Raw genomic sequence first — 121,644 nt, forward strand, 5'->3', positions numbered from 1 at the left:
GCCCCCGTGTCTGTCCCAGCGTGGACCTAAGAGGAGTTACCGTGCCCGATGCGTGGGCTTTTGGGGCTGCTCTGACTTTCCCGGGAGCTTCAGAGCTCCATCCTGCTAAGGAGCTTTCACCTCCCGGGGCAGCTCGCAAATCCCATTACGTGCCGGGTGTCCGAGCAGCCAGCGAGACCTCGGGTGGCACCGGCTTGCTTTCCGATCCGGCCCTGCGCGCAGATGAACCGCGGGGCTGTCGGGATTTCAGCTGAACCCTGCCTGCCCTTTGCGGCCTGATCCCTGGGACACGAGTGCACTTTGCCACGGATAATTAGCCCATTTTTTAAAGCAGTTTTTTCCTCCGTGCAAGCTGCGCCAGGCCGGGGCGGAGGAACCGCAGCCGTCCGGCAGCGACAGACCCGGCAGCGGCCCGAAAGCGAGACGGGGACAAACCAGCCCTGATGCTGCCCGCAGGTCCGAACAGCCCACGTGTGATTTATTTGTGCCTTTCTGCCATCGTTTCTAAAGGAAAACGTCGCAGGGCGAGCGGGCAGCTCAGATGCGGGACCGCGGCGGGCCGAGCTGCTGCTTCTCCTGCAAGATGCCGCCGAGAAGCCGGGCCGCCGCCATGGCGCAGCCCCAGTGGATGGTGATGCCGAAGCCGCCGTGGCCGTAGTTGTGTATCACCTGCGGAGCGGAGGGAGGGGGGGATCGGCACGGGGAGGGCAGAGCGGGGGCCCTGCGGGGCGGCGGGGGGCCGGATGCAGGAGAGCACCACTCGCCCGGCCCCGAACCCCCTCCCGTTTTCCCGCTGCCTTTCCCGGCACGGAGCTGGACGCGGGAGCCTCGGGGGAGCACAGTGCCGCCGTCCCTCATCCCTGCCACCTCCCGGGGCCGCGGGAGATGCTCGGGTGGCTCCGGAGCAGCCTTTGCACCAGCATGAGGAGCTGAGCCCCTCGCACCGGCCGAGGCCGTATAGACACGAGGGCTCACGCTGTTCCTTTAGTGGCACATAAATGAATTCACAGCGTCGCTTTGAGCCACGCTCCGGGCTGTGCCTAAATGCGCTGCTTTCCTTCCAAGGCGCTCTAGCTAAAAATTGAATATGTTCTCATTGCATTTAATTACATTCACAGCCGCCCCCCCCGAGCGGTGAGCTCTCCTTGGGAGCTGCGCAGAGGCACGCGCGTGCAGCCGAACCGAGGCTCTGCTCTGCCGGCGAGCCGGTGCCCGAGCGTGCCGGGGGTGATGTGGCCCTGCAGAAAAGGGCTCTGCCTTTGAACCCGCGCCGTCCTCGCCCTGCTTTGTCTGAACAGCAGCAGCGTGGGGCGATTCAAGGGCCTTCGCCCTGCGTGCGGCCGGGCGGCCGAGCTGCACACGCAGCTTCACCCCTGCAAAGGCGGCTCGATGCACCCGGCTGCAGGAAACCGCGGGAAGACCCGGCTTGTGCTCCCGAGCCCGACAGCGGCCCTTTCCCCCTGCTCGGCGCACGGTACCTCCGCGTGCCCGTGCCCGACGGCCTCCCTCTCCAGGCGAACGCGGGGCCGCAGCGGTCTCAGGCCGCTCCACTCCTCCACGATCGGCGCTTTCTGCAACGCGGAGCACGTCAGCACCGCGCAGCATCGCTCCGCGTTACTGATGCAAAGACCGAGACTCGGTGGTTTGTCCTCGGTGCCCCCCGCCCCGGGTGCATCCGCGGCGGACGACGCGCGGGGACCCACCTGGAGAGCGGGCAGCAGCCGGCAGCAGGACTCCCAGATGGCCCTGTGGTCCCGGGCGCTGTTCTCCTCGCTCCAGTTCCCCGGCTGGTTCACGCCGCCCAGCACGGTCACCTCGCTCCTGCGGCGGGAGCACAGCGGGGGGGACCCGGTGGCGCGGGGAGCCTCGCCGGGGCCGCGGGCTGGTGCAGCCCCGCCACGTGCGGTCTATGGGTGCCCCGGGCTGCAGCGGGGTGCCCTGCACGCGGCGGGGATCCGCTGGATCCGCTGGATGCTCCCATGGAGCCGGGGGCTCGCGTCAGCGCTGGGGAGCGTAAAAACGCCGGCAGCCCCCGAGCCGCACGACTGCTGCCACCAGCCTGGCGTGAGCTAAAGCACCGTGCGGAGGCGGATTTCCACGCAGCCGGGGCTGTGATAAGCAGTCCCTCGGGATACTTTCCTCGGGAGCTGCGAGGATCCCAAGTCGCTATTTACACAGCGGCTTATTGCCTAATCCTGAAACATCAGCGCCATGGGAAGCGCCAGAAATGCAGCATTCGAAACCCTCCTCGTTGGCAGAGCGGAGCAGGTCGCTGCTCTCGGGAGGAGGCGGAAAGGCAGGGAGGGCGCCGGGAGCTCGGGACGCGGGCGCTGCTGCGGCCCCGGGGGTCTCGCCGCTGGCTTTGGTGGGAGCACGGAGCAGCGGTGCCTCCCTTGACCGACCCCCCCCCCCCCCCCCGCAGCCGGGACCTGCTCGAGCGCCCGGCGCTGGCACGGGAACTTGCACGCTTGGCACAGCCGCGTCCCTTTGCAGCCAAAGGAAGAAACCTCAGGCCGGGTGCAGACCCAGGCCTGGCTTAACATCTAAAGCCGTCTTCCTAGAGGGCTGCTGCAGCAAGGACGCGCTATGGACGCCGGCCCAGAACCACGCTGCAGGCAGAGCTTTGCAGCTCACCCGAGCCGAGCGGCACCGCTGCCTACCCGGGTATGATGTAGGGCGAGTTGTAGAGTCCCGACTCGGCGTCGTGAGTCACGACGAAGTGCTTCACCCACGGAGCCCGGACCTGGGGGACGAGGGGGGCAGAGTCACGCGGGGCTGGAGCCCCAGCGCCTGGGGGGCCGGCTGCGCGGTGCCCCCCGGACCGTCATCCTCCTCTCCCGAGCATTATATGTCTATTAATATCGTTAAGCCTCTGGCCTCCCTCCCAAGGGAGAAAATAGCCGGAGACAGGGGGTGTCGCGGCGGTTCCCGTGCAGAGCCGGGAAGTGACGCTGGATCTGCGGGCAGGAGGTTTTTACGTGGCTGATTTTTGCCGGGGAGGAAGGAGGCGATGCAAGTCCTGCCCCGTCTCACCTTTATGACCTGCCCGCGGCCGGGCTGCAGCGCTGGGTCGGGCTGCAGCTGCCCCGCACGTGCCCCGGTGCAGTTGACCACCACGTCCGCGCCCTGGGCGAAGAGCTGCGGAGAGACGGACGCTGCCTTCCCGCGCCGGAGCCGAGCCGCGCGTCCGCGCCGGCGAAACCTCCCCTGCCCATTCCCCGCGGCCGTGCCCGCCCTGGGAAGGAGGTTTTCCCTTCTCCCCTTCACAGCAGACTTTGCATCCTGGAAAACCGCCGCCACATCCCCCTGTGCCCCCTCTCTCCTTGCAGGACGCGCTGCCCATCCGTCCCCGCCACGGCATGCTCCGAGAGCCCGGCCGACGTCCCCCGCTCACCTCCTGGAAAGAGTCGATCTTCTGATGGAAGAACTTCACTCCTCTCTGCGTTAACCTTGAGGAACGAGTTCACTTGTCACCAGCAGATAAGAGCAAACGTACCGTCCCAACCGGCCCTGCCGGGGCTCTTTGCTCGCTGCAGCAGACGTCCGTGGTCTCCTCCAGGGATCTTGAACGGTCCCCAGCCGTTAGCTCGGCTCCCGATGGCCCAGGGCTGCTGCCAGCCAAGGGTCAGCCCAGCTAAGCCCGGCCCCGACTCCAGGCTTAGCCGTTTGGTTGAGCCTCCATTGCACGTTAGCACAGCAAGACCCAAAGCCCCGAATATTCCCGTAGCTAAAGCCACCAAAGCTCAGCTGTGTCTCAGAAGCTCCATCCCCACGTGTCCTGCGATCCCTGCTTATGCAGCACACGCTCTCGGGCCCGTGGCGAGGTGACAGCTCGCTCCCTGGGGACAAGGCGCCAGGACAGAGCCCACGTCCCCGCGACCACACTGGCCCCGGAGCTCAGCCCTGGCCCCGGCTCTTCTCTGCACCCCCAGATCGCCCAGCAGCTCGGCGCCGGAGAAGGCTCGGGGTGGCCCTCCGCGGGGAGGATGAAAATCCACGCCTGCCTCCCCTGCTCAGGCAGGCGGATAAATTAGGCAGAAAAAGGTGGTTCTCGCTCCTCGGCCTCGGCTGGCGGCAGCCGTGGCGCCCGGCGGCCCCGAGGTGCTCACCTGCGGGTGAGCCACGGCAGATAGCTCCTGCCCTCCAGCATCAGCGCCGTGTTGAACCAGCCGTAGCTGCAACCGAAGGCGGAGAGAGGAAACGGGCCGGGTTTGCAGCACCGTTGCAGACATCCCACGTCGCCCGCCCCGCTGCGCCCCAGCCGCCGCCTCCGCTGCTGGGAAACGGCACCGGCGATACCTGTAGCCAGGGAAGAGCTGCAGCTCCTTTGGCGTCAGGGTCCTAAACCCCAGGACAATGTTTTTCCACGATGGGTCCTGCAAAAGGGGGAAAAGTTCTCGTGGACAGACTTTGATCACCGCAGTCAACCCGCAGCGCCGGCGCGATGTCGGGAAGGAGCCGCGGGAGAGCGATGTGCGGACGTCCTGGCTGCGCAGCCCCGCTCCAAAGGGACGAGGGCTGCGGCAAATCCCAGACCTTCTGCAGGCAGCCTGCACCCTCGGAGGGCTCAGCCCTCACTTATGCAGCTATTGCATTGAGGGAACCAGAAAACCTCGAGTCCCAGGCAAACTGCTCGCAGGACGAACTGCAGGAATTACGTGGAAGGGTTTGAAGCCTTGCTTAGCACGGGATACAAACGTGCCCACCCCTGCGCCGCCCTCCGACCCGGAGCCCTCCTCACCGCCGTCTGCAACTCGCTCCTTACCGGAACGGGCTGTTTAAAGAGGTTGTAGCCAGAAACGAGGAAAAGTCCCATTTCCTTTGCTTCCGGCGAGCCCAGGTGCCCCAGGAGGTAGTCGAAGGTCTCCTTGTTCCAGAGCCTAGGATGAAAACCCGGCGGCCGTGGCTCTGCCGGCTCCCCCGGCCGCGGCCCTGGCGAGGGGGGTCCCGGGGGCCACCCTGTCCCCGCGCCGCCCCGGGGGCCGGCGGCAGCCCCCGCACTCACGTCTCCCGCAGGTCGCCGCTGCCGTGCGCGTAGGGCTGCCAGAGCCCCGCGGCCCCGTCGCTGGTGGTGCGCGGCGTGTAGCGGTCCGCGTAGACGGCGAGCTCCAGCGACGGCACCAGCCAGCGGTACTGCTCGTGGATGCACAGGGCGGTGGAGAGCCCGATGACGCCGGCCCCGACGACGGCGACGCGCATGGCTCGGCTGCAGCGCGGGACCCGCTCCTGCAAGACCCGAGATGCTCTCGATTCTGGCGAACTCGGGACTGTGGTTGCACTGGGATGAGGTGCAGCGCGGCGCCTCGGCCGTACCCCCGGCCCCGCGCGGGACTGCCACCTGCCCGGGCTGCGGATCAGCCGTCGGGACCGTGACGCACCGACGGTGCCAGGCTGCTCCCCACCTGCTGCGGCTTTACAGCTTACGGGTAGCAGGAGTTGGTGCTGGAAAAGCCTCCTTGCCTCCTCGGCGTGCAGCACGGACGAGCACCGGCCCATCCCCGCAGCAGAGCCGAGGGGACAGCTGCCTCCGCAGCTCTCCAGCCGGTCAATAAATAGCAAAAACGCACCTTTTCCAACAACCCACCTCCAGATTACGTGGTCCTCAGGGCAGTCCCCACAGTTCCCCACGACTTCTGCAGACGACCTTCTCGATGCAGCTTGTTTACAGCCCAAAAAGCCATCGGCAGTCCAAGGTCTAAGTGCAGCGGGCAGAGGGCTCGCGATCCGCCCCCGGCGCTGGGCATTGGGGTCAAAGTCTGTGCCAAGGGAGGTCCCGCCGCGGAGGCTGGGCGCCCGCACCGGCCGGCCCCGTGCCCACAGCGTGCCTGGAAACCTGCCCGGGGCCGCCGCTCCGGAAGGGAAAGGGGGTCACCATGGTCCTTGGTGAGGGGCCACGGTGGCACTTGCCTCCATGGGGACTTCGCTGCTGGGATGGAGGAGACGGGACCTGGCGAGGGGATGCACGGCCAGGGGACGGGGCTCCTTCTCCCCGGATCCAGGAGAAGCCGTGATGCTTCGGGCTGGGTTTCCATGCTGCAGGAGAGCCCTGGCCCTCGCGTCCTCCGGACGGACGCCCCGGAGCTGCACCGCCCGCGCTGAAGGCTTCAAGGGCTTCATTTCTCATTTTTAAGCTGCTTCTCCCTTCCTGAACCCCGTCTTGCATTCTGGGCTGACGAGACAAGGTTTCCCTCTGTGCGGATGCAATTCCCGCCGGGAGGCAGCCCTGGAAGCACCGGCAGCGCTTGGACGGAGCTGCCGCAATTAGGGATTTTGGCGAGGGCTGCAGGAATGGCCTGGGGCTTTTGTGAAAGGGGCAACGAGGGTAAAAGGAGCGGGAACTAATCTGCATGGCTGACTTTAAAACATGTATCTGGACTCCTGGGCGCAGGATTTCCGTCCGGGGAGGGAGGCGGTTTCTCCCAGCACTGCCAGTGGTTTTATCGGGAAGGAGCCCGCAGCCTGGGGATGCCACAGCAGACGGGCACCCGGCAGCGGGGCCGCAGCCGCGCGAGGGGCAGCGGAGGGACCCGGGCCACCAGCAGCCGAGGGCTCCCGCGGCCGCGGCGAGGGCGGGTTACGTCTGCAGCCCCACGCGGCTTCAGCGCCCGGTGCCGCTAACGCTTTTGCTAGCAGAGCACTGCCCTGCGGCACCCGGCCGCGTTTCGGGGGCTCCCCTCCAGCCCGGGGGAGACGTGTGCGCCCTGATGGGGGGCACCGCATGCCCCCAGGGCGCCCCGGGCCGCGGCAGCCCCACGCTGTGACACCCGGCCCCGGCTTCCATGGGGCCGTCATGCAACTCTGTATTTCCCCGTCGTGTTGCAGAGACGGAGGGGGAAAAGCGGTCGCTCCAGGGCCTGAATTATGTACAGTGCTTTATGTACCATCACCAAGGCCTGTTGCAGGAATCACCCTACTCCTCGCCTGCCTCTTGCTTTCGGCACCACTGACCCCTCGCGCTTTCCTCAGGCTGGTTGCGACGCCCTTCTCCGCTGCGGTGCTGCCAAACAGAGATGCTCCGGGTGCTTCCCGAAGCCCTCGAGCACCCTTGGGCCGGCTCCCATGGCCGGGGGGCTCCCGTGGCCAAGGGCCTCCTGCAGCCCAGGGGCTCCCATGGCTGGGGGACCCAGGGACTGGGGGGCTCCTGCGGCCCAGGGGCTCTGGTGGCCAAGGGGCTCCTGCGGCTGAGGGGCTCCTGTGTCCCAGGGGTTCCCGGGCTCCTGTGGCTGGGGGGCTTCCATGACCAAGGGGCTCCTGTGTCCCAGGTGCTCCCGTGGCTGGGGGTCCCCCCCGCCCAGGGGCTCCCACAACCAAGGAGCTCCAGTGGCCCAGAGGCTCTGGTGGCCCAGGGGCTCCTGTGGCTGGGGGGCTCCGGCAGCCCAGGGGCTCCCACAGCGAAGGGGCTCTGGTGGCCAAGGGGATCCCACAGCGAAGGGGCTCCCAGGGGCTCCTGTGGCTGGGGGGCTCTGGGGGCCAAGGGGCTCCTGCAGCCCAGGGGCTCCCATGACGGGGGGCCCCCCTGGCCCAGGGGCTCCCATGGCTGGGGGGCTCTGGGGGCCCAGGGGCTCCTGCAGCCCAGCGGCTCCCGCGCCTGGGGGTCCCCCTGGCCCAGGGGCTCCGTTGGCCCGGGGCTTCCCTGGGCCCAGGGGCCCCCCTGGCGCGGGGGCTCCGGTGGGGCCGCCGCGATCCGCTCGGGGCTGCGCCTCCCCGGCCGCCGGGGCTCTCCGGGCGCGCCCCGCGGCACACGCAGCGCCGGCGCCGGGCAGGCCGCTTCGGGCCGGGCCAGTCACGGGCGCCGCCACCGCGGGAGGACGGTGACGCCTCCGGCGGGCGCCGCAGGCCGCGGCAGAGGCCTCCGGCGGGGGCGGGAGCGCCGGGCGCCGCCGCCCCCGCGCCGGGGCCGCCCCCGGGCCGCCGCAGCCCCTCCCCGGCGTGCGGGCCGGGCGGCGGGCGCCGAGGCTGCGCAGCCGGCGGCGCGCATGGAGGCGGCCGGCGCCCCGCCGCCGCCGTTGCCGCTGCTGTAGCCGCTGCTGTAGCCGCCGCCGCCGCCGCCATGGCGCTGGTCACGCTGCAGCGCTCGCCGACCCCCAGCGCCGCCTCCTCGGCCAGCACCAGCGAGGTGAGCCCGGCCCGCCGCGCCCCGCAGGCCGCCGCCGCCGCGGGGGGAGAGCGCAGGCCCCGGCGGGGGAGGCGGCGGCGGCGGGACCGGGCCCCGCGCCGGGCAGCGCCGCGGGGAGGGCCCGGCCTCGGCCCCCCGGGCCCTCACGGCCTCCGGCCTCTCGCAGCCCCCGGCCCTGGTCCCTCCGCGGCCCCCCCGCAGCCCCATGGCCCTGTTCCCCCCCCCCCCCCCCAGCCCCGCTTCACGCCCTGGTCCCTCACAGCCCCGCGGCCTTGGACCCTCGCAGCCCCCGGCCCGTCGCCCCTGGCCCCCCAGCCCTGCCTCCCTCCCTGTGGCCCCAGCTCTGCTCCGTTCAGCCCCCCGGCCCCACACCTGCCCTCCCTGCCCCCCGCAGCCCCACGGCCCTGGTTCCTTGGAGCCCCCCAGCCCCGCTCTGCCCCTGGCCCCCCCCAGCCCCATGGCTCTGGTTCCCTCTCCCCCCCCAGCCCTGCTTCACACCCAGGCCCTCACAGCCCCATGGCCCTGGTTCCCTCCCCCCCCCCCAGCCCTGCTTCACACCCAGGCCCTCACAGCCCCATGGCCCTGGTTCCCCCCACCCCAGCCCCACGGCCTCAGACCCTCACAGCCCCTGGCCCCACAGCCCCAGCCCTCCCTGCCCCAGCTCTGCTCCATTCGGCCCCCCAGCCCCACACCTGCCTTCCCAGCCCCTTCCCCTCGCAGCCCCCTGCACCCCGGTGCTGCCCCGGCCCCACTCCTGCTGCAGCCCCGTTGCGGCCTCGCAGGCCCCACCGTGCCGCCAGGTCCCGGATCGGCCCCCCACCCGTGGCCTCACGCTGGCTGCGCCCCCGCTCTGCCCCACCGCGGCCTTGCGCCCCGTCCCCTCCTCAGCCCACGCGCGGTCCCGTTCCCCAGACCGTCGTCCCTGTCCGCTGCCCTCCAGCAGCTTGGGCTTGCTCAGTCCCAGGGCGGCCTGCCCCGCTCTGCTTTCTCTCAGCTACATCTGCCCCTCAGCAGCACGTTTCCACGGGGCAGCCTGGGCTTGCTGGCCCCTCGCCCCGTGCGTGCTCCCTCGTCTCCTCCTCCCTCCCGGACGCCCCGCGCTGCTGCCACTCGCGGTCTCGGCCCCAGGGATGCTCTGCCCGGCTGGCCACGTCCTCGCTGCCTGTGGCACGCTCTGCGTCACGCCTCTGCGCCCGGGCGGCCCGTGCTGCGACGGCATCGCCTTTTCCCACGCGCTGCAGCGAGGGGAGCCCAGGCCCGCTGCTCCCTGTGGCCCCCCAGGACCGTCCCCCTGGTCTCCCCATGCCACCACCGCGCCGCTCTGCAACGTGCCTGCACCGCGCTCTGGGCCCTGCACGCGCCATGTGTGACCCGCTGCCCCCGTAACGCTCTTCTGTCCCTTCCCGGCCCTGTCCTCTCGTGTTTTTTCATGGCACCCTCTGTATCCTGGCTCTGCTGCGCTTCTCTTCTGCCTTATTCCCCCTGAAACTCGCTCTGCTTCTGCCCTGATAACCCCGTTCCCTGCCGGAGGCTTCGCAGCCCGGGGTAGCTATGCCCTCGTCGCAGTTCCCACGTGCCATCCTTTGGTATATTTTTCGTCTTCCTTGTGCATCCCTTTTTTCCCCGCTTGTAGCCTGACTCTCTTCTGTGCCCCCCCAAAGACAGGCGCAGGGTTTTTCTCCCTATCCTTCCCATGCATCCCTCTCTCCCCCTCCTTCCCTCCGGCGTTGCTGCCCTTGGCTTCGCCCCGCGTCCCTTCCCCGCCAGGTAAACAATCCTATTTGTCACCTGTCAGGCCGCTGCGGCTCCCCCGATTAGCGCATCCGAGCGGGGGGGCGAGCGCTGCGGGGTCCGAGGCTCTCCCTCGCCGGAGGTGCCGGGCTTCGCTCGGTGCCTCCCGCGTCCTGGGCAGTGACTCATCCCTTCCTTCCCCAGCTGTTCTGCTCTGGATCCATGCTGCGCAGTCTGGGTTGCTGGAGCTGCAGGGAGAGCGTGTTCGAAGCGTGTTGTGTTCATTGAGAAACTTGGAGAAATTACAGAGATATTTGTGCTTTTCAATGATTTCTTTTTTTTAAGGAATTTTTTGGGGTTCTCTTTTAGACAGATCCCATAGCTTAAACTATGGAAGGGGACGAGATCTACTGGTCATCTGACCTACACGAATGTAAATGAGCTGTAACCCTGTTGCAGGCAGTGGCATTAGGCTGGATTTAGACTGGTGCAGGTGGAAAAGGAATCAAAGTTGTATGTCTCTACCTTTTCGTATGTACCTGCACGAGGTGCTGCATTGTATAGGAGCACTGTCTTTGTTTATTTATTTATTTTATTAGGGTCACCACAGAGATTTCCCTTTCCCTTGCCCAAGCCTCGCGCCTGATGTGGTCCAAGGCGAGGCGCTTGCGGGTACTGGTGGGGCAGATGTGCCTTGGGCACCCCGGGGAGGGCATCAGCGCCTGTTCTGTTTGGATGGTCCTTTCTGGCATAAAATTCCATGAAATTATAAACAGTCCTTTTGAAAATTAAACAAGTTGTTTTTCTTTTTATAAAGTTAATGTAAAAGAAAAATCCCATCAAGAAGTACTAATGTTTCCCCTGATCTTTTATGATCTTTACTGCAAGAACGGATTTACAAGCCCTTCAGGGTTTGAGCCTCTGAAAAACTATTAGAAGATTTTTAAAACAGAAAATGATGGCCAAATATCTTTGCTAATTGTAAATCTTTTGCATCCTGTCATAACCCATAAACCTGAAACACTTTATAAAATGGATGCTGCTGTCTTCAAGAGCCTTGCAGTCGTGCCAACAGAGCATGCCAAGAATTTAGGGGTGTTTTATCTGAGGAGAAAATAGTTAATGCACGTTTGCAAACTTGCGTGCGCTCAGCTAGCTCAGCTGCCATCTCGCTTCCACGCCCGGTCCTCGGGGTGCTGGCGTGGGGCCGCTTGCTGCAGCTCCGGAGCAGACCGCTGCTGGTGTGCAATGCAACGTCAAGCCTCGGAGGGATGTTCCGGCCAAAAAGCCGAACCTCGTTGCTGAGGTTTCTGCTGTCTGCACCCTGAGTGCTTCTGTCTTGTTTTGGTTTTACCGCAGCCTTTTAAATTAAAATAAAAGGGCGGTCAAGTTGAATCCAGGTCAGCTCCTGCAAAAGATGAGCCTGGAGCAGACTCGGAGACGGTCTCTGCTGTGGAATCTCAGCTGATGATTTTTGTGATTTCACGGTCGCATTTGTTTAGAAAAGTTTTTTCTCCCCCCTGTTGCTATGTGACAGACCCAAACAAACACGAGGGCTGCTTGGGGAAGGCCAGAGCCCTGCCGGGCCTTCCCAGGGCCGGGGATCTGCCCTCCGAGGAGGCTGGGGACGCCTCGCCGCTCGCTCCGCTGCCCCATCGGCGGGAGCGCTGGGGCCTGCCTGGGGCTGCACTCAGCTGTCTTCAATGCACAATGTAAACAAACTAAAAATAGAGGCCGTATATTGTTTTTTCTCCAGCTCTCCATCAGCTGCAGTCATTTTACATGGGATTTGTGCACCTCTTTTCCTCCAAAGGGCCATACTGTATATCTGACATCCGGGCTGCGCAGTTGCATTTGTTTTCCTCCAGCGTTATTTGTTCTCGTGCACTGAGGGGGATGTGGGACATCCTAGTTCCTGCCCGCGTGTGCACGCACACACTCAACACTTTCACCTTGAATGTTTTACATGACAATATTTGCTTATTTTTGAATTTTACAAAACCACTTGGAATCAAGTAACCTTGTTGTAGCCCTATTTGATGTGGGTTTTAAGCTGTGCTGTTGTGCATAACAAGATGTGCCCTGAGTACTAGACCTGAGGGAACCTGATTTCTTGCAGATTTGTGTCTCTCCAGGTTACGTAGGCTCTGGTGTCCAGTACGTTGCAAGTTTGAAGGCTTTTCCTTGCTGCGGGACCATCTCTGAGGTCTCTGCTTTGCGAGCTCTCTGAGATCTAGCAGACCAGCCTCCCCGGACAACCTTTTGCTTTGAAGGGATACCGCCTGGACTTTTCCATCTAGTCATCTTTGGAAGAAATTAGCCACAATATGATTTTTTTTCTTTTTTAAATAGGTTTTGTCCAAAAGTTACTAGAGAATTTGAAGGATGTGGCTGGAAAGCAGAGCTATGTGAAAGTGTTTCCCTGGAAAAGCAGGCTTAAGTTGGCTAGTATGCTTCTATTTTAAGGAAAGTAAATGATAGTTAAGGGTCAGTAATGTCACCCAAACAGCCAAATTTGTTTCCAGGTGCAAGGTTTCTGCTAGTGTCCAGGGAAGAGTTACTGTTTTAATAAATCCCTGCCATTAAAAATAGCGTATTTATCAGGAATGCTGCAGATGTAGACCTCCTGATGGCTGAGCAGTCCCAAGGCATCTTCCCAGCCTCAGGACATGTCTCCTGCCATGGGTCAGGAGCCCGCTTTCCAGGCAGAGGTGGACCTCGTCGGCGAGGTGGCAGCTCAGGGACTGTGGAGGAGGCTCTGCTGGCTGGTGAAGGCTCCCCTGGACCCAGGGAGCTGCGGATTCGTGCCGGGTTGCTGCCTTGAGGCTTGGCCAGAAGAAGGCTGGGGTTAAGCTGCTGGAGGCTGGGACAGAGACGGGGCTAGGCAGTTTTGGCTGCATCCACTGGAGGGCACTTGTGCTGTCGCTGCACACCATGAGTTGCAGCATTAATTTATGCCTGACTCTTTGTTAACAGTCTTTCACTTAGGACAGATTCTGCCCTCACGTGTGCACTTAGTAAGAGTGATATGTGCCGCCTTGGTGACGTCTAGGTTTGCGATCTTTAAACTGATCTGCGCTGTAGGACCGGCTTGCAGGATTAGGGCCTAATAGCTTTAAAATCCCTGTGAGCCCCTCTGTCACCCAGCACTGGGTGCTGATTGCTTATATGGTTAGGGAATCTCACTTATCCCTGGAATCAGTGAAAAAAATAATCCCCTCCCACCAAACAGCCACCCAAACCCTTTTATTGCAGTGATTGCACCAGCGATGGTGCGTGAGGATCTTTTGAAGTTGTAATATGGCAACGAACAGCATGTAACTTGCTCTGTATCCTTCTTTTCTCCCCTCAGCTGGAGGTTGGCAGTGATGAAGAACGTAAATTAAATGTGAGGTAAGCAGAACCACTCCGCTCTAAGCATTGTTTCCACTCTTGTTAATTGTCTGCCATGTAACTTGCTTCTGATCTTCGGCCAGGACCCGAACAGAGCTTGGGCCACGAGCAGGTGTGGTTGCCTGGAGTGCATTGCATGGTCAGGCCTGCAGCAAGCAGGGATCTAGACACTGGGGATGGTCTTTCCTTTATCGGTTTAGTTTTGAGACAAGCATTTAATGAACTGAAAGCATAAAAGAGGGCTTGTTTTTTTCTTGTTGGGTAGAAACTGGAAAATTGCTCATCAACTGTGGCCACAAAACTGTTTTCTCAACATCTGTCTTCTCTGCAGCTCTGAGACTGGGGATTCGGAGGGCTGCACTCCTAGGATGGGGAGGGAAGAAAGCTCTGTTCGTTCCTGGGTACTCAACAATTAGGAATTTGACTCGGCTGTTGGGAATGTATACAGCTGCTCGCTTCAGGCAGGGACGAAAAAGAGGAAGAGGGCGCTGAGGTGGCCTGACGGAGACCAGAAAGGCCCCTCTTGCTGAGGCCGTGCAGAGATCAGGTCGTACCAGTAAACAGGAGCATTGCTCGGGCGCTGGAGCAGGGTCTCTCCCTCCTGCTACCTGCACCCTGAGTGCTCTGGTACCTAAGTGAGCTTGGTGGGACTCCAGCCTCATGGGGCTCTGAGCGATTAGATGGCTTGTTCTCCCTAAAACCAGCCCTGGCAGACAGCTCTCGCCCCCGGACCTGTAAACCACAGTCCAAGAGAGAAAGTGTGAAAACACCGCAGGGGTCCCACAGGCTTGTGCTCTTCTCCTTGTTACTGCTTCCTACCTTAATTATCCTGGTTTAAGATAAAAGCAAAACCACTGCTGCTGCTGCTGCTTGGAGTTGTTGTTGTTATTTCCGTCCTTTTTTTGAGACGTACTGCTTCAGAGAGAGAAAACTGTGAGATGCTGTTGGCAGTCAGCTTTCTGTCACAGCCTGATGGATCAGCCAACTGATCCTAGGATAAAGCTGGTCTGATACTGAGTCTTGTAACCTTGCAGTACCGAGAGCAGTGAGTCAGGGTATGGACCACCTTTATCCTGCAAGTGAGTCAGAGAGCAGAAAAATCAAAACCTCTTCGTGGAGTGGGAAGGTGTCAGGTCTCTCCGTTCCCACCTTTCCCGTGTGTCGCAGGGGTGATTTGGCACGGCCGCAGCCTCCTTGGGGAAGGCTGACACGTGGTGGCTGGTCCTGCTTGTGTACGTGTGTGTCGGAAGTGCTGTATGGTTGCTGCGTGGTCTCCTATGTCCAGATGTTCTGATAACAGTCCGTAACTTCATTCATTAGTTTATTTTCTGGAGAATGCATTTTGCATCAGTTAAAGCACAATTCGGGATTCCTGGTTCTGCTCCCAGCTTGGCTGTGAGCTCGTTGTGCAATTCAGGGCTCAAGTTGGAACCCACCGAAGTCATGAGTAGCAACACATCTTTAATTTCTGTGCTCTTTCCAATGTTGTATTAGATAGTAATATTTAGTCTACCAGCGTCAGTACGAGAGTCTCTTCTTGTGTGTAAATGGCTCTTCTGAAAGAGGAAATACAGCTTCACTCCTCTTGATTACAAATGGACTCCATGGCAATGTAAAGATAAATCGTTGGGACAGCTCTGGTTTTGAGGGCTTCCTTCAGTCAGTCTGTCTAGCCTTTTTGCAAATCAAGCGTTTACATCCATCCTGGGGGTGTGGATGTAATGAGGTGGGACTTAAAAGGTGATACTTTTTTTCACTGGCCATTAAAAAAATGGTGCAACACTAACTTTATATACTGAGATCCCATTAACTCCAGCCTCCTGGGGCTACTCTTGCCTACATGATTTTCAGGATAAGAATCTGATAATTAAATCGCTGGATAGACCTAGCGAATAGGATGGCTCTCGTGCAGAGCCGTTCCTGGACTCGGGGGGACACAACCAAGGACTGAGAAAGCTTGTGGCACTAATGTGGGCATGGCTTAGATAATAAATGAAGTTCGTCTGCACAGAGGGGTAGGTAGACTTTTTTTTTTTTCCCCTCTCTCCTTCCTGCCAGCAGCTGCAGTAGAACAGTTTACTGAGACTCTGCCCAGTGCCCATGGGGTGGCAGAATTGTTCAACTTCATTGTTCTGCTTTTGCAATAGCTGGAAGTTCAGGCCGTGTCCTCCGAAAGAAGTGCAGGAACTGCCTGTGATGTTATTTGTGAATCTCTAAATCCTGGACCAGCCTGGGTACGGACGTACGTGAGAGCCGTGCACGGTTACGTGTGCCCTGCCTGCGTGCAGGGGTCCGCAGGGCAGCGCGTGACTTTGTGGACCTCGAAGATCCTAATGGTTAGAAGAAGGAAGAGTTGTTGGAGACAGGAGCCCGTCTTGCTGCTAGCTCAAGCTGCGCTTCATTGATACGGGATGAATGTGCTATTACACATTTATGACATGACATTGTCATCCACTTGCTGAACAGATTATTTTCACTCACTCCAAAATTTCTGAGGATTTTCATTCTAGACTGGGTAGCTGGGTCTGGTTATATGAACGACCTGTGTGTGTTGGGGTGGGGGTAGGTTTTTTTTGGTCTGCTGCTCATTCCGCTTTCTGCTGAATGCTTGGAGGAAGTGTGGTCTGTGTCGTCATTTTAGAAGCAGCTGTACCTCTTTCTTCTCTTCGGAGTTAGTTTCCGTATGGTTTCTGCCATGCCAAAATGGTTTTCTTCCTGTTTTAAGCTATATTTTCTCCCTGAAAACAGCTTCTACCCTAAAATAGGCTGAGGGGGCACGTTTGAACTTCAGCTTTTCTTTCAAAGATATTGTCACTTTCTGCATTTTCTTAGGCATTAATTTGCTTTCAAGTCTTCCCCTTCTCTCACTTTCCAAAAATTTTCTGGAAGCCCTAATATTGTAACATCCACACTGTTTTCGGTAGATAACCAGGAGTCTGTTTTGCTCCCAGGTGTGAAAAGGTTCCTACCGGGAGAAAAAGTGAGGAAGCAGGCTCAGATCTGACAGCCTGGCCGCACTCAATGCGGTTGGTGTGGGCAAAAGCTTGCACGTCTGATTCTCTGTGCTATCAGCCATATCCTGAAATCTCCCTTCTTGAAAGCAGATCAACCATGGGATGTTGTGGCATGATTCCTTTTTTTTTCTCCAAAGATGCTGTGCACCCACCAGATCCTGAAAAATCTCATCTGCATGTTAACAAAACCACTTGCAAGGTTAAGTCAGATCCATGGGAGTATGTATTAGCTTATGACTTTAAATCCGGAACAGGTTTTCCAGTGATATACTGCATGGTAATGCAGCGACTGAGAAAGCTTATCACTTGGAAAATCATAAAATGAACTCAGTAGAATAGATAATTCATCTAATTACATTTTGCTTGCTTGGTTTTATCATCCACTGTTGGTAGGGTCTCTAGCGCTAAGTCAAAAGAAATATTTCACGAATAGCTGGTCATATTGTGAGTGTTGGCTATTTCTCAGATGCATTTGGCAAATGCAGTCAGATAATCACTGTCTTTTAATTACAAACATGAGTAGGTTTGTTTATCCAGTCGTTCTGTAATCTTTACCGATACTGACTTTTCCAGTTGCAGTCTGAACGTGGTCAGAGACAGCGCTGGCCAATGTTTTCAGGCACTCTCTACCTTCTGCAGGGAAATGGAGGTTAAACTGCTGCAGAAGGGCCTGAAAATGAGTTGTCTCAGACCTCTGATCAAGCCTGAAGATCTTTATGGAAAGAACTGCTCTTGTTTGGCAATGCTAAATCCCATTTTAAGAGCTGGCAAGAGCAGTTGTGGGGGGTCAAGGTTTTCAGGACTGGGCTTGTATACATTCGCCAAGTCTTTTAATGGCACATGCTGCATGCCCTTACCCGAGTGTGCAATGTAGCACCTGTGTTGTGCAGAGCTGCCCCGAGTGCTGCGCCTTGCTGAACGGAGGAAATGGTGGTGGTGGGGAAGGAAACTGGGGGTCTTCCTCTCGTTGCCAATGCCATTCCCTGTGTGCTTGGCCAAGTTACTTCATGTTCCCGAGCCCCTTTTTCCCATCTGCAGGCTGGCAGATGATATTATTTCCGTATGTTCCGAAACACTCCGAGTAAAGCGTGTTGTGTCTGGTTAGTTTTATTCGGTGCTTTAAAAAAAATCTTTCAGCTGTGAGAGCTTTGACTTCTGAGCTCTGTGAAACCTACTGTTGTTTTAAAAATGTGATGAGGAGAAGGTACCGTGTCCCCCTTTCTGTCCACCTCACTTGCTCGCCTTTGTGCTTTGCGTGATTACCAGGTCAGGAGCGAACCTGCTCCACCAGAAAGGCTTGATAACCAGCTGTGCAGTTCTTTGGCTGCTGCTTTTCTGCTGTAGTTTAATGAAGTAAAGTAAATTTCTCTTTTGAAGGCAATGGAGTTGCACTGGGCATTGGTGTGACTTTTTTTTGCATTGGCTGCAGGATTTGGGTGGAATCTTCAGGTTTATGAAAACTCCCTTTACAGCTCTGATCAGCCAGCAGAGTAATTGCTGCAGACAGACTCCTTGAAGAGCATCATCCTGGCTGGCACATGCAGAAGGCCTCGTTATAAAGAGGCTGTTCAGTTAAAATCATTATAATAAAGCGGATTCCTCGCTGGTGCTGTAGCTGGCCTCTGCAGTTCTGGAAGCACAAAGAGCACGTGCAAATCCAGTGCGCTGCTCGTCCTCTTTTCCGTGAGGCCGCGTGTTCACTCCGTGTGCCCTCCCAGCCACAGGAATGGAAAAAAGACGTATTTCATCTCCTTCTCACATGCTAGTGCTGTGCTGCACTAAGTTCCTGCCACAGCTGGGGATGTCTGTGTTGTGTTTTATTGTATATTATATTTTAATTTCTTAAATTATTTATTAATACCTTAAACTTTTGGGGGAGACTTATGTGCATGTATTGCATGAGTGATTTGTATGCAGAGCTGTGAGCGACCACGTTTATGGTTCTGGGAAGGTGCCTCGGGCTCGGGGTAGGCTGGGTCAGCTGTCTTGAGGATTTATTCGTGGGGACAGTTGTTCATTACGTACTTGACAAGTCCTGCTCACTGCAGTATTTGTTGTCTCACGGTTATTTGGTGGGAGATCTTGGGGCAGAAGCTGCTGACTTTATTAACTGTTCAAAACAGGACGCTGAATCACATCCTGGCAAGGCTGCGGCATCCTGCCTTAGCGTGCTCCCTACAATGGGGAGGCAAACTCGCCGGCCCGTGACCCCCAGGAGCTCTCTGGCCTGTAGGTGTGGCCTTGGAAGCAGATAAAGATATAATTAGGCCTTTACATTTAGTGGCGGGTTGTGTGGGGACGTTCAAGGAGCACGGAGCTGAGGAAGCATGCGCTCGTTTGACGCTCGTTTAGGACCTGGCCTTTCCAGGAAACCGGTGCCGACTTGACGTTGAGCGATGTGGTGAGTTTGCTTGGATGTAGGCGAAGTAACAGCAGAGGCCTGCCAGTCTGGAGATGTGATCAGACCCGTAGGAATTGTAAATAAATCTTTTTTTAAATTCTTTTAAATTTTTTTCATAAACCTCAGCAGTTTGGCAAAAAACCCACTGGCCCTGTTATCAAAGGTACTGGCTTCATGCTGAACATTTTTTTCCTTTTTTTTTTTTTTTCCTCTGTAAAAGGCCAATACAGTTACTGTTTATTTAGGCATTAAAGAGCAGGGTCAGAAAAATATTTTGGTTCCAAATGCCTCTTGATTTTAAATACCTTAATCTTTGACAATCAGTTGCCAAGACCTGTGAGTCAGGAGTTTCTCATGCAAATCTGGGCCTTGGCCTGCCTGACAAGTGTCTTTAAGGTGTTTTTAGGGAACGTGAGGTAGACGGGACACCTTCATAGGCATGCCTCCACTTCAAATGAAAAGGACATTGAGTTTTTTCTTTCTCAAAGATTTAAACATCCCCCTGCAGCATTTGAAACCCTGATACAGGAACGCTCTACTGGTACACACAAGATCAGAAAGAAAAACGGGCCAAAAATTAGCCCAGCCTCTGATGGAATAGGATGCCAACTGCATCCATTATTTAGGCTTAAATAGGAGTAGAAGGATTTTTCTCTGCAGAGCTTGCTCTCCCCTCTCCGATGGTTTGTTAGAGTTGCAGTCCAAGCAGAAGTCAACAGTGTTGAGTTTGTGCAACCCAAATAGATCAAAATCAGCTCTCTGTAACTTATGGTTTGAACATGTAAATAAGCAGCTGCAGCATGGCCAGAGCGTGAACTGACAGTATATTAACTGCCTCGCAGAAGCTGCTGCTTGCAGAGCAGCTGGTGTGCTGGTGTTCATACTCACCGCGTCTTGTCCTGGCCGCTGGTGTGTCACTGCCTTCCAGGGAGAAGGTTGACCATTGCACCTAACTCTCCGCAAAGCCCTAGACTCACCTCACGAGTCCAAAGGCCCTGTGGAGAAGGGCTTGCCGGTGGCCCTTTCCTTCAGGGAGGTGTTCGTCCTGCAGTGCCCACCACGGGTGACCGCGTGGAGGTGGTGAGCTGCTGGACCGCGATCAGATTGATGAGTTTCCTTCGGATGTGCTCGTTAGGAGTGAGGGGACCGTCTAGGGACTCAGTAGCACTGCATTAACATTGGTTGGCTGAAGTCAGGTTTTACTTATTTATTTGTTTTAAAATTAACTTACACAGAGGTAAGCAGGTGGCAGTAGGAAGAGCTTTGTTTTTATAACTCCCTCAGCGAAGCGGATGGAAGGTTTGGGTTGCTCCTCTTGGCACTGTTGAGCCTCCCTGTGCACCTTTTTTTCTAAGCTGACAGTTACTGCTAGTCCTTGAGTTACAAACTGGCCAAAATTGGAACAGCTCACCTGGTTTCTTGAAGAAATCCATGCTGCAAGAATCCTAGTGAAGGCAGCTGCTGGGAGATCTGTGGCGGTGCGATGCTGGCGACCGGGCAGAAACCCCCGGGGCTTGGCGTCGGGGGCTAAGGCGTCCAGAAATGCAGGGCATGGGACAAAATGTCCCTTTCAGATTTTCCGTGAAGTTGCCAGTTTGCTTGTTTGCCTGTCTCCCGTCCAAACGCTCGCTTCCAACACTCGCATCCACGCGGAGACCACCTCCGCCGGGGCCGCTCGCAGCGTGTCGGTGTGCGGGCATCTCCCTCGCCCGGCCCCGCAGAGCGTTCTGGACTGAGCCTGTTTATTTCTCTTTGCAGCATTCAATCTACTTTTAAAAGACGGTGGATTTTCGGAGGGAAGGTGGAAAAGAGGGATGGTCCTAAGGTTTTTACCAGCCCTTTTCCATCCAGAGCAAGCCTAGCCGCTGGCTACCAACATTTTTTTGGGGTGCTCCTCATCCCTGCGGGGTGCTGGCTGCCTCCCCTCGGGGCAGCTGGGAAGGCAGGTTCGTGTTGTGAGCTGAACACTAGAGGGGGTGTCTGGGATGAGCCGGAGCTTGTCTTCTTCTGCTTTTACCCTGCGTGATCTGTCTAGGTTTATTTTATTTTATTTTTACACATTACCAATGTGTCAAGTGCTCCCTGGTCTCTGCTGCCTTTTTTGGAGTCGTTCTGAATCCCAGCAGCTCGGTGCTTTCTGGGTGGTTGTGCCCTGCTGTCTGTAGGTTTCCGTCGTGCTTCCGATGTTGTCGTTGTCTGTGTCCTGGCTGACCTTCCCTCACTGCTTTTGGAAGCCGATTTCTTAATCCTTGACACTATCATTCACCTTCTCTTTCTTTTCCAACGGGTTGCTCCCTGCCCCGTAGGAGATCCCTCGTTTCTCTCACCTGTCCCCGGGAGATGCTGGTGAGTGGGTGAAGAGGGGTGACTTAATAAAATAGTTTACAGGATTAGGACAACGAGTTGACGGGAGGAATGCAGAGGGATCGGTGGCCGTGCCGACAGCTCGGCTGGGGACACAGGCTCCTCGCTGAGGAGCAAGGGCTCGAGGCTCCCTTTGAAGCGCGGTGGGAGCTGGCGGCCGGCAGCTTTCCACCTCCGGCGTGGCGTGGGCTGCAGCTCGGGCACCTCCCTGGCATTCCTGCGTGTGTGGTCTGTCCTCCCTTCCTACCTGCGGTCACCCAGCATCTCTTTGGCGGCTGTGGCGCTTGCTTACATGGCAGCAACAACAACCAAAAACGGGGATTTCTAGGAAAACACAGAATGTATTTTTGGTTCTTCAAATGCTGTCTTGTTAGCGAAGGAAGGAGGAAGGCAGCATCGTGGGGGTGGCCAGCTTCCCGCAGACCACCCGGACGCCGCGTAGCAGAGCGAGCACCAACCGGGAAAACTGCACCGCTGCCAGAGCTGGGATCTCGGTGCTCCTCGGGCCTGTCCCTGCTCTGGCTGCCGTCTTCCCTAGCATCGCACGTGGAGGGGGATCGCGGCAGCCTGCGAGTCGGGGAAATGCGAGACGCCGTGTAGCTGTCTGCGAATTGCTCAGCTCCCTTGCCGCAGCGGGGTCGATATGTGGTCGAAGCGGCGGGCTGGTAGTCGGGGCCTGGATGTGTTCGCTGCCCGCAGCCTGCTGAGAGCCCTGACGCGCCCCAGACACGTGGCTGTGGACACAGATGTTGATATTGTCTTTAGAGTAATGCTCCTTTCTTGAAAGTGGAAGAAAGGTTTCTTTATAGTGGTTTAATGGGCAATAATGCAGGCTGAGGTCCTCGGAGGATCTGACCTGGGACTCATGAGACGGTGGCTATCGCAAAACTGACATCATTTTTCAGTGGGAATCTCAGAAATGCTCGTTGCAATTTAAAACATTAGTTCCAAGTACATTGCATAGTTGCTTGATGCTATGATCAGCCTCGTGCCTTTTTGAACCCTGTGATTAATGGGATGAGCAAATAGGATTTTTTTTTTTCCCTTGTGAAACAATCTCTTATTTTATTTGGCTTTTCACCACCAAAGTACTAGGGATTCCTAGAATTTTCTTTCCTGGCCATTTGGGACCTGTTCTGCTAACTTATTTTGCACAAGTCTCTGCTGGAACGGGGAGTGATCCTGCTAATTCGTTCGCTTCCCTCTTCCTGCCCTTTCTCTTGGACGCAGCTCCAGCAATTTATCCCGGCTGCCTCGGTGCTGCCTGCGGGCGCAGCCCGGGCTGCTCCTTGCCGCGGCGGAGCCGTGTGCCCCAGCCCTTTGCTGTCCCCCAGGCAGAGCATCCGCGTTTCTCCCAGGCATCCTGCCAGCCGTCCTACACGCGCAGGCCAAGGTGCCTCGCGTGACCTGGGAGCTGGCGGCTCAGCAAAGGCCAGCGCAGGCGCGAGCTCCCAAGCACGTGTCACTTTTGGAAGCGGGATTTAGTCCTGAAATAACTTCAGCATGAAAATGCAACCCGCCCTTCCTGTGGCCCATATCTTAGTGACAGAGCGCAGGAGAACGTGTGGCCTTTTGTGAAACGTGGCCTCCCCCAGGAGAGCGTCCCGTGGAGCAGCCGCAGCCCCGCGTGCTCCCACCCCGCGTCCCGGGTCCGCTCGGCGCTGTCTGGGCGTGCTGCGGCGCTCGCGAGGCGTGCGGGAGCGACTGGAGGCACATCATTAGCAGTCTATTTATGTTAGGAAATTAGCTTTTGTGGGCTTCATGATTGATTTCATTTTTCCCTCTCCTCTTTGTGCTCGCGGAGGGTTTGTATCTGGCGCTGTGAATGGCCTGCAGTGTCTCGGACCCTTCTCGGCATTCTTGCGCTGTGGATGTGCCCACGCCTTGCAGCCACACAATACGCGCTCAGACTCCTTTTGTTGCTGCAGCTAAAACCTTAGAGCGAAGCCTGCTGGGTTTTCCTGCCTTCCCGACCATCGCCCTCTCCTTTGACGTAGACCAGGAGATATTCGTCCCCGAGGGATGCGTTACGAGACCCCGATGCCGCAGGGGGCTGCGGTTATTGCCCTGGGCCCCCTTGCAGAGAGCCTTTTGCTGTTGCGTGGTGGTGCCCTGGCTGCTGGAGGATCTGTTGCCTCTTGGAAACAGGAGACGTTTTCCGTGTGTCCAAAGGAGCTTTGAGCCTTGCTGTGGTTTGCAGCTTACGTTTTAGGTTTCTTCTTGGAGTGACTTTTCTTCTTCTGAGCGCGATGACTTTTTGTAGCCCATCGAAGCCACACCCTGACATAGCCGCGAGCATGGAAAGAGCTTTCCTGCCCCCCGTTTCTGTAATAAAATGGTATTTCAGAAAATAAACATTTCCACAAGTTCCCTGCATGCAGCTGCCTCCACTTGAGGCACATCAGAGAGATTTTGGCAGAGGCAGAGTACTGCAGTCCAGCAATGCCAGCAGCTCTCACCAGCTTTAGCAGGTGTGTTGGGCACCTACAGCGAGCATCACTGGCCGGTTGGTTGATGGATGTGTCTCAAAGCCTCTGCGTATTTGTGGTAACACTTCATTTTAAAGCCGTTGCACGTGTTGAGACCGGCCGTTCCCCGGTGCTGCTCGGTGCCGGGCCGTTCTGCCGGCCCCGCTGCACGGGAGCCCCGGCCGTGCTATCGGCTGGGCGCGTCAAGGTGACTCCTTTCCGTTTCGTTTTGTTTTGCTGTGGCACTAGGCTCTCTGCGTGACTGGTAGGTGACACGTTGCAAAGGCCCCTTGGGAACGCATTAAGTCATTTTATAAAAGCAGGAGAAACGACCTGCTGCTGCTTTGAAAGGCTCCCGTTTCTGTTTCTCAGGTTTTACAGTAGCATGTGAGGGAGCAGCTTTGAAGTGAAGTTTTCCCTGGTGCTGTTTCGTGTAGCTCGGAGCCCTTCTGCAGGCCCCTTTCTTGGTCAGGAAGCGTTATCTGATGTGCCTCGTATCAGGCCAAAGCAAGCGGCCGGTGCGCTGTAATTGTCCCCGTGGCTTGGGAAGCAGGGGCCGCGCAGCTGCTGCTGTGCCTTCCTGCTGTTTCTCTCCCCAAATCTTCCTTTTTATTTGCAGTGCGAGTTTCCAGTTTTGGGTTTGTGTTGCTATTTCAGTAGGGCTGCGTGACTCCGTCTGGCTCCCTGCGTTGGCGGCTTGTCTGAAAAGCCGCTGTCTGTGTCGTGCCGCGGGCCTGGCCCGGCTGCGGGGACACCGAAGGGACCCGGGCTGCAGCCCTGTCCTGGGGCTGGGGCTGGGGCTGGGGCACCGCAGCAGCCGGACTCTGTTTCAGGCTTTTTCCAGTCTGAGCAGAAAATGGGGGGGAGGTAAAGAACAAAAATCTATTCTCGTCCCCCCTTATCAAAGGGGTTGTGGAAAAGGAAGTGCTTTTTAATTTTGTGCAGCTTGGAGTACGTGTTTTTTCCTGATCTTATCAGTTTGGAAAAACTTCGAGCAGAAGATGCCATGAAAACAAGGAACTGATACGCACTGGGACGTTCACGCTGTTGTAATCTTGGGACCAAATCTGAGCGAAGTGAATTTGTTTTTGTTTTGTCTGAAACGTGGAGCTGGTTGCAGCAGCGTGGCTCCTTGGGGCACAAGGATGGATCGTGTGTGATAAGTAGGAAACACAGGATCGGCGTGACTAACCATTGCACTGATGGATGCTGGAAGTAATTTTGCGGGGGTGAGGGGACATTCCTGTTCCAATGCCGTCGTCCGGAGAGTCTGCTGTCGGATGAGTCCAGAGGCAGCCGGTGTCTCCGGAGAGCTCCAGCACAGCTCTAATGGATAGATGACCTTCTCCGTCCCCTCACCACACGTACATTTTGTTCCATTAACGAGGGGGAAATTAAGAAACTTAATTTGACAAAGATTTAGTGCCAGAAGAGCGGGGCATGGCTCTGTGCCTAGGCAGGGCTTTATTGCAGAGCTTTCCTGGAACACAGCTCTGCACCCAAGCTGTGCAAGCACACGACAGGTCAGCAAAGTAGGGGCTGCTCGAGATGAAAGGTTAAACAGAAGCAGAGAAAGCATTAGGTTTCAGAGAGCTTGAAAAGGCATCTGGAATATAGTGTCTCTGAGAGAAAGTGATTTAACTTGATTGTAAGAGGCAGATAGGTGTGAGCTGCAGACCTCGGCTGAAGCAAGCTTTGGGAGCCATCAGGTACGTAGCTTGGTTGGATGCAAACAAGCAGCTCCCGAGGGCAGCTTCTGCCTGGGTGTGCAGGGAGCAAAGGTATGGGTGAATCCACCACTGTAGTTTCTTAGCTTTCTGCCCTCAAACTCGCCTTTGGTTGGAGTATCGGACTATCCTTGTCCTCAGATAAAATGGCAAAGCAAGACCGGGCAGAGTGGAAGTCTGCTTTTGTTCGCCAAGTGAGGTGGTTTAATAAATTCAGGAGTAACTTGCATACTTTTCGAGAACAGAGCTGTAAGCGAGTAGATCTGAACACTGGCTACGTTAAATGGACTTCTCTCAGTGGTCAGCAGCAAGTACAAAGATGAGTTCATCGTGGCGCAGGAGATGTTGCCCAATTCTTTGCAGGTTATGGGCATAAAGACAGGCTCCTTGAGCGTTATGTGCATTCAGTGATCCTGTGGCAGTTCTGGGAGAAGCAGGGACACCTGGGCAATCGCAGACTGGTGATGCTCTGTTCTGCCCTCTTCTTCCTATTTTAGTTAGTAGCTAAGATTTTTAAATTCTTAGGCTAGTAAGAGGCTGCTGAATGCACCCTCGGCTTGGCTGTGTCTCCCTGGTGAAAGCAGTGGTCTCTGCACAGGCTTCTGAGGATGGGTGCTTATTCTGGGGTGGAATGAGGTAGATGGCCATTAAATGTCTTAATACAGTATTTTCTTGTATCCTGCAACGCATGATCGTTGTTGCGCGTTGTGTGAGATTTCCCGTTAAAACGGGGAACTCGCGTGCCCTGGGCGTGCGAGTTTTGTTCCTGGGACGTACCACAGCCTAAGCCGCAGCGGCAGAACGAGCTGCTTGGGGACCATGGTTCTGCAGCTGGCTTCCAGCTCGGTCTGTCTGTCCAGTAACATGAGTAAGTCTGTCTCCTGATCCAAAACCCGGTGTTTTTAGCAGGCTGCTTTTTGCAGTCGTGGGCCCGGGGAGCGGCGCTTTGAAGCGGTTGAAAGGCGCTGCCCGTTGTGCGCTCCAACGGCTTGCAACGCGGGTGAGGTGTGCTGCAGCCACGTTCCTCTGGAGCTTTCTCGGGGGGAAGAAACGTTTCCCTTCGAAGTCGAGCATCGCAGAGCCGGTGGCTGGAGCACGGGACAGCGAGGGCGGGAGGTGCCGGAGGCTGCTCTGGGCGAGGCTGCGGCCGTTCGACGGCCTCCCTGTCCTGGCCTCGGGGTGCCGAAGGGCCCGCTGCTCTGCGGCCGTCCCGGAGCCCTGGAGCGCTCCCGTGTCCCGGGGCCGCCGCAACCCCCGGGCTCCCCGCTTATTCCAGCGCTCAAAGTGACCTTTGAGACGTAGCGGTGCTGGTCGGGATTCCTGGAAGGGCATCCAGGGAATCGGTGGTTTTCATTGCATTTACCAGTCGGGCAGGACAAAAACTGCACAGAAAGCTGCTGCTTCCCTCGGTTGGTCCGGCGGTGCCTGTGAAACGCAAGCGTGTCAGTGTGGTTCCCGCTGGCGAAGGCGTTAGTCAGGGGTCTGCAAGGAGCAGTCATCAGTGAATTTGGTTATAACCGGGCACTAACAAACAAACACCGCGCACCTGAAAGACTTGCTTGTTTGGTGGTAGCTCAGTAACTCGTGACTCGCTTGAGAAAGCACGAACCAAAACTGGGAACCGTAGTGTGAGCAAAGGAGGATTTTCATTTGACAGCTAATGCTTTGGTTAGGGGTATATTACAGGGGTGGCATGCAGTGTTTTGACTGTAAAAAAGCAGGTGTTAGTCAATATGCTGTTTTTATCTAGTCCTGTCCCGATGCATACGGACTTTCTGCAGGAGGAGCGGTTGTGCTCGGGGCGCGCGGCGTTGCCTTCGGAGCATGCGAGAGGAAGCAAACAAACAAGAGGAGGTTGTAGGAGGGAGATGATTAGACGAGCTTCAGCTGTTTTTTTCCCCTCTTGAATGGCCCTCTTTCATCAGGATGTGTTAGGACAAGTGCTTTTTCAAGCCAGGATATCGGTGGAAGACAGAGTGTTCTGTAAAAGTCATCCAGTTCCTGGGTAGCATCAACAGACGCGATTTCTCTGCTCCTCACAGAATATACGGTCAACCCTTTCTTTTCCTTCTTTTCTTTTTTTTATGGGTTTAGAAGCGAAAGGATGTGAGTTTTACAGTTAGTTATGAATCTTTTCAAATTTACTGACTTCTGTCTGACTCTTGGGCCGGCACAATGCTTCTGCTGTTCAAAGAAAACCAGTCCAAATTAGTATGTATAAGCCACTCGTTTTTATGCTGCTAACAAATGCTGCTTGCTGGAATATTTATCGCTGCTGCTGAGGCTTGGAAGTTGGGGATGTTCTTTAGCAATGGGATTTTGTTCTTAGGAGATTTTTTAGAAAAATGGAGCTTGGTTGTTTACTGGAGCTGTGTGATTTAGAAATGTTTTTAAGAGCCGGGTTGCGATATCATGCCTTGCCTTCTTCTCACTTGTGTTTTGTTAGCTGTGTCCTGGAACCGGTTGCATGAGATGACTGGGGCTGAGGAATGTTCCTGGGCTTGGATAAGGGATAGTGTCGGGTATCGCTGCCGTCCTGATATCGGCTAAAACGCGAGCTCTCGCTGGGGCTCGCTGGCGCGCTCCCTCCGTGCAGCGCCGTGCCGGGAGCAGCCGAACGGGGCTCGTGCGGAGATCGGGGAGCGCGGGTGGTCCCGGGGGAGTATGGGCAGCGTGGCTTACGGAAAGCTGCCTTTCCTAAGGTTAGTGCGCGCTGTAGGAAATAAGCGTTTGGAGGAAGAAAAAAAACCCCATCTTGCTCTCACCAGGTTCCTTGGCTTTGTTTTCAGGTTCATTTCCATGCAGACGAATACGTGTTGACAAAAATTTTGTTGTGTGGGTTGTCCTTTTCCTGCAACCACTTTCTGCTCCGGCAGCGCAGCTTTCCCATTCTCCGGCAGCTGGGAATAGTCTCTTATTGTCAGCGATGCCTTGACTGAATTTTCTAATTACAACAGAGGAGAAGGTCAGACCAGAGGAACCATCAGAGCATCAGTCGCTGATGCCTTTGGGGAAAGAGTTGTGCCTCCTCCATGTTCACTGCTTCCGTAGAAATCCCAGTCAGTATTTGATTAGGGAGCCAAGAAAATCCTTTGGGATATCTTTATCACTTTCCCAAAATTCTTGAGACAGGGATACTGTGAATTACTTGCTGGTGCGTTGTCTAACCATTCCCTTTCTCTTGTTGGAAAAAGAAATGAGATGAGTGCGTGTGAAGCTGATTAGGTGTATCCTTGCATTGCATTGATGTCACTGTTTTTATACAACTTCTGGCCTTTTTAAACACTTTCCTGTTTGTATGAAAGATCTGATGTGAGAGGAAAACAAGATTCCTCCCGGGAGACCGACGGAACGAGCTAAATTCCCGCTGTAGTGCGTCGCTCCGGCCGGAGCGCGCGTCGCGGGTGGCGGGGAGGCTCTGCGGGGCCAGTGTTGGGGACAGCCGCGCGCTGGGACCGCGAGCGTTAGTGCTGTCGGAGCATGCACGCGGAAAAGCGTGTTTTAGTCCCGGAGGCGTCTTACTGATCTGAGATATGACTTGGAAGGCCTGGACCCTATGCTAAAATTTTGGTTCACTTTTTTTAAACTGAAATCTCAAATTTAAACCTGTTTCAGCTTCTCTGGGAATTTTGCACCTTGAAGATTTAGCTGAAAAATTAGGAAACCTTGTCCGAAAACCTCCACGGCTTGGAGGACCTTGGCTCTGTTCTCGCAGAAGGCAAAAGCTGGATGCTGTAGCTTCGTGGCTTTGTTCAGCAAAACCCTGGGCTGGGCTGGAGCCTTAGTGCTCCCTTCTACCAAGGGGCAAAGCCTCTAGCTGACACACGGGACCAAGGGCTGGGAGTAGTGACTCCTGTGGGATCCTTTCCTGTAGCATGAATAACTCCGTGTAGCACAGTCTCACAACAGAGCATTTATATTTAGAAAATGGCAGACAGTAATTAATGATGATCTATGTTTGGGAGTGTAGGATGGCAGTAAATTTAGGTTTGAAACAAGGAATGTCTCTTGTGATGGTCGTTGCCTGATGTTTTGAGTGGTGTAAGAAATGCAGTGTAAGCAGTTACTGTGGCAACTAAAAGGTAGTTTAGTAGATGTTGATTTTCAGTCTTGTGGGAAATGCTAACTTTACCACTCATGTCCAAGTCTATTTCTAAAATGCTCACAAGTACATTACGGTACTGTGTAATTAGATTGGTCCTGGTGCTTACTGCAACTACTGATTTTGTTTGGTCTTCTCTTTAGTTATGTTCTTGGGCCCGTTTCATTTGATTTTGTGGAAATACAGTTTTGTGTTTGCACATATTGGGACCTGCCTTGTTATCAGGAGAATTTCCCGCGACGGTTGCAAGGCCAAATCTTTGCTGTCACATTGGTTGCTTTTCCCCCTGAAGTTTCGGAGCAGTTTTCTTTCTTCATGATGTGCAGGTTTCATCTTCCCCTCCCTTCCGCCATAAACCTACGGAGAAGTCACAGTTGCATGTTCTTGTTCTTGCATTCCAGAGAAATCTTGGGCTGAAATTAGTAGGAACTGATTGACTCGGAACTTGGTCTTAAGTCATTTTACAGGTCTAAGCCTGTATTGTAATGTTACCCTCTACTGGTTTTAAGTTGCAGAATTTGATAATCGAATGATAAAGTCATTTCTAGCACATGACAGCTCAGGCAAATACCTCCTGCAACAGCCAAGTCGCAGCGTTGCAGGAGGATGACACAGCCGGCGGTGGATAACCCCGGAGGCAGGGCTCGCGAGGTGGCAGTCAGCCCTTGGGAGCAGCTTCTTGTGGCAAAAACCTGCTGTGTTTTAGTCATGAAAAGCCTTTCCTTTTCCGAGGCATGCTGAGCTTAACCCATATGTTGCTGCGATTTCCTTTCCGTTGACTTCCCGTGCCGTTTGTTTTCCAGCCTGAGCGAGAGCTTTTTCATGGTGAAAGGAGCGGCCCTTTTCTTGCAGCAAGGAAACAGTTCCCAGGGCCAGCGAAGTCTTCAGCATCCTCACAAGCATGCAGGTAATGGATTCAGTCACGTCCTGAAGTTCCTCCTTGCTTCCCTGCTCGTCCTGTCCACGCCGACAGGCTAACAGCGCGCGTGGGTGGGTGGATGACTCCTCTGATTGTCACAGTCGGCCTTGTACAACCTGCTGAGTAAAACCAGGTTTTCAGCCCGCTTGATTCAATCGGAACATATGATTATTGGATCTTTGTTTAAACTTTTGTCATTGTCTTGGAATTGTGACTGGAGCAGAAACTTATTCTCTGCAGACATTATGGCATTCAGCACAGCATTCCTTAGCCAGGAAAACCTCCTGAGCCAGAGTCTCTGCTGAATATGCATCCATGTCTTCTGCAGTCTCAAATGAAGAAATGGATCTTGTTTCTACCTCAGCGGTTTGATCTTTGCCTCCCCCTTTGGCCTTTGGGGAGGAAAATTAGCTGGACTGGATTTCTTGCCTGTTCTTGGGGAATTGAGGTCCTGGTTCAGCATGGTAATGATATTTCTCTGGCGCGCTTTCCCAGCCTCCAATAATTTGAGGCTCAGGACTTTGTATCGGGGATATTTTCCATGTCACCAATACCTGCAGTGGTCTGTTCTGTGAATTTGCCCATCTCCTTTTGGGATTCTGCATGTAAATTTGTAGCATCCACGATGGCTTCCAGGCCAGGTCCCACATCGTGACTCCAGGCTGTGTGAAGAACTGACAGCATTTGTTTTTTTCGAAACCATGTTGCTGGGGGGGTTTTTTTTTTGGTGCTGCCACTAAGATGAAGAACACTCCAACAGGACTTGGGTCTCTGGACAGGCACATGCTGCTTAGCTCAGGAAATCCCCTTTCCAGTGAACTCATCAAAATCTGGCCTGTAAGCATGTATCATGGTTTAAGAATGCACCTTTTTTGTTTGTTTTTTGTTTTTTTTTCTTCCCAGTGTGCCAAACTGGTGGGAGGAAATAGTAGAGAATTGTACAGTGAAAGCACATGAGGACTGATAAGCAAATACGGGGTTAAAGGAAGTGGATTTTACTTGTCCTGTATTTTTATGCCTTCTGTCGTTGACAGTTTTGGAATAAGTGATTACTGGGAAAGAAGAAATAAGATCATCAGGGCATTTTGAGTGAAGGAGCATGTGGGAAAGGCACAGTGTGGTACTGTGTGTCTGCTGCTTAGTAAACACTCCAAGCACAAAGAGCGTGTTTGAATGCCAAGCTTGGCTTTGGGTTTCTTTGATTGTCAGCAATTTCATATACCCAGAAAACATCCTACGGAAGGAATTTTATCTCATATGGAAAGTTATGAGTGCATTACTAAGTTATTAGATGTGAACTTGTTTTGTTTGCTTGTAGATTCTTTATGCCTTTAGCTTGCTTTTACTGCACAGGAATGCATCCACCACTATAGGTCCTAAGGGACCTGTTGCGTGAACGGCCCTTTGTCTGAGATACAAGGGATTCATCACCTAAATCGGGCCACTCCTGCAGCCCTCGTTCCTCAGAAGTTTTTCGTGTTCAGATGTGCCCTCGGTTAGGCCAGTGGGGCTGAACCCACGATGCTGCACGTATTTCTTAAGTCAAAACTTTTCTTTTGTCCTTTGGCAATTTATTTTCCTTTTTTAATCAGAATTGTTCCTTCTGCTTTTTCCTCCCCTGTATCCAGTGCACATATTTTTCTGCCTTCTGCAAGATGCTGTAGCTGGAAGAGTATCATCATTTGTGCCAGTCACAGGTGGTCGCAATATATATAGTACCAGCCAAATGCTGTGTAGCTCCGTTTTCTTACACAGCCAGATTTCACTCATTCAAGAAGCTTCCTTCTGTGAGGATTCTCTGGGACAATAAAACTTAACTGGCCTCCCTTAAATGGCATTTTCTGACTTAAAGAAATGTCCAATTCCACTGAAAGTCAAGACTATGCCCATTCTTAGGGCAGCAAGTGAGAGACCCCTTCTGATTATTTTTCTGCCTTCTCTGCAGGTGATTTGCCGCAGCACCTCCAGGTGATGATCAACCTCCTCCGCTGCGAGGACAGAATCAAACTGGTAAGAAGCGATGCACTGTCCTGCCCTCCTTTCTGTTGGAGGCATTTGAAATAGGCCTGTTCACAAAAACAGTTCAGAAATCCAGGGTTCACAGTTAGCTTGAGCCAAAGGAAGTCAGTGCTGGCTGCCAGCCCTGCTGCGTGGTCCTGCCCCTGCTCCTTTTGGGCCAGTGCTCACATCTCGGTGATGAGCAGGTCAGGAGGCTGATCCGGCTGAAACTTCTTTGTTTTTGGTAAGTTTAGGCAGCTCACAAACAGTAATGCAGGAGAAGAGCTGCTGGTAGTGGATACTTTGTGGTTAGTTTGTCTTAAATCAGTCCTGAAATTGCATCCAAATAGGGCTGGGCTTCCTTTTTAAAGAAATCTGCAGAGGGTATAAAGTCACTGCAGAAAAGTCCTTGCTAACTGTCCTCTGTAGCATTGCTGCTGTGTTTCAGTGGAGGCTCATAAGAGTGGAAGAATCCTCTGAGCTTGCTTCTATTTCCAGTTCAGCGCGTGACCAATATATTTGCCAACTTTCTAGTTAAAATTCTTTAGAAAAAAACTTTGGGTTGAATGTTGTAATAAATTCTCCACTACACTTCAAAAAATAATAGTCAGTAATGGAAGTAATGTTCATCCAAAAGCTGGTTTGCAGAGCTCGGTTACCCTGTTCTAGGCTGTCCGTTTGGAAAGTGTGTGGACAGACAGAGTCCGGTACATGGTGGTTGTGTACAGCAGCGGGCGACAGGACACGGAGGAGAACATTCTGCTGGGAGTGGATTTCTCCAGCAAGGAGAGGTATGGCTAAGGCAAGGCTGGCTGCCTATACAGTCAAAAGTTGTTTTTTAACAAGAGAGACCCTGATTTCCTGTATAACTTTGTGATTCCTGCAAAGGATAAGGTGGAACAACCCCAAACCCAAATTTCGGTTCCATAAACACATGTGCATTTTGAAGTGTTCCCTGTTCAAAGTAGGGAATGAAAGCAAAAACCCTAGATATCTTTGCAGATCTGAAATGCTGCACTGTTTTGTTTTGGAAATAACAAAGTAGATGTGGATTCCTAAAAAAAAGCAAACAAACCTAGCCCCTCTTTCCTCTCTCCTCTCTCCCCCCAGATAACAGTAATTCTCCTTAGGGAGCTGGCTTCTTACCAAATGACAAATTCATTCCAACTTTAAGGTTGGCTGCTGTTTCAATTACTATTTCCCCTGAAAGCTAAAGTTTTTGTTAATTAAGGAAAAGCTTCATGCAGAATGAACCTTGTTGGCATTAGCGGCTTTATTGAGGGACTCCATGGCTCTGGGTTGGGGCCGAAGTGCCACTGCTCAGCTGTAAGTGTTCTGACTGCTGACAGTTTGACTAGCTGGGCACTTCTGTGGGTTTTATTCCTTTTATACGTGTTTAATAAAAAACATTTTTTCTCTTCAAAGCTCTAAAGTGCACATTGTCCACATGTGTGTTCAAACTGGCCTGTCAGCTCCTTTGATGTGATGTAGAAAGAGGCTGAAGGCTTAAAAAAAAACCAAAAAAAATCCAGAGTTCTTTGCTAACTTGCTGTTGTTGTATGCATACTGATTTCCTTTAAAAGTTTAATATCTTGGCAGCTTAATTATTTACTAGTTGAAAGTTGCTGGTATCCATTATAATGTAGTTTTCTTGCCAGATTGCTTCTCTGAAATGAAAGTATTCTTTTGGATTAGGTAAACTCATAAAATCCTTTTAGTCTTTTCCTACCAGCCAAAGTGATGAAGTGAAAACTGAACGCAGTCCTCTGAAAGGCCCCTTGGGCCCTCTTTGGGAAGGGCAGGCGGCTGCTCTGCCACCTCCCAAGGTTTTCCTTCTGCCTGGCTTTAGTGCGCTGGATCTCTGCAGCCAGATGACTGTGATCTGCCTTTGTGTCCTGTCGAGGGAACTCCCTTGCGCAGAGCTTACGAGGGCGAGAGCAGTAGAGCTGACGGCGCAGACAGCACAGTGCTTGCTGGCAGACTGCTGGCGTGCAGGGGAGAGAGGAGGTGGTTTTGCGACTCCTGCTTCTGTGCTGTTGTTTCTCCAGTGCTGCGGAGCAGTGGGCATATTAATATTAGAGTAGATCTTTAGACTTCAGCTTGCTGATTCCCTTGTGCATTAATGTATTAAATGGCCGAAGATATTAATAGGAGTTACTAGAGCAAGACTTGAAATTTTAGAAATGAAAGAGTGTTCATAATTTAAGATACTGGTGTGACCATATTGTGGCCTGTATTTAACATCCTGCATAACAATTTCTCTTCCAGTAAAAGCTGCACTATAGGAATGGTTCTTCGGTTGTGGAGTGATACTAAAATCCATCTCGATGGTGATGGGTAAGAAACCGCATTAAAAGGATAGATGTGAATGTCCTTTCCTACTGGGGGCTGCTCTAGGAGAGACTCTGTCACCTTGCAAATGAAGCTTCAGTTTTGGACTCATCACTGCAGTCTCTTTATTCAGTCGCTGAGTCTTTTTTCTCTGCTTGTCCTCATACTGCCAGTGAAACCTGTAATACCTGGTGAATGTTTTCTTAAATTCCACCCAACAGGTGGAATTTTAATTCCTTGCGGTGTGCGGCCGGGAAGGCAGGTCACTTGGCATTCTTATTTGGGAGGATCTGGATAATCAGGTGATACAAATTGTCATCCCTGATTCTGTTTGAGTGCAGGCTTCCACGTTCCCTATAGCCGCCTTGCAGTAGCTGTTTACAGAGTTCAGCTCCTGACGCAGAGGAGCAGTTTGTCACTGTGTTTTTTCTCTCCCTGTTAGTGGCTTCAGTGTGAGCACCGCAGGGAGAATGCACATCTTCAAGCCAGTGTCAGTGCAAGCCATGTGGTATGTATGTTAATTAGCTTTGCTGAAAAGGAGACTGTCGTTTCTGTGAGCAAATTAAATAAGCAGACTGCATTTTAACTTTCTCCATAACTAGTGTTTAGTGAGCTGCAGTGGAGATACTGCTTTCCTGTGTCAGCAGGTAGCAGCGATATAAAGGCACTGTGAGAGTGCTGATCCGAAAGTAGGCTGTTCTGCTTCCTCTGTTCAGAGCAGCTCTGTGCTCTTTAACATAAGGACGATGGGAAATGGCACTAATGAGGTGAATAAATATGAAAGACCAACCTGAATTCCTCAGGCTGCCAACCCTGTCTTTCCTCTCCGTGCATGTTTTTCTGACTGGTTGAAAAGGGAGTCTCGGGAGCCGTTGCCAATCTGATGGCATTTGCGAGGCTCTGCCCTGTTCCTGCGGCCCGGCTGGGGTTCCTGCCGCGTGGAAACTCTCCGTGCCGCCCCAGGCTCGCGTTCACCTTTCGGCTCCTGTCGCCCCTCCCGTGGGCAGGGGTTCCAAAACACTGAAGCGGAGACGGCTGAATCAGCAGCGGCTGCGCCAGAAATTCCTCCGTGAAGAGGCTGCTCCCCTGCCCCAGCATGACAAACGCAGGCGTTTTGGCCTGGCCGGTGCGCTGGCTCCTGTTGGAGCTTAATGAGATCCCTGTTCCTGTAACATCTGATAGGGAAAAGATACAGATGTAGAGAAAGATGTCATGTTAGGGATGATTTGGTACAGAAGGAAATGAAACGTATGTTCCTGCCATTTTTGAACTCAGCCCTCCTGTTTGCAGCCTTAGATGTGGTTAATGTATTCAGTATAATGATAGCTTCCGAGTAGAGCCTTAAGAAAAGGAGGAGGAGGTAGGAAAAAAAAAGGGGGGGAGGAAAAGTTAATGCTAGAATTTACAAAAACAAATGACCCAACCTGGGCTCTGTCCCTGAAGCATGTCAGGGACCAAGAATGCTGGTAAATATGCATTTGACTCCCTGCTGAAGGTGGTTTGAAAATTGTCCATGTTCTTTATTTTTCTTTCGTCTGGCTTTACAAGTTAGCTAATGATTAGATCCCGGAGTGACTTGTGCCTCATTCTTGCCTGTTGATTGGAAGAAAATGCTAGCCTCTGCTTTGGAGCAGCTCTTGAGAGGCCTCCAAGATGCAGCTTGTGCCCTCTCTGAACTCAGATGCAATAAACCTGCAGCTCTCCCCCACCAAAAAAAAAAAAAATCCACACCCAAAAACCTGTAACAAAGAAAGCTGAAAATCTTTTTCCTCTCTGAAAATCTCGGAGATCTCTGTGTGTTTCTGCTGCTCACGCCTGTATAACTTTGTTCTCCAAATTTGCAGGTCTGCTTTACAGATCCTCCATAAAGCCTGTGAGGTCGCAAGAAGGTACAACTACTTCCCTGGTGGAATGGCCTTGGTCTGGGCCACGTACTACGAAAGCTGCATCAGCTCCGATCAGAGCTGCATCAATGAGTGGAACGCAATGCAGGACTTGGAGTCTACTCGCCCGGACTCTCCAGCTCTGTTTGTTGACAAGTCAGTTCTGAGTTTTATTAGAAAACATTAGCTTGGCTCACAAGAAAAACCTCCCCTTCTCCCTTTGTTTTTCTAGTGGTTCATTTCCTTCCATTTCATAAGTGTCTTAATGGTTTTTTGTTTGGTTGGGTTTTTTGTTTGTTTTTTCCTGTTGTTCTGGTCAATTTGCTAAATGTGAGTCTTTCTCACCACTCCTCTGTACTGCGTAACTTGCACGTCTCGGGAGAAAGTGTTTACTGCCTGTCTGAGGACATCCTCTCCTTTTCCCTTTTAGGCCGACTGAAAGGGAACGAACAGAACGGCTCATTAAAGCCAAACTGCGGAGCATCATGATGAGCAAAGACCTGGAAAATGTGACTTCCAAGGAGGCAAGTATAAAAGCTGTTGCTATCTTACTCTTCCTGCTAGACTTCTCCTCTCGAGTGTGTTGCATTGATGAAGGGGCACCATTTGACTAGGTGTCAGTGGCTTCTGAGTATATATTTCCAGCTATTCCTTAAAGGCTTTGCTGTGTCTCCACCAGGAAAACTGGGGTAATATCAGCATCAGACTGAATATTTCAAGCCCTTAGTAACAAGCATTTGACTCTGAAGTGCAGAGTGCCCATTTCTTTGCCAACAGAGTGGCGTTAGGGATGATACCTGCGTTACAGCTGGTTGTAGCACATGTAGGCATGTCCAAGCCATGAATTTGCAGCCACTTGCTTTTCAGTGCGTCCCTGTGAATTGCACAAGCAAAGGTAGCACTTTCAGATGATGTAGTTCATGGCTTGAACCCTCACAACTGTGAATGTACACAGTTGTTTTAGGTGAATGACCTGATACTCACTTGCTCGTGGACAGTGCAGAGCAACTTATGTGCTACAAACAGTGTCTTCCTTTCTCCTTGTTGGCTTCAATATTAAGCTTCTATTTTCTATGCTTGTGAGCAATGTCAGTGGCTTGCAGGCAAAATTTTGCTAGTGATTCTATGGATGAAGAATCACAGGTCGAGGCTAAAGCTAGATTGGATCTGTTCCCTAGGGTGATGTAAATAGATCTGGCTGCAGTGCAAACATTTTCAGAGCAAATGGCAATAGTGCTTTTTGGTTTGGGTTTTTGTTTGTTTTTCAAGGGAGGCTATTAAAATGCAGCACTTTCCTTTTTAAGGCTTAGGTCTGAAAGGTTCAGATACGTGTTTGTGTAGAGCATCTGTAGAAGTTCGAGGCACGAGCTGAGGACTCGTCTGTGTATATGCTCTCAACTCTTAGCGCATCTTGATTGCACCAACAGTTAAGAGCTTTACCCGTTTTCCATGGTGACTTAAGCAGAGCTGACACCTGCCTCAGGCAGAGATGCAGGAAGAGAACTGTATACTTGTGTCCTGACATTTTAAAAAGGGAAAATACTGGAAACCCCTAGATTCTCTTTTTACCAGTGATGCTGCCGTTATTCACTTCTTGCTTCTAATGGGTTTCACATTTATATGTTAGCTGTTCTCCAAGGACTGACTTATCTCTTACATTATTTTTAAGAAACGGGCACCCCAAAATGGGGGGGCTTATATTGAGATGTTGTCTGAAGCTTTATTTAGAGATGTTAAATTTGAGGGCCTAAGATACTGGAGAGATGCCATGTAGTGAGGTTGCTTGTGGCCAAAAGGGCAAATCCCTCTTGCTCTCTTTAATGAAGTACAGGATGTGTACTGGAACCTTGCTGGGCAGAGGAGGGCCAGCAAATGTTTCTGCTGAACAGACATGATTCTAGGTGGCATCCTTTCTTTTCTGCTCTACAGATACGAAATGAGCTGGAGAAACACATGAATTGCAACTTGAAAGAATTCAAGGAATTTATAGACAATGAAATGCTGCTTATCCTGGGTCAGATGGACAAACCGTCTCTGATTTTTGATCATTTATATCTGGTAAGCTGCAGCATCAGGGGTTCCAGAAAGGTTGGAGGCTTGGTGGGAGTGATCTGACAGGTCACTGGGCTTAAGAGAAGCTCAATTTGGTGTCAAGGCTGAATTGTGCAGCGTGAGCAAGCTTGTTATCTAGCCCTTTGTGTAGTCTTTACCCCAGGGCCTGTATTGCTTGTAAAAGCCCACAGTACAGAAACCCTTTTTTTCTAGCTAAGCTCTTGTTTCTGACACTATAGTGGTTCTTTTCTGGCAAGTTCACCCTGCTTGAGGACATACCATGGCATAGCTCATGTGCTAGGTACACTCATTTTGTGTTTCTGGTAATGGAGACTTTGTTTTAAGATGGAGAAAGGGTCTAGCTCTGGATGCTGCTCCGGTGTGACAACTGTTTGCCCTTCGGCTGATTAGCATCACTGTATTCTTTTTCTTGATTGCGCCTATCAATTCCTTACACATGGCCCAAGCTATATGAAGAATAAGGCTGAAGATGATGTCCCTTCAAGCTTGTGCGGAAGCAGAGATGTGTGTTTCTTGTAGTCTTTTGCCACTAGATGGTACTCCAGGCAAAACCAGGCACTGCCATCTGGAACAAAGACTTACTGGAGATGAACCTATTTGTGCCCTTTATGCCTGAGTCATATTTTTTTCTTGAGAACCTCATAGGGAATGTTGATATTTGGGGGCAAAGCTTACTTTATATACCCTTTTTGCCGGGACAGGTGGGATGCAAAGTGTAATTAGCCCCATAACTTTCAGGATTTGCCTCGCTTCTCATATACCTGTGATCCCAACCATGCTAAACCTAATCGTTTCACTTCCCTGCTCTATTTATCTTGTGGTTAAAAACCCAGAGTGGCCAGTGGGCAGTGATTTGGGATGTGCACTGTCCCATACTGGCCTAGAACTAGTCCTTAGATGAAGACGTAACGTCCCTTTTCTGATAACCCTCCAGGAGGTCCTTGGCAGTACTTCTCCTTGTGTCGAGTCACAGTGGTGGCTGCAGTTGTGCCCTTTTACTGTTGTGTCTCTAACAACCACTACCATAAATTGTGCACCCCTCAGATTTCTTCCTGCACAGCCCCTCTGCCTCATTCTTAATCCTTCTAACTTCAAGGGGACTCTAAACTTTTTGTGTGCTTGCGTTCGAGACTGTTAGGACCCCTCTGGATTCAGCCAGCATCCTGCAGCTCTCTGCAGTGCCCCAAAGCTGGTGTACTGACTGTACCCTTCCAGAAACCGTTACAAATCTTTCAGTTGGCAGCTAAGGAATGCTCCTGAGATGATGAGATTGCAGGATCCTAGGAAACAGGAAGGGTCTCCGGAGCCAAGGTAGCCTCTCTCCCTCTGGCCCACTGCAGAATCAGCTCTGCCCTGTGGCATCTCTGCCAGCTGTTTGATTGACCTGCTCTTAAACCCTCACCGAAAGCAGGTCCGTAACGTTTCCAGGCAGTGTGTCCAGGTGGATTCAGCTCAGCTGGAGCAGTGAGGGGGCAGCAGCACCTCGGCTCTTCTGAAATGTGTATCTTGTGTCTCTGTGTGTGACTGTTGCAGGGGTCTGAGTGGAACGCCTCCAACCTCGAGGAACTGCAGGGCTCCGGGTGAGTACTGCGTCTTTCCAACACTAATGTTAGACTGTGAAACCTTGGGTCATTTGCCTTTAACCTGCATTCAGGTCTCTTGAGATGACATAAGATGTTCATAGACTGTAGGGCCAAGTCTGGGTCCAGTTCCCACCAATGTGGGTAACTTGCTGTCAGGGCCTTGGTCAAGAAATCCTTTCTACCTTGTTTCTACCACACGTAGAGTGGAGATAACAAAGCTTCTCATTTGTATTGTACATCAAGATCTCCAAAAATACCCCACTGTGTAGCAGTGTGAAACGGACATACGTATTGTTGTGTCAGGTGTGAATTCCTGCAGGCTGAATAGAATAAATATTACAGTGCTAAGCTTAGGAAAAAGCCCTATCTAAATGGAGCAGAACTTCCTGTGGATGAGCAATCTCCATCTCACCTGCCCAGACAGGCAGCTGCAGGGCTGTCTTTCACCACACTCTCATCACTGCACCACTTCTTGGCTTGATTTACTTTCACGCTTTTTAGACGAGTGAGAATTTTGCATATAAGTATTTGCTGCTTCCCCAAGGCGTACACGAACCCCGATGTGAGAAACTGAGAAATATTGCTTAACAGCATGACTAAAAATGTTTAATTTGGAGTCCTTGGGAATAGATGTCTGAACATCTTTGAACAAGTAAATCAGGCAGCACATTAATACTTTGATCTACGATGGAAGCATCTTGAAATGTAGTTTCTAAAAGTTAAAGCTGAACAAATTCTGAAATAAATATCCTGTGTCCTTGATTTGTCTGAGTGATATGAATAAATCAATATGGGCATTTGTTCTCCCCTGGTACATTGTAAACCCTGCTGTAATATTTGGCAGGAGTTGAGAGAGATCATGCGACTCTCACTTCATATTTTTGGTTGGAAGGAAGAGAAAAGGACGGTTTTGTAGCAAAAGCCTTCATTTGAAGACTGAATTCCTGGGTTCTGTTCCCAGATTTTGCCCAAACGAATCACTTGCAGTCTTTGCACTTTCCTCCTGCCAGCGTCCCCGTATAAGGGTGGGAAACCCGCTTGCCTCGTGGGGATGTCCGAGTTCTTTTTTGCAAGGCGCTGCAGGATGCCCGGTCGACAGGCACCGCAGCGATGCTGGGGTTTGCTCTGGATTCAGAGGCAGGCCAGTCTGCTGGAGCTGTGCTGACAAACAGCGGGGAGTTCCTGATTATTTTGCCCTGTCTGCCAGGACATTGTAACCTGTCCTTTTCCCTCCTGTGCCCAAGGTCTCGATGCTCTGAATGGGGTATGCCGGTGGTGAGAGATGGGTGAATGGACAGGCCCTGCGAGTCGGGCGTGCGACTTGTTTCACCAGGCGTCCCAGGAGTTCAGGATTGGGCTGTTGATAAAATCTGACAGCACGTATTGTGTCAGATTTCATGTAATTCACAGTGTGTATCGGTTCCCCTTTCACGGCCACGGCAGTTCAACTCTTTATCTTTCTTTTCATTCTCCGCAGCATTGACTACATTTTAAACGTGACCAGGGAAATAGATAACTTTTTCCCTGGTTTGTTTGCATATCATAATATCCGGGTGTATGATGAGGAGACAACAGACCTCCTGGCTCACTGGAATGAGGCGTATCACTTTATAAACAAGGCCAAGTAAGTGGGCAGAGAGACGTGGCTTAGCCGTGGCTTGGATATGCTCTTACGCTAAGACCTGCTTGAGGTCTGGGCGAAGAGGGTGAAACTGTGCCCCTGCGTATTTCACCCAGCCACTGAAGCTGCAGCTCCCTGGAGCAGCACTGCAGCTGAAGATGGCCACAGCGGTTTTGTATTACTGCTTTTCCCAGGAGTTTTCTGTGTCCCTGGAACTTCTTTATACCTGGCCTGTTCCTGCACTGGTCAGGGATTAACCCGTTCCTAGCCTGTGGTTTTATTTTCTTATCGTTGCTGTTTAGCTTGCAAGAGGAAACCAGAACGTTTCCTCTTCTCAAGAAACTTTGTAAATACTCCAACTCATGTCCATATTAGGCTAGCGCAAGCCATCTCTGCAGGCAAGAGGTGGTGACAGAGCCCGTCAGACTGCTGGGTTTCTGCGTTCAAGTTGTTCCTGCTTATCCCTGTGGCCAAAGACATGAGTGGGCAGGCAGGAGACTTCGTGGTGGTCTCTGGCAGCAGGATTGAGGGTGCCCTTCTCCAACTTGTGACTTCTCTGGAGAGAGGGGTTCTTTTCATGGCTTACTGAATTGAAAGTATTTGCCACCTCCTGACCTGGGGTGTGAGAGAGGTCAGAAGGACAAAAGTACTCTCCATCTACCATTTAAAACATTGAGGACAAATATAATAACCAGAAAGATGTAAGAGATTTTCCTTTTTTCTCCTTCTCCAGGAAGAATCACTCAAAGTGCCTGGTGCACTGCAAAATGGGTGTTAGCCGGTCAGCATCTACTGTTATAGCTTATGCAATGAAGGAATTTGGCTGGTCCCTGGAAAAAGCCTATAATTATGTGAAGCAAAAACGCAGCATTGCAAGACCAAATGCAGGCTTCATGAGACAGCTTTTGGAATATGAGGGCATTTTAGATGCAAGGTAAGGTGATAAAGTGAATGAAAAGGTGACTTGCAGGAAATAAAAGGAGCTAATCAGAGATAATGACTAACGTTTCGGTGAATCACAAAATGTTAATCAGGTTTCACAGGCTTCTGTTGAGGCAATAGCATCTTCTGCTGATAAGCATGGCAGACGCTGGCAAAGCGTGCATGGTACTGTAGTCTGCAGGACAGACCGCTGTACAGAAGGGCCCTCTTTAAAGGACAGATGCAGAAGCCTGGGCTAATTGTGTTTTTCTAAACCTCGTCTGTGCCAGGCCTCCCTGGATGGAAATTAGCTGTCTTCTGGGGAGATCTGCTCTGGTTTAATTCAATGAGGATTTCTTTGCGTTTGGGAAGCATGTTCGTATTTCTTAGCAGCCAGTGCTGTTCAGCAAAACATTGTTCTTGTTTTATGAGGCAGAACTGAGCTCAGGCAGTGTCGGAGGCAAATCATTTACAGTTCTGGGTGACCATGCCAATCAAGTTTCTTTGTCATTGCAAGTGCTGTAGTATCTAATAAGGGTTTCTGCATGCTCGACTTGGCCTTTGCTCTAGTGGGGGAAGAAGACAAAAATTTTTCAGTCTGGTTCAGCAGAAACTGTGCCATGAGATACGCAGAGCTGTTGGTTCAGAGTGTTTCACCCAGAAAGAGGGCTCTGTGCCCCTCTGCCCTGAGGGGCTCTGCACGGGGCCTCTTCCCATCGTGTGCTCAGCGTGGTGCGCTGCTGAGGGTGTGCTGGGTCAAAAAGACTCTGGAGCAGGCAGACGTGACACACACAGTCCTGATGCCGAAGACGTTTTTGCCCACGTGGGACTGCAGGGCTGGACCCACCAGTCAGTCTTTAGATTCTGGGTTGTGAATCCCCCCTGTATGTAGAAGTGGGGGGACTTGCCTGGAACTAAGCACTGCCCTCAACTCGCACCGCAGCCATCACATCAGCAACAGCTTCACTGTAGTCATTTGTGTCTTTTCCTTCTCCCCAGCAAGCAGCGGCACAATAAGCTGTGGAAACAGCAGGCAGAGAGCAACATCCCGCAGAACACGGATGGCACCACAGGGTCGGGTGAATTCTTACTCGAAAGCCTGGACATTGACCTAGAAAATCGCCTAGCCGACCTGGACACGCCTTCACAGTCAGCGTACCTGGACAACCGAGCCAGCACAGACGTGGCTGTGGGGTTCAACTACTGCTTCCGGCGCCTCTCGGACACCTTGCTGGAGAACAAGGTGCCCAGTGACAGGGAGGGTTTTTTCCAAGTGGAGGAGCTGGAGCGGGACGCGCTTGCAGAGCATACTGACTCGCTGGTGGGACAGCCTCTGTCTGCGTCTTCTGATGGGAGGGTGGAGACAGCGAAAGTGCTGGAGACAGCAGAGCCGGCAACGGAGCTGAGCGGTTTCTGTGAGAAGGAAGTGAAGAAGAAACTAGAATTCAGCCCTCGGAAGGGAAGGATAGTGCCAGGCCCCAGGGATCTGGGGGAGGATGGTGTCAGGGAGGAAAATCCTATGGAGAAGTGGAAGCGTCGCTTATCCGTGCACAAGGAGGAGAGCAGGCTTAATAGAGAGAACTTGAATAACAACAACAGCAAAAGGAGTTGCCCGGAGGATTTTGAGGTGCGTATGGAATTGAATTGTAGATGACTAGCATGGCTGACTGCTGCAAGTGAAACTGCTCTTCTCATCTTCATAGCACAGTTTCATTTGACTTGGATAAACCCTTTCATTCCATGATGAGCTGCTTCCTTTTCGAAGTGCTTCTGAACGGGGCTTTGCTTGCCCAAGCTGTGGATTTAGATGCCAGAGAAAGAGCGCACACATGTGAGTGCACTGTAAACTGCTTTGGGCAACTTGCTTGCATGACCATCGCTTGAAATGGTAGGTGTTCTTCCAGTGAAGTTACTGTCTGCTGGGAAAGTACGTGACTTTTGTTCCTGCTGCAGGGCCTTAACAGAGAACTGGGAATCTTTCAGATCTGCTCAGCTGTAAATGTTTCTTCTGTTCTGTGCCTTTCACGCTGCTGTTTGTTGGTGCGTTGTTCTGTGCGCATTTATCTGTACCTGTTTTCTTTTTTGCAGCATGATGCCGTCTTTGGGATCCTCAGTAAAGTCAAGCCTTCCTATCAATCTTGCGCTGACTGCATGTATTCCTCGGCCAGTTTGTCTCCCGAGTCTTTTGGGGAGCAGTGTGAAAAGCTGAATTCAGGCACTGCACGTCGCAGCTCCACCATCTGCACACAACCGGCTCTCCTCTCCCACATCACTTCCAACTTGGCAGACCACCTGCCCAGCAAGTCCCAGTCCGAGGAGGTAATCAGAACTAAAAATAATGAGAGTCCGCTTCCTCTCTCAGCAGGGACTGGTACTTTGGAAGCTGGTACTTGCAAATCGGTGGTTGATCAACACTACAGTATTTCAGAGAAAGGAAAAGATGCACCAAAAACCCTTGTCAAAACTCTGCTGGCCAAGAGCAACTCACACTGTGACAAGAGCCCCCTTGCTGCAGAAGTGGTAAAGGAAGACTCCCTAGCCAGAAAGGACAGCAAGCCCACGAAGGATCTAAAGTACTTGTTGTTCAGTAAAGACTTGGAAAAGCCAAGTGCAAACAGTTACTTGATGCAGCATCAGGAGTCTCTTATTCAGCTGCAGAAAGCAGGCTTGGTTAGAAAACATACCAAAGAACTCGAGCGTTTGAAAGGCATCCCGTCGGAAGCCTCGTCGCTGTTCAGAGAGACCCCCATGAGCAGAGCTGACTCTGGCATTGTGGAAGAAAGCCAGGATTTGGTTTCGCATCATGCCCTAGTACCACTTCTGGGGCCAGTGCCCCTGATACCTGAAGACGCAGAAGACGATGTGGAGAAGTTAGAGGCCAAACGCGCCGTGGAGGGAGTCTCTCAGAAGACCTCCACACCCGTCATGTATAGGTTGGAGCACACGAGCAGTTTCACAAAGGACTTTCTGAAGACCATCTGCTACACGCCGTCGTCCTCCCGGAGCTCCAACCTGACGCGGAGCTCCAGCAGCGACAGCATCCACAGCGTGCGGGGGAAGCCCGGCCTGGTGAAGCAGCGAACTCAGGAAATCGAGACCAGGCTGCGGCTGGCTGGTTTGACTGTTTCTTCTCCTCTGAAAAGGTCCAATTCTCTCGCCAAGCTAGGATGTCTTAACTTGTCCTCTGAGGACTTATCGAGTGACATGGATGTGTCAACCATCACGGACTCGAAAGAAGCTGTTTCAAGCGAGTCTTCCGTGCTCTGTGAGCCACAATCCACTCTGAGGAGTGCAGATGTCAGCTCCACACTGGTAGCGAAGTCGACTGTGGGAAACTTGAAGAATACGCTTTGGATGGGCAAAAGTTGATGCTGTCTGCCGGGGGAGTGAGGGTGGTTCGGATTTTTGTTTTTTTAAGGCATTTATTCATTGCACCAATGCAGTTTTATCATCTGACTGGCGGTAGTTCATCTGATGCCACCTCTTCCTCCCCTCTTTGTATCCTAAGTGGGGAGAAAAAGAAACATAATGGATCGTGATGAAGGGCACAAGGAAAAATAAAATGTATTGCATGGCTTAGAAGAGGACTTTGTGTGAACTGCCTGTTGTCCTGCAGGATGCTATTTCTAGTACTGTTTGCCAAGTATAATAATGTGTTTTCGTGTGTGTGCATATATAGATAGATACTTTATCTATTTATCTATCTATATAAATTGCTGAAATATTCTGTTTGAAACTCGCAACAAAATAATTAGTCATGACTTTTTTTGATACTTTTTTCTTTTTTTTACAAAACAAACACAAGTCTCTAGTTAAAACAGGCACTTGTGGAAGAATCCTTAAAATGGTGACATGAACACTACCTCTGTTTTGCCGACTTCTGCTCTTGGTTTGTTTTCTTTTTAAAGGGTTTTCCCACAATACTTACCATTTTTTTGAAGGTATTACCTTAACGTTAACTGTAAAGACCTGAAAGAGTGTTGAGACTAGGCTTTTCTGCACTGAGTAATCTAGCTATGAAGTCAAGTGAAGGAGTGTAAAGCTGTGTTCGTATTGAGTGTGTGATCTGCTGACGTTAGTCCTTCTTTACTGTATAACCAGGTGAATTGTCATCGTCTTCTGTTGATAACAGCATGACATCTAGACTGTATCGTTGTTGAAGGCTTACGTTAAAGTGGACAGACGTCTTGTTCTTTGGGTGTTTTTGCTGTTGTGGTTTGTAATGTCCCAGTGATAATGACAAGCCTGGCCAGTAAGCGACCGTGAACCCTAGTGAAACGTTGTCATGCTGTATCAGTGTTGTGGTTCCTGTGCTGGAGACCCTTCTTCATTGGGCTGTTGGTGGCATGTGCTGCAGGCAAGATAACTGAGCCGTCTCCCGCTCCGAGGGAGAACGGCGGCTCTCGTGGTGTGCTATGCATTTGAAAGCTGCGTAGGCAATAGGCAAATGTGTAACTTCTCTGATTATTGGTATTGTTTTTGGTAGAACCGTTCCTGCGTCCTAGGTTTCCCCGCAGCCTAGGAGGCTGTTCCGAAACTCGTGCTGTGTGAAGTCCAAGGAGTTATTGATGCTGGCTGGCAGGAGGCTGCACGCCCCGGAGCGGGGAGGCCGTGTCTACGTGTCCCAGCTCTTGTAGGGCTGCACCAGCCTCTTGCCAATGCTGACAGAGCTGTAAATCCTGCTCTCGTGTGGGTCTGCGTGCATCCCGTGGGAGAAGCGGAGGTTGGGTACCCGGGACGGGCAAAGGCACAGCCGGGCGCAGTAGTTCTCCTGGCCTCCCTGCCCAGCTGCAGCCGTGCTCGTGGTTAAACAGCATCTGGTGCTTCTGCACGGCGCTGCAGCTGCGGCTGGCGAGACTGGCTCAGTCCTGCCCCCTGAAACCGCTGGCTTCTGCCAGGCAGGATTTGGCTGCTCCAGAGCAAAGCCCTGCTGCAGAGACCCTTCGGCAGCTGCCTGGGACCTGCTGCCTGCGCAGCATCGAGGGTCAGCTCAGAACTGGTCTGCTCCTCCTCCGCTCCCGGGAGAGCCCTGAGGAACTCCCCTGGGAACCTGAGCGTAAGTCTTGGGCGCAGACCTCAGGGTTCAGTCCCTGGCAGCCAGACAGAAAAATGGGGTCATTCCAGAAAGAAATGAATATTGAAGGTGTGGGTGAGGTTTCCTTTCAGAGAAGAGCAGGCATGACCTGAAAGGAAGTAGACGTAGGCTGACCGCGTTCTCTGCAGAGCGTCGGGGCCGTGGCCTGCCGGGTGTCGCGTAGTGATGCTGCCGGGGAAGCGCTTCCCTTCCCGGGCCGGCGGCTCTCCTGGATGGTTCCCTCACTCTTCCTCTTGCTGCCGTGCAGTGGGAGACGCTTGAAATGCAGCAGTTCACTGATGCTATATGAAACGCACGTTTTCTTGGGCTGTTTTGGGCAGCCAACCTGAGAGCGTGGCTGGAGGACTGCTCGGTGCTGGGTGCTCCTGCCAGCTCCGGAGGGAGGAGCTCGGAAGGAGCGCGGGGGACGTGCTCCTGATGTCGGTGCTCTCAGAGTCCCGCTGAATGTGAATTGGGTTTAAACTTTGCAGTGACTCAGGCACTTTTGCAAATGTGATGGTTGCTTGCTCATTTGGGATAAGGTTTTGAAGCAGGCTTTGGGGTCAAAGCAGACCTTAGAGCTCAGCGATGGCGAACTGATCGATTTGACGTACTGCTCGTTTGGTAACCGGGCTGCGAGTCTGAGCTCTCCAAAAGGTACAAATCCCCATCGAAAGCCATTCTTGCAAATCTACTTCTTAGGGCAGGGTGGAGAGCAGGGCTGCAAATAGTAAAACTCAGCCTGTATTAATCAAAAACTCAATGTCTTGAGAAAGCGAGCCATGTGTTTTACTGTCCCGAACACCTAGAGTTTACTTTTTTTTTCCCCTTAACCAGAAGACCGCACATTTTTGTGTTAGTGTGAGGAATTATATGGACTGGGAATTGGTAAATAAACATCTCTCCTTAAAGAGTCCTAAATGTTATGTACACCTTTAGCTTAGGGCGCACTTCCTATCGCCATCGTGAGAGATGGTTTGAAGCAAAAGCTTCTGTGCGAGGGACCTCGGGAAACGGGCAGGAGTTGTGCGTGTGACGTGCTGGGTCACTTCCAGAGTCGGCCCTTCCCTGGTTGCCCCGCGTGTCGCTTCCAGGCTACCAGGAGTCTGAGGTATCTTGAACTTGGATCCTGTGATTGACAGATCGGTCCTTTTCACTGCCCCCTCACCCCCATTTTTTTTGCGTATTTTGGAAATCAGAAGTGACTGGTTCCGTTCTGTGCGCTGTGCCTCCCTGGTGCACGCATCCTGCCCCTCTTCCCGGCTCAGACATCTCACCGAACTCTCCTTCCCTAACGTCAGAGTCCCACGAGTGCATTTGCAAGCCCACGTCTACTGTAATACATTTCCTGTATTTGTATGATTTTTACTATGCTTGTTTGTACCTAGATTCTTGTTTATAGGTGATGGCAAAGAGCTGGGAGGCACCTAGGAGGCCACCACGCTGTCTCTGATGCCTGCAGGGCTCTTGAGGGTTTGCCAGTAGCGTCTGCTAGAACAACCACGGTGGATGGCTGCTCTTATTTGCCGTTCTGCTCCCAGTTGCAGTGCTGCAGCTCGCGGCACTGCACGGGTTTGGGCACGGCACAGCGGTCAGTCTTGAAGCTTGCGAGGGCAGTTGCAGTCGCTCCTGCTCTCTGTACATGAGTTGTGCTCGCGCTCTAGGGCAGCTGCTCCTGGAAGAGCCGCTGTCCCCGCGATGCACGTCCTTGCTTGGGATGGTGCTGCCTGGTGAAGCTGGGATGGGGAGGCAGAGCTCAGCCTGGCTTGCATTTTTCTTGTCTGTTTTCCCATGTTGTAGGTTTTTTTCTTTTCTTCTTCTTTTCCTCTTCCCCCGGGCACGCGCAGCTCTAGGACTGGCCCCTACCCGAGCGCCTGCAGCAGACCCTCGATTCGCAGCGAGGGACGGCCGCTCAGGCCCGTGTGTGCGCGAGAGCTGCACAACTCGTTGCATTGTCGCTGTCGCCCCGTGGGGCCCGGCCCCACACACGGCAGGGGCTCCGGTGCGTTGCCCCAGCGTCGCAGCTGGCCTGGGGCGGAGGACGGCCAGACCGGAGCATCGCCCCGCGGGGACCAGCCCCGAGCGGGAGGAGCAGATGCCGATGCGCCGGTGCCTCTCGGTGCTGCGGATAACGTTCCCGCGCGCTCCCGCTGACCGGTCACGGGAAGAAGTGGGGCTTTGACTCGAACGAGTTCAGAAAAATTCCCAGGTCTTAAATGATGCAAGTGAACATATGTATTTCTTCCTGTTTTCTTGAGTGCCTGCCAAATCCTGCTGCATACGAGCGCCTGCGTTCCCAGGGCGCAGCTCTGCGCGACCGCCTCTCCTGTGCGGCGGTACCGAAAACCTGCTGCGTGGACTCAGCTGTCGTTAGAGCATGACTGTGTCACCAGTCCCACAATTTAGCTCGTCAGACTTGAAGCTCTGTTGCTGCTTAACGCAACGCGATGCTGTCGGGATAGAGACGTAGTTTATTATTGGCTGTTTTCAAGGCCAATGTGCGTTGGAAGCATTAGCGTGCCATGTCCAAGGTCTTGTAGCCAAACCTATGATGCTTGCAGACTCCGTTAGACTTGTTGCATGAGAAAGTAGATGTTTTTTCCTCTCCCATGTATTGTAATTGTTCTTTTACAATTGAGTGCCTTAATAATAGTTTACAAATACTGTGTATTTTTGCTGAGCTGTTAAACTCTGCTGTTTGCTCTTCATTTTTTGGTGCTTTTGGTGTTTCCAGTGGCAGTAAGACCATTGCTACTTCTGTGTATCGACCTTTCAGTCCTCCCATCGCTGCTGAGCTCAGAGTTGCTAACCGCTTCCCTCTTGCTCTGTATATGGCAAAACCAACGGGGCGTATTACGAAAATGCCACGCGGCTTGTGGCTCCTGGTGCCCCGGTGCCGCCGTGTCCGGTTTATCTATGCATCGCTGCGGGAGCGCAGGCGGGGGATGCCCGGCGAGACGTTCCAAAGACCGAGGGCCACGTTCTGCTCGGTGGATTTCCAGGTGTAATCCAAACCAAGTCACGCTCTGATGTAAAACCTGAAATGCACAAAACTGGCACCTTATTTCCAGTCTATGCTTCGTCAGTCTGTGTTATAGCAATAGCCGTCTTTCTGGTTGTCCTTTCTCTATAAAAGCGTTCTTTACTCGGTAACGTCACTCTGTTCATGTTGCGGACATTTGTCCGCTCTCCGCACGGGGAGGCGGCTCCGGAGCTGGGAGGCAGAGACCGTCCTCGGTAGGTAGTGACCATAAATCCAGAGAGGAGTAGGTGGGTGAGTAACTCGTAGCTGTTTCGATGCATTGCTGTACTCTATGATAACAATGTTACTTTTATTTCATTGTATTTCTTAATTCCGGTTTTATATTTAAATATGCAGTATCTTTTGTACTGTACGTTTGCGGTAGGGGATGCATAATGCACTTTTTTTTACTTTTGTTTGTAAAAAATGTACTGTATATTTTATGTGCTTCTTGTGAGGAAAATAAACTTTTTTTTTTCCTTTTACAAATGAGCTTTGCAGCGTTTTTGGAGGTGGGTAAGGTAAGCACCGTCAGCCCGAGCTCTGCATTTTGGAGCAGATGCCTCTGTCCTTCAGGCGTGTCCTGCGTGGTGGCGAGGTGGTGCTGGGGTGGCAGGACCCGCCTGGAAAGCTGGAGCCACGTTCTCATCTTGGTCGTCTCACCAAAGCCAGCGAAGTCGCTCTGGTGAGACCGCGGTGGGGACCTGGCCCTGCGCTGAGTGACGGGGAAGGATCGGCTGGCTATGGGGAGCGAGCCCCGTGGAGGGGGTGGGAAGGGAAGGGCACAACAGGCGTGAAGCGGCGGCTGCTCCTGTGGCCCCTCGGCCCGTGTCGTCTCTTGTTCCGTCTCTCCTGGCTGTGCTCCGTGTTGCCCTTCGTCCTTTCGTTCGGTCGTGGCCGCTTTCTGCCATCCCTGCAGGCCGCGTCAGGTGATGCCTGCATCCCTCTCGATTGCATCCTCGTGCTGCCGGAGGTGCTTCAGCTGCTCCGCTGGATGAACAGCAGCGCAGAAACGCATCGGAGCCGGGGCATGGGCTCACTTGTGGTTTTTAAGGTGGAAAGGGAATGAAAAGGAAACGTGTCTAGTGCTTGGAGGCAGGCATAGGACTGAAATCTGTAATTCTCTGGCTAGTCGCTTTTGAGAGACCTCGGGCTGGGTTTAAGGAGAAGCTTGTGGTGTCTTGGAGCACGTTCCCTCGCCCTGAGCGGATATTGGCAGCACAGCGGTCGTGTGCGTGAAAGCGGTGCCTGTCCTGTGCTAAGCAACCCCTGCACGGAGCACGATGAAGAGCTTTATTTGGGGTGTTGCAAGAGCCACGTGGTCTTCCCGCAGGCCTGGGCTACGCTGTCTCCTCGGAAGAGCAAATATCCAGCATAAAGCAGAGGAGCTGAATCCTGGACTGCGGCTCTTCTGCCCCGAGCCGATCCCGCTGCAGCCCCAAGATCCACCCAACGTGGGACCGGCCTGTCCTGGGCCTTCACCAAATTTTGCCTTTAAAGGCAGCGGGGAGCGTTGGGTCCCCTGTGCCCGCGAGGAGTCTCGTTGCTGCCTGGGAGTGTTCGTGCTCCCAAAGCCGCCCGGGAGGAACATGTCAGTGTTTACCTTGGCAGCGCAGCAAAGCAGAGGCTGGGGATGCTCTCCAGCCCTGACAAACTTGCTAATTGCCTCAGAGAGTCATTAACCCCCGCAAGAAATGCTACTCCCGATGTTTTTGTTGGTTTGCTGATTTGGCTGCTGTCACTCATCCATCAGTTGGCGGTGGCCGGGCTGTGACCCGCCGGGATGCTCGGTCCCGCTGCGCGGCGGTGCCCAGCACCTCCGGCCACGCGGGCAGGTACCGGGGGAGCCGCAGCAGCAGCCAGAGCCGCCGCCTCCCCATCGCGAGCGGGACCCAGCGTCCGACCCCGCAGCCGGGGCCCACGTCCCGTCCTCCGAGGGGAGGCAGCCCCCGCGCCGAGGAGCCCTTGGGTCTGTGTCGAGGCTCCGGAGATGCGCCGGGGTGCGCGTGCACGACGGCAGGCAAAGGAAAACGGCGGGAGCGTGCGTGTCCCTCTGTGCCGCTTTTACACCCTGGGGTTTGACTCGCCAGCGCTGAGCCACAGCAGGGCCGAAAGGCTTGCGCAGAGCTGGGAGTCCCAGAGGCTGCTGTGCAGGAGGCCTCTCCGGGAAGACGAGCGCTTTCGCTCTGTAGGAAGCTTCTGGGATTGCCGGGACGGGGGCTGTCCCTCACCCGGGGCCGTTCGGGGCCAGACTCCAAGGAAGCTCCAAGTTGTTTGCTGTCGGTTGGTTTAGTTCAGACTTTCCTTGGCTGATTTAAAAGACAGCTCTCACTGCTCATCTCTGTTTCCCAAAGATGGAAATCTGTATACAGTAGTTGTTTGCACGTTTGCATCTGTAAGAGCGGCTTGTAAAAAGTAGCACGTTGCGAGGCATCGCAAGGGGGGACTGTGAAATGGCCGAAGTGCCCTGGGACCGCCGGTGCGCATAAGCCGTCTTCTGTTCTTGTTATGATCGAATGTTACATCCTGTTGTGATGTTGCTATGGCAAAACCAGGCAACATCTGGAGCAACATGAGTTCTGTCTGATTCTGATGACTGTCAGAGAAGTTATTTATAGACTTGCTGGCAAAACGAGTCGCCCGAGCATTAAATCTCCACGGCCGGCCCGTGGCTGGGGCAGCGCGGCGGGCGGCCCGGTGCGGTGGTCCCGCGGCGGAGCCATGCACAGGCGCTGCCGAGCAGAACGGAGCCAGAGCCCCTTTGCTTTGCCCCGACAGTAAGAGGATGGTTCCCTGAGGGGGATTTTCCAGTTTCGCGTTGGGTTCGTGTGGCTGCAGGGGTGATGGGCAGGCGTTTCAGAGGGGCTGCTGTGGGAAGGTGTACCTTCTGGCAGGCTTTGGGGTTGCTTTGGGGACATGTGGTGACCGAAACAAGGCACAGAAAGAAGCAACAGGACTCAAAGGATCACGGTTGCATTTTAAAGCCAGCAGCCTTTTGCAACAAACAGGGCAATCCGCCGCTCTTCAATGCATTTTCAGCTGTCTGCGGACTCGGGAAGATGACTCTGTATCTATCTATATCGGGTCGCGGCTGGACAGCTCAATTCGGCAGTCTGAAGAGGTAGAAATGTAAATATTTTTCCAAGCAGAAGCTCAGAGTTGCCACTGCTGCCGAGAGACAAGAGATGGTTTCTGCAACAAACTCCGGGATCATGGGATCAGAGACGGCAGCCGCGGTTCGTGGCGTGCTGAGGGGGGGCTTGGTCATTACAGCACCGTTCATGAACGTGCTGCTGCCTTGGGGACTGTCCCCTGCGCGGCGGTCGTGATGGCGCGTGGTGGAAGGGCTGGCTGCAGTGCCGCGGGCAGGTGGCTGTGCATAAGTGCAGGCTGGGTGTCTATAGACACATAGACATGCTCACAGGTTTCATACCGCTAGCAGTAGCTTTACTTACTGCCTCGGCTTTGAGCGCTCCTGGGACGGGGGGTGCTGGCGAGCTGGTGGGCAGCCTGTTGGACTTGCTCCAGCCTCAGCCCTCGCCCTGGGCGTAGCGTATTCCCTAAAAGTATCTCCCGATCTGGCATGAAGGATGGGCAGCAGCGGTAATGCTGCTGCAATTGCCATTTCCTTTTATGCATACGGTTCAGCAGCAGCTACTTCTGCGCTGTGCAGGAGCCTTGTCAGACTCTCGCTGGGGTTTAACACGGAGCTCTTGGAAGTGAGCTGCCGGTGCAAAACGCTGCCGAGCCGGGCAGCCCAGCCCAGCGCGGGGTACTGGCCTTTGCTGGCTCCTACGGTGTTGGCTGGGGGGCTTAGGGTGACAGGGCTCTTTGCCCCCTCGGGTTTTACTGGCAGAGCTGGGGAGCAGCTTTGCAAATTTAGCTGGGAGCTTAGGTTTGTTAAACTTGTCCTTGTAGGCTGAAGGTGACAGCCATCCCCTTCTCCAGATGGCACAGAGTCGGGCTATACTGACCTTACCGTACAGCTGTCACGCCAGCCCTGGGGTCTGTGACCACCACGCAGGGCAAGATCAAGAAATCAAGATGTTACCTCTGACTGAGGATGGTTTGTGAGAAAAAACACAATGAACTTGGCTTTGGCATGGGAGAGCAGGGATGGCTTAAAGGGAAGAACCCTGAATGATCGATCAAGTCGTCATGCCAAAGCAAACGTGTGAATCTGATGAGTTTTATCCCAAGGAGAAGTGACTTGGCCTTAGAGTTTGTCACTCTTGTGATGATTGTCAGAAAATTTTGCTGCAGGATTTCACTACCCTTGGGAAGGGAGTGGGAGGAGCAGGGCGCAGTCACCTGCAGGCTGACCGCTTTCCGTCACCCTCGGAGTGCAGGTCTTGGAGCACCTTTCCCTGCCACGTTTGGTTTTCTGTCTAGAGTCATCTCTGTCTTTATACAGTCGTGCGCCTGGGATCTGCTTCTGACAGTGCTGGCATTCTTGTTTCCAGCTTTCTACTGACCAGGGTGTGAGATGTAAGGGGTTTCCTACCCTTCTCTTGGATCTGTCCCCAAACTGTGTGTGTTTTCATCTTGTTCTTTTTCTAAAACAATCTCTCTCCTCTTGTACGCTCCTTTTCTACATAGAGCCCAGCCCTGCGCATGCCTCTGTCTCAGTATTTCCTATCCAGCCTCTCCAAGCTAAGTGAAAACCAGCAAAATAGTAAGTGCTTCGTAACCAGCTTTGGAGTTAACGTTACCTGGTGATGACGTTCCTTCTTGGTGGCTCCTATCACGGGCCAGCAGAGACTGGAGCACTTCTCTCCTGTCGTCCTCTGCATTTCCAGGGGCTTTAAGGCTCGTAACCAAGTGGTTCCTTGATCGAGTTCCACCTGGTACTGAGCAGCGCTGAGCAACAGGGACAGACCGCCTGGCCGGAGCCGGAGCACGCGTCCGTGGCCCAGCGCGGTACCTTAGCCCGGGCTCTGGTGACAACATGAGCGTGTTTGCATCACGCCGTGTTGAGGGAAGTCACGCCCGGGCAGCAGGTATGGGGTGTACCTGCCGCCCCACCTGGCTCCCAGCGCGTCCTCTTTACGGTACAGTTATGGCACAGGGCCGCTGATGGGATCGTCGCTTAGAGGGTCTCTTGTCACCGACGGCGTCAGCGGGGGAGCATCTCCAGCCCCCTGCTCTTCCCTGGGTGCAGGGCTGCTGGCCCCTGGTCCTGCCGAAGCGGTTGTGTTTGCTTTGGACAGCCTCAGCGCGGGTTTGAAACTTCCAGCAGTAACAAACAGTGTTTTGTCTCACCGCAGAGCAGCTCTGCAATGTGCATTGATAAGTGTTACTCAGAGCGGCCTGGCTGGCTCACAGGCTGATAGGGACGAGGATAAAAGTCGGCTCTCTCACTTCTTCACATTGGCACTGGCCAGAGGTCTTTCCCTCCCTGTCTTTTGGAGCATTTTGCACAGAGAGGGCAGGAAGCGGTGGCACCGTCCATCCACAGGAGACTGTGGCCCAAAAGTCACCCGTGCAGCCCCTGGAGCGCGTAGGCCACGTGCTCAGGTCCCTGCACGCTGTGGATGAGGCCGGTTCCTACCAGCGACCCTGGCCTGCCGCTGGTCCGTGGGTAGCACAGGGTTTTGGGCCCCGCAGAGCATCGGCGTGATGCCCGCAGCCTAGGAGCGGATGGGGTAGCAAGTATTTTGCGGCAGGCTGGCTGAGAACGGAGCAGCCCTTCAGGCACTGCTTCCAGCCTCGCCGGGCTGGCGCTGGGGCGAGGCACGGGCCCGTGCACGCCGGTCCCACTGCCGGTCCACCGTCGCCGCGGTGCCCATGCAGTTGCTGCCCTGTCTGCAGGGACCGTCTAGGTACTTCCCTGCATCCCGCCTCGGGATTCTTCAGCAGATACAAATAGGGCAGCCAGCACCTCGTGCACCATAAAAGGCAAAGCGCTGGGGAAGAGCTGCTGGGATGGGAGCCGGTCGCTGGTGCCACGGCTTGCTGAAATGTCAGGCATCCAGGGCTGTGTATAAACGGATTAGAGCCCTGCAAGCCTCTCACTTTCCCCTCCCTTCCACCGCTGTTGCCGGAGAATTTACAGGAGCCTGTTTGGCAGAGTTATTATTTGGAGGGAGGAACTTTCTGCATGAAGGTTTGTTTGCAGAAATGCCCAGCACATTAGTAGGGATTTTTGGTAATTTATGTTTTGGAGTCTCTTAAGGGAAGCTTGTTTCTGAGGCTGCCGTTGGGCTTCTCTGTTTATCTCGGGAATACTTTTTGTGTCACAGTAATTCACTTAACAATAACATATTCCTGCAGATAATTCCAGCCAATCTGTCTCTGCCCTAAATACTTTGTGTATACAGTATCTTTCCCAGCTACCCTGGGATCCAGACCAAGGCCCGGCGTCAGCACCGCACGCTGCTTCCAAGGAAGGAGCGTTTGGAGACAGCGTTTGTGACAGTCGGTCTCGTGTCGGAGCACGGTGCAGGGGAGAGAAGGGCACCAGGGGCATGGCTGTGGGTTTTCAAGCTCTCCGTAAAACCCACGGAGGAGCTGGCAGAGGGTGAGCCTGCCCCGATGGGCTGCAGCTGATGCAGCAGCATCAAAGGGAAGCCGCAGAGAACTGCTGCGTAGACCCATAGAGAGCTACCGCTGCGACAGGTTGGGGGAAAGGGGAGAGTCCCTGAAGGAAGATGTGGCCGTGTAACGAATCCTGCCTGTAAAGTGCTGTGGACCTGCCAGCTAGAAGCTGGGGGATGCATTTACAGTTATTCGGGTGGGATATATGCGTGGAGGGAGCAGTGTGGCATCAACTCTGAGAGCTGCTGTGTTAGGAGGCAGCATCCTGCCCTGCCGCAGAGAATGGACTGCATCGTGCCAACATGCGTTTTCCATCTCGGCTGGCCATGAGGCTAAAAACCGCTGATTCACATGACCCAGGCACGGAGACTCCCCAGCTGCCTCCGTCTCGCGGAGTAGTGAGGGGAAGAGAAGGCGGTGCTGAAAGTCTGTCAAGACCTAAGGTGGGAAGAAATCTTGGCTGGCCAGTTTCAAAGCCTTTGGATCAGGGATTAAGGTACCCGAGCTCCCAGCCATGGAAGCCTCTACCTGGCAGTGCTATGGATATCTACTGGATGACACAAGTAAGGCAAATGGGAGAGACTGCACCCCTTCCCGGAGAACCCCCAAAGTGACGTGTGAAGATTATACTCTGCTAGATAAGACTCAGCTCAGCCAGGAGGGCCTGGGGCACAGGATGGAGAGAGGTAACCTTCCGGACCCCGAGCGTGAGCCGCACGGCTCTGCCAGGTTACAGACGAGCAGAAGCCTGCGTGAGAGAGGGCAGCGGGGGCCGGTGGCCGAGGAGCCGTGCTTGGAAGAACATGCTGTTTCAAAAGCGCGCAGGAGAAACGAGGAGGGGGGGGTCTCTCCAAAGGTGTATGAAATACAGGTTGGCCAGAGGCGACCAGGTACCAGCAGGACGGTGAAGCCTGTTGTGTATAGGCTGGAGGAAAGTGAATACAGACGCCTGATCCAGGAGGGAGAAACCGAATGTGAAGGGAAGTGGGAAATGACAGAGTACAAGATACCTTTGATTCAGAAAAAGCTCGGTCACCAGGAAGGTTACCCAGGGAACGAGAAGGCAGCAAGTCCAAATGTAAATATGATCAACACTTTCCAAGGAACCTTGAGGAAGCAGATAAGCCGTTCGGACTCCGAAAGTAGCGTAGAGAACAGACAAGTTAATAAACTGACATTGAACTCTCCCTCAGAGGAAAATAAACCGAGCGTCCCAGTCAGGTCGGATAGCTTTGAGCGAAATGCCATGCTAATGGATTACATTTTGCAGAACAAACAGGAGACGACAACATCTGTTTCACACGTCCCAAGAGAAAGCAGCAAGCCAGCTGAAAGCTTTAGGCAGACGTTTAACTTCGCCCCTCAGACCGACGACTCTCCAGACCTTTGCCAGAACGGTCAGACTAGCGAAGAGGATCCAGTCAGGAAGCCAGAGAAAGATAAGCAGGTTGTGAAGAGCCTTGAGATAATGGTCTCTGCGGCTGCAAACTGTGCTTCAGGGGCTAGAGACACTGAAAAGCTTTCAAGGCAGAACAGCAGCCAGCTCCTTGAGAGCTGGGAGCAGCTCGGAGGTGAAGCAGATGCAGGAATACTTGATCTGTATAGTCAGAAAAATACCCCGCCAGCCCCTCCAGCCAGGTCCCACAGCAAAGAGAGTCTGGCGTTAAGTATTAGCAAGAGTATGGCAATGACAGAGGTGCTGCTGGAGCAATGCAGCGATGCGGCAAAGCTTGCCAAGAAGCCGACAGCAGCTGCAGCCGAGCGCGGCGCGGACCAGCTCACTGGAGGAAGGATTCCAGGAGGAGGGGGCCCGGAGGAGCAGGAACGGAAGGGGAGGAAGGATCAGGAGGATGAGAAAGTGCTTAAAGTTGCCGACGCAAAGAAAACTTTTGAAAAGCATAAGGCACCAGAGGGGAAGGCAGCAACACCACCGCCCAGCACGGCCAGAAAAGGTGAGGTGTGACAGTTCAGTTGGCAGGCAGGCTTGCAAAATGCTCATCTGGGTTATAGTGCTGTATTTCAAGGCTGAATTTAAGGCAGATTGCAGGTGAGAGGTGAATAGTGACGCGAGTTTGTATTGCGAAGCTTTTCAGGAAATACCTGCTTTACAATAATCAAGCAACAGATGAGATCCATTTGAGACACATTGGGATCTAGCAGATCTCTGGTCTCTGAGGTAGGAAGAAAATCATGTATCGATACAAATCTACTAGCAGTCTAGTAAAAATACTTCTTACAGTGAAGCTGTTTAGTGAAAAGAGGGTTTGGTAGGTGAAGACTCTTCCTGAATAGTAAATAAGTGTACTAAGGAGTTCTTCTGTATTGCTTTTGATGAATAGATGCAATGGAGAAGTGCCTACATTATACTTTCTCCAACTTTCATCTATGCTTATTTGCCTCTGTCTCTCTATCCAGTATGACTTTATTTTAATTTTGGTATAAAAGGAGGCTTTACTTTTCTTTAGGTTCTTTTTCTCCTGCATTGTGACTTAGCTGAATAAGTCTTTCAGGAGAATGACATCAACTTGGAAACTATTTCACTGAAAAACTATTGATAAATGCACTTTGTTGAAAATTGTATTGATAAAACAGTAGAGTTATGCAGAAATAGGGAGAGATTAGAAATGAGTGTCTGTTTGAAAGTTTGGATCCTGCAAGGACATTGGAGACCCATGCTGGTTAACTTGCGTCTTCTGTTTATTGATGATCTGCTTGGTTATTGTGGATTTCCTTATAAGGGAAAATAAACACGTTAAGGCACAGGAAATCTATACTAACCTTGAACTGAATAACATATTCACTTAAAAAATAGGTGTGATTATCCCACCATGCTGGGTACATTATACTGTCAATTACACTTAACCAGAGAAGTCATGAAACCAAGTCAAAATATGAACATTGTCACAGTTTCCATTTGTGTCAGTGATAACACAAAGCCTGCAGCAATGGGAAACAGATCTTATCCTCTTAGGAAGTATCTGAAGTCACATTGTCATTCCCATGAGGTAAAGAAACAGGGTTGTGAAATATTTGTCACTGCAAACTATCTGCAGTCTGACAGAGTCAAGCTTTGTACATGAAGCATTGCTAGCACTGGCTATTATCAGGGTGTCTGGATTATACTCTAAAGGCCCAGTCTCTCCACTCCTCATTGAGTGGGAGATTTGTCTGATTAAATGGTACAGCTGATACGGCATGTTTTAATCAGCCAGATCAGATGGAGTGATGTTTTCATCAGCAATGAGGCACGCATCCTTTGTAGGGAATAGAAGGAGAGCAGGTGGATGCAATAGGTGAAGTTACAGAAAAGTGGGGTTAGAAGGGATAACAAGAAATCATGTTTCATCCCTAAGGCTATACTGGCTGCAACTAATAATTCCTGAGCGATGTTTATGTACTTGTTCTTCCGAAAAATAGTGAGGGAGGGTCAAGACAATCTATTCCAGTACTGAACTGTGAAAATGCTGCAGTAACGAATGGTGGGAATAATGTCTCATTTTGCCGTATCTGTGATGCTGTCCATTTAAAAAAATGAATCTGTTTTCACATAGGCATCTGCCCAAGCTTCATGTTGCCTAGCTGAACAAGGAGATCTTGCTTATATTTGATTCCTTTTTTTATACCTCTGATTTTTCCAGCATCTTTGGTCCAACTTGATCCTAGACAGCAGGGAGAGAAACAGGACAAGATGACAAAAGGATTCAAAACTGGTTGAATGATGAGGACAAGACTAGGATATGTGATAAGTGTAACATGGAATGCAACAGGAATCACAACGCCAATCCTCACGTTACTGATCGCTGCTCAAAGCCCCTGCTCTTTATGTGGTGCCTGGCTGCTTTTTTTCCTACTATTCAGAATGATAGGAAGTGTCAACCCCAGGATATTCATTTTGTAAATAAAATACAGCTTGCTTTTTTCATTTTCTGTGTTCTGCTTTCTTGTCTCTCTCTTCCTAGTTAATCAGCTGGTATAGTGGAGATAGCAACAAAGAAAATCCCATCTGTTGCAACTAATTGCTTCATTTTTATTTGGTGTCCCAACATTTTAATTAGGTATTGGGACTGAAATCCATCCCCCCTCTTATTGCAAAAATAGGGGAGAAAAACAAGAAAAAATATATTTCATGATCCCGGATAATTACGGATAACAAAAATATATGAGGAAACAGACTAGCTTGAATTTAATTAGAGCTTTCCTTTCACTGTAAAAACCGCAGGCAGCATGTATTTCTGTGCCTTTCCTATACACAAGTTGGTAGCGATGTGTGTGACATCTACATTACTACATATAACATGCATGAGAGTGTGTTTATATAGTAATAAATGTGCTTTATGAAATGTGTTTTAAATCATTAATAGCAATAATATAAATTATTAATAACCCTCCTGACCTAATGTTCATTTATTATTACCTATCAATCTCCAGCGTCTTCCATCCAATTCGAGTATTACATAAACAATGTCCTCACAAGTGCTTGCTTGCCACAGCAGGTTTTCATGACCGTTTGGGGAGCAGGCTTGAGATATGACCCTCACTTTACTGTGTCTGGAAAAAGAGCAGTGACTTGTATGATATCGCACAGCAAGGTGGAGCAGATTCGGGAATAAAACTAAGGAATTCTGACTCCTAACCTTATGCTTTAATTCACATATTCATCTTTCTTCCCTGCCACATGCTCTTAAATACGCTTATGCACTTCTCCCTTTATAGCTATTATTTTTAAAATCTGATTGAATGTATTGCTCTCGTTATCATCATTTCATAATTCTACAGCTCCCCTTTCTGGCCAAGGATCGAATAAGGCCAAACCAAACAGACTTTGCTCTTTCCCTGAATAAACACTTTGCTAAATTTGGTGAAGAGATCACAAGGCAATGTTTTCTCGGGTTATGGTTTCCCTGTAGTTATGTAAACTGCATAATCCTGTCTAAAATACATAAAATTAACCATAAACAAGAGCAGTTATATGGTGGCTGTTAGTACAATGTTATCTTGACAGCTGCTGAATATTTGATAATCACTGAAATGTCCCTTAAAAATTAGGCTGTGTTACAAGTTTAATAAAGCTACCCTTGCTGTTCAATATGTGCATAATGCACACTGAGAAAACAAGGCAGCAAGAGTAATCTAACGCTATTACATGCACAGAAAGTGGGTCTTTTCTCGTTGCAATCAGTTCAGATAGATTTCTCTGCATTAAAGAAGAAACCACTATGTTCCAACAACGTTAAGTGAAATGTAAGATCACATCACCAATTTCAAGGCAGCAAGAGTAATCTAACGCTATTACATGCCTAGAAAATGGGTCTTTTTTCATTGCAGTCAGTTCAGATAGATTTCTCTGCATTAAAGAAAAAAACCACTATATTCCAACAGCGTTAAGTGAAATGTAAGATCACATCACCAATTTCAGTGGGAGCAGTTCCTCTCAACACTGCTGAGGTTGGTCTTGTGTATGTAAATCATGAGGAACTAGGGGAAGAAACATAAAAAACCCACAACTTTCAGGTAGACAGTCTACTGCAATCTGACCTTCCATTATTTAAATGTAGTAATAAATCAACAGGTTTCAAGAAATAAGTAGATAAACAGTGGTCACAAATGTTTTGGAAAGTTGTATACCTGGGGGTGTCCGCAGTCCAGAAGTCCGAGAGAGAAACTGTCATGTCTGGCACATTTCGCGCGACTTAGAAGCTAAGCTGCAAAATAACAGGACTTTAAATTGCTGATCTCTCTAAAACCTCTGTAAGCCATTTTCCTCCATTCAGAATATATTTAGCAATGAGGATTTAAGGAAATTGAAATGTTTGAGGCAAATTCATCCCTCAAGTAACTTTACTGGTCCTGAATGACTGGGTTGCCGTCTGTCTAAGACTGTTCAGAGATACCAAGCCAAGTTGTATTATATCAGCTGAAGGTCCAGAAAGCCACCAGCATTTCTCCTGGATAGAGGAGCCTCAGGCATTTACATCTGTCCTGCCCTGAGGAGCTCCCGTGGAGCACTGCTCAGCTCCTGCTGGAGTCTCTCCAGCAAACAGTGTATGCTACACTGTTTTCCATGAAAGGTAGATTTCAATGTCTTATTTAGTTGTCTTAAAATGCTTAGTATTTTAGCATAGAGCCCACACGGTGTTAGGGGAGGGGGCTCACCCACAGCCATGCACTCCTGGGTGCTGTTTCCAGTTCTGTGACTGATGTGTGCTGTGATATACGGCAAGTGAAGTGATTTTCCAGCAGTGCTAAATATTGCATCTCCCAAGGAGATAAAGAGGAGCTGTGGTCCAGACCTTTGCAAATAATCCATGTACCTTTAGATACTTCTGTGTCTTCACTTGTTCTAAACTAGGGCTACTAACACTGCACTGGCAAAGGAGGCTGTGGGGTAATGCGTGCACTACCTTTAAGGCACATTAAAATCATCATAGGAACAAACCAGCACGATTTATTGCAGTGATGGAATAGATGCATATTTGCAAGCAAGCTAAATTTAGCTGCTGACGTAAGCTTCAGCGGTGGAGTCTGTGAATATGGTGCTGCTTCTGTATAAAGGCTATGAAACAGACTGTTCAGAGCAACTGTGCATAAATGTAGAGGGTAAGATATGAGGGATAGATAAAACTAGTGAAATATACTGAATAAACTCTGAACCCTTTCTGCAGAATTAAATTAGCAGGCATGGTACTGTTGATAAAATGCAAGCACAAACTTTGTTTTTAGTTCCTTCTACCTAGAAGAATTTGGTAAGAGGCTATTTCTCTTTACAAAGAATATGTGATATATTTTGGCATGTTATTATGCTAACATCACTCTGGCTAGAATTTAAGCACTGTTTGTTAGAATAATTTTATTTTGCTGAAATGATGAAGGTTATTGTTTAGGCTGGAACCAGAGCATTAAAAAAAATCTTATTCGTTCTTTATCTGCTGTTGAAGGCTTCATCCTGAGATTTATGTCATTTCTTCATCACCTTGTATGGTGATCTACTGAGATCTAAACTGCTCATTAAACCAGGGGAGAATCTGAGTGCTCTTTTGAGCATTTCCATCCAAGCATATAATAAAGCACTAGTGAAAATTCAGCAGGTATCATTTCCTTCTGAGTCAGTCCAAGTGACTCTTCCACTGATGTGTCAAGAAAGTGACACTGTTGGAGTAGCCTTCAGAGAAAATGTAAAAGCAGGACCCAAGTATTCAAGTGGCAGTTTTTGAAAGGATTGTTTCAATCAGATTTCAGGGGACAAATTTCATTTTGTGTCCTGTGTACAGGAAATATCACTCTGTTTCTGGATGGATGGAAAAATCTTACTTTGTTGCTTTTCTAAGCTGTTTTGGTAGTGCTGGTACTGCTACCTCTGCTATCTTCTTCGGACCTGGGTAGAGCATCAGCTGCCACCTAAAATATCATTGTAAACTTGCCCACTGCTTTGAGGTAGGAGGAGTTACACATATGCAAGATTCTATTATTTTTAGTTATGAGTACAGTTTTATATGTTTGCATTAATAATTTTTACAAAATTTTAACCCACATGCACGACTTTAAAATGGGCAATGGGACTGGCAGTCAAGACACTCAGCTCTATCACTGACTCATTGCGTGACCTTCAGTAAGTCACGTATCTGCGCGGAAAATATGAATCACAATTTTTAATCCACTAAATGAAAGATTACCTGCAATTCTGCTCAGAGGCTGCCAGACTGCCTTTGTTTTCATTTTCTCTTTTTAAAGAGATTATTTGAGTGAGGCTGGAGAGCAAGTGTGCTAGGTTGACTTTCAGAAGGAAGAAAGCAATTTCTTGGTAATTGGTGTTGAAGGGCAGCTCATAGCAGGGATGCAGACTTGCAGCTCTAATCTTTGGGTGTATCAGCTTTTATCAAGGTGTTGCTAGGTACACAAGGGAGATTTTCCTGCTTGCTGAAGCAGTAGTTAAATGTGTCGTGGTTTAACAAACGTTAAATAACATTTGTCTGTTTAATTTGGAGCTCCTGTGGCATCTGGTGTTTCCATCAGCTGTATTCCAGTCAGACCAGCAAACTCATGGCAAATATATCTCTGAGAGGCTTTCTGCATGTTTTAACACTCATCTATCACTTAACATGGGATAGTTTACAGTCTTGTAGAAGTTTCGGGGAGGAGAGGGTGTTCTTAACTCATCGCTACAGACATTTCTCCAAACGCTGAATGATTACAAAGGGAGTTATGGGGGTGCGAGTCCCCTGAAAAATCAGGCCTCTTAAGCAACTAAGGACATGGAAACAAATTGGCAAATATTAGCCAAAACATGTAAGGAGGATGAACTAGACTTTGTGTTTGGCCATGTATGGCAAATACTGAGCGATATGGGTATGATCGAGTATCACCTGTCTGTGCTTGATGTTCCCTGGAGGAGCAGAAACACATGGTCTTTGGAAGTTACGTTATCCTAGGTGCCTTGAGATATTTGCTGCACAGGTACTAAGCTTCCTACTGTTCACTGTATACTATGTTATTCTGTTAGCCTCTTTCCGTGAGAAGCAGAGATAAAGAAACTCTTTACAGCCACATAAGCCAGCATCCCCAAAAGTGGCTTTACTCCTATGGCAGCAGGGCAAATCTTTGATTTTAAGTCAGCTACTGCCCTGTACTTCACCCATTGACGTGTGATTTGTAATAGAGGCTGAAGTTCTCATTCTGTCACCGTTTTGCTGGCAGTGCTGTTTTCCACGCTACCAGCAGGACCCAGCGGGTCAGCGTGACAAAACGAGGTATCGTTGTTCAAGAATGGGTTTCACTGTGGAATCGCTGGATCTTTTCACGGTTGTGTTTTGGTGGGAGAGCGGAGGCTGGCTAGACCCTGCTGGGCTGCAAGGATGCCAGCGTCCTCCGTTTGGGGGCTCGGCCGGTTTGCGCTCTTCGCATTTCATCCATTGCATCAGCATTTTAATTCGCTCTTCTGTTACAACGGCCCTGTTCTTTAGCCAGCGCCTACCGCTCTCCATTTGCTTGTGCCTTAGGTATCCAAAGCACGGGAAAAGGATGAAGGATCGCCACTGCGGGGAGTGGCACGTCAGAAGGACAAACCTGAGCACCGGGAAGGGACAGAGCAGGGCAGAGGGGCAGGCGAGACACGGGCAAACCTGTGAGGAGAGGGGCTCAACCTGGCTGGGGAGCAGTGGGGACTGGCCGCAGGGTGCGGAACGGGCAAGGGGTCGGGTCTGAGGGGGAAACCGCGCTCGGGGTGGGGTGGGGCGGGATGGGATGGGGGCTGCGGCTCGGCTCCCCTCAGGGGGAGGTTGGCGGCAACACGCGCGCCCAACTGTCACTACCGGTAAGCGGCAACTGCCGTGACCGCGCGCTGCGCGCCTTATATAGGCGCGCCCCCCCCCCGCCCCATCCCGCTCTCGCGCCCCCGCTGAGCAAACGTGGGCGGGGGAGGAGAGCGAGCGCGAGCGCGCGCGAGGCAGCGAGCGCCGCCCCGCCATTGGCTATGCCGGCTGCCACTCACCCCGGCCTTCCCCGCCCCCTCCGCCGAGCAAGGCGGGCCGGGAATGCGCAGCACGAGGCGGCGCCCCCGGCGCGGGGGCGGGGCGGGGCGCGGGGGGCGTGGCTCGGCGGGGAGGGGCGGGGCCTCGCCCGGCGCTGCCGCCCCCGCTGCGCGGCGGCGGTCAGTCGGGCGGCGGCGGCGGCAGCGGGAGGAGGCGGCGGCGGCGGCTCCGCCGGGCTGAGGAGCGGACGCGGGGAGGCGGCTCGGGATCGCGGTGCGCGGCGGCGGCGGGGAACCGGGGAGCGGCGCGGGGGCGGGCCGGCGCCCTGAGGCGCAGCGGGAGGGAGGGAGGGCTGAGGGCGGCCCGCTGCGGGGCGGCGGCGGTGCCCGCGGGGCGGCGGCGGGCGCGGCGCGGGGCTGCGGCGGACGCGCCCTGTCGGCTCCGGCCGTTGGGCGCCTCTCCGCGGGCGGCTCCCCCCCCCCCCCCCCCCGCCGCCTTGGCGAGGGCCGATAACGGCCGCGCGGGCGGGGGGCTGCGGCCGGGCCCCGCGGGCGCGGAGCGGGGCGAGGGGGCGGCGGGCGGGGTGCCGTGCCCGCGCCGAGCCGAGCCGCCGCGGGAGCCTTTTGTTCCGCGCGGCTCCTCGGCGGTGCCCCGCAGCCCGGTGCGGCGCCGGCGGGTGTCACCCGGTGCCCGCCGCGTCCTCGGTGCCGCCCGGCCGGGGGAAGGGGACAAAAGATGACTCAAGGGGTTTTTTTTCTTTTTTTCTTTTTTTTTGCACTCGTCGTGTTGCCCCGGTAGGTGTCACGCCGTTATTAATGGCTCTTCCGAGCCCGCTCGGAAGGTATAAAAAGTCCTGAATTGTGTGACATGTTCCTAGGCTTTGTTTTTTCTGTGCAAAAACCCACTTTGGTTTAATAGCAGCACCTTAAAGATCAGAATTTTAAGGTTGCTGCTTATTTTACTTTGTAAAAAATCAGCTTCTTCTCAGCTCGTAATATGCAGAAATACTTCCAGCCTGCAAGTGCCAAAGCGTTTGACTGTGGTATCTCGATGCAGACAATGTGATGCTGTGGCTGTGCATGAGGCACAGATTAAAAAAAAAGGGGGGGGGGGACTGAAAGCTGACTGGAAGCAAGAGTAAAACTGATTGACTGCAGTTTTATTGTTAAAGATAAGCGATATGCATTAGTGGTTTTTTTTAATAGCTGTAGTTTCAGTACTGCAAATGTTGAGTGCATCCATTGAGCCTGCTCGAGCAGATGTGCGTGTGGGTGAGCGCAAGCAAGGCCAAGAGAGTGACGTTTTGAATATCCTAGCCTGCACCTTGTTTCTCCGTTTGTTAGCACCAGTTCTTGTTTAATTTTAGGCCAGGTTATATCCGAATTACGTGACGTTATCCTCTCTCTTCATGTGCCTTTACAGGCACATGCGGGCGAGCAGCTCTGTGTCTGTTGGAAGTGTGGGAAAATGGTGTGAACAGGCACAGACCGTCTCGAGTGTGTCCATACGTGCCGAACGTGTGATGGACAGAGAGAGCAGACGATATCTCGTGCGTGGGGTGGGAGAGGATATATTTGACTTGCTTCGGAATAGCGAGCATTGAATCATCTTTTTTTGTACAAGAGAAGAAACATTTCTCATGCACTTGCTGAGACGTTTTATTGCAGCTAATATCCATGTTTGCTAAAACTGTGTACACAAAGGTAGAAAATCAAACACTGTTGTGATAAAGCCAGTGCATGTTTGTTTTGTGTATTTCTTAGTATTTTCAGTAGCCATGGTAAGACCTGACACCCTCCGGTATATGTGAGCGAGCATGTGTTTTGTGTTTGCTTTAATATAGCACTTCATAATGGTAAATTGTCAATGGTCATTTGTAGCCTTTTACGCAGATTGCTTTAATCAGCATTTGTGTGTCTCTTTTCTGTCCTCTGTTGGCATTACTCTGTCTTCTAGTGAGCTGCCTTTTCAAACATCATTGGATTTTTCAAGTTAAATCTTCATGCTTATTGCATCTGTCACTTCTGGGATTCGCTCCAAGCGAAAGGCAGAGATTCAGCGTAATGGCAGTGAAATGGAATGCACAGAAGGATAAAATATCCGCTTTCCTTAGCGATAGAGCAGAGGAGTGCGGGAGATCTGCACTCGGTAACTGTGCGTTACACGCATCATCTGAAAGTTTAATACCGAGAGGTTAATGACTTACTTCATAAAATGGCTCATTAAAGCACAATGTTGCATTTTGATTGTAAGAGCATTTATGATATTGTTCTTAATTTGATTATTGATTCCAAGAAATATAATTAGCTTGGATGCCAGCTTCCTATTTTGAAGACATGAGCAAAACACTTCCTGGCCTGAGTTTTCAGCTCGGTGAGGTCATCAGCGCACCACTCCCAGCGCTAGGAATGTCCTTTTATGCAAACTCACAGGCACATTTTTTTCTTGATTTTTAAAGTAGGGTTTTGTTTGTTTTGATTTTGTTTTATTGAGGCTTTTATGATAATCTCAGTCCTCCGCTAAGGATGTGTTAGAACAGAAACTCGCTGAGGATTTGAAATGCCCCAGTTTAAGCATTTACAGGGCATAAGAGCAAGAATTAAAGGTCTGTGTTCTCGTCTAATTCTTTCCCTGTAGCCTCCCCCACATAATATTTTTGGTCTGGCTATATTCTGGTTATTAAGTGTGAAGTTGGTCTGATTTGAAACTGCTTGCTTCACTTTGCAGTGCCGTTGGTTATGTAGCCGTATCTGAAAAATCAGGATGCCAGTGGCTTTGGGCCAGTAGAGCATGAACTGATATTTTTGTCATGATGTGCACGAAGGAAGGTGATGGCGGCGTTGCTGGGATGAATGCTATGTCAAAACTAAGGCAAAAAGAGATTTAGAGTAACTGATGTGATGCAGGAAAGCTAGTAGTGAAAAGGTGGTTATTCTGGATGTGTTGGATATGCCAGTGTAGTTGGGAATCTGCTATTGGGCCACTTCTTTTTGTTTAGTAATAGAATTGTTTTGTTCTAGTTCTCTCATGCGAGTAATTGCACCAAAAATGGGTTATTTGTCTCTTTTCGAGGTTGTAAGTGTTCAGTACATGACTTTATATGTGTTAAAAGATGATGGTGGTGTTGGGCACGTAAAGTATCAGGTGACACCAGAATTCTCCAGCTTCTAGACATAGCCGTGACCAGCCGAAGCGGTCCCAGCAGCAGGGCTTGGCTCTGTTCTGGAGGACCTTCTGGAGGACCTTCTGATGCTTGGGGTCTCGCACCGGTGATCTGCAGAGGAGCAAATCAGCTGCAGAGGCTCATAACGGAGTATACCGAGACTGTGACTCGCTGCATCTAAATGAGTGAGCAAATGCCACCCTGTAATGTTCTCTGATCTCCACGTTGAAGGTTGCTCCTCAGTAATAATCAGAAACGAGAAGTGCCATAAAATTCTTCCTGTTTGTAGCATCATTACTGTCGTTCTATTGTAAATTAATTTATGTGAGCATGTATATGTTTTTGCAAGGAATATAAATATGATCAAAACAAATGGCAGGATATGAACTGAGGTAGTGATATGGTATAAAATAAAGGTGGCTGCCTGGCCCCTGTTGCATGCTTGCTCAGAGTATTTTACTTTACACCTCTCCCATAGCACTCTTCACAGACTTAAGATTTTTTTACCGTGAAAATGCAGTCTCCAAGAATGCTGATAAGATGCCTGTAATCTCTTTACAGCGATCTCTTCTGTAAAAAGTCACAAAGTGCTCCTGAAACGGGAGTTGCTTTTGTGGTGGAATACTATAAACGCTTTAAAATCATGCTGTGCAGGTCAGGTGGTAGCGAGGAACTTGACAGGCAAATAATGAAAATGGCAACCTGTGCCTGTCTCTTCAGGGGGCAAAACCCCCATTTGCTCTTGAGGAGGCTGTCAGCCTGCTGTGCTCTCCTAGTGCCCACTGTGGGGAAGGTCTCCTCAGTTTGGAAGCAACCAAGTAAAGCATGGGCTCCTCAGCCGTTTTTCTTCTTTGCTATGTGCTCAAATAGGCCTAAAAATTTAAACTATAACTACGTGCACACTTTATCTTTAAAGATTGTCTAAGGTTTTCTGGATGTCCTTTGGTGTTCTGCAGAACGCCTGTGTGGGAGCCCCTCTGCCTGCACGGGGAGGAGGTGGTTGCTGAGGTCTTAATACTGTTTTTTAATCCAAATTGTCGCTTGGTTGTTGCAGTTAGGGATTAAAGGTGAGGAAAAAAGTAGCCAATAACTAGCAAGCTCTTCTCCCTTATCATCATACTCTTGTCTGTCAGAAGGTCACTTGCTTCTCCAGGCATCTTCAGAATCTTATAGGACAGGCAAGACCTGACTTTCTAATGCTAAAAGCAAAGAGATTGTAGGTTTTATTTATTTATGTATTTATTTTTTAAAAAAGCAAGGGGGAGCAAGCAGGGGAGCAACACTTTCTGGTTGCCTTTGTACATAGCAAGCATCAAGAAAGCACACAAGAATGAGCTTAGTAGATTAAATAGGATTTGGACTGTTTTCTTTTGCTAATTTCAGAAAGAAGGTAAAATTGTTAATGAGTTAGATACCAAGGTGGAATCGCCTGCATTGGAGAAAGGAAGGAAGCATAGCTCCACTTCTTCAACATTATTGCTTTCTCTTATCAAAATGTTGTTATACCTTGAATGATACTTATGCGTTTTGCTACGAGCACGTACTGACTCTTTCGAGCTCTGGCTCCGAGTGGTAGAGGCTAGATGTGATCAGATGAGTTACAGTGATCCTGTTTGACATTGAGCTGAGCCTCTCAATCCGTCATAATTAGTTTTTCTTGTTTTCCCTTTTAATAATTTAATTTGAAAAAGCAATGGAAATAAAATTAAAATAATGGTGGGATCTGACTTAAACTGATTAAAGTTCAGTCTGATGTCATCAGGTGCACTAAGATGAGCTAGCAGCTTTCATCTGGACTGTTGCTGATTTGTGTTTAAGTCTAAATGTTCCCTTTAAAGAAGGGTCATGGGTTTTCGGTGGCTTGCCAAAATAGGTGCAAGTCCTCTCTAAGTATTGGCTGTCTGTAGTGTCTATTTTTGAATATACTTAATCTATATACAGTTCCTTTTGGCTGAATATTAAAGCAACCACTTCTGAATTGTCACCAAATTTGCCTGATCAGAATTTCTTAAAAGCGGGAGGGGGGGACACCAAACCCAACCAAACCTTGTTTACATCTATGTATGAACCTAGGGAATACCCTTCATCTGCAATTCCTGCTGTAAGTAATCTCGGGAAATTAGATTTCAGATCACTCTGGTCAGAATATTTTGAAATGTGGGAACTTAATCTTCCCTCCCCCTTCATCCCCTTAGTTCTGCATATAGTTGCCATAGTTACTGTGTTCTTGAGTCCTTGAAAAATCCATTGTTTATCTCACAGAAATATGTAAAAGTGCTGTACTGAAACATCACGTTTTGAAGGTTTCTCTTGCCGTGCAAGTCTGACAGGGCACCTGACACCCTACGGTGCTGTCGGACCTGTGTCAGACACAATCAGACAAACTGATAATGGGTGTAATTAGCCCCACTAGGGATTAGCAGACAATAACAGATTCAAACCATAGCGAGTACTCTCTCCCTTGGGTGTAGAGGCGAACTGGCAGTGCTGGGCAGACGGTCACTTGATATGGAAATAGTCACCAGCAAGAATCAACGGTGAGGTCCCCAGCCTAGTACTAGCGTTACCTTTTGAAACCGCTTACTTTTTTAGGTAAAGCGAGGGAAAAAACCTCGACGTGTATTATTTCATACTGGGATCTTAAATGCTTGACTGATTGAGGGTATGTGCTTGGCATTTAGTTCTCTTTTTTCATCATGTTTTCTCCAGTTACTGTCGCAAGCGTTTCTTGCAGTTACCCGTGTGAAACAAATCAATACACTTGCTTCCAACTTGGGAATGTGGGTTTAAGTGATTTGCTCGAGGTCCTTCAGGTGCTAGGCTGGGTCCTTCAGATACTAGTTGGAAACACTAAATGTACTCCCCGTTTTCCAGGTGGTTTATATATTTGCATTGACACAGGGCATCTTGGGATGGAGGCGAGGGGGGATAAAGTGCCATTTAGCTTTTCAGCTGATAATTTCCACAGCATAACGTGAGTAAAGAGCACTGCAGTATCTGGAGGTTGGAGTAACAGGCGCAAAGCTGTCTCGATTAGGAGTTTGGAGGGATTTTTTTTAACTAAAATTATTTTCAGTTTTGGATCTGCTGAGGTTGCTTTGCAAGGCGGGAAGAAATTCTGAGCCAGCTTAGACGATTGCTGTTTGCCAGAGGTACTTCAGCAATATGTGCTTCTGCTTTAGTACAGCATGAAGTGTAGCCATAGCTCTCCTTGCACAAAACACCTCTATGAATGTGGTGCTTTTAGCATCTTTTTCCTGGCCACTGCTACTTTCTGGAGCAATCTGTTAAAGTTCTGCCTGGTGTCTTAAGATGTTTTCTTTGAAAGGTAGGTTGCCCTAATTTGGCTTCCTATTTCACCACGCTTTAGGTTCATGTGTGTAATCTTTGTACTCTTCACATCACTCCCTGATGTTCCTTTGGGGGTAAAGGTTATCTTTTTTGTTCTTTTTATGTAGTGCTTACCGCATTGATCTTCTGGTGTGCTAGGGGAATTCTTAAGCGCTATGATAAATCACATAAAAACCAGCTGGGGCTTGTCTCAGTGTAATAGTGCCTCTTGCTTCACTTGGTCCTATCCAGTAGCCCTGTAAACGCCACAGGAGCTCTCGCAAAGGGTCGAGAGTTTAGGTTGTATGCGTAGTAGTGTGATGGTCAAGCCAACAGGTAAGTAAAGCTTAAAGGTCATCAAGTGCAGGCTGTAATTCTTCATTCCCCTTACAGAAAACAAGTCCCCCAACCGGAAGTCCCCCAGTGAGAGCAGCCAGCTGCAGGCACCTCCCCAAGAACTCAGTCTGTGCCCAGGGCCCGTCTGAGCGCGGGTCTCGCTGCCGGGTAAGGGGAGAGCAGCAGCGGGAGTGCTCAGAGGTGCTGGGGCAGTTCGGTGCGCTGCGTGTCTTGGGCACAGAGAGCCTGCCCGTGTAGGAAGGGTTTTCTGCTGCTTGCTTCTGAAATCTTTCTTTACAGTGTACCAGGAATGTTTATAAAAGCTGCTTATTAAGCGGTCCTACCTAAATACACTTTCATAGGTTAAATTTTTTCATGTCCACCTAGAGAGGTGACAAACATGCTTCACGTTACAGTGATGCTTTGATAGCAGCTTGCACAGGTAGCCGTCTTCTCTGGGACAGTGAGTGATGGCTGGACTTCGTGCCTAAGCGCAGGACAGCAACTTTGGCCTGAAAAGGATCAACGATAAAGAACATCTGTAAGACGGAGGAAATGTGTTTGAACTTGGAACCCTTTGTTAAAGCAGATGTTTGAGGGGCTGTAATTGGCACCACAAGATACGGATTTAAAATCGAGTTAGCAGATTGAAATATATGGATTTCAGTTTTAGCCTCCTCCCTCCCTCCCCTCAACCCTGATTTCAAATTGCATGTTATGGAAACGGGACAGAATGACAATGGTACTCTCTGAATTATAGGCTGTTTGGCCAGAAGACCTGGCAGCACAGCAAATGGAAATCTGGGGAAATATGTGCCATTTCCAGCTGTGAGAATTGAGATTCATTTTGCAGCTTATTTGTTCAGCATTAAAATGTGAAACCGCTTAGTCACGTGCTCACTCAGTGTTTGCGTTGTCCAATTTGAACCTTCTGCGTGTCTTCTGTGTCAAAGATACTGTTTGCCTTTGACAGTTAATCGTTGTTCCTTTTGTTTTGAGAACAGCAAAAGCAGTTCCACATGTGGGCACCTCACCTGTTGCATGGGTATTATCAACTGGCTTGAGAGGCGAAAGTCACTAAATTGGGCCCTAATTTACTTAGCGTTTGGATGAAGGTACTTCTCAGAATACGGTAACCAAGCCCATTACTGCTTTCTGGAATACAGAGTGTCTCCGTTTAAAATCACACTGTTTGGTATCGTGATGGACCACAGTGATGTATGCTGCAGTCTGGCTGTGGCAGGTCCCTGGCCAGTCATGTTTGCCATTACTGGGCTGGAAACAAATTTTAGACAACCCAACGAGTGTGTCTTGCTGTAGTGTTAGTCCAACAGGCATTGCCGTTATCTCTTGGCCTTCTTGCTCCTTTCTGATCATATTCCTCAAGGCAGTGCTGTTTTTATGGTGGTTCCCTGAAGATCTGGGTATTTTGCTCCATCCGTGCTGGATGTGTGCTTCCATCTAGCAGACCAGCAGAGTTTTTGTGGTCAGGCAGGGCCATCTGGAGAATTCTGCATCCTCGCTTGGTCAGTCTGACTCACACTTGGCTGGTCTATTTGTGAGCCTTGGTTGTGCTGATCTGTTGTTTCTGCTTTATTTCTAAGTTGTGAGGAATTTGTCCCTGCTAACTTAGTGTTTATAATGGAGAGCTTTCTCCAGGTCTTGGTGTCGTGATGGTTCTCAGACAGCAGTGTTGCAGCGCGCTGGAAGAACTGATACCTATGACCTTTCATCTGTGAGACAGACTTTGTCCTTAAAACATCTTCAATGTTTATAGTTTCTTCCTGTGGATACCAAGACATGTAATTTAGGAGGAGCAGAAGAGAGTTCATCAAATCCTTTGGAGATTTCTCCTTTTGTTAAATCTCCTTGTCATTTTTTAGGGAATGACCCAATTGATTGTAAGCAACTAGAAGCATTGTAATCTTTCCAATAATGTCTTAAAGCCAATGAAGTTTAATGGGAGATGCGTTTATCTGAGAAAATACTGTATTAATCAAATTACCTTTGTGTCTGCACCTCTCTTGTCTTTTGCAGAATAAGAAACCCTGAATATGTTATTCTGTCTGGGCTTTCATGTTAGGCTCAGCTCCCAGCACCTGGGTTCTGCTGTCTGTTTGGCTGCTAGCTTAAGTTTATCATTGAAGAGAACAGACTGTATCCTGTATTGGCAGCTGAGTTTCAGGTCCAGAGGCTGCTGGTGAGCTGTTTAGTCACACATATAGCGAGACTTAGGTTTCCTGTTTGTTTCATTTGGGTATGTTTGATATGTTTGATTGCTTTGAGTTGTAGGAGAAAATAAAGTCCTTTTCTAACATGATAGACTCCTAACAGGAGAAACGGTGCTTATGCCTTGGCTGATCAGTTGGAAAAGGTGGGACCTGGTGGACTGCAGCTGGATTAAAAGACCAATGATTTGGTGAGAAATTAGTGAGGCTATGGTGGAGAAGAGCTCTTTCTCCCTTCATAACCACCATCCTTAGCTGGTGCTATGCTTTCTCACAAAGTTCATTTCCCAGTTTAAAAAAAAATATAGCATCTGATGTGTCCCTTAAGAATATGATTTGGAAGAAGCCTGCATGTAACCTTTTAAGAGGGCAGAAGAATTCAGCAAATTAGAGTAGCAGCTTTGAACAGATTGATACTTCCTTGTTAGCTTTGTCACACTGATAAGAGAACTAGGTCAGCTCTACAGAAAATGCATTTTATCTGCATACTTCTCTTAACTGGAGTCCTGGAGCTCGATTGTTGTAACGGGCTTGCTGATTTGCAGCTCTGCGCAGGGGGTTGTGCTCCCTGTCTCATGTTTTCCTCGGGGTCAGAGTGTGGTCTGAAGCCCTATTGCTTGCCGCTTTGTGGCATGTGCTGCTCTTGCTGTAGGGGTGATGCAGTCAGTCCCCAGGGGTGTAAGTAGCATCTTCCATCACGCTGGTGTAATGTCTCTGGCTGCAGTTCACAGGGCTGTTGTTCAGCTCTGGAAGTGCATTACTGTCTCTTGGCAGTGGAGGAGGATACAGCGTGCAGAGAAGTCTCTCTGGTGTTTATTCCAGTGGAGAAAGTGGAGGACGGTTAAGGCTCTCGCAGTGGAGCGGAGGGAAGGCTGAGGCCTTCTGTGGTCAGCTGCCGGGACAGCAGTGCTCTGAGGTGAGAGTTTGTGTGCCCTGGCTCCGGGTTTTCCTCCGCTTATCCAATAAAGCTTGGCTGCTGCTCTCCAACCGCGTAACTCTAATTTATCTCTGGGGGCAGCAAAAGTGGAAGCTGAAGCGTAAAGATGGGCTCAGGCATCTGGGATGCTTAATCCACAGAGATTCTTGTGCTCTTTTGTGCGTGTATTCTGCATGTTGTTTTGTCCTGGGTTTTATTGCTGTCATCTGTACTATGCTCTCCCTTCTTGTCATCTTATTGTTGCACTGTTTTTATTTTTACTAATCTTTTTAGTGCTGTTTTCATTAAATTAGCATCATCCAAATATCCCCAAATGCAGCACGTATCACACCTATGAGACTGGCTGCCTTAATGTCAGCTGGAAGAAGGCATTATTAGAGATGTAAACCCAAACAGTGTCCCTTTGTATCCAGAAAGGGTCCAAAGCACTTGTTACTAAAGCTGGAAAAAATCACCTTAAAAACTGACTCCCGTCCCCTGTTTGTGGTCTATGCTTGTGTTTTCATTCATGTTATTTCCATGCAGTTCAGGCAATTTTTCTTCTATTTCGGTTTCAGGACCTCTTATGCAAAGCTAGGAATCAAAAATGTAGAAAGGCTTTTATAATCACCAATACCACAATGTTGAAAACAATAGGTGAAGATCAAATAAACAGTTGCTTTATAATATTGGTAGTTAAGAAATAGTTAACCCTGGCAAGGTATGAGGCTAGACAAGATATCTCCTTGTGCTTTCCTGCCTTCTCTCTGTTGTAGATTATGGTGCTAGTTTGGAAGATACGAGGTAGTTTTGTGTGTGCTTCAACTTTCATTTTCAGGTGCCACGGGACTTCGAAAAACAAACAAACAACCCCCCCCCCCCCCAAAGGAAATGCTTTTAGTTTCTTACAAGGATTGTTTCCAAGGGGTGTGGCAGTTATTATTTTTGTCTGTGGGGTTTGATGTTGCTGCTCCCCGGCCTTTTTGGGGCTGGAGGCTGTTGCTGTGGCAGGGGAGCACGTGTTCCTCCTCCTCGGCTGCCTCCGCCGAGCCCTTTAGAGGAGATGCTTTACCATTTCACATCCCGGCTTTATGTAACTGCCGTAGTGTTTCTCTTTGCCAGTTAACCATCCCACTGATGTCCTGATAAATTGTTTTGTGTAATGATTTTTGTGTGCATTCCTTGCTATAGCTTTATGGTAGATGACACAGATTAAATGAAGCCAGACAATGCTCTGTTCTGGGTAGTGATTTTCAACTGCAATGTCCTTTTGTCACTGTAAATTATGGTAGATGAGCTAATGTTAGACTGTACGATATAAGCTACAAAGCAGTATGAGCAGTAAGATCCCCCAAGAAGATGAAATGCATACTTGGAAATCTTCAAGTGAAAATATCCACTGTATCCCCATGTGTACTTGAAAAGATTGTCAGCCCCAGCACGGGAGAGGTGCACTGCAGACTAGCATGCCTAGGAGAAACTCTCAGGAAGTCATATGCTTCTTGATGATGTCCAGAAGACTTAAGCATTATAGACATCTCTGATTTAGAGTTCTTCATGTTACGGTGACCTCGGCACGAGTGTTTCACGGTGCAGCTCTGAAAACCAGAATCATATCAAATATTTCACAGCTTAGAACCAGCACCTTGCACTTTGCCCAGAACAGCAATTTTAGCCTGTTTTAATATGGGGTTGTGTTACGTTTCTGAATGTGCTGTGCTCCCCAGTTGAGATATAATCAAATTCCCTGGTAGTTTGTGGTTTAGGTTCCCATCCCAAAATAGAATTTTGCCAGTGGTATAACAGCTGGAAATTTCACTATTAAGTTCATATTTCAGCTTTTTGTCTTTAAAATGAAGTGAAATCAGATGGCAGGATCTTGCTCAACCTAGACTTCAGTAACCAAAGACTGAAAATAATCTGAGCACGAATACGATGTATTTTGGAATCGTGACCATCTGTAGTAGTGCTCACCCTTGGTTTAAATAATTCTGAACATCTGAAAACAAAAGTTCTGTCAGTAACGGACTTAGTAAGAATTGATTTGAAAAGGTGCACCATGGAAGGAGCACCATTATGTTTGATGAATCAAGGTATTCACAGTCGTTCCTTTTTCTGCCACAGGTTTCATGCGAATTTGGAGAGCGAGCTGAGATTTTTGTGGTCATGTGATTTTTCTACTTCTTCCCTGCCCAAATATTGCAAGACTTGTTATCATGAGGCATAGTTCACTGATTGGCTTGATACTCGGAGGGAGTACTGGAGAGGGGGATGAAGTCCGCTTTGAGCCTCGTTCGTGACAGACGGTTCTCCACTTCAGCAGCTCTTGTCGCTTGCTGCGTACGGCGTGTCGTTTCTCTGCGCCCGCTCGCAGCACACGTGCTTGCCCCGGTCTCCTGCGGTGGTTAGCTCGCTGCGTGGGGCTTATCAGGCCGCGCTTGTTCGGTTTCAGAGGACCGATTCTCTCCACCGTCCTCGCTATCTGTGTGGCTCAAGCTGGGGTCAATCGCGAATGCTTGCCTCCTTGCTTCCCCCACGTATGTTTTCTCCCTCTCCTTGCTTTGCCTAAGGAGTGTTTAAATGCCCTCCTTAAAATGAAGACTTTTGCCCTTTACTTCTAGGTAAATGATTCTTCTGAGGCATTTTAAGATACTTCCCATGCAGTATGGTAAGGCTGTGAAACTTGTGTGTGAAATCTGCGTGTGATTAAGCGTAAGGCAGTGCGTCCCTGCAGGTAGGGATGTGCATGCGTGCTTGTGTACAACGCGCCGTGCACACAAGCGGCTTTCAGAGAACATCCGGATGTTGCAAAACCAAGCGCTCTGAAGTTAAGAAATGCTAAAATTAAGTAATTAGGAAATACCTGGGTAATACTCACTTGTTCCCCTTTTCATATGCATTAGGATATGGCTGTTACCTCCAGTCCCACGGTCGCCAGACTCTTGCTTTGCTCAGCGTGCAGGACAGCTAGTGCTGGCCCTGAGCAATGGCTGCTGCAGCTAGAGAGAATTCTCTAGGAGCTGCGATGACATGGTGGTCTTCTTAAGGCCTTAAAACCTCTGAAGGTTTTATCCTCAGTTCCACATGTGGTCCTGTACCTTATTTACCATATGATATTCAAAGTGTTCTGAAGAGTGAATTACCAGATTCCTTGTGGGCTTCTCGCTGGTGCTTATCTCCATAATATCCAAGTGCTTCGCAGATGTGGCTGAGCACTGCTGTCAGAGAGGGTATTATCACCATCTCTGCGCTGTGTGGAGCGCTTGGGCCTCAGCTTGGGAGCCCAGGTTGAAATATCTGTGGCCTGATTATTGGTTTAGGATTATAAAGACTTTCTGTTCTTTTTTAGAGAAAGCTTTCAGTTCTGAACACTCATCACTTTTGCAGATTAGACTCAAGAATCTCAAGCCAGGTGTTTAGAAAGATCTTGGACTGTGCAGTCAATGCATCAGTACTTGAGAAACATCTGGACTTCCCTGTCTCTGCCCCTGTGGCAGAGGCGTGGAAAATCCCATTCCAGGGAAGCGTTCCGCTGTCTCACCAGTGAGACTGGTCCCTCTGCCCCTGTCGTCCCGGCCTCGCTGCTGATGGGGCAGATGTCCTCTGGCATCAGTCATCTTTGGTCCTAGTGGCATTGCCTATAGTATGTCTTGATTATTATTTTTTCCCTTATCTGCTTCTCATTTGTTGATAGTTATCTCAGACTGTAAACTGTTTAGTTCAAAGCTGCCATTAAAGTGTACGGTACCTCTTCAATAAGACTCTAATTTAAATGGAGGTTGAGGGGCTTACCATAAACAGATGCAACTTTTCTTATCTCGCTGAAGTTTTCCATTTAAGGAAAAGCCCTAGTTCTTTCCCGTCCCAAGTACCACCATTTTATAAGGAAGCATAGTTCCCTATCTAGTTGATTTATATCTCCCCCTCCCCTTTTTTTTAATGTAGCCTCTGGCTGATTGCGACTTAAACTAGCCTTTTATTTCAAATGTCGCTCTTTCCAGAAAGGATCGCAGTCACATGGGCTGAGCAGGATTTTGCCATTAGTGGGGGGTTTTCCTGTAAGTGTTCCCTAGCAGGATGCGTTTCCTCTTGCATAAGCAGGCTGAAAACCCTCCGAAGCCACAGAAATACATCTGCTGGATTCTTTAGACAGATAAATCCTTTATAAACAGGAAAATGGGCAAACTCATGGTAACTCTTGTGACACATCATGATGGAAGATCAGAAAGAAATGGAATGAAAAGTAGCACTGTGCAAGTATGTCTCATGGCATCCTCAATTTCCAGGATCCCTTTAAATGCTGCCACAAAGGCCAGACTCAACTTTATGGCGGGCACAGCTGGTGAAAGATGAAGTTCAGTGTGAGGTAAAATTCAGCTGGAAGTCACTTGACATTAAAAAATAAAAAAAATTGAAGGGTCTTTCATACGGCCCCGTGCAGGACGTGTTGTAAGATGCTCTCTGCATCCCGGAGCAGGACCCAGGCGATCAGCGCAGTCGTAGATGTCAGCACTTCTATTGTAGCTGTCTTTGCAGGGTGTCTAAAGCGGCTGTTTCAGTTTTGCTGAGGGCTGTAACTTTGGCAAAATTTAAACCCCTTTCAACTCTCTGCGGTGAAGTTTTACATCCTCTAAACTTGTACTTTGCTAAGAAAGACGTTTCCTGTTTAGCAAGTATATGTTGATGGTTCCAGCTCCTTAGTTAAGATTTAACAGCAGAGACAGCGATCTAATTAGACTTCCCTTCTTCAAACTGCTACTCTAAGACCTCTCTCTATGAGTAAATCTTTAGCATCTCCATAGTTAGCTGTGGCTGGTGAAACACATGCACAAAGACCACTTCACGATGCTCTTCCCTGCTTACTAAGAAACGGACGGGTTCAGTCGTTCCCGAAGGGTCCCCAGTCATTAGCCTGAATTAGCCAGGTCTTGCTGTGTTTTGCATATATGGTGAAGGCTGAATCAGTCTTTTCAAACGGTGAATCATTGCAGCTGCTGGAGCCTTGCCTTATCCTGCAAGCGAAAACCGTAGCTGTTCTGCAGAACAGGGCGGCTTTCCTCCGTGGGTCTGCTCTCCGCGGCATGCCTCAATCCCAGTCCCAATCTCAATCCCCGCCTGCAAACTGTCCCCGTTAGGAGAACCAGCGGCAACCAACTTCAGCTCGTGGATTGTGGAGGAGGGGATCCTTCGCACTTGGGTATTGAGAAACAAATGAAGATACTAAATGCTCTTCACATTTTAACAAGAGGAGGGGGATAGGGAGAAGAAAACTCTCCTTTTGGAGTTCAGCATTGAGCTAACCCCGTTTTGTTTTTCACCTGCTCGCTTTCCGTGGTGTGCTGAAAGATCCACAGTCGCTGCTCTTTATAGCTGCAGCCTGCATGGATTTTTCTCCCTTCTCTTTGGAAAGCAGCCAGATCAAAATGGCTGTGATCCAAAGCCAAGAATCACTCCCTTTGCTATGGAAATGAGGCCTTGGAGGCTGTTCACCATGTGTTCATCATGGAGGGTTCCTGCTGAGAACGATGAGCTGTAGGTGGGGGAAGAGGGCAGCAAAGGTGTGCTCGAACAAATCGGGTCTGAACAAATAAGGCTATTTTTTGGGTACCTATGAGACTGCATTTTTAAAAGGCCTTCATAAGGGGGAGGGGGGAAACACCCTTTCCAACAAATGGCTCAAATGAGGGAAATAACCTAGCAGAACTGCACCACAGGGTAAAGGGTGTTTCTCTGCCATTGGAGTGGAAAGGGTGGTGGAACTCGTACTTGCTATCCGATCCTTGTGATAAGGGTTTTTTGTTTTGGATTTTGATTTTTTTTTTTTTTGTGGTATTCTGGTGCTGATCAAGTGCAGGAAGGTATAATTTTCCAAGCTATACAAATAATCCTCCATATTTTTTAATTCTCACATCAACGTTCCCAGCATTAAAGCTGACAAATTGCAAAACCCCCGTGTACGCGACAGGTTGACGTTGGGCAATTTGGCGCTTGTTAACTCAGCAAGGCAGGTTTAAGCCCTCGCTTTACCTTCTTCTAAAACATCAGATTTTAATCTTGATGCACAGCGGGATGGGAATATTGCCAGTTGGTGAGCACTTAGGAAAACTGGTTGGCCTCTGCCCAAGGCAGAATACTTTCCTCTCCTGGAGGAGTCACCCACCCCGGGCAGCGGAGTGGGGAGAACTTTGCTGCAAAGGACCTGCGAGGTGTCTTCACAAGGGCAAGGGCTGAGCTGTTGACAGGCTTCCTGTTGTGCCGAGGTGTTGCAACGCATGCTGCTTCCCAAGAACAGCCCTGCTCTTCTCCTCCAGCCCTGTGCTCTGGGGAACCTGCCAGAAAGTCCTTGGAGGGAGCAGCTGGCGCTTAGGGCAGTGCTGCCTGCGGCCCGGGCCAGCCCCGTCTGCCTGTGCGCGGCTGGGGGGTGAAAGGAGGTGATGCTGCTCTCGGTAACTGGCTGTGGGACCTTTTTGCTCTATATCTTAATCGGGCCTTGGCAGCTTGCTAGTGCAACATGTTCCCTTTCTTTAAGGCATCTTCATTTTAGTTGAAATTCACCTTTTCTTTGCGCACGCTTCAGCGAGGCTGAGGCTCGTCTGAGCTCACGCTGTGAATCAGTGGCAACTCTGAGACTGTCTGGTGCTCCTTGACGCGGCCGTGCCCCTGCCCGCCGTGCCCCCTTTCCACTGGGGGACACCGGCATCCGCAGGCGTTCCCCCTGGGAAGCCGGCGAGGCCCCCGGTTCTGGAGCTCCGGACCATGTGCTGGGACACAGCTTCTCCCACCCCTTCTGCCCCCGCGCTCTGGGAGAGCTTCATCTTCCCTTCCTCTCTCTGCAGACAAGACGAGAAGCTGTGCCGCGCTGCTGGCAGAGCCGCAGTGCTGTTTTACCCCAAGGATGGGGCGCTTCGAAGCTGGATGGTTAAATATCTCCGCTGTTTGTGTGCGGGCTTGTTACTAATATTCCAGAATCCCGTAGCACAAAGGTGCTGCCTGCCGTAAGGCTTCAGCTGTCCGTCAAAGTCGCTATAGCTTGACGTGACCTCTCACGGCTTTACTGTGGGTTGTGAGCATAAAAAGCAGTCGGTGTTTGTGGGTCTGTGTTTTGCGCTCGTTTGCTGACTTGAGCTGACGAGAAGCTGCTGGTTTCCGACTTCCTCTTGCCCTTTGGTGTCGTTGGGCGTGTCCCGTCGGAACAGGCTTCTTATTTTTGCTGTAGGTAGAATATTTGGCTGCAAATGTATGCAACTGCATGGACGGATTTTAAATAGGGAGGAAGCATTAGTTCATCTATAATCATGACAGTAACCATTAACAACATGTTTGAAGCTTTTTTCATCTATGCAGTCTTAAACACCCCAATTCACAAAACTGTGCATTTAAAAATTACAGCTGTTCTTTCTTAAGTGGCATGAGTTCCTAATAAAATGGTGTTTGTGGCACGTCTGTGGCTTAAAAATGGCCAAGTTCATCTGGGAAACTTAGCAAACCGCCAGAAAGAGTCTTCCTCACGCTATACGTACTTGGGGGACCGGGCGCTGGTAGAGAGGAGCGGGGCTGGGCTGTGATCCGCTGCGTCGGAGGCAGAAGCGAGGCGTGCCCCCTCCCCGGCGTGCCACCCCCCCGGCGTGCCCCCGAGCAGCAGAGCCTTTACCCCAAGCTGTTCTCTACTCCGCCGTCGTGCAAAGCGTAGAAATGATACTCTGAGAAACGCTGCAAAAACCCTGTCTGCTCTGGGTGGCTACAAATGAAAAATGGGGCTCTTTGCTGCTCTGTCACCAGCTCGTGCAGAGTCGGGTCCCCGGTGCCTGCAAGTCGTTGCCGTCGGACAGCTGTCTGGCCTGCGCGAAAGCGGTCGGTGGCCTCCACCCTCCCTTGAGGGGGACAGCTGTCTGCGGCACAGAAATGACCCCTAATCAGTGGATTTAGTATCCGTGTCTGCAAAGAAGCTAGCGCAGCCCTGCCCCGAAACGCGGCTGGAGGCGAGAGGGCCGTGGGGTCCGGCGCCCGCTCCCAAGCGCTCTAGCCGGACGTGGTCGCGGAGGGGTGGTTGCGGAAAACGTGTTTGGGTATGCATGTGGAACTGAGTATTTCCCTACATAGCTGTCTGTTCTGTTAATTGCATTGTAGCATTTTTCTCCTCTTCAGACATATTACGTGCCTGCTTATTTGTCAGCTCTGAGGAGTGCTTTACTCCAGCTATTCAGCTTTTTGTTGCTGGGTTTTTTTTCCTGCTTCACAGACTACAAAACAGAGATCATTCTGAAATCTTTCTCGCTATGCTTTCATGCGAAGGCTTTGCCGCTACAGATGGCTGTGCAACCTTTTATCGCTTCTGCTTGCAGGCAGGCTGTGCAGGGAGAAACATGCTCAAGCCACGTTCAAAGCCTTGCGCTTGGGAACGTCAGCCCGGGGTTTCTGCAGCGAGCCGCTTTGCAGAGCAGAGCAGTTTTCCCAGCCTCCGCCTGTGCTTGGGGACCCCCGGGGAGGCAAGATAGGAGATGGACTCGGGCTATTTCGCTCTCCCTAGAGGCCGGGGCAGAGAGATTTTCTCATCTGTAAAGGCAAGATGCTGTATGGAGGCCCCTTTTTCCTGCAAACACAGATGGAAGGAGCAAATCTTGCATGAGCCGAGGGCACCGTGCGGCTGTAGGAGCTGAGGCTGGTGCCGTCGCTGCCTTCCCGGGTCAGCGTCCGCCCGACGTGCCGTGCCCGCAGCGTCTTCCAGGAGCCGCGGCGCTGGGATTTTCCATGCCAGTCGGTTCCCCTCTATTCTGACTCAAACTTTCTTGAAAATTATTTTCTCAAGAGAAGAAGTGCTGCAGACACACTAAGTTAATTTGAGTCATTAGCTTGTTTCCATTACTCCTTTCTGCCTAGGAAAATAACTTTATTTTTCAGTGAGATTTTGGAGTTAGAAGAAAGGGGTGGAAGCTGGCTGACATGTGGAACCACTTCACAGGAACACCGGATTTTGAGAGCTTGCGTTTTTATTTACATCTTCTGGACTCTGTCTGACTTGAAAATAAACAAGTTCAATCTGAGACCAGATTTATCCCTGAAAATATGTGGAGACTTGTCTAAAAACTTCTCGCAGGATAAGGAATTTCCTTTGCTATAATAAGAAAATACATTTACAATGGGGAAGTGGACACTTAGCAGGGAATCCGCTCTGTAAAACCCTCCTACAGCAAAGTTCAGCTGTGCAGGTTACAAGACAGTCAAGTTCCCTTTTTAAAAAAAAAAAAAAAAAAAAAAAAGTGGGGGCGGGCAAGAAATGCAAAACTGGTTGAAAACTTTGCAAGTGTAAAGCAAGTCGTCTGCGAGTGTAGGCGTCGCGAGTGAAACGGTATTTTTGTGGTTTTGCAAGATGGGGGACAGCGCAGGTGAGGGGGTTGGGGCGAGGCCCGCGGCGGGGGCCGGCGGAGGAGCGTGCGGATCCCTCCGCGCCCGACTGACCACGTTCTCTTGACATTCCTTCTCTCCGCAGACACGATGAGGCGAGTGGTACGACAGAGCAAATTTCGGCATGTGTTTGGCCAAGCGGTGAAAAACGATCAGTGTTACGATGACATCCGCGTTTCCCGCGTTACTTGGGATAGCTCCTTTTGTGCAGTAAACCCCAGATTTGTTGCAATAATTGTAGAAGCTAGTGGTGGTGGAGCGTTCCTGGTGCTGCCTTTGCACAAGGTAAGTGCTTTTGAAAGTTTCTCCCTGCTACATTCTCAGCTTTCCTTTGCCATTTCAGCAATTGTTTATGAATAACATTAAGCCTGAGAAGTCTCTGCTATGTTGCATCTCGTGAACGACAAACGCTGCTCGGTAGTGCCCTGTACGAATCCATGTAATGTCGCTGTAATCAGTCTAATGCTTCCTGTAAGTTAAACACAGTAGATAGAAATTATTTGCTTGAGTAATCTAAACCAATACCATGTGGCAGAAATTTCTAAGCAGAAGGATGCTCCATATGAAGGCCTTCTACTTGTGATAGCAGTGCTCAGGTTGTTGCACTGTCAGGGATTTAGCCTTCTGAGCTCTGCAGGTATCACTTGATTCAAGAATGCACCTGAACCTAGTTACTCCTTGCAGACCAGTATCGGATGAGTGGCAAAGCATCAAATTGGTGTTGAGCCGGGCTAGACTGCTGCTGACCCTTTAAGTTGTTCTTTTGCTGTATGCTGGTATAATACAAGAATAATCCCAGTGAGAAATCAGCATAGATCATATGGCTGTGTCTAGGTTTTATTATGCTTCAGCCAGGTCTTGTTACCCCTCAGGACCTGACATACAGAGGGGAGGTGCTTCCTCTGCTCTCGGACAGGGAAGTAGCCCTCAAGTTCTCTACTGTGCAAAATGCTGCTGTGGCTCCGATAAACAGTCTTGCAGTGAGGCTGTATACGTGCTGTGCTGCTTCCCCTTCTGCACCGAATTTATTTGTAGAACCCCGCGGATGTGCTTTGCAAAACACACAGAAAAGTTAGGTTCCTGTCCATCGGTAGCTGTGAGAATGGTTGAGTGAAGGATTTGGAGGGAGGCTGAGGAGATGGAGGCAGAAGCTTTCATGACAGCTTCTTACAGTGCTGTGGTGTAAAAGCATGAGAGTGAGCAGGAGCAGTCTCAGACTGAAATAAATTCCTGCTACCCCCCAGATATCACTTTGAAAGATCACAAACTATCTTTTTTTTCAGCCTTGTTGGAGAGAAGTGTTCTGATCTCCCTTTCTGATGTACTGACTTTTATCACAGTCAGTTGGCAAGTCTCATAATGCCGATTTGCAGATCTCTGGAAGGAACCTAGCCCACTTGATCCCTTCATGTGCTCAAAGTTAAAAAAGGAGAAGTATCAAACCTAGATGTGCACATTTCCCTTCAGTAACTTTTCACTTCCTTTAATGAAGCTTTACAATTTAGAAGACACATAGCTTGGTAAAATATAAGGGAAATAAGTGGCCCTAAGAATGATCTGGGAGAGCGAGATGCACTCTTATTATGATCCCCAAAGATCCATGTTTGATGCTTCTAAAATTACGTGTCTAGCTTCACGTATGCATTAGGTGGAAATAGAGTTATTGCCATGTTGGATGAGATTAGTAGTCCATCCATCCTGGATGTCTGTCAGAACTCAGGGAAAGTATTTCTGCGTTTGACTGCGGTGTTGGTTTGCAGGGGCAGTCAGCAGTTGCCGTATGTTGTGAATCTCAGTAGTTATAAAGCCCTTTAGAAAAATGGTTCTTTCCAGCAGACTCGTGCTAGACCGGGAAGCATGTTGCGATGGAGCGTTCCAGGAGTCTCACAAAGTGTTTCCATAGCCCTTAAAAAATTTCCTTCCCCCTCTTTTTTTTCTGGAATGTTTTTCTTGTTTCTGTATGAATAAGGTTTTTTTTAAAAAAGCTCATATTCTTTCTCTGTGACGTTATTTTTATGTCTTTGTAACCCTCGAGCTTCTCACTTAACTAAACACTCAGAATGTTTTCAGTTCCGTCATCAGCCCTGTCCCTTTCTTCTAGCCTCACTTGTAGATCTGCCGTATTTATATACAGAAATAGTGACCAGAACTGAAGATGGCATCGCAGGGGGAGAGTGCGTTGCAGGAGCAGAGGACCAGAAGGACCTTCTGGGTCAGTCCGTCCGGTGCTCTGCTGCAGCAGGCCACCACAGCGTGAAGGCCTTTCCTAAACTGCCCTAATTTAAAACCGGCCTTTTTTTCTTTGCCCACTACTCCCAGTGGAAAGTTATGCCAGAACCCTGCTCCTCTCATGACCAGGATCTTTTCCTAACTCTGACGTAAATGTGGCTTTTTGTCTCCATTTTCTTTTGTACCAAGATTATCCTTTAAGTGACTGCTTCCCCCCTCCGGGGTATTTACAAGTAGATGCTGAAGTAGGCAGCAAGCTCCCACTTAGGCCTGAGCTGTGCTAACCCGGCAAGCCAAGCTCCCAGCCTGCTCTTAAGCAGCTCTCCGTGTTGCTCATCTTAGGAGCAGCCCTTTGCATGAATTCCGGTTTGCATTCGCCTTCTCACCGTGCGTCCCGGCCTTGCCCGAGCCTTGTACAAGGGCCCCGATTTCTGCAATTCTTCACGCTGTGATCGAGGAGTACGCTCGCTCCTCTCTTCTCCTGCTTCCGAATGATCTCTCAGTCCCTGGCAGAAATTCCTGCTAGTCCCGAGTGTGAGATCTGGCATTCTGCATTGTGTCCTCTGATGTTTGTGTGTTGTTTTTTTACAATTTCTAGTTATTCCTTCCCCTTTGTCGTCATTGCCTTTGTCATCAACAGCACTCCTGCTCTTTGGTTTGCAGCTATTTAATACTAATACATGACAAGATTGGGTGGAAAGCTGGACCTTGAGGAACTCTGTGCTACCCCCCCGCCCCGACTCTTTCTTCTGCTATGCAACATGTCGCTGGCTTTGCTCTAACTAGTTCCTGTATCCCTGATTTATTTTTGTATTCTGGGTTGATGGTTTCTTCAGTTCCCGAACACGCTCACATTGTGCTTTCTGCGTTAGAGGGCCACTGAGCCCCTTTCGCAGAAGCGTTTGCTGGGTTCTCACAGTATGTGCAGGCAAAAGGAGGTTGGTTTTGAACCGTTTTGGTCTGATTTCATCACTGAACCGTAAAAAGGCCCCCGATGCAGCTCCGAGGTCGAGGCGGCTGCAGAGAAATGCCCCTTACAGCCGCGTTGCCTCGCGCCCGCCCGGGGCGGCTCACTGAAGCAGCGCCGATGGCGCTTGGCCTGTTGCGGAGGGAGAGCGGAGCCCGCGTTTATCATGGAAATAGAGTTTACTGATTTTAAATGTCTTTTTCGTTTCCAAGTTTTGGTAATATTTGTTCTTGTGGCGATGGCTTTTGGTTCCCCTCGAGTGGCTCAGCGCCGTCACACAGGGCCGTTTACGTGGCGGGGGGCTGCGCAGCTGGAGGCAGGCGGATGAATTACAAATCGGGTAAAATCTTTTTGACCGCGTTTATCCCCAAAATCTGATCTGCGGGAAAGGAAGATGCAGGGGTTGGTTTCTCCCCGAGTCTCTATCTTTGCATGCTGCTCTGACCAGACAGCTGGTGTGTCTGGGGGAAAAAATGCCATCTTGCTTTGGGGGGGGGGGGGGGAGACACACACAGTGTGTGCATATACACAAAATATATAAAAATATGTCTGTGTGTGTATATATATATATATGTATACTTTTAAAAGTGCACGTGTGCAATATATATATATATTTTTTAATATATGTACGTGCATGTGTGTCTGTGCCCTGCTGGGTTGGGGCTGGGGGGGGGGGGGGCGGCTGAGCCCCGCTCCGCTGCCCGCCGCCCCCCCCCCCCCCCCCGCTCCCCTGCAGGTGCCGCCCGCGCTGCCCCGCCGCCGCCGCGCGCGCTCCCGCCGCCCGCGCGCGCCCCCGCCCGCTCCCGCCGCAGCGGCACTGCGGCGGCCGCGGCTTTTTACCTTATATGGGCATGGCAGCGCGCGGGGCCGCCCGCCGCGCTGATTGGCGGGCGCGCGGGGCGCGGCGGGGGCGAGCGCGCGCGCGCACGCGTTGCCGCGGGCGGCGGCGGCCCTCACCCCCCCCCCGCCCCCCCCCGCGGGCCACCGGGGCCCGGCGGCCGCTCGCCCCGGAGCCCCCGAGCCGCCGTTGCCTCCTTTATGCGGAGCGGAGCGGGGGGAGGCTGCCCGGCCCTCTGCGCGCCTGCGGCCCCGGTGCGGGGCGGCCCCGTGCGGCCGGTGCTTCGGAGCCGGCCGTGGAAGCGCTTTGTCCCGGTTTCCTGTTTTGGTGCGTGCACGTGCGCGGGGTCCCTGCCAGGAATGCGCCATTCCCATGCTCCGGGAGGAGTGGCGGCCACCCTCCGACTTGCTGGCGATGGCGGTTCCCGCAGGTTGCCTGGTGTGCCGAGAGCATCGGGCCTCGGCTGGGAGGGGCCGCAGATGGAAAAGCTCTAACTTGCATCGGTTACGGCGTATAGGTTGTAGACTGCAACCGGTGACCGTTAGCTGTGCACGTCAGGGAGACGCGCTGCTGCAAACGTGCCCGTCTGCGCCGGGCTGCGGTGGTTGGTACCGAGCACGGTGTAGGAGGTCACCTGCAACCGGGAGGCTTCCCGGCTTGGGGAGCTGCTGTTCCTCCGTCCTCATCCCAGAGGAGCCCGTGGGAGGGACCCCGGGGTGAGACCTTCCACTGGTTCCCCTAAACAGACCCTTCGTGCTCCATCTTCGACCCGTGAGACTCGGCCGGGTGGCGTGTGCCCACCGTCACCGGGACCTGCGGGTGCTTTCGCTGCTCCACGTCACTTTGCGGGCTGCTGCGAGGAGTCGTTGCGGAACCCGATTTAACGCAATTTTATTCCTAGCAAGTGGAGCCTGTGCTGCCTTGGGGGCGTGTGGTGCTCTGTCAGGCTGAAGTCGCCCCCAGCGTGGCAGGAGAGTTGCCATTGAGTCGGAGTTAAGGAAGAGTAGGGACGGATAAGGGGAGAGGTGATTCTCCTGCCCTGGGCCCCGGGAGATCTGCGGTGTGGCAGGAGCGTGTCTGCGCGGATCTGGGCATCCTCGGCGGCAGCCACCAGCGCATGCGCTGCTCCGCGGAAACGAGGAGCCTCCCCGGGGCTCCCTCTTCCCTCGTGCTGGCCCCGTGGAGCGGGTCGGTGGCCGTCGGATGGCCCGGGTCGCGGTCCTCCGCTTTCCGCGTGTCCCTGGCAGCAGCTGCACTCGGGACAGCTGGACACGGGCCCCTGCTACGCAGCGCTCGCTGCGCCCATCTGCTGACGGCCACTGCGGCCGGGCGGAGGGCTCCGCGCGTCCCTCGTCGGAGGACACGGACTGCGTGGGACGTGCCCGCCGAGCCTGGTGGGCGATCCCTGGGCTACAGCCGAGGTGAAAATCCTGTGGGTTTCTTCACGTGCTGGGGACAGTGGCTTGCAAACGCCGGGCTTTCGTGCCTTGTTCTGGGGCTGGCCCCCCACAGCAAGGGAACCGGGTACACCTTTTCCCACCGCCTCACAAAATCTTTGCAGTTTGCATCTGCAAAGAAAAAAGCTACTGCAAAGGAGCTTTTGTTGTCGTTTCAGTAGGTCTCTTCTGAGAAAGCTGCTGTTAGCTGGAAATCGTGTTATGTAAGGCCTCTGCAAGGGGGAACTGCTGTCTGCTGCCCGTGCGCTGGACGCTTACCCGCTCCCTTTTGCATATACCTCGTATGAGCATTGCCCTTTGTGTGCCTGGCTTCTTACCGCACTCTTCACCCAGCAGCATTTCTGCAGGAACCGTGATCAGATGGGTGCCCTGGGAGGCATTAGCGGGTGGGTGGGTGAGTGCACACCTGAGAGATGATCTCCTTGAAGTAACATGTTGTTCTGCCAGTGACGTGCCGTCGTGTTCAGCCGCGGCACATGCAAATTGCTAATCAGCTGTTCCAGATCCTCATTCCTCCAGGAAAGACTGGAAAGATCATGCTTTTCTGAATTGTGTGTGTAACAAAATCAGGAGCTGCTGCTGTGGCAGATTCATTGAGCCTTCTGGCCATTTAGGTGGAGTGTGGGTGGAGGGTCTGAATTAAAATGAGTTACTGTTTTCCTGAGTTATGCTGCTATTGAGCCCCTGTCAGTGTTGTAAGTCTTTTTTGTGGCAATGTTTCTGCGCTAGAAGTTTGGCGTGCAAGGCTGGAGATCATGACGGAAGGAAGGAAGGGTCTTTCCTAACTTTTGGTCAGATTTCAACACTTCTCTGAATAGGTTTGTATGTTAGACTGAAGCGATCAGAATTAAAGACATCTTGCTTTTTTTATTCAGTTGTTGCAGAGACACTGGTAGCTTTAAAACCGTAAGTTATTCTGTGAGCAGCAGAACTTAAAAGCCAGGTTTCTTGCAGATTTGTTCTATTAATCTGCTCAGCCTGTGTGAGCGTGGAGCAAATGTTCCCCAGCTCCGTTCTGCATCTTCCCCCTTGACCATCCAGCTTGAGTTATAACTCTTACAACTGGGCACTAATTTGGATTTCTTTCTTTTATTTTACCTTCGATCATCTCAAAAGCTGATTTCAAAAAAATAGCACTTTGAGATATTTATGCCTGTCAAATTTGGTTGCAGTGGATCACCAGGCTCCAGATGTTTTGAGGAGGAATGGGCAGACGCTATGACTACATTTATCTCATTTTTCTAGGAAACTGAACAGCAAAATTGTGCCCCTTACAGGCGACCGGTGGTTTGCACAAAGGTGGCAATCAAGGCAAGATTGTTGCAGTTTTAAAGCCTAGTGGGGAAAAAATGAAAATAGAAACAGCGCTGGATAGTTCTTTTTGTAAGCAGATATGGAAAAGAGATTGTTGCAGTTTGCTGGCTTGCGGATCGTGTAGCATTTTCTATCTGCCTTCCTAGATGTGCGTGCGGTGGTTAAAACGTGGGAGTGTAAGTGGAGTGGGGTAAGTCCTGATAAGCCAGTGACAGCAGGCCGTGCAGACAGCAACTCCGAAATTCGTGCTGCTGGTAAGCCAGCATCATCTTTCATCTCTATACTAGACAAATACATGACTTATGTAGGGTATCATCCACACGCATGCGAACCATATATATAAAAGCACAGCAGTGCTGCAAATGGAAGGTAAAATCCTGGTTTAGACATTTAAAGTTTCCAGCTAAGCTGAAATCTTGGTTAGATCCAGGAACAAAATTAGTTTAACAGCAATAGTTGGAATATATTGGATTCTTTTTGGGGATCTATCCAAATTTACACTGTTTGTTCTTCTCTCTCCTGCTTCCCTGTCTGCGTTTTTAATAGTCCCACTTTGTTTTGAGCTTGGCGAGGAGGCTGGAGCGGGGATCCGCGAGTGCCCTTCCCGGCTCCGCGGGCAGCGAGTGCCTTTGGGCCCCGCAGGGCTGGTCCGGCTGGTCCTGCCTGGTCGTTGGAGCTGTCCTTGTCTCCCATTTCCCTCCTCCGCTATGGTGCGAGTCTAGCAGTTCATCCAAGAGTGCTGAAAGTTTAAGACACTGATGAATTTTCCTTCAACTGGAAAGGTTGCGTGCCTGTTTTACTGATGAGGGAATTAAGTGCTTTCAAAATCATATTTTAGGTGCAGAGCAGACGAATGAATCCGTATCTTCTGCATGGTAATGTAATCTCTGGACGATGGTTCCTTTCTTTTGTTTTGAATCTTTGCATCTTCTGCCCAAAGGGCTTCAACAAACTAAAAGTCAGCTGGGACCCCCTCCCCCCCCGAAATTGGGAGGGATGTTAGCTGCAATGAAGGAGCCATTCTCAGCACTAAGTTCAGAGTAGTAAGAGTTAGCTGTTTGCTTTGGATTTGTTTGTTTTGTTTTGTTTTTTTTAAAAGCCAACACGTGAGTAGCCGATTGTTGCAGCTAATTTTGTGGAGGATTCTGGGGATGAACGTACATTTTCCCAGTGCAGAGCATCCCTGGAAGCTGCTGCGGTCGTGGGTCCGTTGTAGCCAGCTCTGCGCTCTGGTCAGCTGTGAGCACGTGGTGCCAATAATGAAGTCACCCAGCTGCTCCATCTCCACCTCCCCGTGGGCATGAAACGACCCTCGTTACTGCTGCCTGCTACACCAGGCCGACGACACTCCTGAAACCCTCCAAAGAGCGCTCTGAGCCGCGATGCCAAAGCTGCTGGGGCCCCGCAGGGCCGTGGTTTTTAAAGCCCTGTCTCTCTTGCAGATTCTCCCTGCTCAGACGGAGTTGGCTTTGTGAAGGATTCCTGTCTGTCACCGCGTTTCTTTCTTTTCTCCCCTTTGTCTGTATATCCATTTAGGTCTAGGCGCTCAGAGCAAGGAGCATTGTCTCAGTTCTGTAAAAGCCTGTAACGTCTACTGTAATGTCACAGCTAGGCAGCTGTCAAGGTAATCGGTGATGAAGCTGAGTTAGAGCAGGAGCATTGCTGAGGGTGCAAGAAGTGCTTGCAGTGATCCAGCCTGCAAGAAGTGTGTGGCTCAGAGTGCTTTAAGACCTCGCATTGTGTGACAGTACAGTAGACCTTTTGAGAGTAACACTTCTCATAATCTCCCGAATTAGCTATGGATGCCTCGATTGGTTTGCTGGGTGACTAATGTCTGTTTGTCATGGTCATGAGTGAGCAATGCACTTTCATTATATCCTGCCGTATTATTTTCTCCCAACCGCCTCCTGTATGACCAGCTGGTGCGGCCAGAGGTGGAGGTTCTGTGGCCAGAGCACATTAGACTTCATCACTCAATCCTAGTTTGTGAAAGTTGTTTGTTGTAAGGAAAATACACAGTTTAGCTAAGAAAAAGCAAGTATCCTCTCTAAAGCAGCTAAGATACCGGTCGCTCTGTATTTCAGGCTAAGCCTTTGTAACCTGATTTTCTTCTTCAAACTTCTGCAAAGAATGGACGGTGGAATTGCTTTTGCTTGTGCAATTTGATGCCACTTCCCTGTTTTAAATGGTGATTGTAATGAGCACAAGCATGAGCTGGGGGAAGCAGCTGATATTCATGGTTTTTTTTTACCATAATCCATGAGCTGTTTGTACAGCCAATTACCCTTTTCTGGCAGAGAAGCAACCATAAAAGACATTAAAATTAATTCATAAAGCTACCAGTTTTAGGAATTATTTTTCTGTGCTTCTTATCTGTCCCTTCTGAATTTAATCACAGATTTTTTCCTCATCTGTCAGCTTTTCTGATCTGGAATACATGAAAGGACCAAATGAATTCATTTGGTAAGCTCAGCTTACCACCTGCTGAAGGACCCAAATACTGAGTATGTTTCTAGTCAGCACCATCTGACATATTAATATTAGCCTAAAAAGGTAGATTTGAGAATTAACTTTGTGGATAAACCTGCCTAGATGCTTTGTATAGAAACCTATGACTCTTAGAGTATCAGGAGTTGTTGCAGTGATGTGTTGCTCAACCAGCATAGTAATGGATTATAAGAAGGATTTAATTTCTGGTAGTCATACTAAGTTACTTTTAAGCTGTGTATCAGCACTTGAGATTTATTTTAAATCCTTAACTAATTAAAAGATTACATTTAAAAAACTGTGAGGATTATGGCAGAATGAAAACCCACCCATTTGGCACTGAGGTTGCAAACTTCATGGTGTTCTCAGCTTGCAGCAGAGGTGTGTGTTTTAAAGGAATTGTCTTAAAAACTTTGAATTTGGGGATCTGAAAGGGCTTTTTCACGCCGTACTCCAAGGTTCCTGGTCCAGAACCTGTGTCTTGGCCCTCCAGCGAGGGGAGCTTGTGTCCAAGGCTGTTCCCGGCGTAAACCCTTTGATCACGGTGCTGTCAGCAGTACCTGCTTCGCGGTGCTGGGGCGTTTGCAGATGTTGTCTAGCACACTTAAGGCGCTTCTGCCTTGCTCCCACCGGCGAGGCTGGGAACCAGAATTGACTCCAGAGCCACACGGTGAATCATCAGCTCTTCAGCAGAGCTGGCGGCAGGATTCGAGAGCTGCTTGCTCTGGCTGTATCTGTGCGGTTTGGTGCAATACCCGGCTGTCGTCCGTCTTCAGACGCTCCAGAAGAGCAGCTCTGCAAAATGGGTATTTTAATATGAGAATTTCCTTTTGGCTAAGCCAGACAATGCCCCCCAGAATATATTTTAAAGCGCTTTTCTGCATAGCTAATCCCACATTATGCACAAGAATAGCTCTCTCCCACTCCGGAAATGGGAACACCTTTGGGAAGAGGAAGCCTGTGATGCAGTCTGTACTGACAGCATTTGCAAAACTGGTTTAGAGAGAGAATAAAATAACGCATCCAGCACAAGATCTTATCTAAAAATTGCCCATTTCTCACCCTGCTGGGTGGTTCGGTGTGGGTTCATTACCGGCTCGGGAGTGCCGGTAGCAGAGGTGGCATTACGGCAGCTCCGAGTTTTCTTTGGAAGGTCCTTGGCCAGCAGTAATAGTGCTTCTTCTCGCCTTGCCTCCGCGAGACGGCTCGGAGGAGCGGTGCTCTGGGTCCGACTCCGAAGCAGTGACGTGAGTTATTGCCCTTTGACAGCCCCGGTGATCCCATTTGAAGGGTAACACTTTCTAATGAAAAGTGTTTTTTAAAGTGGAGCAGATGAATTGCATTTGGAAGCACAGCTCAGGAGAGCGCTTCCTTTTTATTGCGGGTTTAGGAAAACACCGTGCCTGCTCTGCACCGTAAAGACGGGCTTCTTGTTTCTGACTGCAATTCATAGCTTCTCTGGAAGAGATCTGACTTCTTTTAGCTGAGCTACAGTTTCGAACAGCACGGCAGCATTTTAGGCAGTCAACCATTCTGTCCGTTTGCATTGTCTTAATTATTTTCATTTGTGCTATTTTGATGTTATTCTTTGTGGACCTCGGTGAGTGACGAAGTTGTTCTGATGCAGTAGAGGCACGGCAGCAGCATTGCCCAAGCGCAAAAGCCGATGCCTCGAGCCGCGGCGGCGCTGGGCCGGTGCACCTTCCTCTTGCGTTGTCTTCCTCCGTCGGGCACGAGGAACCACCGCGCTTGCAGGCAGCCCGGCACGCGGTTTCCGTGCTTGTGCTGCACTTGCTTGGGCGCAATTTGGTAAAATTGTGTAAATGTTGTGGGTAAATCTTCCTTAGGTTGCTTAAACTTGATGCCTGCATCTCCCTCACTGCTTCTAAATAATTTTTCCTTTTCTCCTTTCTTGCTCTTTGTTCCCTCATTACTTCTTTTTAATCTCGCAGTCCCCGTGCAGGCAGGAAAGGGGTTTGCTTCCTCAGTGGGAGATCTGAGTTGCTGTTCACCTGTAACACGGTGCAAAGATATTTCTGCCCAATTTGGCTTGACTTCTCCTTTGTGCACGTGCTGTTTCATGTCGATTCAGACGGCTCTGGCCTCCAACGCCTGCTGCCCTTGTCAAAACAGCCGTGCCTGTTTGTGGATCCCACGCGCCTCAGCTCGGTGACCAGGCCGAATTTCACTGCCGCTTCTCAGAATTACCAGGGCTGGGCCGAGGCAGCGGGTTTCCTGCGGCGGGTGCAGCGGAAAGACGGTTGCTTTTGTCAGCTCCGCTCGCAGCCGCGGCGGAGGCCGCCTTCGCCCTGCGGGTTTGCAGCTTGCTGCCGGGGCCGATGTGGGCGAGCCGAGCAGCAGGCGGGCAGGGCAGCCGGCTCCGGGGAGCAGCACCGCTGCGCCGGGCGACAGCCGAAAGAGGGAAGAGGCCGCTTCCCGCTGAGCGCGCCCGTCCGCGGCACGGGAGCGCGGAGGAGAAGCCGCGCGGTCGGCCCGTCCGCCCTGGCGGGCGCCTCCGTCATGCCGCTTTCCCGGCTGCCCTCGGAGCACCGCGGTTTATGGAGCCAACGGAGCTACAAGATAGCTGCTTTAAAAAATGAGCTCCCTTTCAGGTGATCAGAAGCAAGCGGTGCAGTCGCCTGGTCCCTGTGGTCAGTGGCTGTCGGTGCTCATGCTGCTAAGGTTTATCCTGATCAAAACTGAGGAGTGAAATTTGTGGTTTAATTTGTTCAAATTGATCTCCCCCCCCTCCAATAAATTACTGTAAAAGCTCTAAACTAAACTGACAAGCGCTCGTGCAGCCTGCAGAGAGCTACCGAGGGCTCCTCTCCGCAGGTCCCCCTGAGCCCTGCCTGGGAACAGGGGCAGGTATTCGCGGACATGCTGCAGCGTTAGTCATATTTTCTCTTCTGGTTTAGCTCTGTGTTTAGTCTGTAGTGTGACTTCTGAAGTATGCGTGTACTCTGTATGGTTTTTTAATTAGATCAAATTAAAATGGGTGAAATAAACATGTCAGTGGGATGTATTAACTTTTTAAATCCTATTTCACATTATGGCGTCCAAGAAGGATTAGACAGACTTTAATTTTTGAATGTCTTTTTTTTATAGCTTTTCATCTGCAACACTTTCAGCAGTTTCAGAAGGAGGTGAATCATTGAGAGAATACATCACTCTTTAAAAGCCTAAATTTGGTCTCTTAGGAAATGGCCGTTGCTTGTTTTTGTAACTTAACTCTGAGTCTGTTTGGTTCTATATCTTGTTTTCCTTCTAGGAGAGGTCCCGAGGTCAGTAGTCTTCAAAAGCCAGTGTCCAGCATTATTCTGATCCTTTGTACGCGGGGAACTTTGAATGGGAATAGCCTTCTGCATGGAGATCAGGAGGAGGCATACATTAGGGGACAGAAACCCGGGGCTGGGGAAGGTTATCACCGAGTGGCAGAACTGGAATGCCTCCCTTTTCTTCTGCACAGTTAAAAACAAAAGAAGAAGGATCTGTCCCAAACTTTCCCTCCCTGTCTCCTTCTCCCATCACCCATGGTTTGCCGGTCCTGTGGCAAGGTCACCACGTCATTCCCTGGAAACAAAGTCCCTTCGAGCAGGGTAGCGCTTTCTAGCACTGGAACTACAGGACTCTCCTGCTCACCGTGGTTTCACTGACATGTTTTTCCATTATTTAAAACATTTCCCCCGTTGCAGTGCGCAGGGCTTGAACGAGGGAGATGGTGGTGATTAGCTGGGGAGTGCCTGTGTGCTTCCTCCATGGGAAGGTGTTGCACGCTTCACCAGCGGCGAGTGGGTGGCTGGGAGCTGCCGGGGTGTTAAAGGATAGATCCAGCCAGCGAAGTGATGCATTTGAAAGACCTGCGTCTTTAGCTCAGTTATCTTTAGCTGTGCCACGAGCACGGATAAAACCAGGGTTTCGCTATGCGGGGAAGAGCATTCAGCAGCTGCTGCCAGCCTCTTCCTGCAGCGCTGGGGGCAGGCCCGGGGCTGGCTCCTTGGTCCTCACCTGCTGTGAACATCAGCAGGACGAGGGACGCGTGGGCACGCTGGGGAGCAAGCAAAGCCCTCGTGTGCTGTACCTCTGACCGTTCGTCCCGCACTGTCACAAGTTTCCAGTGTTCAGCACCTGTTGGCCAGCGCCAGAGGTGAGAATCGTTGGTTCATTTCCACTGTCAACACAAGGTGGTTACTTCCAAATTCCATGAAATTGTCCATATCGAAAGAGCTAGTGGAGAATTAGGAAGTGTTTTCTGCTCGGTGGGATGTTGTGCTCTGTTTTGTGCATTACAGCTCTCTCACTTTTTTCTTTCTCTCCCCCTTCAGACAGGCAGAATTGACAAGTCATATCCAACAGTCTGCGGCCACACAGGACCGGTGCTCGACATAGACTGGTGTCCCCATAATGACCAGGTCATCGCCAGTGGTTCGGAGGACTGCACCGTCATGGTGAGTTAATGTATTTGTCTTACGGTGCGAGGTTTGCTTCACCCTGAAAAGGGGCGCTGCAAATGGCACTCGTGTTTCAAAAGTTAGCACTAAGGGGTATCTCCTGTTAATGATGCTGAAGGCAGAGTCCTTGTTAATATAGGAGGATTTAAGGGCATTCTGTATGTCATACTCTGGCTCTGCTTAAGCAAAGATGTTAACTTGTTTGCCAAAACTAGCTACTGGAGCATTAGAAGCAAAAACCGAGCTTTATTACCTGTGTAACAGCAGAGTTTGGACTCTCTCAGTTGGTGTTTTCTTTTTGTGCTACCGTTTGAGAAGACAGAACCTCCAGCTTCTCAGAAGAACTTGTCTCTTTAGCACTGAGATCAAACTTTGTGTAACTGGCTTGGCCTTTTATTTTTCTATTTTCCTCTTAAAATACTCTTCCATTCTGCTTCCACTGGGAATCTGTCTGGTGTTTGGGAAGAGGGAGGAGAAGAAGGATTGCTAGTCAGTGGTGACACGTGTTATTTGTAGTGCTTTGCAGAAGACAGAGGTGGTTCCTTACCTTTAATATCCAAGCTGATGTGGTGGTGTGTGTTGGAAGGAGGTGAGGATTAGAGGAGGACAAGCCCATCTGGTTTCAGAATTGTTTCAGCCCTTGATTTAAGGGCGATGCTCTTTTTTTTTTTTTTCCCCCTCCCTAATGTACAGTGTGTGAGTAGATGTCAAAACTTAAAAAAAAAAAAAAAAAAAAAAAAAAAAAATCCAAATTTTGCACCTGCCGACCTTGGTCTCGAGTCCTGTTTCACCTCAGCCAGAGCCCACTGAACAATGGACGACCTTGCGCAGTGATGGATGTGGAATCCTGTGTATGCAAACACAGCAGAATAAGTGAAAGAAAATCCTTGTGAGATGAAATAATGCCAAATAACTTCAGTGATCTTTGGCCATATTTAGAAATGCTGTAGGCTGAATGTTATATTGAAATCTTATTATAGATCATGTCAGATAAATTCCTTTGCTTCTGTTCATCGTTAAAATGTTTGGGAGGGGATTCATCCCAAGAGGCTTATCCCGGGACAGCTCTTGCCTGTGATCTCTCAGTTTTGGAAGCTGAAGCATGTTAACAAAATGTACTATATTTAATATTAAATGAAACAACAAGCTTCTGTGTTTGTAATATTCACTACTGGACTAGGGTTAAGCTGTGAAGGATGCTGGAATGTTCCTCCAGAAACTAGAATCCAGCAGGCCTGTGAAGTGGGGTGAGCGCGCTCTGAAACATGAGCCTCAGCAGAAGCGGACGGAGCTAAGGCCCACAACTGCCTTCTTGGAGGCAAAATAAATCTCTAATCCAAGTGCAACGAGAAGTATGTTGTAAGGCTCCAGAGGGATTGAATTATGCAGAAAAACCAACAGCATTCAATTACAAGTTGTCCAAATGCTGCTAATGTAGAGACAAACTGTCCACAAGAATCTCAGCCTACGACTGTGCAAACAAGCCCCGCAGGACATGGGTTCGCAGCAGGTTGTCCGCTCCGCGGTTGCCCACGCTGGAGCTGGGGGTTAGCTGCCTGTCCGTCCCCCGCGGCAGCGTGCACGTGGACGGATGCTGCAGCGCGACTGACCCCAAGTCCCCTCGCTGGTGCTCCTGGGTGGTACCCCGTGCGTGGCGGTAACTCGAATGGAAGGGGCAGGTAGCTGGGAGGGTGATGTAAGTTGGTCCTTGCTGCGCTTGAAAAAACAAACACGCGCAATGCGTGTTTACAGTGGATTTTGAAAATGCCAGTTGTGTGTTAGCTGAAGGTTTAAAATGCAGTGAAGTTAAATGCAGACAATAGTGATGTAGAAAGCAGAGAGGACTGGGTAACTGAATAAGTTGAGTCTTACGTTAAGTATCACAATTTCTGATGGGAAATGATATATCCCAAATCATTTGGGACACTTAAAACTGGGCTGGTCAGCAAGCTAGAGAAAGTAGTGTGAAGAACAAGCCTGGCCTGGATTATCTGAGAGAGGAACTGGATGAGCTAATGAGCCTTCCCATCTTTAATTGCTTTTCTGTCTTGGCACGGGTAATTTAGCATCCTGTTTTCTTTGCTTTTCTTTATTAAAGATTTCAAAGTCCTGCTTCCTGAGCATCCTGTCACTGAATAAACTCAGCTTATTTTAAAGGATATGTAGTTGTTCATCAGCTTTGAACTCTTCGTTACTAACCAAGGTGAAATGAGAAAAATGGTGATGTGATAAAGTCATGTGGCTTTCTGTAGAAGTGCTAGTTGCTCATAAAAAAAAAAAAAAAAAAAACTTGTTTTTAAAGACTGTCTGTGCATTGGCACTCAAGGGTTTAGAATCTCACTGTCCACCACAACAGGTCTCATCAACACCAGTTAGATGAGTAGCACTTCATAGCAGAACATGACTTAGAGACAGGATCTAACCAAGCAGTGAGAAGGGTCATGTGCATCATGAGCAAATAGTAGAATACCCTTATGCAGAGGAGCGTTGCTGTTTCTGCCCTGTGCTCCTCCAGCTTTTCCAGCTTTTCCATCTGCCTCTTTTTCTCTTGTCTCTCCTCTGTTTTTCTGTCTGCATTTCCTTGCCTGCTAACAGTGCAAGCATTTGTGGGATTATCCCTCAGATAAAATCATCAACAAATACTTGTGCCGAGCGAAACGTTGCTAAGCTCTAGTTACGTCTCTGAAATGAAGAGGGCTGATTCCCTGCGGCCGTGACTGTGAATTGTCTGCAGACTGTGTTGCGCAGGGAAGGTTAACTTGGCACTTTCAAAAGCTAGAAGCATTTCATACAAATAAAAACTCAGATCTGTAGGAGCTGGAAGTACCCTGTAAGCTCCATATAAACCTTGGACAGGTATGGTATTTGAGATCATTAGTCTAGAAGCTGGAATAGGGGCCTGGGAGAGAAGGCATCTTTTTCTCATACTGCTGGGCTTTGCAGCTTGGATGGCTCTAGAGGTTTAAGTGTTTGCAGAATGCATGGAGATTTTTCTGATGAGAGGCACTAGATCTGTGTCACCGGATTGATCCATGCGATTTACTCAATGCTTCAGCTGTTGCACCTGATGTATTCAGAAATTATTTAGAGGCAGAGAAAAAAAAAGTGTGTGGGGAGGTAATATTTAGGACAGCTCATCCTTGCAAAACCTTCTTTGTGAAAGCCACTGCGCCAGTGCTGTAAACACACGTCTGTCTTTGATTCCAACAGAGGACAAGTAGCATGACTCCTCCAGGACACCACCACCCTTCTCCTCCGAGCGTGGGCTCCCGCAGGGTGGAGGAAGGCTCTTCCTCTGCCCCACGCCGGGTACTCCACGGGGGCACGCGCTGGCCTCCCTCCACCTCCTGTCCTTGCCAGCTGGAGGGCTAAGCCAACAGATTCTTTTGAGTCAGTTGGCAGATAAAACCAATTTGAAGTGGTTTGACATACAATGCAGTTCTCGTAATCTGCAAGTGTTAATTTGTAAGCGTTTCCTTTTTATGCCTTGTTCTAAGCTCTCCAGGACAGGCCCCATCTCGTGCGTCCAACATAACGTGGTAGCACCCTAACCAAACAAATGACGTGGCATAGGTAGTGGCAGTAGCCTTCTCTGCCCGTTTACTGATACGTTGGTGCAGTTCTTTGCTCTTTTGCAGAGTGGAGTGGGGAGTCCCCATCTCCCTGTAGCCTGCCCTAAACTAGTCTCAGGAAAACTCGCTTTACAGTGCTGTGGCATGCCGATACCTTCTGTGGCCTCTCTTTGATGTTCTCTTTGAAGAATGGTTTTCTCGTGCCAACAAATAAGGAATTACTTAAATATTCATGCTTTATACTCCTCTGAATGACTGTAATGTACTGCAGGTTTTTTAATTCAGCTGGAAAGTGTTTGATTATATGAAGGCTTGTAGATGGTATCAGATGGCCTTTCTCAGATATAGGAAATTTGCTTCATCGTAAGGTGAATACTGATGAGTTTGCATGTAATGGCCAAAGAAGGGTGAGTTTGATTCAGCAAATTGTTTTAAAAATTAAACGAGAGCCCTTGCAATGACCTGAGACACCAACCTGATACCAGGCGGTTAAGTAGGTGCTGTTGGAAGTAATGCCAGTGACCCAGAGGTTAGTAGTATTAGTGTTCTTGTAGCACTTAATGTCTGCCAACAGCAGTGAATGAATTGCTGAGATATCGTAGTGAGTGGCACGGTACCAAAACAGAGTAAAGCAGGAAAGACTATCCGTGGAGAAATTAATCCGTGGAAATGGGTGCACAGAGTCCCTTTTGCTGCAGTGATGCAGGAGCAGGGATGCAGGACCCCGGGCTCGGAGTCCTTCGTTCCCTCGCCTGCAGTGGAAGTGGGAATTGACGTTATTTCTAGAGACTGACTTAACCTTCTCTGCTGATTGATGCAGGGCCAGGAGAAGAGTCAGCTTTTTATTCTCTTTTTAATGGGCTTAATGAAAGCAGTGCTGAAAAACATTTGCTCTGTCTTCTTCTCACATGCTGTTTGTGCAAAACCTTTCCCTCTACTGCTGTTCCTCTGTGAGCCAAATTTCTGCACACCGCCGTGGTGTGACTTCACTTCCTCTATTGCAAGCAGGCTGGAAATGTTAACTTAAAAAAAAAAAAAAAAAAAAAAAGTGGGAGAGTTGATAGAAACTGTTACTGATGTCCAGTTAATCTTGCAGTGTTTTCAGGTTTCCTTCGTGTGCTCATCCGGAGCGAATGTCTTATGTCTTCGCCTTCAGCAGGCAGCGTTCTGCATCCACACTGCAGGTTGCTTAATTTGCCCCGTGGATCTAATTTCATCCCACGCCGAAAAGCCACCCCACCCTGTGTAGGAATGAGTGGGCCAGGTCGCTTGGGAGCAGGCTCTGACCTTTTACACCCCTGGGTTTTTTTGCAATACCAAGCACGATTGTTAGGTCAATAGTTTCTGTAATCTGCAGAGGATTACACTGGTCTGCAGCTGCTGTAGAGTATAGGGGCTTTCCCTCTTCCCCTTAAAGAAAAAGATCTGTGTCGATACGCCGGAGGCCACTTTTTTTTAATCCTTTTCATTTGTATTTTGTCTGTGATATCCCCTTTCCTTTCCCCCCCCCTGCACTCCCCAGCTCACTTTAGAGCTGGTCCTGGAGTTCTCTGCAAGCAAATGACTTTGCTGCGAAACAGATTCCACGAAAGGATCCCCCCGCCATACCCGCGTGGGAAAACGCAGAACAAAACCAGGGGTCTCGGTGGTGCCTAGGAGGGCGGCGTGAGTGGAGACCTCTTGCATTGCTAGTTCAGATTTAGTCTGGACTGACAGTGAGAAAAATGCTGTAGCTGGTTTTGGCTCCAGCGCAGGATGAGTTTGGTCTTGGTCCAGTTCTTAGGGATGGGCACCCACTAAGGTGTATCCCTTACCCCTCCGCCGTGCAGCTCCCATGCCTCTCTGCTTCAAAGGCCCTATATGTCTCCTACATCATCTCTTGTGCTAGCGTCTCTTAATTCTCTTACTCCCTTCCCAGCTTCCTTATTGTTTTAGGTAATATCTATGATCTGCAGCATTGCATTAGTGCTTAAAATTGCAAAGAATTTGGAGATGGTTCATCTATTATATTAAAAGCAGATACTAATTTTAGCAGATAGGACTGCAGAGCTTTAAAGTCAATCAATAGACACATTTTAAACTGTTGCTACTGTCAGGGTTATATTTGGTGACTGGCATGATCAAAGCTTCCTCTATAAAAATAGACAGCTTTGTAACCGGTCTTATCTTGTAGTGGGCAGGTGAAATGATTTGTTGCAATTCTGGAGGTGTGTTGTTGTGTTTTAACACAATCCTCTCATTAAAAAAACCCCTGTGGCTGCCGTCACTAGAGGAGCTCATGTTGGGGTGGAAGTGAGCAGGATCACATCCCGCTTTTCCAGAGCGGATAGCTCTGGTTCGTAACCCAATTCTAAAATGAGATTGCTGGTGAGAGCCGGGGTTTGTGTCGTCTCCTGTTCCATCAGGCAGGAGGAGAAAGTGGGATTTAGACCCTTGAAGAGTAACGCTCTGCTGAGGCCTGTGTGTCTGTGCTGGTAAACGTCTGAGCGTAGCTGGTTATTCCTCCTGACGGGCTGAGGATGCCGGGAGATCTGTCCTGCCAGGGACAGCGCTGAGAAAGCCGCATCGATGAAGCACGAATCAGTTTAGGGCTGTTTCCAGGTGAGCTGGTACGCTCTGAGAATTTCTGCATCTCGGAGATTTTTATCCGCAGCCATCCCCGGGAGAGGAGAGAAACTGGGATTAGTGCTCAAGTCCGCGTTGCCCTCATGCGCGTCTGTCTGCCTCGTTTCCGAAACCCGCTTGGTTCGGTCTCCTGCTGGCTTTGACAGCTTGGGCGTTGTAGGCAGGGTCCGACAGTCCCTGTTCTCTTCCCCCAGAAAAACCGAACAAAAGGAGGAGAAGCAAATGTGCTGTAATGCTGCCACCTACCTAGAGGTAGTTAGAGTTGCTTAGTAATGGGCTTTTCATTTAATTTTTTAATACACTGTATGTAGGTCAAATTTGGTTCAAAGATGGTTGTCCAGTCCCGAATTGCAGGAATAGTTTTGGTGGAGCTGATCCTGCCTTGGGGCAAGGGAGGATGGATTTTCTCTCTTCCATCCCTGATCTCTGCCGGTTGCAGAAGCGCCTCCTTCGACAGATAAACCTGCTCTGATTCAGCTCCTAACGTCGTCGCAGGCACGTGACCCGCGATCCTTGGGGGCTGTTCCTCCTCGTGACGGTTCTTTCCCAACCGCAGGGAGACACTTGCAACAGAAGGGTTGTGTAACCAACTAGAAAAGACGCAAACAGGCAGTTTGCTGCATCCGAAGGTAGTTTCTGCAATGCTAACTTGGGCTGCTTTAACCTTTACCAGGACCAAACTGTTTTTCCTCAGTTAATTGGCATTTGAAAGGAGATTCTAAATGTAACATAGAAACTAATTGACAGCGTTTCTAAAGGTATAAAAAATTAGCTCGAATATAACTGCATTAAAAAGACACCAGCTTGTTCAGACAGAGTTTGAGCTGCAAGGCAGTTTATTTTGAATCCCTCTCAGGCCGTATCTGGCACAACTGGGTCTCTGGACGTAGAGATAATGGGGGATTTGAAGTGTAACTAGCCGGTGGTTAGATGCTGGCAGCAGGAGCTAGGAAGGATATTACGCACAGGCCAGCCAGAGGCTTATTGGTGACTTGGAACAATTCCCTGCCTGTTTCTGTCTTCCTGTTCATATCAAGAAGTGTCAACTTAGACTTTGCTGTGGCGCAGGGTGCGTGAAGTGAATGACTCATGTGCCCTCCAGAGGGGATGGCCCTTGGCTAACCATCTTTCCCTTCCCCTTTGCAGGTGTGGCAGATTCCTGAGAACGGACTCACCCTGTCCTTGACGGAGCCCGTGGTAGTTTTAGAAGGCCATTCGAAAAGAGTCGGCATTGTGGCGTGGCACCCGACTGCGCGTAACGTGCTGCTCAGCGCAGGTATGATGCGTCACCGCTGCGCAGTGAGCAAACTGCTCTCTCTTGTGTTTCACTTCTACACCGGGTATTTTGGAGTCGAGCTGCTGGCTCCTTTCCCCTCCCAGCTACCTAGGGCTGGTGAAGTCACGAGACGGTAATTACAGTGCCTAGTAACACCGGGACACGTGACTCACGGCCCATTCCTTATCTTGGCCTTTTATTATCTCCAGTTTACAGGGACAAGACCCAGGAAATTGTCTGAAGGCATGATTTACAGTATTAAAATTGTTCCAGACTTTGTTTGATCTGCAGATTTCATCAACTGATAACTGTTTACATATGCATTCCCCCTGTCCCTGTTTTCATGTACTTTTATAAGAGGCCCAACTGTTTTTCCTTTTCACTGATCTCTGCCAGGTATCCTGGTGCCTGGATATTCCTTCCACAAACTTTCATTTTCAGCATATGCCAAATTGTCTGCTTGACTAGTGCAGTCTATGCAATGAGATTCTTTTGACCACTGAAGAACAGTCACATTATTATGGAAATAAAATAGAAAAGTCATTATCCATTAGCACAGTCTGAGGTTTTCATTACGTGACCTTTAAGTTTGAGCCTGGTAAAAGCAGCAGATCATTTCAGCTGGGCTGTCAGATGAACTGTGTGTTTTCTGTGGATGCAGATGCCTTCTGATGTACCAGTTTGGTTTTGATCTGGTTTCCCCAACAATGCTGTGATTTGCAGACCTTGTAGCGGTTAATGTAATGAAACTCAATGTGAGAACATACAAAAGAAGAAGGTGATTTTTCATAGTTAACTTAAAAAGTTAGTTTTGCCTGCGAGTGCAAGCAGCAAGAGATGTGCATCCAGGCAGTCTGGCCAGGATTACTCCTAAAAGACGTGGAAGAGAAATGATACTGACTATCAAGTCCTCGCTGTCACCTGGGCTCCTCTTGGTGATAACAAACTGGTTTCGGATGTCATTTGTACCTTTTGGGAGTTGACAGTGATTGTGATCTTTTGCCTCAGTGTATGATTTTACCCCTTTTGGGTCTTAGGAAAAATTGCCAAGTTGCACGCTGTGCTTTCGTTTCCTTACCTGGTGATTTTATGGCTCCAGTCCTGTGTGTGGTTTTTTTTTTAATCTTGCTGTCATCTTATCTTAGGCTTTGTTTTGTGTCTCCTTTCTCTCTGGTCCTTGAACAAAACCGCCTGCCCGATGGTTGTAGTCCCTGTGAACTGCTGACCTCAGCTGTTGATGCCTGCCATTCTTTTTACCTTTGTTCTGCTGTTTCTTCTGCCGGTGCTGTCACTTCCCTATGTTTTCATTCATGCCATTCTCTCTCTCTCTCTCTGTTGCAAACCTCTATAACCTGAGAAGGCAGCGATTGGCAGCCAGCCAGCACTGTCATTTATAGAGGTGTGAGAACATTGCCTCTTTGCCCTTGGTATTTCTTATTCTTGAGTCCTGCAGTTGAGCCAAGACCCAAGAGCAGGAATCTTACACAGAATGCACAAAGAGCAGAGGCCGGGGCATACCCCTTCACAGACCTCCTTCAGCTGTATCTGTAACTCTCCTGCTTTTTTCTTTATCTGCAACTTCCTCTCTGCCAGGGACCTTTCCTGTCCCTGCACGGCATTTGCTGAGCATTGCCTGGCCCTTGGAGCACGGGTTAGGTTGCACAGGTCAGTTAAGTAGCGTGCGGAGCATTGCTAGCACAGCTGAGAGCTGTCTTGGGGCTTCAGACTCTCTGCTTGAAACAAAACCACACACCTTCCGTCAGAATCGAGAGGGACTCTCTGGGCACCAGTTCCTTGCCGAGCAGCTTGTTTCTGGCCCCCAGGGCTGGGCTATCTGTGTGCATGGTACTCTGCTGCGGAGAGTCACAGCACCTCTGGAGCGTGGAAGTCCAGTTTTAGTAGCCTCTGTGTCCACCTGTCCTCTCCGGCAAGTTCTGCTGAGTTGCTTTGATCCCCTTTGCCCATGGAGTGGCTCTCAGCGTCTCAGCACGTGGAGCGGGGCCCAGGAGTGCGTGGCGAGCCAAGAGGCGGTGCGGCTCCATCCAGGCCCTGCTCCAGCCCTGCTGAGCGATGGCCAGGCATCCCTGCTACCTCTCCTTGCTACCTCTCTCCATCTTGAGTTGGACTCCTGCTGTACTTATAATTTTGTGCCCACAAAGGCAAGTGCTGAGAGATGGGCTGTGTTCATATATGGTGTCTGGAGGACCCCCGGCCCAGCTGCCTCTCAGGAGAAAGGGTTGCTCCTTTTAGGCTGTCTCTGGCTGTGCTTTCAGGGAAAATTTCTTGCCTTCTCTGATTGCTTCATCCCCACTCTGAGCCTGCGTTTGACTGGGAAGGTGCTGCCTGGGGCTCTGCAGGTCTCTCAATGCACAGAGCAGGTTTAAGAGACAGCATCCGAGGTGTTGGAGTTGCAGCAGGTTTTATCCCTTGTTCGCTTGTGCTGACTTTTTCCTTTTTACACTGCTGTTGTGATTTTTAGCTGCTTTTCTCTTTCAGGTTGTGATAATGCAATCATCATCTGGAATGTGGGAACAGGTGAAGCCCTCATAAACTTGGATGACATGCATGTGGATGTGATTTACAATGTGAGCTGGAATCGCAATGGTAGCCTAATCTGTACATCTTCCAAAGACAAAAAAGTTCGAGTTATTGACCCCAGGAAACAAGAAATCATTGCTGTAAGTTTGCATAATAATTGTAAATGTAATTGGATTTCACTACAGCCTACCGTACTTAGTCATGTTTTTCAAAGTGAGAAAAAAAAAATAGAGGAAGGATAGCACTGGTTGAAGGATTTGTCTGGGTTTGTTGGAATTAGCATTTGAACTGTGATTTTTAGGGCTCAGTTTTAAAACCTGCAGAAGTGTAATTCCACATCTAATCCTTTTACATAATTACCTTTCCAAACTTGTGTATGCAAAATGGAGATTTAGCAGGCTGCATATGTGTTGTAGCTTGCAAAGAAGTCTTCCTTTCACCTTGTAAGAATCTGATAGGCAAAGCTGAAATGAACCAGCTGTGACCACTTCTTTTGTGCTTTGGTAATTGGTTTCTTCCCTGGAGCATTGGGCAAAGATTGCTGGATGTTACTCTGCGTAGTTGGCATCCTGCTTGGAGGAGCAGTGCTTCCTGCCACGGAATCCGTGCAGCTAGGGGAGAGCTCGTCATCAGTGGGGCTTTCTGTTCCTTCCTAAACATTAGTCTGTAAATCTATTTCAGGAGAAAGAGAAGACCCACGAGGGAGCCCGGCCCATGCGAGCCATTTTCCTCGCTGATGGAAACATCTTCACAACTGGCTTCAGCCGCATGAGTGAACGGCAGCTTGCCCTTTGGAATCCGGTAGGTTCCTGTCCCATTACTACTCTGTTGTTGTGATATTGTTGTCAGGATAACTTGCTAGCCCAGACCTGCAGTCTCCTGCCACATCGTAGTTCACATATTTGAGTATATTCCCTTTTCCATCTATTGACTTATCCTACTCAGACTTCCTATGCCGGAAAGTATTGACATGTTATTTACAATTGATGTTTGCTCAGTAAAGGAAATGATTTCTATCAGTCCCTGCCTTACCACAAGCAGCAATGAAACAGTGGCAGCTGCACATTTGAAGTGTATCAGGAGATGTACGCAGTGCAGCAGAACAGCTTTGTGGTGGTCACTTCCATTTGAAAAGTTTCATGCGCAGAGCAGGACAGCAGCAATCTCACCACACTGGGATAAGACGCATGTTAACGTGACTCTGTCATGTCTTAACTTTGTGAATTATCTTGGGTGCTGTTTCAATGCATTTCGTGCTTAGTGTTGTTGGGGAATGAATGAGCTTGTAAACATTTACGGTGTCCGCTGTTGTAACAGGTAGAATTGCCAAAACCTTCAGGATGGTGAAGACACTGCTGAATGTTCCACTAACTACAAAGAATTGTTAATAATTTAGATCGCATGTTAACATGAGCCTTTCAGTTCTTCTTTAACATAAATGATGTTTTTATTTTCAGAAAAACATGGAGGAGCCAATAGCCCTTCATGAGATGGACACCAGCAATGGGGTTCTGCTGCCGTTCTATGATCCAGATACCAACATTATTTACTTGTGTGGCAAGGTAAAGAGAAGCTTTTGGAATGACTGAGCTTGTGCAGAGATAGACTACTGTTGAATGATGCCTGTGAAATGCCCCTCAGGTGTCTCAACTGAGAAAGACAGAACCATAAGTTTAGTACTGCAGTGATGGTCAGAGCTGTAGACAAATCTATGAGAAAATCAGACTGCGCTGAAGTCAGTTTGACCATCATTGTGCAGGACTATGCAGCGAGCCCATGAAGTCTGCACTGTGAAGGTCTGAGGTGTAACTGGATGTTTCTTTCAGATGGATTTACTTAGGTAAAGCTGCTCTTAATGCATCAAGTCAGATACCTTCATTAAAGCATCATGTATTGGTGTTGACCTGAATGATTGTGCATTAGGGTGGGAGGAAGGTACATATTGGATGCTATCCTCCTTGCACTTGAAGATGATGGGACACGAAGCAAAGCCAGCTCTATTTTTGTGAGCTTAAATAACAGAAAACTGGAATCGTATATGCTCCTTTCTAAAAGCGATTTGCTGTAGGCATTAAGTGTTCTAAAGTACCTGCTTCTGAATGCCACAGTTTTGGACTTCCTACAAACAGGAACCAAGGACAGACAAGATGAGCAATTAATTACAAAGCAGGTTCCATACAAATACATTCATGAATCCTGTCCTTTAAACTCCTAATGAGAAACTTATCTTATATCTCTGCTACCTCTTTTGATGTTTCAGAGATGCTAGCGTGGTAGCATTGCCTGGAATCAAAAAGAGAAACTTCTTTATAGTCTTTCTGCCCAACCCATTAGCTCTAACCAGGGCCAGGTTGTGCGGATACTTTCTTGTCCGAGTCAATGTTGTGTTAAAAGTCTCCTGTTTGTGCACACTTCTTTTAAATTAAATCATTTTCTTTGCAAGGAGACTGCTTGTCATGCAATTACACATTACACAAAAAAACACACACAGTACTGATACAGATATATTTTTTCTTTTCAAAGCACTGTGTTGATAAATAAGCACTCTGTCACGTTGCTGGAAAGCAGGAATCTTCTCTGTACTTTGGGAAAACCGAAGCAGTGAGTGTAACTTTTCCACGAGAAAAAATGTGGAAGTTGACATCCTTGATCTTGGAGCATGTGCTCAGATCGCTGTACCACAGTATTATGAAGAATAGCACTTACCACTGAGAGACTGTTCAGATAATGCACTTGGATTACACTAGAGAATTGCTTTATGGTAATTCTGCTAATGCCTTATGGATATTCGAGAACAGAGCAGTGTACTGTATGATAGTGACTCTTGTGAGTGGATTGAGATGAAACATGTTAGGCTGGTAAACAATGGAAGTTTTAGCTTGAAAAAAATAACCATAAACTGTGCATTAGTCATAAAAATACTGGTATTGGTGCTTTGGGGAGGCTATGCTGTACTGCTAATACTACTTCCCTTGCTTCCCCTGAAATGGCGGTTCCTCATGTCCCTGCATTAACTGCTGCAGCCCTGCGTTGTGCACCAGGCACTCCGGGGCAGTCCATTTCCAGCACCGCCTCGGTCATCCTGGCTTCATCCTGACCCCCTCGTGCAGTTCACATCGTGGCTGTCTCCACAGCCCCAGAGCGAGTAGGGCCTGCGTGTGCACTGGCATGGTGCGCCCCAGCTCCCGCGGAAGGAGGATCAGCAGTGAGCTTCAGCCTGCATCTTCTCTGCTGGTGGTCCTTGAAGGACAGGGCGTCAGGAGAGGCTGGTGCTGCCCAGCCTAGCAGGGAGCAGATGTGCCTGCACCAGGAATACCGGCCCTGACGGCCTCTAGACTGGTCCTTCTTTTGTTTCTTGCAGGGTGACAGCAGCATTCGCTACTTTGAGATCACAGATGAATCCCCCTACGTTCACTACCTCAACACCTTCAGCAGCAAAGAGCCGCAGAGGGGCATGGGGTTCATGCCAAAGAGGGGCCTGGACGTGAACAAGTGTGAGATTGCCAGGTAAGGGGAGAGGCTGTAAAGGGCCGGGTGGGTGGTTGGTGCCGCCTTAGCAACCCAGCCAGTCCCAGGCTCAACCATTCAGAAACTGAAAGTCCTGCTTCGGCCACTGCACCTAGACAGGGCCAGCCGAGTTCACGCAGCACACCATCAGCCAGCTTCTGCAGGGAGTGGGGCGTGTGGCACGAGGCAAGGCGGCCGGGAGCCCTCCGTAAAGCCGATGCGTGTGCTCCCTGCCAGTAAACCGAGCGCAGCTGAGTTCAGAGATCCCGCTGCGGGAAAAGCTGCTGTGCCACACTGTTGCTTCTGTGGTGTCTGGGCCCTGTGCCGTGAAGTGATACTGCTGCTAGGCATAACATGATAAAACCTGAAGATCTCCTGGGATTTAGGCTGAGCCCATGATAAATGAGTGATATCTAGCAGAGAAAGCTGCCTGCTGAAAACGTAGCATCAGGTCAGTTACAGCCAATGTTATCAACGTAATTGGTGATAAACTTGTGGTGCCTAAGTCTGAGATAAATCTCCAGCTTGTGTGTGGCAAGGAGATTGGAAACTTTCAGGAATTTAGAGAATAATTGTGGAAGCAGTGCGGTGACCAGCATGCAGACACAATTCAGAATTGCTGCTGAAAACGGTGCAAACTAAGAAGGCACCTCAAGAAAGCAGGCTTGTGTCACTGCCACGGCTCATGACCCACCGTTGGTAGGGAACATGCTGGACGTTGTCCGTGAAGCCTTCTGATGCTCCTTTCATTATTAATGAAAGCAGGAACCACTGAGAGGGGGCAGAGCCTGCACATGCCCGAGGCACATGAATTTTTCAGCAGTGCTGCCTGGTTGCCCAAGTGAGGGCTTTGGAGCTTGTGGCACTGGTTCAAAGAAAGACTGCAAGGGGGTGCCCAGAGCGTGGAGACACCCTGGGAGTAGCGAGCAGGACGCTGGCTCGTGTGTTACCTGTGAATTACTTCTGTGGTGCTTGTCTCCACAGTCCGAGCAGCGGGCTGTGCCCTGCTGACAGCCCCTTCTGGCCAAAGTGCGACTCTCTCTGAAGCCACCCCGTACCTAAGAGGGGAGCTCTGCACATTCGCAAGGTAGTTTTCTCCAGTCCTTCCGAGGGCCCTGCAAGTCCTAGCGCAGCCTCGCTGTGACGCCTTAGGATTGCTCGTTTTTCGCCTCTTGCCTCTGTCTCTCAGTACGCTGCTGTGCATGAGCAGCAGAACCGAGGCCTCCTTTGCCTGGCACGTTGGCTGTCCTCCCTCCTAAGTCACTCTTCTTTCCTTTGAAAGGTTCTTCAAGCTTCACGAGAGGAAATGTGAGCCCATCATCATGACGGTCCCTCGAAAGGTGAGCGCTACCCGCTGTTTATGTGGTTTGAAACCAGCTTTATAGCTTCCAGCTCCAAAGCACATTGACCAATTCGTTTCTTCTGGCTTGTAGTCGGACCTTTTCCAGGATGACCTGTACCCCGATACAGCTGGCCCTGAAGCAGCTCTGGAAGCAGAAGAGTGGTTTGAGGGGAAGAATGCCGATCCCCTCCTCATTTCCTTGAAACACGGGTACATTCCAGGCAAGAATAGGGATCTCAAAGTGGTCAAGAAGAATATACTGGACAACAAGCCTGCAGCAAACAAGAAAAGTGATCTCATAAATGCTCCAAAGAAAGCAGCTGATGCCTCAAACATTGTGAGTAAAATTCACGAGCTTTTGGGAATGGCTGCCTGAGGCTTGATTACCGGGCTCTATCTTCAGAAACAGTTTTAACAGCGCTCAAAAGGGTGTATCTTAAGTATCCTGGAACTGGGTGCAGGTGGGTGACTTGGAGCTGAGGTAATACGTGAATTGTAGCATTTCAGACAGGTGATACACCCGAGGTTTCTTGTAGCTGTGGAAGATTGCAGTGAATTTTGACATAAAGGAAAACTCGGCCTGTTGTTGCAGCCAGACACCTGCTTGAGAGAACTTGGGTTCGTTCAGCCTAGGTCTGCCTGCGGAGAAGGGTTTGCGTAACATTGAGTCATTTGTACTCAGGCAGCTTGTATAAACATCCAGCTCATTGCTCATCCCTACAGGTGATGGATGTCATGTTCTATAGGGGGCTAAGGAGGAACATGAGATCTTGAGCTGTGCGTCTATATTTTGCCTAAAACCCAGCACAAACAGTGGGACAAATTAACCTCAGACTGTGCAGGTCTGGAAAAGGGCTGTAGAAGAGTCCATAATCTGGGGGCTGTAGCCAGCAGGTGGTCTAGCAAAGTGTGTAATATGTGGAGATGTTGAAGTGACAGCTGTCAGTCAAGTGGGTCTTTAAGTGCTGTTAAAGAGCAGATGTTGGCCCAGTATGTCCTCCTTGGAGTTTGCACTGATGCTTCTGGAAATGCTGGTCTGTGCCACGAGCTCCCCAGGTAACAGAGAGCCTGTGCCAGACGGTCCTTCAGCCTGCTCATCCCCGTTTGCCCGCGTGCCCTGGCACATTAATGATTTGTGAGAATCCCATTCGGAGAAGTCCCTTGCTCTGAAAACCTCAGTCCGCAGAAGCGATGTTGCCAGCTCTCTTAACAAATGTATGTTTTGTCTTTTGTTCCAGCAAAACGAAGCCAAATTGGATGAGATTTTGAAAGAGCTGAAATCTATAAAAGACACAATCACCAGTCAAGACGAGCGCATTTCCAAGCTAGAACAGCAGATGGCGAAGATCGCAGACTGAGCGGAGGGCGAGCGCGGCGGCTGGCGCCCGCTGCCAGCCCAGAACACATTCCAGTTCCCAAGTTCGGCAAGCAGCAGCGTGCAGCATTCCAATACGAGCTTTCCCGTTCTCCTAAATTAACGTCAACGAAAGCCGATGATTAAAAGCCAAGCTTTTTAGTGAAAAGATTTTTTTTCCTGATGTTTTAATGAATTTATGTGACTGTGTCAAACAAGTCAAAAAGAATAAGTGCTACTTTTACAGTCTTTTTTCCAGATGTTCTGAATTCTTGAAAACAAACCCATTCTGACTTTCAATGTTGTGCCCAAATATCTTTTTCTAGATTTAGGGACCAATACCACATTGTTCTTAACCATTTTTTAAAGTTGCCAAAAACAAAAAAAAACAAAGGTTGCTTTTTATTTTTCTTATTTGCCACTTTGCAGTATTTGTGTTTTAAATTTAAAGGGACGGCACTGTGTGTGTGTGCGTGCGCATGTGTGTGTGGTGGATGTTTATACTGTTTAGAGAACAAAACTGAAGCTATTTTGTATAAATCTTCAATTTTGAACAATCAGATCAGTTTCGTTTGCAGTGTGGCCAAGGCTGCTGCTGAGACCCCTCATAAATCCATGCAAGTTGACTTTCCTGCCTTGCATTCTGGTCACTGTTTCCTGTTAGTTAGAAAACACGGTTTCGAATGAGGTGATTCATGCCACAAAATGCCTTTTGCCCTTTTACACCCTACAGAAATTTTAAAGTAGCATCATGCTGCCCTTTTAAAATAATCTGTGGTTTCGGATTATTCTAGCCATGTCCAAATGGGCATGTTTTAGTTTCTGGGTTTGTTTTTTTATTTTAAGGCAAAAGTTACCTTAATGCAGAAAATGTTTTTACACTTATCCATGGACTATAACCTTTAGGGCGTGCAATGAGAGATGAATGCCAATCTGCAAGCAGTGGGACATTCGCATGTAAGCAGGTTCTCCCTCGTGTCCCTTTCAGCTGTATGCATTGCTGTAAATACTCGTTTCTGCACTAGAGCTGCGACACCAGGCTCTTTGGCTCATTTACTTTAAGAAGCTTTGAAAATTTGTGAGCTTGTAATTCTTTGGCCCCCAACTTTAGTGCTGTTGTTAGAAATTTCTGCCCTGACTTTGCTTCCAAAGCAGCATTAGAAATAGCTAGGTGATTTTATAGTGACAGGTCTCCAGAAACGAAATTCCTCCTTTTTTTTTCTTTCTTTTTTTGTTTTCTCCCTCATCATTCCTGCCTCTTTACCCCACCCCTGCTGTATAACTTTGCAGAAAATACTTTGTTCCCGGATCAGATAAGTGACCTTCATCCCGGGCCCAATGCAGTCCCAGCCCTTCGGCGCAGAAGGGCCAGGGGAGGGTGGTTGGTTTTTGGTCCCAGTTTGGAGAACTGGTTTCTCACGCTGTCCTTGGAGATCCTCAGGTGATGCGAGACCCGGCGAGCACACAGCACCCAAAGCTCATCTTGAAATTTCTCCTACGCCTCAGCGAACCTCTGCTCGCCCGGGTCTCTGCTGCGGAAGGGGGTGCCGGTGCTAGGAGAGGGGCCGCACGGCGTCCCCCCCCCCCGGGCCTGGGGGCCCTCCCCGGCGGTGGGAGCGGGAGCCGGGCCCGGTTTTGCCCGGTTGTCGCATCGGTGCTGCTCGTCTCGGGACAGCCCGCCCGAGCGCTGGCCGGGAAACGCTTGCTGCCCTTGCCGAATCCCGGTGTGGGCAAAGACTATCGGGGTGTCGGGGTGAAGTGACCGTCAGCTGATGAGCCTGAACACCCCGGGCCGGGGTCGGTCCTCGAAGCAGCTCACTGCCATGTTGCCCCGCGTGCGCGGAGCTGCCCCGCCGGAGCCCCCGGAGGCTGCCTCAGCCTGGGACCCGGCGTCCCCCCAGCCAGCCTCAAGTGAGCCTTTCCCGTTAGGTTAGCTAGAAATCCTCAAATTCTCCGTTTTTCTAGTGTTTGCATGTTCAAAACGTACAGGTTACGGATTCTCTGTTCGGAAGGATGTCTGTGTTTGTGGTGGGACGGGAACTCGCACCGCTGGGACAGCAAAGTAGCTGGAGAGGCACGAGAACAGGCTGCGAAAAGACAGAGAATGTGTTATAATTTCATAGCATGGAAGATGCATAAAAGTGGTTTTTCTTTGTTTAAGCGGTGAGCACGGCAGCGGGGAGACTCAATCCTGCTGCGCGCGGCTGGGGGGGGTGGGAGTTACCACCGACGCTGGATTCGCAGTCCGGGCGCTCCGGGTTATTTGGATGTTTGGTGATGTTTTTGTATTGCAGTAAATGGCTGAGATGATGTGTATTTTTTTTTTTTTTTTTGAAAACAAAACCAAGCATACTGCTCCCCCAAAAGGCGATCTCTGTGTCGATTTGTATGTGTGATTCAGGGCTGCGTGCTTGGGGACCGCTGGTTTGTCTGACCGGAGGGAAATCCGGTTCCGAAGCGCTGGGTGGAGATGCCCAGCCTGGGTGGTCTGAGGGGGGTGGAGAAAAGTCCGCCGTGGTTTTTAGTTTATAGCTTGTATTTTATTTAAATGAACTGATGATGCCTAGCCGGGCTCAAACAGAGTCAGTGCCTGAAGCTTTTTGTAGCCGTGATAGCCCAGAAGAGAACCAGCGAAGTCCTGAGAGATGCGCTCTTATAGAGCGGCCATACTATCTGTCCAAATATTTGCTTCCATTTTCAAAAGATAAAAGTCATTGATTACGAACCTCCTCTGCTTGTTCTTTCTTCGCCGCCGCGTTGTGCACGGGCCGCTTCCCGGCGCCCGGCTTGGGGACGGTGCCGCGGGGTCCCGGCCCGGGCGCGAGGCCGGGCAGGATGGTGGATGCCGGTTTGTGGGGCGGGTGGGTTCGCAGGAGCTCCTTTCAGTTCCCCTTTCGGAGCTGCGATGATGCCAAACCCCTCCGGCGATGGTGGAGAGGAGCAGGCTGGAAACAGCGTCGCTAAATTCCCCGTGCGGTTTCGAGCCCCTTCCCCAAGCGCTGGCGCTGCCGCCGTGCAGCCCGCTAACGCCGGAGCCCGTCTGCACCTTCAGCTGGATTCAGTGCAGGGCACGGTGCGTTTTCTTGCGTTTCACAGCCGGGCTTGGCCGCATCCCCGCACGCACGGGTGCCCTGCCCGGCCCCGGTGTTGCAAGCGGCACGGCCGGGCGGCCCCGGGATGCTCCTGCCGGGAAGGGCGGTGGCGGCGGCCGGGGGCAGAGCATCCTCGCAGGGCCGCAGGGCGGTTTTGGGCAGAGGCGGCGGGGCCCCGGCCTGGGGGTTGTTTACCGCCCCGGGCGCCCGCGGAGGATGTGCTCTTGCAGCGCCCGCCCCGGGGCCCCGCTCGCCGCCGGCTTCCTGCCCGGGCCGGGCCGCGGGGTGCCGGCGGGGGGAGGCTCCCACGGTGCCGCGGCCTCCCAGGGCGGCGTCGAGGCCCCGTGCCGGCACCGCGGGAGTGACGCCCGCCGGCCGCTCGCCCTCCGGCGGAGGTGAGTCCCGCGGGGACGCTCGGCACCGGCACCCGGGGGTTCGGCAACGCGGGGCAGCGGGACCCGGCTGGGGGCATCTGCCGGCGCCGGGATGCGGCCGGAGGGAGGATGCGGGAGTGCAGAGCCCTCCCCGGCCTTCGCCCATCGGGACCGGCCGGGGGGTTGGTGGTGGGGAGGCGCGAGGGACGGGACCTCCGGGGGGTTTCTGGCCGCCCGTGTGGATACGCGGGTTTTTGGGTCCCCCACGGCGGTGGGGTCGCGGCACCTGGGAGCCCGCTCGGGCCGGGACGGTGCTGCTCCCACCCCAGAGAGGAGGAGGAGGAGGAGGAGGAGGAGGAGGAAGGCACCGGGACCGGCGGGAGGGAGCTGTTTTCACCCGAAGCGTGCGCAACACCCCTGCGATTTCGTTTCTGCAAGCGGAGTCATCCTGCAACCGCCGGGCCGGGCCGGGCCGCCTCGCTATCACGGCTCGTTTCCCATTTCCAGACACTGCACTTCCTCTGGGTTTTCTTGCTCCGGGGGCCGAGCGCGCCCGGCCGCGGCGGCGGGGAGGCAGCGGGTGCTCGTGGGGTGGCCGGTCCCCGCGTCTCACCCGGCTCCGGCGCCGTCTCCCGCAGGACCGATGGCCGCGCGCGGGGCCGCGCTGCTGCTGCTGCCGCTGCTGCTGCTGCCGGGCGCGCGGGGGCTGCGGGCAACAGCGACGGAGGAAGAGGAGGGCAACGAGCTGCCGCCGCTCTCCCGCTGGAGGAGGGATGTCGGCGAGTGGCCGTCCAACGCCACGGCCGGGTACCCCGGCACCGCCGCCACCGCCGGAGGAGGGGGCAATTCCTCGGAGCCGGCCTGGCTGCCCGGCTCGGCGGCGCCCGGCACCGACGGCAGCCTGCAGCACGCGCTGGCAGCCCCGACCGCAGCCGAGCCCCTGGACGAAGCCGATCCCGACCCGCTGCCCAGCTCCGGAGCACCCGGCACCAACAGCAGCCTCCCGCCTGCGGTCACTGCGCCGGCCACGACGGAGCCCCCGGATGAAACCGATCCCGTCGATCCCGACCTGCTTCCCGGCTCCGCAGCGCCCGGCACCAACGCCACGCTCCCGCGGGCATTTGCAGTCCCGACCACGACGGAGCCCCCGGATGAAACCGGCCCTCCCGATCCCGACCTGCTTCCCGGCTCCGCAGCGCCCGGCACCAACGCCACCCTCCCGCGGGCATTTGCAGTCCCGACCACGACGGAGCCCCCGGATGAAACCGACCCCCCCGATCCCGACCTGCTGCCCAGCTCGACAGCGATGCCCGGGAACAGCACGGAGCAGCCGGCGGCGGCGGATACGAGCAGCGGCGGGCGGCCGGAGCGCTCGTCCCCCGCGCCGACGCGACCCGGGCAGCGGGACACGGCGCAGGCGGGCGAGACGCCCGGGGAGGGAGCCGTCGGCGTCCTCATGGGCAAGTGCCTGCTGGCCATCTTCCTCCTGGCGCTGGTGGCCGCAGCCTTCATCGTCTGCACGGCGGTGCTGGGAGCCCTGCTGTGGCGGCGGCAGCGGGCGGGCGGCCGCCGGCCCAGCCGCACCGAGCTGGTGTGCATCTCCTCGCTGCTGCCCGACGGCGAGCCCGCCGCCAACGGCGCCCGGCCCGGCCCCGCCAAGCGGCCCAAGCTGCTGCCCGAGCCCGGCTCCGAGGCGGAGGGCGACGACCTGACGCTGAGCAGCTTCCTGCCCGACCACCCCTGAGCGGCGACGGCCGCCCCGACGCGGATGCTGCCGCCCCGGCGGGTTGGGTTGGACTTGGAGCAACGCGCGCGGGAAAAGCGGCTTTCCCTGCAAGCGGTCGCGGCTCGCTGCTCCCTTGCAGGCCCGAGCACCATTAAAGCGCCCGTTTTCTGTACGTGGTGGTCTCTCTGCGGCGGGGGTGGGACGGTGGCTGTCACCGTGCTGCTCTGCACTGCGTCCCGTGCAGCACCGCATCCTGCACAGCACCGCATCCCGTGCAGCACCGCATCCCGTGCAGCACCGCATCCCGTGCAGCACCGCATCCTGCACAGCACCGCACCCATGCAACGCCGCATCCTGCGCAACGCCGCATCCTGCGCA

The 121,644-nt window shown here is 50.8% G+C and overlaps 4 protein-coding genes across 12 annotated transcripts; 3 read left to right on the plus strand and 1 right to left on the minus strand.

Moving 5' to 3' along the window:
• Window positions 1–457: 457 nt before the first annotated feature.
• DAO (D-amino acid oxidase) lies at window positions 458–5,730 on the minus strand. Of its 2 annotated transcripts, XM_026114457.2 has the most exons (11): window positions 5,585–5,730; window positions 5,006–5,226; window positions 4,766–4,880; window positions 4,300–4,376; window positions 4,110–4,175; window positions 3,395–3,449; window positions 3,034–3,138; window positions 2,661–2,743; window positions 1,704–1,821; window positions 1,479–1,571; window positions 458–669 (listed from the first exon to the last, which is right to left on the minus strand). In XM_026114457.2, exons 2-11 carry the CDS (start codon window positions 5,197–5,199, stop codon window positions 538–540), a joined length of 1,038 nt encoding a protein of 345 aa, XP_025970242.2. In that variant the 5' UTR covers window positions 5,200–5,226; window positions 5,585–5,730; the 3' UTR covers window positions 458–537. The 2 variants fall into 2 exon arrangements, with proteins under 2 accessions (XP_025970242.2, XP_064377961.1); XM_064521891.1 differs by lacking the exon at window positions 458–669 and having other exon boundaries at window positions 1,491–1,617.
• A 2,039-nt stretch (window positions 5,731–7,769) lies between these two features.
• On the plus strand, window positions 7,770–51,233 carry SSH1 (slingshot protein phosphatase 1). 5 transcript variants are annotated; one of them, XR_010392017.1, is made up of 16 exons: window positions 7,770–8,116; window positions 13,200–13,240; window positions 30,120–30,223; window positions 32,181–32,245; window positions 32,903–33,024; window positions 34,502–34,570; window positions 35,007–35,072; window positions 36,409–36,603; window positions 36,878–36,971; window positions 38,377–38,505; window positions 40,054–40,100; window positions 41,581–41,727; window positions 42,458–42,658; window positions 43,645–44,272; window positions 44,354–44,476; window positions 44,734–44,870. XR_010392017.1 is itself a non-coding variant. In XM_064521892.1 (15 exons), the coding sequence occupies exons 1-15, from the start codon at window positions 8,051–8,053 to the stop codon at window positions 46,012–46,014; spliced, it is 3,255 nt and encodes a 1,084-aa protein (XP_064377962.1). In that variant the 5' UTR covers window positions 7,776–8,050; the 3' UTR covers window positions 46,015–51,233. The 5 variants fall into 5 exon arrangements, 2 of the variants coding, with proteins under 2 accessions (XP_064377962.1, XP_064377963.1); XR_010392018.1 differs by having other exon boundaries at window positions 44,354–44,533; window positions 44,734–44,860; XR_010392019.1 differs by having other exon boundaries at window positions 7,771–8,116; window positions 44,349–44,476.
• Window positions 51,234–57,252: 6,019 nt separating this feature from the next.
• Window positions 57,253–118,799, plus strand: CORO1C (coronin 1C). Of its 4 annotated transcripts, none has more exons than XM_064521894.1 (11): window positions 57,253–59,230; window positions 86,203–86,402; window positions 99,735–99,857; window positions 107,204–107,333; window positions 109,830–110,011; window positions 110,553–110,672; window positions 111,329–111,433; window positions 113,233–113,378; window positions 114,661–114,718; window positions 114,812–115,057; window positions 115,959–118,799. In XM_064521894.1, the coding sequence occupies exons 1-11, from the start codon at window positions 57,793–57,795 to the stop codon at window positions 116,076–116,078; spliced, it is 2,868 nt and encodes a 955-aa protein (XP_064377964.1). In that variant the 5' UTR covers window positions 57,253–57,792; the 3' UTR covers window positions 116,079–118,799. The 4 variants fall into 4 exon arrangements, with proteins under 4 accessions (XP_064377964.1, XP_064377965.1, XP_025970300.1 ...); XM_064521895.1 differs by lacking the exon at window positions 57,253–59,230 and adding an exon at window positions 66,884–67,015; XM_026114515.2 differs by lacking the exon at window positions 57,253–59,230 and adding an exon at window positions 76,698–76,715.
• A 1,108-nt stretch (window positions 118,800–119,907) lies between these two features.
• On the plus strand, window positions 119,908–121,438 carry SELPLG (selectin P ligand). The gene has a single exon (XM_026114537.2). It carries the CDS (start codon window positions 120,184–120,186, stop codon window positions 121,282–121,284), a length of 1,101 nt encoding a protein of 366 aa, XP_025970322.2. The 5' UTR covers window positions 119,908–120,183; the 3' UTR covers window positions 121,285–121,438.
• The last annotated feature ends 206 nt before the right edge of the window (window positions 121,439–121,644 follow it).

Source organism: Dromaius novaehollandiae, chromosome 17 (assembly GCF_036370855.1).
Source record: "Dromaius novaehollandiae isolate bDroNov1 chromosome 17, bDroNov1.hap1, whole genome shotgun sequence".
NCBI lineage: Eukaryota > Metazoa > Chordata > Aves > Casuariiformes > Dromaiidae > Dromaius > Dromaius novaehollandiae.

What these genes read in the sequence shown, in the direction of transcription:
- DAO (XM_026114457.2), bottom strand. Translation starts at nt 5,199, where the DNA reads ATGCGCGTCGCCGTCGTCGGGGCCGGCGTCATCGGGCTCTCCACCGCC. An exon ending in CAGCTCTTCCCTGGCTACAG is followed by an intron (nt 4,176 to 4,299) that starts GTATCGCCGGTG and finishes CTTCGGTTGCAG; the next exon opens with CTACGGCTGGTTCAACACGG. An exon ending in GGCTGCTGCCCGCTCTCCAG is followed by an intron (nt 1,572 to 1,703) that starts GTGGGTCCCCGC and finishes TCCGCGTTGCAG; the next exon opens with AAAGCGCCGATCGTGGAGGA.
- SSH1 (XM_064521892.1), top strand. Translation starts at nt 8,051, where the DNA reads ATGGCGCTGGTCACGCTGCAGCGCTCGCCGACCCCCAGCGCCGCCTCC. An exon ending in GCATCCTCACAAGCATGCAG is followed by an intron (nt 30,224 to 32,180) that starts GTAATGGATTCA and finishes CCTTCTCTGCAG; the next exon opens with GTGATTTGCCGCAGCACCTC. An exon ending in CACTTTATAAACAAGGCCAA is followed by an intron (nt 41,728 to 42,457) that starts GTAAGTGGGCAG and finishes CTCCTTCTCCAG; the next exon opens with GAAGAATCACTCAAAGTGCC.
- CORO1C (XM_064521894.1), top strand. Translation starts at nt 57,793, where the DNA reads ATGGAAGCCTCTACCTGGCAGTGCTATGGATATCTACTGGATGACACA. An exon ending in TGGTGCTGCCTTTGCACAAG is followed by an intron (nt 86,403 to 99,734) that starts GTAAGTGCTTTT and finishes CTCCCCCTTCAG; the next exon opens with ACAGGCAGAATTGACAAGTC. An exon ending in AACAAGTGTGAGATTGCCAG is followed by an intron (nt 113,379 to 114,660) that starts GTAAGGGGAGAG and finishes TTCCTTTGAAAG; the next exon opens with GTTCTTCAAGCTTCACGAGA.
- SELPLG (XM_026114537.2), top strand. Translation starts at nt 120,184, where the DNA reads ATGGCCGCGCGCGGGGCCGCGCTGCTGCTGCTGCCGCTGCTGCTGCTG.